A 144,179-nucleotide genomic window follows, 5' to 3' on the forward strand; every position below is an offset into this window, starting at 1 on the left:
AACATGATATTTAACTTTCCCACACAAGACTTCAACATCTCTAATAATCCCAACCGGTGAAATAGTATCTCTATTGGCAAGCTTAATTGTAACATCAATACCTTCTAGCTCAGAAGGTGCAATATCATGCATAATTTCTTCATATAAAGAATGGGGTATTGCACTAGCACTAGCATCCATATCACATAAGCCATGATAGCAATGATCTCCTATTTTAACAGAAATAACAGGCATGCCTACAATAGGTCTATGTTTATTTTTAGTATTGGGTCTAGCAATTCTAGCAGCTTCATCGTAGAGGTAAATAACATGCCCATCAATATTATCAGACAAGAGATCTTTAACCATAGCAATACTAGGTTGAACTTTAATTTGCTCAGAGGGTGTAGGTGTTCTAGTATTATTCTTACGAACCACAATTGAAGATTTAGCATGATCATTTATTCTAGTAGGGAAAGGTGGTTTTTCAATATAAGCGGTAAGAACATTAGGATCAACATTATAAGTGATAGTATTTCTTCAACTTTAATAGGTTAAACTACTTTTACTTCAATGGGAGGATGATATTTAATCCACTTCTCCTTAGGGAGATCAACATGAGTAGCAAAGGGTTCACAAAAAGAAGCTATTATCTCAGAGTCAAGTCCATATTTAGTGCTAAATTCACGGGAAGCATCGGTATCCATAAAAGATTTAACACAATCAAACTTAGGTGTTATACCTGAATCCTTACCTTCGTCGAGTTCCCAATCTATAGAGTTGCATTTAATCCTTTCCAATAAATCCCATTTGAATTCAATAGTCTTCATCATAAAAGAACCAGTACAGGAAGTATCGAGCATGGAGTGATTATTGAGAGAAAGCCGATCATAAATTTTTGAATAATAATTTCTCTTGAGAGCTTATGATTGGGGAATGAATATAACATTGACTTAAGCCTCCCCCAAGCTTGAGCGATGCTTTCTCATTCTCGAGGCCAAAAATTACATATATAATTACGATCAGGATGAACAAGATGCATAGGATAAAAATTCTGATGAAATTCCAGTTTCAATCGGTTGTAGTTCCATGATCCCATATCATCACATAGCCTAAACCATGTTAATGTGTTTTCTTTCAAAGATAAAGGGAATACCTTCTTCTTGATAACATCCCCGGGCATACCTGCAAGCTTAAATAATCCATAAACGTCATCCACATAGATTAGGTGCAAATCGGGATGCAATGTTCCATCTCCTGTAAAAGGATTAGCTAGCAGTTTCTCTATCATACCTGAAGGAATTTCAAAGTAAACATTTTCAGTAGGTTCAGTAGGTTGAAGAGAAACTCTTTGCTCTACTGGTCGGGGTGAAGATACCCCGAACAAGCCCCTCAAAGGATTACTTTCCATAGTAACAAGTGACAGTAAATTTCAGCACACTATATAAATTTTTCCTTACCAAAGGCGCTTCACTCCCCGGCAATGGCGCCAGAAAAGAGTCTTGATGACCCACAAGTATAGGGGATCTATGGTAGTCCTTTCGATAAGTAAGAGTGTCGAACCCAACGAGGAGCAGAAGGAAATGATAAGTAGTTTTCAGTAAGGTATTCTCTGCAAGCACTGAAATTATCGGTAACATATAGTTTTGTGATAAGGTAATTTGTAATGGGTAACAAGTAATAAAAGTAAATAAGTTGCAGCAAGATGGCCCAATCCTTTTTGTAGCAAAGGACAAGCCTGGAAAAACACTTATATAAAGGAAAACGCTCCCGAGGACACATGGGAGCTAGTTTTCCTCACGTTCATATGATTCGTGTTCGGTACTTTGATAATTTGATATGTGGGTGGACCGGTGCTTGGGTACTGCCCTTCCTTGGACAAGCATCCCACTTATGATTAATCCCTCTTGCAAGCATCCGCAACTACAAAAGAAGTATTAAGATAAACATAACCATAGCATGAAACATATGGATCCAAATCAGGCCCTTACGAAGCAACGCATAAACTAGGGTTTAAGCTTCTATCACTCTAGCAACCCATCATCTACTTATTACTTTCCAATGCCTTCCCCTAGGCCCAAACAATGGTGAAGTGCCATGTAGTCAACGTTCACATGACACCTGCCGTGGAATTGTCACGGCAGATGTCCTAGTGTGAGGACTTAGTCGTGAGGCCAATGCATCTTTGTAGTAGCTTGAGAGGGGTTGAGCGGAATCGAGAGACGCAACACAAGAAAAGGATTTCGACAGCTTCGGGCCCCGGGAAACATCATCCGGTAATAGCCCTACATGCTGTTTGTGGCTAGGTCTCATTATAATCATGAGGGAGTCGCCGGTAAACCGGCTCTTTCTGTGCTAGCCCTAGAGATTGTTCCTTCTTCCTTGTGATTTCCTCATAAACCGGCCCAACATAACATGAACTGGCCTTCCGGGCCTTGGGCTTTGTCGTCCGTCTGACCCACCCGCCGGGTCTCCAACGAATCGTAAACCGCCAGGTCCAAGAGGGTCGCTAGTGAGTCGCCAAGCTCCAGCCGGGTCATACATCCGGCGGTTTATACTGTAGGGTATATCCCCGACATTAGCCCCCTGTTTAATTTGGATTTATCCATGTTAAACTAATCCTGCAACATAAACACAAGAACAAATTTGACAGGTTGTGCTCCGGGTTAAATATTCCTGTAAGCCGGCACCTGATCATCCTTAAGTCCTTGACATTTTCTCCTAGAAAATCCGGGTCAATAGGCCAGCTTCATAATCCATTTTCTAACATTGGCTCTTGTAAAGAAATATTATAAGAAATAATCCATTTGAGTCAGCCTTCAATGCTCTGACTTGACAAAAATATTGGTCTTTGAAATATTCAACTGATATCCAACCGGCTTGAAGATGTAGAACTTGCCGGTTTATGATTACCACCATTGTCGGGTTATAAAAACTGATAATTCCAGGTCATGATTGTTGCCAACGCCGGTTCATGATTGTTGCCAATGCCAGTTCATGACTATTGATGACGCCGGGTTGCAGCCACAGGGTCATACTGTTTACCATTTTGAAGAAATCCATGTTGTTCATCCCAATCACTAGTAAAAATGGAATACCCATATTATGTAGCCCCCAAGTGTCGGGTTGTCATGCTTGCAGCAACCTGGGACTTGTAATTGCCTTATGCTCATAAAAACTTCAACCAGTGTAGCCCCCAAGGGCCGGGTCATTATGCAATAATGAGCAGGGACTTTGTAAATATAATCATGTAGATTTGAGAAATGATGTGTAGCCCCCAAGGGCCGGGTCATTATGCAATAATGAGCAGGGACTTGATATATACTTTAATGAAAATAACATCTTATAATATAGCCTCCATCGTAGGGCTTGAACCCATGTCCACAAGGTTAAGAGCTTTGTGCTTTATCAACTAAGCAACGGACCCTTCAATGTAATGGATTTAACTTGTGTACCTTGAATTGTTGATAGGAGCAATTGGTAGCCCCCAAAGTTCGGCTCATTATGATGTGATGAGTCGGGTCTTCAATAAGATGAGCAAGAAATGACTTTGCATTAACCCCCAAGCGTCATGGTGCATGCTTGCAGCGACATGAGACTTGCATATTTGATGTAATCTTAACTTGAACAATGTAACCCCCAAGTGTCGGCTCGTAAGCCTGCAGCGACTCGGGACTACCCCCTCCATTGTGGAATAAATCACATCCATTGATAATAGCCATTGCGCTAAAGCGACTTTGAAAACCCCAATCATAATATTGGTTATTGATAACCATAATAAAATCCAGCCATGTTGGCAATTTAAAGACTTGAATAATATACCCAATGATTTATAAGCGCATGATTCCAATGGCGCAATCCAAATATATCCTGGCGACTTATAGTCTAAAGCCAGGCCGGGTTAACAAACACCGGATAATTTCTCATCATATACTGGCGACTTATCATCTTAAAGCCAGGCCGGGTTAATAAACACCAAATATTATTTTATCTCATATTGGCGACTTATAGTCAAAAAGCCAGGCCGGGTTAATAAATGTTGTATTATAATTGATCATGTACTGACAACTTATAGTTGAAAGCCAAGCCGGATCAATAAACGCCGGTTTATCATAAGATATTATAAATCTCATCAAAGGAGGAAAAACTTGACAAATAAAAGCATAAAAAGAACATATGAGGCTTTTCATGGGCTGCCAGGCCCAAAATCGAGGCTTTTCATGGGCTGCCAGGCCACTGAATTAAACATTTTACAAAGCCTTTTAAGATGGACCTCACATTAACCAATCGTCGTTGTAACTTTGACAAGTTCAGGGTCTATCAGATTGACTTGTCAAACGTTCGACAGGTCATACCAGGATTACCTGGACGGAGTGGCTTACTTAAAGAGGCAGGATAACCCGGGGTTTTAGGTGAATACACCTGGCTTCCAAGCCTGGCTTGATAGCCTATTACACGGGTGTAGACTCTTTGTTCTTTGAGAAGCAAAGAGCCCCCGAGCAATATTTTGAGATGTGCTCAGTGGGTGCCTATGTTTGAGTTGTGCTTTTGCAGCACTCTCTTTGGCCCCCAAGTGATTTCCCTGGTGGCCTTACGCCGATCAAGAGGTGTAGCTATGGTTCGAATACGACCAAGCCCCCAAGTGATTTCACTGGTGGCCTTACACCGATCAAGAGGTGTAGCTATGGTTCGAATACGACCAAGCCCCCAAGTGATTTTTTTGACAACTCGAACTTTGCAAGAGATATTTCTTCTTGAACCGGATGGTAAACCGGATTTTGAGAGCTTCAAATCTTTGTGGGAGACATCTTTCCCTTGAATCGGATTTTAAATCAGAATCTTCATTTTTAGCCAGAAATTTTCTGACAACCTTTAAACTCAAACTTGCGAGAGATTAATTCTTTTTGAACTGGAAATTCTTAAACCGGATTTGAGAGCTTCAGAGCTTTTGTTGAAAGAATATAGATTTCCCTAGAACCGGATTTTAAACTGGAATTTTCATTTTGAACCGGAAATTTTCTGACATTCTTTAAATTTTCATCAATATGGTAGTAGCCTCCGGGACCGGGTTATCTTTCCCTCCATCGTCCTGGGGTTCTTAAATTTGCTAAAACCGGCAAGATTTGCTGAGTCATGTCATCGTAGCCCCCGAGTCTCAAGGTGACTCGAGGAGTTGGCTTGAGATTCTCCATATTTGACCGTGATATAAACCGGCATAAGTTGTATATCATTGGTGTTGATAGCACGATGTGAATCCACATAATGTTGAGGTGACTGCGGCGGGATATAAATGTTCCCATATGAGCCGTGTCAGCAACTCGACCAATGGTTCCTTCCAACTGGCTCCTTGAAGTTTAACCAAACTGTAGTGGCGACGACTTGTGTGCCTGTCCATTGAGCCATCTAGTGCAGACGGCGGTTGATAGTATATGATAATTTGCCTCCAATTTGTTGAAAGAAAACCGGGCTACCCAAGCTGTGACTTGTTTATACTCAATAAACAACTCATGCACACAAGTGCGGCCCGGTGTGTTGATGTAGACCAAACCGCAAGGGCGGCAGTGTAAGCACTTCCGTTGAGCACGGCAGTATGGATAAATGTTAGTGCAAAATGACGATGCTAGGCACTCCATATCCGCGATATAACTCCACTTCGGCGGTGAATAATTGTCTTGATATAAAAATACACAAACCAACGTAATTGTTCCTTGACAAAAATAATATGTGTCAAAAATAGACTTAGATAGATTTCACCTGATATGTTAGGCCGGAAATTATCCGTTGCAGAGTTGATGATCACCTCAGTGACACTAAAACCAATCACGACCGAGTCGGCCGTGAGAGCAGACAGATGAGCCGGCCGCGGCGTTGTAAGCCGGTGCAGACGGGCGAGTCAACCACAGGTGCGGTAATCCGTGCGGGCAGGCGAGTAATCGCAAGCGTGGTAATCCGCTCGGACGGGCGAGTTAATGTAGACCGGGCCACAAAGGCGGTAACTTGCTCACGTCCGTTCCTCGGGTAGTGTGGCCCGGATGAAAACGTTGTTGCAGAATGTTACCAGTGTGTGCTCCATACCCGCAGTATAATGCCTCCAATTTGAAATGAAAATTTGTCCTGTGAAACAATATTACATGGCCAAGTAATTGTTCTAAAAAGAATTAACCTGCTGATAAAAACAGAGGAAGATATCACCTGATGCATTGGGATGAAAAATGATCTTTGCATGCCCATAATTTAGCTGGGATATGGAATCCAACAGCAACATGGGCGATGACTTAATCCACGTCCACCCCTTTTTTCGATCGTCCAATCATCTCCCCACCTTTCTTTTCTTCAAGCGGCAACCAGCAGGAGAGCATGCCTGGGGGCAGCGGCTCACAGGCAAAACCAGGCAGGGGCGACTCGAGGCGCGGTAAGCCGTGCGGGTCAAATGGGGACGGAGGTAGCGCACTGGCGACTTAAGACCGGTCCCGTCAGAAGAGGAACAAGGGCGCGGGCGTGGGCGGTAAACCGGCATGAGCAGACGGCAGCGACTGACTGCAGTGGTGAACCGGCGCACGAGGAGCAGCAATACTGAATCAAGGCGGCGACTAAGGCCGGACTGGCTCGGGCGACTTAACCATGCAGCTATGGGGCGCTTGCGGGCAGGGCCTCGGCGGCTCAGAACGGCAACAATGACCCAGCACCATCTGGAACGGGGTGAGACGGCTGGCGGGTCAGCCAGTTCGGGCGTCTGAACGGTGATGGTGAACCGGTAGAGGCCAGAGCCCCCCGTCCGCGGAGACTAAACCCATGACTTAAACCGCTTCCAGGTCGTAGGGGTTTCTGGATCCACATGTTAGTAGTAACTTTTCCTTCCCTTGAATCTTGAATTGGCTTCCTTGTGTGTTTTTCAACCCCGTTTTTGTCAGTCGAGTTATATCCTTCCAAAACTGTTATGTCATCCCAAAAGTAATGTCTTAAATCATAAAAGAACTTTTTCTTTTGTTGGTATGTGAACTAGGTGGTATAAACTTGGCAACAATGTAATTAGCATAATCAGCATACCATGGAGCAGTACGAGAAGCATTTGTGACAGCTAATTGTTTGTCAGCAAAGCTATCATCAATAGGTAGTGGGTCATCAAGAACATTCTCTAACCTAGACAAGTTGTTTGCAACGGGGTTCTCAGCTCCCATTCTATCGATAATATGCAAATCAAATTCTTGTAGTAGGAGAACCCATCTAATAAGTCTAGGTTTAGCATCTTTCTTTTCCATAAGATATTTAATAGCAGCATGATCAGTGTGAACAGTTACTTTAGAAACAACAATATAACGTCTGAACTTATCACAAGCAAATACAACTGCTAAAAATTCCTTTTCAGTAGTAGCATAATTTCTCTGGGCACTATATAGAGTTTTACTAGCATATTGGATAACATTTAATTTCTTATCAACTCTTTGTCCTAAAACAGCACCTACATCATAATCACTGGCATCGCACATAATTTCAAAGGGTAAATTCCAATCAGGTGGCTGAACAATAGGTGCAGAAATCAAAGCTTTCTTAAGTATTTCAAATGCTTCTACACAATCATCGTCAAAGAAAAAAGGAACATCTTTTTGTAAGAGATTAGCCAGATGCCTGGAATTTTTTGAGAAGTCTTTAATGAACCACCTATAAAAACCGGCATGACCAAGGAAACTTCTTATAACTTTAATGTCCTTTGGACACGGCATCTTTTCAATAGCATCAACTTTAGCTTTATCAACTTCAATACCTCTTTCAGAAATTTTATGTCCCAAGACAATGCCTTCATTAACCATAAAGTGGCACTTCTCCCAATTCAAGACAAGATTAGTTTCTTCACATCTTTGCAAAACTCGATCAAGGTTGCTTAAGCAATCATCAAAAGAAGTTCCATATATGGAAAAATCATCCATGAAAACCTCAACAATCTTTTCACAAAAGTCAGAATATAGCGATCATACATCTTTGAAAGGTAGCAGGTGCATTACATAAACCAAAAGGCATACGTCTGTAAGCAAAGGTACCGAAAGGGCAAGTAAAGGTGGACTTTTCTTGATCCTCTTTTGACACAGGTATTTGAGAGAAACCAGAATAACCATCTAGAAAGAAAAAATGTGTATGTTTAGATAATCTTTCTAGCATTTGATCAATAAAAGGTAAAGGGTAATGATCTTTTTAGTAGCTTTATTTAATTTGCTGAAGTCAATTACCATTCTATAGCTTGTAACAATTCTTTGTGGGATCAATTCATCTTTATCATTAGGAACAACAGTAATGCCTCCCTTCTTTGGGACACAATGGACATGACTTACCCACTGACTATCAACAACAGGATAAATTATACCTGCCTCCAGAAGCTTTAGTATTTCTTTTCTTACCACTTCTTTCATATTAGGATTTAACCGTAGTTGGTGATCAACAACCGGTTTAGCGTCTTACTCCAATTTTATTTTGTGCTGGCATAGAGTGGTACTAATGCCCTTAAGATCATCAAGAGTATATCCAATAGCAGCATGGTGCTTCTTCAGAGTTTTCAATATTTTCTCTTCTTCCTTCTCTGAAAGGTTAGCACTAATAATAACAGGATATATCTTCTTTTCATCAAGATAAGAATATTTAAGAGTATCAGGCAATGGTTTAAGCTCAAACACGGGATCACCTTGGGTGGAGGAGGATCCCCTAGAATTTCGATAGGAAAGTTATGTTTCAAAATAGGTCCCTGTTTAAAGAATACTTCATCTATTTCCCTCCTTTCATTCATAAACATATCATTTTCATGGTCTAGCAAATATTGTTCTAAAGGATCATTAGGAGGCACGGCAATAGAAACAAGACCAATAATTTCATCTTTACCAGGCAATTCTTTATCATGCGGTTGTCTACGAGATTTAGCAAAATTAAATTCATGAGACATATCCCCTAAACCAACAGAAACAATATCCTTTTTGCAGTCTATCTTAGCATTAACAATATTCAAGAAGGGTCTACCAAATATAATGGGACAAAAGTCATCTTGTGGGGAACCAAGAACAATAAAATCAGCAGGATATTTAACTTTCCCACACAAGACTTCAACATCTCTAATAATCCCAACCGGTGAAATAGTATCTCTATTAGCAAGCTTAATTGTAACATCAATACCTTCTAGCTCATCAGGTGCAATATCATGCATAATTTCTTCATATAAAGAATAGGGTATTGCACTAGCAGTAGCACCCATATCACATAAGCCATGATAGCAATGATCTCCTATTTTAAAAGAAATAACATGCATGCCTACAACATGTCTATGTTTATTTTTAGTATCGGGTCTAGCAATTCTAGCAGTTTCATCGTAGAAGTAAATAACATGCCCATCAATATTATTAGACAAGAGATCTTTAACCATAGCAATACTAGGTTGAACTTTAATTTTCTCAGAGGGTGTAGGTGTTCTAGTATTACTCTTACGAACCACAGTTGAAGCTTTAGCATGATCCTTTATTCTAGTAGGGAAAGGTGGTTTTTCAATATAAGCGGTAGGAACAACAGGATCAACATTATAAGTGATAGCCTTTTCTTCAAGTTTAATAGGTTCAACTACTTTTACTTCAATGGGAGGATGATATTTAATCCACTTCTCCTTAGGGAGATCAACATGAGTAGCAAAGGATTCACAAAAGGAAGCTATTATCTTAGAGTCAAGTCCATATTTAGTGCTAAATTCACGGAAAACATCGCTATCCATAAAAGATTTAACACAATCAAACTTAGGTGTTATACCTGACTCCATACCTTCGTCGAGTTCCCAATCTATAGAGTTGCATTTAATCCTTTCCAATAAATCCCATTTGAAGTCAATAGTCTTCATCATAAAAGAACCAGTACAGGAAGTATCGAGCATGGAGCGATTATTGAGAGAAAGCCGAGCATAAAATTTTTGAATAATAATTTCTCTTGAGAGCTCATGATTGGGGCATGAATATAACATTGACTTAAGCCTCCCCCAAGCTTGAGCGATGCTTTCTCTGCAAGCACTGAAATTATTGGTAACATATAGTTTTGTGATAAGGTAATTTGTAACGGGTAACAAGTAATAAAAGTAAATAATGTGCAGCAAGATGTCCCAATCCTTTTTGTAGCAAAGGACAAGCCTGGACAAACTCTTTTATAAAGGAAAATGCTCTCGAGGACACATGGGAATTATCATCAAGCTAGTTTTCATCACGTTCATATGATTCGCGTTCGGTACTTTGATAATTTGATATGTGGATGGACCGATGCTTGGGTACTGCCCTTCCTTGGACAAGCATCCCACTTATTATTAACCCCTCTTGCAAGCATCTGCAACTACAAAAGAAGAATTAAGGTAAACATAACCATAGCATGAAACATATGGATCCAAATCAGCCCCTTACGAAGCAACGCATAAACTAGGGTTTAAGCTACTGTCACTCTAGCAACCCATCATCTACTTATTACTTCCCAATGCCTTCCCCTAGGCCCAAAAAATGGTGAAGTGTCATCTATTTGACGTTCACATGACACCACTAGAGGAGAGACAACATACATCTCATCAAAATATCGAACGAATACCAAATTCACATGACTACTGATAGCAAGACTTCACCCATGTCCTCAGGAACAAACATAACTACTCACAAAGCATATTCATGTTCATAATCAGAGGGGTATTAATATGCATAAAGGATCTCAACATATGATCTTCCACCAAATAAACCAACTAGCATCAACTACAAGGAGTAATCAACACTACTAGCAACCCACAGGTACCAATCTGAGGTTTTGAGGCAAAGATTGGATACAAGAGATGAACTAGGTTTTGAGATGAGATGGTGCTGGTGAAGATGTTGATGGAGATTGACCCCTCCTGATGAGAGGATCGATGGTGATGACGATGGTGATGTTTCCCCCCCGGAGGGATGTTCCCCCGGCAGAACAGCTCCGCCGGAGCCCTAGATTGGTTCCGCCAAGGTTCCGCCTCGTGGCGGCGGAGTTTCATCCCGTGAGCTTGCTTATGATTTTTTTTTCAGGGCGAAAGACTTCATATAGCCAAAGATGGGCACCGGAGGCCTGCCAGGGGGCCCACGAGGCAGGGGGCGCGCCCCCCACCCTCGTGGACGGTGGGTGGCCCCCGTCCGGTGCTTTCTTCGCCCAATATTTTTTATATATTCTGAAACTGACTTCCGTGGAGTTTCAGGACTATTGGAGTTGTGCAGAATAGGTCTCTAATATTTGCTCCTTTTCCAGCCCAGAATTCCAGCTGCCGGCATTCTCCCTCTTCGTGTAAACCTTGTAAAATAAGCGAGAATAGGCATAAGTATTGTGACATAATGTGTAATAACAGCCCATAATGCAATAAATATCTATATAAAAGCATGATGCAAAATGGACATATCAATGGACGCATATGCAAATGTACCGTTGATTACATACAACAAGTCATCAACCCACAACGACAATGAGGATGCACGTTGGATTATAGATCATTTCCAACTAAACAGTCTAGTAAAAGTAAAGTTTTTCTCACACAACAAATAACAAAGCGATGAAATGAACTTCAGCTCAACCACTCATCGGCGTTGGAAACGCTTGCTTTGAACCAGAAGTGATTCTCTGGGAAGGGCCAGCTACTGTCAATCTTGAGACCAACGCAGGACTCATAATCCAGGCTAAAGCGGGCTATGTCAGGAACCATAGTACGATGGTAGGGAAGCATAGCAATGACCGAGATATAGATACAGTTTCTTCTCATAAATGGTAGTAACGTTGCGTCAATAGCAGTTGGATCACCTTTCACCATCATTGGATAGTTTTGTCCAAGGAAGAGCGAGTTTCCTCCAAGACTTTCAATACTGAACCAGGGAGAAGGTGTTGGCGCTAGTACACTAGTATCCATCCCGAATACCCTGAAACGGATGTTGGAATAGGTCCAAAGAGTGCGACCATGCGAGACAACACCTGCTTCCTTAGTAACATCAGCAGTGCCCTGTATACAGACAAGAAGAGGTGATCCATCGGAATAAGTTGCCAGGTGCCACTAAGTATATGGGTCCTGCTCGTCCTCATGCTCGTGATCATCAGCATCGTCATCTCCCCCTTGGTTATAAAATTTTTCAAGTACAGGTGGTGGAATGTTCACAGGACCTTGGAAACACAAGAAGGTTAATTAATTAGTAAAGGGAAACTAGCTAACCCGCATGGATGTGGATGAAACGATTATAATTATGGTGGAAGACAAACGTACCGAAAGCATGATGATTCCATGCAAAAACAGTGCCACAAGTGGTGGCAGCAAACACAAGACCCTCATATTGAATTGCATCACAGTACTCATCCATGTACAAAAACTGATTTTTGAGCAATATCCATCGAGGCGTGGAGGTAAGGAAGGCAACAAGCTTGTCGAAGATAGCAAAAACTTCATAGTTCATGTAATCCCAAGAGCGGTTGGGAACTTGATAAATTCCTATCTTCCGTAGACGACAGTTACCATGATCGTATTTGAATTCACGTAGATCATTTGTGTGCTCAACCTCTGGGCAGTCTGAGATTTTTGGAAGTGGAACCCGGTGATGAGTGTACACATTCACAAGGTCCCACTCACAGTTGTACCTAATATAAACAACCCAATCTTCATTCGCGCCTGCCCAAGCCTTGCCCTCAAGCGATGGCATCTTAACATCACACGTATCATTATAGAGCGGCATCAACTTGCACAAGGCGAGGCTTCCGTCGTCCCTACGCCAGTCAGCAGGTCACGGCGAACAAGATAGGGGAGATTAAACCGCTCCTCGACCCTTGGGTTGCTTGTAATGATGTTATTAGTTGAGTCGAGAATGGTCTTGAACGAAACTGCCATGCTAGCCAAGGTGATGGCGTCGCACCGATCAATGAGTTCCTCCACCACGTCATCTTTCAGATCGGGGCAAGAATAACGAGGTCGTTTTCGGCCTGTTCCCTCCATGGAGAAGATGGTCGAATAATGGCAGAAGGAAGGGTGAAGGCAAATGGAGGGAGGAAGAGCGTGTGACAGCAGTTCCAAATCGAGAGGGAAAGGCGAAGAGGCGGTGTACTGTTGCCATGGTACAAGAAGAGGCTAGTGGGCAGCGAACGGTTGCCACAGAGGTCACACACTGATGACAAGGCCGAGTGAACCGCATGCCGTATATCACAAACACCTTGATCTGGCTGATCGTTTCTTTTGTGTTGCCTAATCACAAACAATTCATTCGAGTGAACCTGTAACATCCCAAATTTCCAATTTGGGATGTTATACATAGGTCATCATATGCATAGCATATTATATTTGTATTTTGGCTTGATCCTAGAAATCCTAAGCAACTCAAGGACCCACGGAGAGAGTTCGAGATTTCATTATTTTCATATTTGTTTTTTCTCAAATTTGAAAAGAGGATCATTTTGGTTTTAACATTTTTCCCTCCAAATATTTCAAATATCAAAAAAATGAGAGGAGATAAAATGACTTCTCCAAAATAAAATAAATATTGGAGGAAAATGTTAAAATCAAGTAAATAATTTTATTTGGATTAGAAAAATATGCATTTTTCAAAATTGCATTTTTAGGCCAGAAAAATATTCACTTTGTTCTAAATATTTTATTTAGACGGTGAAAATTGTTTTTGGCATTTTTAGAATTTTTTGTATTTATTTAGGATTTTCTTTTCGATGGAATTAATTTTAAAATAAATGTTCGCGGCCGAACTGGGCCGGCCCAGCCGCCACCGCCTTCCCCTCCCCGAGCCATGCCCGCGCCGGACTCCGGTGGGAGTCCGGGACCGCGCCGCCGCCGCTTGGCCCCTTGGCCAAGTCAGTTCGCCCCTGACCCCCTTTAAATAACCCCGCCCCGCTGCCCTCTCCTCCTCGTCCGCACCACCACCACCGCCGCCCGCACCGCACCCCCGCCGCCGCTGCACCGCGTCTCGCAACCCGCCGCCCCGCACCGCTGCTGCTGCTTCCGCTACCGCCGCCGCCGCGTAGCCGCCACCCCGTGCCGACGCCGCCGCCTCTTCAAGCCACCTCGCTCGCTGGAGCCATTGACACGTTGCCGCCACTGGTTTTGTTCCGGTCCGTTTCGGGGTTTTTTATAAACCCTAGATCCGGTTTTCTTCGAGTAGATCGGTTCGGTTATCTGTGTTTCGCTGGTTTAGATCTTTTTTTCTGAGTTTACTAATTATCGAACGTTCGTCAGATTAGTTTCTGAAACGAATGAATTCGTTCGTTAGTCTCTGTTAGCGGACGTCCGTCCGATAGATTTTTTCTTTTTCTTTTTTATTTTTCGGCCAGGGACCTATCCGCGATTATTTTTATCACATATTAGCCCCTGATCTTCAAACCCTCGCAACTTTTTAACCGTTTGTCCAAATCTAGTGAAACCAACGCCAAAATCTTCGTCTCGAAGCCCTCTTTCCAGTTAATCAACTTGAACATGGTGTTGACAATTTAAAATTTGGTCTCAAGCAGATTTGAATTTGAAGTTCTTTTGATCGTAGTTTCAGTTCCGTAGCTGTGATTTGATTGATTCTTCTTGCAAATCGAAGCACTTCAGTTGAACTTTCAATTTGGAATTTTTCATCTAAGTTTTACAGATCGTTAGCAAGGCAAGTAACACTTTGATCATATTCCCTTATTACCTAGTTGTTATGCATTAGTTTCAACCCTCAAACTTTGCATGAGTAGGATTGATAACATGTTGGTATTGGGAAGTAGATGATGAGGTAGAACCTATTGCCCTTTATTTCAAACCCTAGGAGTTACTTCTATGTTATGCTTATATTGCTATGCTATGCTCGTAGACATGGTTTGGTTTGAGTGAATCATGACAGTTGTGAGTGTTATTATAAACTAAGGGTTTTGTAAGTGCATCTAGTGCCACCCCTAGTTGGTTTTGGAGTATTGACGATAAACCTGGTTGAGGGACTAATGTGTTTGTGAGAATTGCATGATAACACAGGAAGAAGTCCCTCATTGATTCGGTTTTCCTACCGGAGATGACCCCTAAAAATGTATGAATACATTGAAGTCAAAGGTGGTATGTGAAGACATTCACATTGAAGACTATGACAAGAGAAGACATCGCGTGAAGACTATGGAGCGCGAAGACTTAGTTGTTTCGTCGTTCTTTTTCTTCTTTGTTGAGTCATAGGAACCACCATACTGTTAAGTGGGGTCCAAGTGAACCATTCAGAATGACTGAAGTGATGCTTAACCAAAATCCTGTGTCTTCAAGCGAAGACTATGAGAGCAAATCTTATCCAGAGCTGGATAAGTCAGCTTTGCTTGTAGCTCAAGTAAAGTTGTCGTGTGTGTTTGAAATCTGACCGTTGGAACATGTGTCAGTTCCTTAGTGACCCAGGGTCATTTGAGACAAATCAGGTCGGGTTGCCTAGTGGCTATAAATAGCCCACCCCTTACACCATAAATTGGTTGGTTGCTCAGAGTTAATGCACGGCTTTTGTCGTTTGAGAGCAACCCACCTCGAAGCCTTTGAGAGAGGAATCTTTGCGAGGACAAAGCCCTAAACACCCAGAGCCAAAGAGTTTTAGGAATCACTTAAGTCTTCTTGTCTGTGTGATCTGAAGACTTATTACACTTGAGGACTGTGAATCCTCCAGCCGGTTAGGCGTCTTGTTCTGAGCATCCAAGAGTCATTGTGGATCGCCGGTGAACGAAGTCTGTGAAGGTTTGGAAGTCTACCTTGAAGACTTACCAGAGTGATTTGGCGAGGACTGGGTGTCCTTAGCTCAAGGGGAATAAGGTGAAGACACGGTCTTCTGAGTTAAATCTCAGCCTCCCTAACCAGACGTACAGTTGTCACATCAACTGGAACTGGTCCAACAAATCATTGTCTTCAACGAGCTACTGGTTCTATCCTACCCATCTCTTTATTTACAGTTGGTCCTTGTGAAATCATTGCCTGTCTGCATTATCTTTTGTCTTCACTGAGCAACTGCTTGTTCTGATTGGCTTCATACTATCTTCCATCCTGATCCATACTGCCTAGTTGCTATTAGTCTTTGTGCTTTCACTTCATTGAATACTTGACTATGGCTTACCTAGTGTAGTCTACCTTCCGCTGTATGGTAATAGGTTTATTTCTATTGTTTGTCTTCGAAACTTCCATGTTTTGAAGACTTTCATAGAAATCACCTATTCACCCCCCCTCTAGTCGATCACTAGCATTTCAATTGGTATCAGAGCAAGGTACTCCCTTGTTCTATGTGATTCGGTTTAACCACCTGGAGTTTTAGCTATGTCGACTGCAGGGATAATCAAAGTCTCCGCTGCGTGCCCCGTCTTCGATGGAACTGAATATCCCTACTGGAAGAATAAGATGCGCATGCATCTTGAAGCCATTGATGTCAACCTCTGGTATGTCGTCAAGAATGGCGTCCCCAAGGCTGGTGAAGGTGTCACCGCTGTTGATGTCAAGAAGTTCGTTCAACTGGACTCCACTGCCAAGAACATCATCTGTGGTCATCTGACCAAAGGGCAGTATGGCCGTGTGAGTGCTCTGGAAACATCTAAGCTAGTCTGGGACTGGCTCTCCAAGGTCAACGAGGGTGTCTCAACCCAGAGAGATCAAAGGATCAGTGTCCTTCGCAACCTCTTCAACCGCTTCAAGAGAAATGACAATGAGAATGTTCAGCTCACGTTTGATCGACTCACTGACATCACAAATGAGCTTCAAGCTCTCGGTGCTACTGAGACCACCAAGCATGAAATCGTCAAGACACTCCTGAGATCACTTGACAGCTCGTTTGACACCCTAGCACTGATGATTCAAGAACACCTTGACTTCAAAAGCCTCGACCCGTCTGACATACTTGAAAGGCTCAACACACATGAGTTTCAGCTTTCTGAGAAAAGAGACATCTATGGTCCCAACTATGGGCGAATTCGTGCTCTGAAGGCAAAAGTTGTTTCCTCATCTGAAGAAGAATCTGACTGCAGTTCTGATGATCCTGAAGACATTGGAAAGGAGCTTGCTATGCTTGTGAAGAAGTTCCAGAAATTCACCAAGAAGAAAGGCTTCAAAAAGTCCTCACGATCCAGCTCAAGGAATGATGAAGCTTCTGCTCATGACTACAAGAAGAGAACATGCCACAAGTGCAAGAAACCTGGTCACTACATCTCTGAGTGTCCACAGTGGGACAATAAGAACAACAAGAAGAAGAAGAGCAAGGAATATGATTCTGACGATAAGAAGAAGAAGAAATACTCAAAGTATTCTTCCAAGTCTTCCTCAAAGTATTCATCACACAAGAAGAGCTCATCTGGCAAGGCTCGTGCGTTTGTTGGCAAGGAAATGGATTCAGAGGAGGAGTCTGCTTCTGAGGAGGCGGAGGTGGAGTCTGAGGAGGAGTCTGATTCTGGCGTTGCAAGTCTGGCTACAGCCTACGTTGCCAAGTCCATCTTCAACACTGAAGACAATGACTTTGTCACTAACGCCGATGCTGATGATAAGGACAACTCCGCTCAAACCTACTGCTTCATGGCACGCGGTGCCAAGGTAAACTCACGCACTACTCACTATCAAACATCCAGTGAAGATGACTCTGATTGTTGTTCCAAACCCAGCTACAAAACACTTGCTAAAATTGCAACTAAACAACAGAAAGCTATGGAACATATTCAAAAACTGTTAGACAAAAGCGATGACCTGTTAGACGCTGAAATGACTCGATCTCAGTCCTTAATTGAAGACATTAAAAATCTTCATGTTAAGTATGAGGAACTTGAAAGTCATCATGAAACGCTCTCAACAACTCATGAAAAGCTTTCCTATGATTATCTTCAAAGGAAGCAAGATCTTGAGAAATTGAGAGCGGCTCATGAAGATCTTCAAAAGGAAAATGAGTCACTTCGCGCCAAACAGATCAGTTCCGCTCAGGAAGGATTTGAACCACCATGTCTTAAATGCATTGAGCATGACAATGCTACTTCTGTTGCTAGATGTTCTACTGCTGCTACTGTTGCAATATCTTCAACTGTTGATGTGTTAACTAACCCCTCTGCTGAGGATACCACCGCTATTGCTGATGAAAATGCTAGGTTGAAGACATTGCTTGAAACAGGGATGTACAAAAGTCTCAAAGGGCATCAGACACTATGTGATGTCCTCAAAAGGCAGATCCTGAACCGAAACCCTAGGAAAGAGGGTGTTGGGTTCGAAAGGAAAATGAATGCTGATGGCTCTTACTGGAAACCTGAGCAGTACCCCAAAACCACATGGGTTGCTGCAAAGGAACCTTCAGTGGATCCATCCACCCTATCTGGCTTCACTTATACTAATCCCATTGTCATTGATGAATCCTTTGATGCAAACTATAAACTGTTTAAGAATCAGAATGGTGAAGTGTTTGCCAGGTATATTGGTACTAACTGCAGGAATGGGCCACCTATGAAGAAAGTCTGGGTGCCGAAGAAGTGTCTGGAGAATCTTCCTGTGAATGTCGTCATGACACCACAAGTGAAGAAGACAAACCCCAGACCACAGGCTTCATATGGTCCAAAGGCTTCATACAGACAGAGGACTCACCTGAGTCGCACTAACGCAAATGTTTTGTAGGGAAACCATACTCAGGCCTATGAACATGAGCATGTTTCATCAAACCGCCATGTTCATAAGACCAAGAACTACTCTGCTTATTCTTATGAGTACTATTGTCCACCTGCAAGACTATTTGCTAGGGCTCCAAAGCCAAAGTTCTCAGATGCTACACTTAGACTCATTGCTTCGAAGCCACCCTTGAAGATGTGGGTGGCTAATAAAGCTTAACTCTCTTTTGCAGGGAAGGGTCTCCAGCCGAAAATCAAATGCATCTAAAGCTATTGCTAGGGACCTTAAACATCTTGTAGGGCGCAAGATCAAATGCCCAAATGGTCTTATTATGTATTTTGTTCCTGAGTCGCTTGCTACTTGCCCAATCAGTCCTAACCTCGATCTAAGCTTTCATAATCCACTTGCTCGTCAAATGTTTATGCTTCACAATTCTCTTCGTGAAGCCTATCCCCTAACTGCACTATAGGGTATGACACCAGCTGCTTCAAAATGGATTATTGATAGTGGATGTACTAATCACATGACTGGCAAGCGAAGTCTTCTCATGGACTCAACCTTACGTCCATCTGACAAAAGTCACATCACATTTGCTGATACTGGCAAAAGCAAGGTATTGGGTCTAGGTAGAGTTGCAATCTCAAAGGATCAGCACATGGACAAAGTGATGCTTGTTGAATCCCTTGGCATCAACTTAATGTCAATCTCAATGCTTTGCGATTTGAACATGATTGTGATATTTGGAAGATATCGTTGCCTAGTTCTAATGGAATCTGACAAGTCTCTAGTCTTTGAAGGGTATCGGAAAGATGATTTGTACATGGTAGATTTCTCAGCAGCACCACAGCTCACCGTATGTCTTCTTGCAAAAGCTTTAGAATGCTGGCTCTGGCATCGGAGGCTAGGGCATGCTGGCATGAGGAATTTGCACACTCTTGCAAAGAAGAAGCATATCATAGGCATCGAGGGCGTCAAGTTCAAGAAGGACCACTTATGCGGTGCCTGCGAAGCTGGAATGATGACGAGGGCCAAGCATCCCTCGAAGACAATCATGACAACGACTCAACCCTTCGAACTGCTACACATGGACCTGTTTGGTCCTACTCACTACTCAACTCTTACTACTACTGCTTGTCTCTATGGCTTCGTCATTGTTGATAATTATTCAAGATATACATGGGTGCATATAATTCTCTACAAGACTGAAGTGCAGGATGTCTTCAGATGCTTCGCAAATCAAGCCATGAATAACTATGGTGTCACGATCAAGCACATCCGAAGTGACAACGGCACTGAATTCAAGAACACCGGCCTCGACACTTATCTTGATACATTGGGCATCACTCATGAGTTCTCAGCCCCGTACACGCCACAGCTGAATGGCATCGTGGAACGCAAGAACAGAACACTCATTGAGATGGCTCAGACGATGCTCGATGAATACAAGACTCCAAGGAAGTTCTGGCCTGAAGCCATTGATACTGCATGCCATGTCATCAACCGTGTTTATCTTCACAAGCTTCTGAACAAAACATCATATGAACTCCTCACTGGTAAGAAGTCAAATGTCAGTTACTTCAGAGTATTTGGTGCTAGGTGCTGGATCAAGGATCCTCATCACACTTCAAAATTTGCACCTAAAGCACATGAAGGTTTTATGCTTGGTTACGGAAAGGATTCGCACTCCTACATAGTCTTCAACCTCTTTCACTATAAAGTGGTTGAAACTGTGGATGTGCAGTTCGATGAGACTAAAGGCTCGCAAAGAGAGCACCTGCCAAATGTGCTAGATGAAGTTCCATCCAGTGAATCCATCAAGCTTATGGGAACTGGAGAAATCATACCGTCTGAAGCACAGCCTAAAGATGAACTCATCATCTCTGCACCTGATCAACCTGAAGACAATACTCAGCCTGAAGACAATCCTTCTAACAATGACAATGATCAGCAAGAGCAAAATCTTCGTCCTGTTCATCCTCGTGTTGCAAATGAAGGACATATTGTGAAAATAATTGATAGCATCAATGCACCTGGTCCACTCACTCGTTCAAGGGCAACACAACTAGCAAATTTCTGTGGGCACTTCGCATTCGTCTCAATATTTGAACCCAAGAAAGTTGATGAAGCCTTCATGGAACCTGAATGGATTCAAGCTATGCAAGAAGAGCTTCAACAGTTTGAGCTGAATAATGTATGGGAACTGGTCAAGCATCCTGATCCTCGTAAGCACAATATCATAGGCACTAAATGGATATATCGCAACAAGCAAGATGAGCATGGTCAAGTTGTCAGAAACAAGGCTCGTCTCGTTGCTCAAGGATACACTCAAGTTGAAGGAATTGACTTCGATGAAACATTTGCTCCTGTGGCTAGGCTTGAAGCCATACACATACTTCTAGACTATGCAAATCATCATAACATCCTTTTGTATCAAATGGATGTGAAGAGTGCTTTTCTCAATGGCAAGATTGAAGAAGAAGTGTATGTCGCACAACCGCCTAGCTTTGAAGATCCAAAACATCCTGACATGGTTTACAAGCTCAACAAGGCACTGTATGGCCTGAAACAAGCCCCTCATGCTTGGTATGACACACTCAAGGACTTCCTGAAGAGCAAAGGCTTCAAACCTGGTTCCCTGGATCCCACACTCTTCACGAAGACATATGATGGTGAACTGTTTGTGTGCCAAATATATGTGGATGACATTATCTTCGGCTGCACTAATCAGAAATACAGTGATGAGTTTGGATACATGATGCAAGAGCAATATCAAATGTCCATGATGGGTGAGCTGAAGTTCTTCCTTGGTCTTCAAATACGACAGCAACGCAACGACATCTTCATATCTCAAGAGAAATACCTCAAGGATTGCCTGAAGAAGTTTGGAATGCAAGACTGCAAAGGTTACACGACGCCAATGCCTACCAAGAGTCATCTAGATTCTGATGCCAATGGTAAAGAGTTCGATCAAAAGTTATACCACTCCATGATTGGTTCCTTGCTTTACTTATGTGCATCTAGGCCAGATATCATGCTTAGTGTTTGCATGTGTGCCCGATTCCAAGCGGCACCAAAGGAATCGCATCAATTAGCTGTGAAGCGAATTCTTCGATATTTGGCTCACACCCCAACACTAGTATTATGGTATCCAAAGGGCTTAGAGTTTGATCTAGTTGGATTCTCGGATGCTGATTATGCTGGTGACAAGGTGGATCGCAAGTCTACATCAGGCACATGTCACTTTCTGGGACGATCACTTGTATGTTGGTCTTCAAAGAAGCAGAACTGGTATCTCTCTCTACTTCTGAATCTGAATACATTGCTGCTGGATCTTGCTACGCTCAGCTTCTATGGATGAAGCAAACACTCAAAGACTATGGCATTCATCTGAAGCAAGTGCCACTCTACTGCGACAATGAAAGCACCATCAAGATCGCCAATAACCTAGTTCAGCACTCGAAGACAAATCACATTCAGATCTGTCATCACTTTCTCAGAGATCATGTCATGAAGGAAGATATTGATATCATTCACGTCAACACTAAAGACCAGCTGGCAGATATCTTCATGAAGCCCTTGGATGAGAAAAGGTTTTGCAAGTTGCGGTGTGAGCTAAATATCTTGGAATCCTCAAATGTCCCGTGATCATGCACACATCCTAACACTGATGCATGTTGATGACTTAGATGTGCAAACACACAAAGTAACGTATATCTTCAACAAATGAAGACTTACACTCTAAGTGTGAATACAATAACGCGGAATTTGACTTTGGAGCGCCACGATAATTGTGCGTCGTGTCTGGGTCTAATACTTCCTATACGGTGGATAACGGCACCACCAAACTTGTGTTTGGAATACTTTCTGTTGGCGTTACATTTGCAAAGTCTTCGCATTTTGTTTGTCTTCAATTTTAACATGTCTTCATGTTTATCTTCAATGTACTGATTTGGTTTCTGTCCTCTACAGCATTCAATTATAGCTATGTCTTCTAGTTGAATCTTTTGAACTAAGTGAATGTGATCAGACCTTGACCTTTCTATGCTCCCATCTTAAGTCTATCTATCCAAATCATATGCATTCTATTGAAACTGTCGAATGTCTTCGCTGCGTCCTTGTCAGCAGAAGATACAGAGACAAACATTAAATCTGTTTTAAATGCTAAATCCTTTATACCTGAAACCCGGAGAAGCGGGAACGACCACCCGACAATCTAGGCGTGCGTGTGAATGTGTAACAACCTCCTATGTGTTGCATGATCGCCACGTGTCCTTCATATGTGAACCGCCAGGGGCACCTACGTAATAACGCTGTGCCGCCCCTATCCCTATAAATACACGCATCACCCCAGTCATTATCTCTTCTTCCACTCTCGCACAAACCCTAGTGCCACCGCTAGCCCTCGACGACGCTGGTGACGAAGCGCTTAGCTGCCGCGACCTCACCGACGCCATCATCACGCCGGCCGCGGACATCGTCTTCTCCGCCGTCGCAGTAGGTGTCCTCCGTCGCCAAGTTAGGGCACAGAAGATCGAACTGCTCGGCCTCCTCTCCCACTCCGTCTAGCAGTTCCTCGTGTGGTAACTAAAACCTCTTTTTACAGTCTTATTGATCCGATAGATTCATCCTTTCCAACCACAAGTGGTTTCTGTTGCTACAAAGTTGGATCTATCCTGTTTTGCATCTTATAGCATGCCTAGTATGTTCACTTATGCTTCACAAAGTAGTTAGATTCCTCACTTGTACTTATTCGTGGATTCGTACAAATCTGGAACCAACTCTCTACATATGAGTGAATGTCTTCGCACTATGAGGTCAATGTCTTCTAAACTGATTTATCTTCAAATCTTCTAAGAATGCATATGACCTCTTCCCCTTCCCTCGCATCTCTAATGCTGTCACAGGTACATGTCCGTGGGAGAATCCCTTGGTTCTCATAGTCTGCATTCATTTGCAGAGTTCTTACAGCGTCACATAAATTCTCCTAAAGCCATTTCCTGTTTGACCAGTAGACGGAAGACTTCGACAGTGTTAAAGCCTTTCAGTCTAAACTTCATGACAACTCAAAAATCAGTCAGGAAGGGCGGCAGATAACGCCGTGGAAACACTGCTAAGGACCTGCCACCGGATCTTTATGATTTATACAAGTCAGATCTAGAAGAAACCTATGGAGAACGCAAGAACCGAATCCAATGGATTCGAAGACATTGGGCAGAGGAATGGTTCAAGTACAGATTCGTCACCAAGGAGTATGCTGAGAAGAATGCCTTAAAGGGCCCCTGGGGAGATATAATATACAAAGGTCTTCAGCCCAAGTTGAAGTCCGAAGCTATTGCCCAAGGCTTCTACCCCTGCATGATTCATGGACCTCAGCCTGCTAATGCCGACCCATCCTCTCTGTTATGGTGTCGTGAAGATAATCGGTTCAAGCGCAACTATGAGGCTGCAAAGAACTCGGCCAAGGAACACAAGAAGTCTTTGGGTTTAGACTTCATCCCAGGCCCCTCTGCACCACGTGCTGATGGCACACGCAAAGCTGAACCCAATCTTATTGGGCCTTTCTACAACTTAGAAGGTCTCATCACTCACATTCAGGTTCAAGGGGCAGCCTTGGACCACTCTGCAGATGACACTGATTCTGACGAAGCACCTGCACCACCGAAGCCTGTGAAGCAAAAGAAACCAAAGGCTTCAAAGCCCTCTTCTGCACCAAAGGTCTCACGGGCGAAGCCTCTGGCCACTACACCTCCTGAAGTCAGTGTGCAGTCTGAAGATCTCTCACGCATCTCCAAGTCTGACAAGTTGAAAAAGCCCATGCAACCCACTGGTCAAGCACTGACTCCTGCTGCTGTTTTGAGAAACGAGAATGACGCCATTGATCTGTCCAGCGACGACGATCTTGGCGATGACGCTCTAGAGCAATTGATAAAGAGCAAGCAAGAGGTGGAAATCTTCAATGATCTTCCTCTCTTTGATGTGGAGATCCTGTACAAGTTTATTGATGAGTGGTTTGACAGCCCAGATCTCAGTTTTGATGATCTCCAGCTTCCAATTGTCCTCGGCGTCTCCTTCCACGGAGCCATTGCTCCTGAGCTGGCTCTTGCACAGAAGATTGTTGAGCTGAAGCACAAAATTGACTATGAAAAGGCTCAGTTCAAGAAGCACATGGCCAACCTCAATGTTGAAGACATTCAAAACTTCAAGGTCATGATGCATGAGCTCAAGTAGGCGTTCCACAAGAAATGAGAAGAAGCAAAAGGTTCTCGTGAGCGCATGAAGAATCTTGCTGCCAAATGTGTTCAAGGCTACAATGAAGCTGAAAAGTGCAAGGCTTTGGGGCGACCAGGCATCGACCCCAGAATGGCTGCCAAGAAGAAGAAAAAGGCAGTTGTGGCCGAACCAGAAGCATCAAGGCAGGAAGAACCTCGCATTGTCTTCCCAGCCAGTATGACAGGCTCGAAGCCTAAGGTCCCCACAGTGGCTTTAGAATTCAAGAAAACTAGAGCAGCTGAAGCCGAAGCCAGAAAGCGCAAGACCAAAGCCACCACTGATGATGCTCCCCCAACCAAGAAAAGAAAAACAAAGAAGAGAGACCGGGCTACTTCCACAAAGCCCCTTGTTGTCGAGCCAATTTCTGTTGCTCGTCCTTCCTCTGCACATCGAGAACACCGTTTGGTAGTTCATGAGCCTTCTTCCACAGAATCTCCTGAAGCTGAAGAGAATCCAGCTGTTGACCCCACCACAGCTGAAGACATTGGTCCTCACGACAATGTTGAAGATGATGAAGTCCTTCCTCAGATTGAGCACAATTTGGTATCATCGCCTGTTCTCAGGAATAGCGAACTCATCAGCATTAGTCATCCATTGACGCCAATTGCTCAGGATGACTCATGGGCTGATCACCCTCAAGAATCCCCTCGTGCTGAAGAAACACCAGTCACTCCCCCACCACAGGTCACCACTCCGGTGATTGACAGTGAAGACTTTGAGGCCCAACCAACTCCATCTCCACAGGCGTCGCCAGCATTTCGCAGGCTTCGCAAAGGACCAAGGCCACAGGTCACATTGTCAAGTGTTCCAGAAGGAGAAGAGCGCCAATCCATTTCATGCGAAGTCTTTCCTGAAGCCTCTCCTACTCGAACATCCCTGAATCTGAAGCCAAAACGGCTGAAGATATTCTGGCTGCATCAGCCGATGACCATGAAGAAGAACCAAGAGAAGAAGAACGTTTTGGTACACCCCCGTCCAACACTGAAGTTGTTCTCGAGGAGAACGTGTCCGACCCTCCAGCTCCTGAAGTGGAGGTTACCAATACTGAGGCGGCCACCAACATCAACACTGAAGCCAATGATGTTGTCATGGCTAAAGCTAATGTGGCGATTGAAGCTAATGTGGTGCCAGAAGTGAATGCACCTGAAGCGAATGCAGCACCTGAAGCAAATCCGCTGCCTGAAGCCAATGCCTCTGCTCCTGTACCTCCTCCAAGGCCACACACCATCGAGCAAGCATATGATTGTGGACAGCTTGTTACCGTCCGCTGGCCAATCCGGGTTCCTCCGCCTTCTCCCGGACCTCAGTTTGCCTATCATGTGGAACACATGCCTCAGGTCCAGAAGCCAAAGCCAAGGCTACCATGGTTTCCAGGTACTGCAACTTCACCAGGATCATTTAATCTGAATGAATTCAAGGCACACAACACATTCTTCGATAGTGACAAGAACCCCTACACAAGGCCAAGAATCTCTTCGGACCGATTCTGGAGTTATCAGCAGCGAAGCTATTATTCATGCATCTTGTATAATCAGGGACGCATCTTCCCTCATATGCATCTTGATTGTGAAGCCATTGCTGGACTGCCATGCCTTGAAGAAGCCCTTGACTGCTTCCGTGATGCGGGTCTGCTCAACTTTGTGACTGCCAAGGAACACTGGAATGAAGAACTTCTGCTTCAATTCTATGCTACCCTCCACATTCGTGGATGCAACAGGGATCTGAATACTTGGATCCTTGAGTGGATGACAGGAGATGTTCATCATGAAGATAAAGCCCAAGACATCATTGATCTTACAGCCCTGCCCACTCCTGGCGAATATTATGAACCAGGTTGTCAACAACACCAGAATGCTTTGGAGAGCATTTTCCAGAATCCAGAACCCAACATGAGTCAAATGCTGAGCATGATGAAGCCTTTGCCACGCGACTTTGAATACCCAACCGAATTCTTTGTTGAAGACCTAGAGTATCTGCCCCGCACCATTTACCATATCATTAGAAAGACTCTATGGCCTGTCAAAGGACATTCATATGCAGCGAAGCTTGAAGGAGCAATGAAGACTTTGGTTTTCTATATCTTCAATGGCATAAGCTTCAATGCTCAAGACTTCTTCATCAGGCAGTTGGCTGCATCTGGCTCCGACATCTTTGGTCTAAAGTTCTATGCTCCATGGGTAATGCGTCTTATCAAGCTTCACTCTGCCTTCAACTATCAGCCGTCTGCGCGCAATCATCTTGTATTCTTGCCAGAGGTTGATCTGTCTGTTGAAGCTATTTACCCAGAGCCTGCAAAGGATCAAATTTATCTTCACAATGTTGATCGTCAAAGCTTCACCCAGCCCATTGAAGGAGTTCAGGCAGTCTCTCGTGTTTATCCCTTGGCTGGCAACACACGTACCCCTCACGCCCAAACTGAAGCCACTGAAAGCACCATTTCCCAACGGCCTCGGAAGCGATCTCGTGTTCTCAACGACCGAGAGCTTCTCGTCGCTCTACATCAGAAACAGGATAAGCATCATGACTGGCTTAAGCGTCAGATGCAAAGCCTCTTGGTGGACGTCAATCGCATTCGCAATCTTGCCACCAAGAATGCCTTTGTTACACATGAAACCTGTCGAAGGTCCTGGAAGAGTTTGACTTTGCTCAGTGCTGAAGAAGATCTTCAAGACGATGGCTTCACAAAAAGATTCAAGTTAGACTCCACTCCTCCAAGGAATGCTCACTTGCGTCGGACTCCCTCCCTTGAAGACTCTGACTATTCTTCCTCAGCTGCAACGGTGAATGCCAGAGTTATCAATGATCAAGATGATGCCACTTCACCACCTCCACCTTCAGCGCGTCTCGACACTGCACCAAGTTCTTTTGCACCACCGTACCTCAACAGCGACCCTGCTGCTTCGCCTACTCCTCATGGGAATGAGTAGAAGCTCTATGTCTTCAAACCTTTTTGGTCATTACTGACAAAAGGGGGAGGAACATATGAGTTGATAGTCTTCAAGCGGGTCCATATGGGTGGTTGCTTTACTTTTTGCTACTTTTGCCAAGTGCTTACAACTCTCGCTTTTGAAACGTTCATTTTGAGTTGTAACACTTAAACTTGATGGTCGTCTGCTACCTTTTTCGACACTATGTGATGCGATGATAAATCCCGCATGTGCGACGATAAATTCCGCATGAAGTCATTTTGCAGACGTCCATTTTTCATTATGCATGTCATTATCTTCATTATATCATTTCATGCATGATGAATTGTCTTTATAAGTAGAAGAGGAGCTCTGCGAGTACAAACTGCCATGTGCATTTGCATTCAAAAGCAAAATACTTATATGCACATCTTCAGGGGGAGCCTTTCTGCTACTTACGAAGACAATACTTAAATCCTTTACAATTTCACATACTTTTATCCCCGTTGAAAACTTCAACCAGTTTGTCATCAATCACCAAAAAGGGGGAGATTGTAAGTGCATCTAGTGCCACCCCTAGTTGGTTTTGGAGTATTGACGACAAACCTGGTTGAGGGACTAATGTGTTTGTGAGAATTGCAGGATAACACAGGTAGAAGTCCCTCATTGATTCGGTTTTCCTACCGGAGATGACCCCTAAAAATGTATGAAGACATTGAAGTCAAAGGTGGTATGTGAAGACATTCACATTGAAGACTATGACAAGAGAAGACATCGCGTGAAGACTATGGAGCGCGAAGACTTAGTTGTTTCATCGTTCTTTTTCTTCTTTGTTGAGTCATAGGAACCACCGTACTGTTAAGTTGGGTCCAAGTGAACCAGTCAGAATGACTGAAGTGATGCTTAACCAAAATCCTATGTCTTCGAGCGAAAACTATGAGAGAAAATTTTATCCAGAGCTGGATAAGTCAGCTTTGCTTGTAGCTCAAGTAAAGTTGTTGTGTGTGTTTGAAATCTGACTATTGGAACACGTGTCAGTTCCTTAGTGACCCAGGGTCATTTCGGACAAATCAGGTCGGGTTGCCTAGTGGCTATAAATAGCCCACCCCTTACACCATAAATTGGTTGGCTGCTCAGAGTTAGTGCACGGCTTTTGTCGTTTGAGAGCAACCCACCTCGAAGCCTTTGAGAGAGAAATCCTTGCGAGGACAAAGCCCTAAACACCCAGAGCCAAAGAGTGTTAGGCATCACTTAAGTCTTCTTGTCTGTGTGATCTGAAGACTTATTACACTTGAGGACTGTGAATCCTCCAGCCGGTTAGGCGTCTCGTTCTGAGCATCCAAGAGTCATTGTGGATCGCAGGTGAACGAAGTCTGTGAAGGTTTGGAAGTCTACCTTGAAGACTTACCAGAGTGATTGGGCGAGGACTGGGTGTCCTTAGCTCAAGGGGAATAAGGTGAAGACACGGTCTTCTGAGTTAAATCTCAGCGTCCCTAAGCAGACGTACAGTTGTCACAGCAACTGGAACTGGTCCAACAAATCATTGTCTTCAATGAGCTACTGGTTCTATCCTTCCCATCTCTTTATTTGCAGTTGGTCCTTGTGAAGTTATTGCCTGTCTGCATTATCTTCTGTCTTCACTGAGCGACTGCTTGTTCTGATTGGCTTCATACTATCTTCCATCCTGATCCATACTGCCTAGTTGCTATTAGTCTGTGTGCTTTCACTTCATTGAATACTTGACTATGGCTTGCCTAGTGTAGTCTACCTTCCGCTGTATGGTAATAGGTTTATTTCTATTGTTTGTCTTCGAAACTTCCATGTTTTTAAGACTTTCATAAAAATCGCCTATTCACCCCCCCCTCTAGTCGATCACTAGCACTTTCAGGTTTATTTAAGGTGGCTAATTTAACACACATCTAGGTGGATTGGTTGTGGGCACCTGGGGCAATCCAGTGCTGTCCAAGGAGATCCCGGGGAATCCGTGTGATCATCCTATGGTTCGCCACCCAGACTCAAAGGGATCATGTTGTTATTCATGCTGGAAACTTCAGTGTGCAGCCACAAGCCATTATGGGCTCTAGCATAGTTGAATATGTTGCATGAACTCTTTCAGTGGTAAACTAGCAGATGTAGGGGATGTAGTTGGTACGGTTTACCCGTCGAAAGGGCTAATGCTTCTGAAAGACTATGTCTCGGTCATCCGTTTCTCAAACATCATGTAGTGCGAGAAATTCAACGGAGGAGATCGAGTCTTGTGGGGAAAAGTGCGCAAACCTCTGCAGAGTGTACAAACTAATCATGATTAGTCGTGTCCCCGGTTATGGACATCTTGAGTATCTGGTGCTTGAATTATTATGTTGATCTCATCACTTTACTTAATTAATATGTTGGGTTAATGATTACTTTAATTGGGATTGAGATGGGGTTTACCATTCCCAATGTTTATCAACTACCATGATAGTTAAATAAAATATATTCCTTTGTTGTAGGGAAAATGGATTTTTGCAAAAACATATTAACCATAGAGCCTCCACTAGCCAAATATGCATATAGTTATAGTTATTACCTGTTTCTTGCTCTACAGTGTTATTTTGCCAGCATATTCCATGTGCTGACCTATTTTCGGGCTACAACGTATTATGTTGCAGACTTTTCATACGAAGAGTAAGGTGCGCTAGGTCGTTGTCGTGCACTCAGCTATGCCATTGGAGTTGATGGACTCGATTTATCTTCCAAGCCTTCCGCTGTTATCGTATTTAGATGGCCTTAAGCCATATTATTACAATAAGTACTCTTTTATGAGTTATTCGATGTAATAAGTGTGTGATTGCAACTCTATTATAAATCCTTCGAAGTACTGTGTGTGTCAGCATTACCGACCCAGGGATGACACTTATGCATAGAGATTTGACCGTTTGAGGTCAGATCGCTACAAGATGGTATCAGAGCACACGCTGATTGTAGGACGCGACCACTAAGATAAGCCATAGGTCACTCTTCTCTACTCATTTCTGACTCCTCTCTATTTTTCACTCCATAGGATGGCGGATTCAAGGAACAAGTTTGCACAACCGGATGAAGACACCTCGTTTGGACCACACTTGAAGGAAGTCACTAGATACGTGAACATCGAAATACCAAGCTTCACCGGGACCTACACCGCCACTTTACCAGAAGAGGAGCGTTGGACGGTTCGAGTTCATGTTCCAGGAAGGACATTCACGCCCGTTACTGAGCCCATAGAGTTTTCCTTTGATGCACCAACTTGGAGTCTCGGAAGGAGCATGGCAGCTCACTTCGCCACGGGACGCATCAGTGAAGTTTATCACAAGGGTCTTAAGGACACCATCTACCAGATATGTGGGCACCGAGATGAGCAATGGGAGATTATCAGCACTAGGAGGGACAAGTCCATTGCAGCTTTCATCCAGGAGTTAAACCAGCACATTCGTCGCCAAGAGAACCAAATGTGCGCAAGCATGATAGATCTGAAGAAGTTGATGACTAGGAACATGGAGCTTGAAGAAGAACTCAAGTCTACACGCGACGAATACGAGGAGGAAATCACAATTCTAGTGGAGAAGAATGACGACTTGACAAGGAAGCTAGGAGTATTTATGGGAGACCCCGCGCCAGGAGAAGATGACGACCATCCCAAGGACTACATCATCATCGAAGACACCGACTCTGACCCCGACAGTGGTGATGATGACTATGAAGACGAAGCTGGAGCAGATATCATGGAGTCTTCCACCGATCAAAATTTCTAGTTGACCACCATATTATTAGTAGTATTTCCCCCATGTACATAGTAGTAGTCCGAGTATTTTGTAACGGTAGCTAGATCGATTGTATGCCCTTGTTTGAATTGAGTGGTGTGATATGAATGTGTTTGTCTCATATGGGTAGTGTTTTCTCCTTAGACCTCACTCTATTCTAATTTATCCCCTCTAAACCCATCAGATGCCTTTGAGATGTGACCCTGGATTTGTGTTCCCACCGGAGCTCACTCAATTGATCCAACAGTAGAATGCCTTGATGCAACTACTAGTCCAGAACCAAGGAAACAACAACAACAACAATAACAACAATCCACCGCCACCGCCTCTAGTGGACAACCTAACCCGTTTTCTGAGGTTGAATCTGCTGGTGTTTTCCAGTGGCACCGAGTTGATTGTTGCTGATGACTGGCTACGTAGGATTGGAAGGCAGTTGACCACCGCAGGTTGCACAAATACGGAGAAGGTGCGCTTTGTCGCACACCAACTGGATGGACCTCCAACCTCATGGTGGGAAAATTACACAGGCACTTTTCCCATAGCTAATGTCACATGGGATCGGTTTCATCAAGCATTCTGCACAACCCATGTCTCTACTGGAGCAATGAATATGAAGAAGCATGAGTTTTGCAACTTACGCCAGGGAAACCGTACTATGGGGCAGTACGTGGATGAGTTTAGCAAGTTAGCCTGCTATGCCCCAGATGATGTGGCCACAGATGCCATGAAGCAGGAGAAGTTTATGGAAGGGCTGAATGATGAGATGAGTATGCAGTTGATGGTGGCAACATTCAATAACTACCAGGAGTTGGTAGCCGGGCCCTCATGATTGAGAACAAATAGCAACAGATAGAGAGCCGCAAACGGAAGTATGGACAGGGGAAGTACAATTCTGGAGCTCAGCAGAAGCCTCGCTTTACCCCTAACTCCGGAGGTTATACCCATAACCATGGAGGACATACTCACAATGGAGGAAGTTCACATAACCATAGTGGGCCTAAGAATGGAAACGGGAATGGAGCAAGCAGTAGCCAGAACCGTCCCAACCCAGCAACACCCGCTAAGAAGGACCTGAGCCATGTTACCTATTACAAGTGCCGGAAGACAGGGCACTACGCCAATAACTGTTCTGAGCTGAAGAATGGCAATGGAAATGGAAACTCTGGGAAGAAGCCCAATCCCTTCACGAGAGGTCAGGTGAACCACATCAACATGGAGGAGGTAGAAGACCAACCTGACGCAGTGATCGGTAAGTTTTTGGTTAAGTCATTTACCGCTCTCGTTCTTTTTGATACTGGTGCATCGCATTCATACATATCAAGGGGATTTGTGGACAAGTTTAAATTGCCAACCTTATCCCTTAGGTCATGCATGTTAGTAAGTTCACCAGGAGCAGAGTATATGGCCAGCCGATGGTGTGATCGGTTACCCTTGACCATTGGTAGCCATGTTTTCCCCTCCGACCTAGTAATTTTGGAGTCACAAGGATTGGATATAATCCTAGGCATGGATTGGCTATCGAAGTATGGAGGAAACATTGACTGTGCTAGCAATTCAATTCTGATCACCACCCCGGAGGAAAAAAGGATCATGTATGTATCTAGACATTCGTCGAGAAGGACCCAAGTGAATTCTCTTTCGGGGGTTGTTCAGGAGGAAGTGCCTGTTGTGAAGGATTACCCGGAGGTATTTCCAGAGGAACTACCAGGCATGCCACCGGATCGAGACATAGAATTTTTGATAGAGCTGTTGCCAGGCACCAGACCAGTATCAAAGAGACCATACCGGATGCCCGCAAATGATCTGGAGGAGATTAAGAAGCAGATTAAGGAGTTATTGGAGAAAGGTTGCATTCGACGAAGTTCGGCGCCATGGGGAGCCCGAGTGCTCTTAGTTGAGAAGAAGGATGGATCTTTGAGAATGGTTGTTGATTATCGTGCACTCAATGAAGTAACGATCAAGAACAAGTACCCACTACTGATGATCAATGATCTGTTTGACCAGTTGCAAGGAGCTAAAGTATTTTCCAAGATCGACCTACGATCAGGATACCACCAGCTAAAGATCCAGGAAAAGGATATACCTAAGACCGCTTTCACCACAAGGTACGGGCTATATGAGTACACGGTTATGTCATTTGGATTGACTAATGTCCCTGCCTACTTCATGAGTATGATGAATAAGGTGTTCGTGGAGTTTTTGGATAAGTTTGCTGTGGTGTTCATTGATGATATCTTGGTATACTCGAAGAATGAAGATGAACACAAGGAACATTTGCGTTTAGTTCTCGAGAAGCTCAAGGAACATCAGTTATATGCCAAGTTTAGCAAATGCAAGTTTTGTTTGAAGGAAGTTGGGTTCCTTGGACATGTTATATCCATTGTTGAGGAAATCGTTAACTGGTAGCTGCTCGGTTGGCTAGCGAGTAGGGGATTAATCGGCTAATCGGCAAGTTAATCGGCCATTTAATCAATTAATTGGACGATTTTTTGGTTTATCGGCTCCTCGGTGACCCTATGAGTAGGGATTAATCGTCAAGTTAACTGGTTAATCGGATGAATTCTTGAACAGGGGTTATATCAAGAGAAGGTATAGCAATAGACCCCACCAAGGTTCAGTATGTAACTGAGTGGTTGGCACCCACCTCAGTTGGGGAGATCCGCAGTTTTCTAGGACTCGCGGGATATTATCGGAGATTCATTGAGAATTTTTCCAAGATTGTGAAGCCTATGACGGAGTTGTTGAAGAAGGACACTAAGTTCAAATGGGCATATGAATGTGAGGCAAGTTTCCAGGAGTTGAAGAAACGATTGGTTACAGCCCCAGTGCTGATTTTGCCAGATATACGCAAGGATTTCCAAGTGTATTGTGATGCTTCTCGCTTAGGACTTGTAGGTGTACTTATGCAAGACGGAAGAGTTGTTTCTTATGCCTCACGTCAGCTTCGACCGCATGAATTGAATTATGTCACACATGATTTGGAGTTAGCAGTTGTAGTTCATGCACTCAAGACCTGGAGACATTTTCTTATTGGAAACCGTTGTGATGTGTACACGGATCACAAGAGTTTGAAATACATTTTCATGCAGAAGGAGCTGAATCTCAGGAAAACGAGATGGTTGGAGCTTATAAAGGATTATGATATGAAGCTACACTATCACCCAGGCAAGGCCAATGTCGTAGCAGACGCTTTGAGCCGGAAAAGTTATGCCAATACCCTGGTAAGCGGAGGATTACCGAAGGAGTTAGTCCAGAATCTCAAGGAGCTTCGTTTAGAGATAGTTCCAAAAGGTTTTATGACAACAATGGAGGTTCAGCCTACATTATTGGGAAAGATTCGAGAAGCTCAAAAGGATGACAAAGAGATTGCTGAGATAAAGGAGAAAATGAGCAAAGGAAAAGCCAAGGGTTTCCCTGAGGATGAGCAAGAGTAAACCCGGGCAAACATCGGGTCGGGTCAGGTTTAGGTCGGGCTTGACAAAGCCCGAAGATAAAATCCCAAGCCCGATCCCGGCCCAGCCCGGCCAGAAGTACATGAACAGTGACATATCTTAATTAAATTAATCATTTTGGGATATTATATTAATTTATTATACCTATATTTTGAATAAAATATGTTTTTATAAATATTTGGGGCTTTATTCGGGCTTTTGGGCCGGGCTTCGGGTCAGGAAATGGATCCCGAGCCCAGCCCAAATGTCGGGCTTCGGCTTCGGGCCGGCGGGCCGGGTTGTCCATGACCGGGTCTAAGCAAGAGACCTTGTGGTTTGAGGATCGTATATATGTGCCCAATAATGCGGAGATCAGGAAGCTAATACTTCAGGAGGCCCATGACTCGCCATACTCGATTCACCCCTGAAACACCAAGATGTATTTGGATCTGAAGGAGCGTTTCTGGTGGACTAGTATGAAGAAGGATATTGCTGAGTATGTAGCAGTATGTGATGTATGTCAGAGAGTGAAGGCAGAACATCAGAAGCCAGCAGGATTACTGTAGCCTATGCCGATACCCGAATGGAAGTGGGACAAGCTTGGGATGGATTTCATCACCGGATTACCCAGGAGTTGATCGGGATACGATTCTATCTGGGTAGTAGTGGATCGTCTGACCAAGGTGGCTCACTTTATCCCACTGAAGACCACCTATACAAGCGCGAAGTGGCCAAGATATATATGACCAGGATCGTATGTGTGCATGGAGTTCCGAGGACCATCGTATCAGATAGAGGGACATAGTTTACCTCGATGTTTTGGAATCAGTTGCATCAGACTTTGGGTACTAGGCTAGAGTTCAGTACAGCCTTTCATCCGCAGACAGATGGAAAGACCGAGAGAGTCAATCAGATTCTGGAGGACATGTTCAGAGCTTGTGCACTAGATTATGGATCTAGTTGGGATGACAATTTGCCCTACGCAAAGTTCTCATACAACAACAGTTATCAAGCTAGTTTAAAGATGGCACCTTTTGAAGCCTTGTATGCAAGGAGATGCAGGACCCCGTTAATGTGGGATGAAGTTGGAGACCGTCAGTTATTTGGACCAGATTTAATCAAAGAGTCTGAAGAGAAGGTTAAGTTGATTCGAGAAAGACTGAAGGTAGCTCATTCCAGATAGAAGAGTTATGCAGATACTAAACGCAAGGAGGTAGTTTATGAGATTGGAGGTCGAGCATATCTTCGTGTGTCGCCACTGTGAGGAGTTAAACGATTTGGAGTTAAGGGAAAGTTAGCCCCAAGATTTGTAGGACCGTATCGAGTTTTGGAATGTATGGGAGAGGTTGCCTACAAACTGGAGTTACCGGAAGGATTGTCAGGCGTTCATGATGTGTTTCACGTTTCCCAGTTGAAGAAGTGCCATGCAGAGATGGCCAATATTCCTCTGAGAGATACAGTGCCTCTGGAAGCAATTCAGTTGGATAGTGATTTAACCTACGAGGAGAAACCCGTTAAGATTCTCGACTTTGCAAGCCGAGTTACGCGCGGTAAGGTTATCAAGTTTTGCAAAGTTCAGTGGAGCCACCATACCGAGGATGAAGCCACCTGGGAACAAGAAGAAGATCTACGGAAAGACCACCCACTTCTGGCCAACCCGAATCTCGAGGGCGAGATTCATCTTAAGGGGGTAGGTTTCTAACATCCCAAATTCTCAATTTGGAATGTTATACATAGATCATCATATGCATAGCATATTTTATTTGCATTTTGGCTTGATCCTAGAAATCCTAAGCAACTCAAGGACCCACAGAGAGAGTTGGGGATTTCATTATTTTCATATTTGATTTTTCTCAAATTTGAAAAGAGGATCATTTTGGTTTTAATATTTTTCTCTCCAAATATTTCAAATATCGAAATAAATGAGAGGAGATAAAATGACTTCTCCAAAATAAAATAAATGTTGGAGGAAAAAATTTTAAAATCAAATAAATAATTTTATTTGGATTTTATTGCTATTTTATTTGAATTAGAAAAATATGCATTTTTCAAAATTGCATTTTTAGGCCAAAAAAATGTTCACTTTGTTCTAAATATTTTATTTAGACAGTGAAAATTATTTTTGGCATTTTTAGAATCTTTTTATATTTATTTAGGATTTTTCCTTTTCGGTGGAATTAATTTAAAAAAAGTTCGTGGCCGAACTAGGCTGACCCAGCCGCCACCGCCTTCCCCTCCCCGAGACGTGCCCACGCCAGACTCCGGCGGGAGTCCGGGATCGCGCCGCCGCCGCCGCTTGGCCCCCTGGCCAAGTCGTATTGCCCCCCGACCCCCTTTAAATAGCATGGCCCCGCCGTCCTCTCCTCCTAGTCCCGCACCACCACCACCACTGCCCGCACCGCACCGCCGCTACAACCGCACCGCGCCCCGCAGCCGCCCCGCACCGCTGCTGCCGCGTAGCCGCCACCCCGCGCCGACGCCGCCGCCTCGCCGAGCCACCCCGCTCGCCGGAGCCGCTGCCCGCCATCGCCGTTGACTCATCATCGCTGCCAGTTTTGTTCTGGTTTGTTTCGGTTTTTTATAAACCCTAGATCCGGTTTTCTTCGAGTAGATCGGTTCGGTTTTCTCGGTTTCGTCGGTTTAGATTGTATTTTCATGAGTTCACTAATTAGGAACGTTCGTCGGATTAGTTTCTGAAATGAATGAATTCGTTCGTTAGTCTCTGTTAGCGGATGTTTGTCCGATAGATTTTTTTCTTTTTCTATTTTATTTTCCGGCCAGGGACCTATCCACAATTATTTTTATCGCAGATTAGCCCCTGAACTTCAAACCCTTGCAACTTTTAACTGTTTGTCCAAAGCCAGTGAAACCAACGCCAAAATCTTTGTCTAGAAGCCCTCTTTCCAGTTAATCAACTTGAACATGGTTTTGACAATTTAAAATTTGATCTCAAGCAGATTTGAATTCGAAATTCTTTTCATCGTAGTTTCAGTTCCGTAGCTCTGATTTGACTGATTCTTTTTGCAAATCGAAGCACTTCAGTTGAACTTTCAATTTGGACTTTTTCATCTAAGTTTTACCCTTGCATCTATGCTTGATTGCTTATGTATGCTATTGTTTGTTTGCGATAGAGTTCCCGGAGTGCGAAGCGTGCTATTACGAGTCTCTAGGGTTTACAGATTGTCAGCAAGGCAAGTAACACTTTGATCATATTCCCTTATTACCCAGTTTTTATGCATTAGTTTCAACCCTCAAACTTTGCATGAGTAGGATTGATAACATGTGGGTATTGGGAAGTAGATGATGAGGTAGAACCTATTGCCCTTTATTTCAAACCTTGGGAGTTACTTCTATGTTATGCTTATATTGCTATGCTATGCTCGTAGACGTGGTTTGGTTTGAGTGAATCATGACAGTTGTGAGTGTTATTATAAACTAAGGGTTTATTTAAGGTGGCTACTTTAACACACATTTGGGTGGATTTGTTGTGGGCACCTGGGGCAATCTAGTGTTGTCCAAGGAGATCCCAGGGAATCCGTGTGATCATCCTATGGTTCGCCACCCAGGCTCAAAGGGATCACGTTGTTATTCATGCTAGAAACTTCCGTGTACAGCCACAAGCCATTATGGGCTCTGGCATAGTTGAGTATGTTTCGGGAACTCTTTTAGTGGTATACTAGCAGATGTAGGGGATGTAGGTGGTACGGTTTACCAATCGAAAGGGTTAATGCTTCTGAAAGACTGTATCTCAGTCATCCGTTTCTCAAACATCATGTAGTGCGATAAATTCAATGGAGGAGATCGAGTCTTGTGAGGAAAAGTGTGCAAACCTCTGCAGAGTGTACAAACTAATCATGATTAGCCGTGTCCCCGGTTATGGACATCTTGAGTATCTGGTGCTTGAATTATTATGTTGATCTCATCACTTTACTTAATTAATATGCTGGGTTAATGATTACTTTAATTGAGGTTGAGATGGGGTTTACCATTTGCAATGTTTATCAACTACCATGATAGTTATATAAAATATATTCCTTTGTTGTAGACAAAAATTGGCTTTTCGGAAAAACATATTAACCATAGAGCCTCCACCAGCCAAATATGCATATAGTTATAGCTATTACCCGTTTCTTGCTCTACAGTGTTATTTTGCCAGCATATTCCATGTGATGACCCGTTTTCGGGCTGCAACGTATTATGTTGCAGACTTTTCAGACGAAGAGTAAGGTGCACTAGGTCGTTGTCGTGCACTTAGCTATGCCGTTGGAGTTGATGGACTCGATTTATCTTCCAAGCCTTCCGTTGTTATCGTATTTAGATGGACTTAAGCCATATTATTGTAATAAGTACTCTTTTATGAGTTATTCGATGTAATAAGTGTGTGATTGCAACTCTGTTATAAATCCTTCGAAGTATTGTGTGTGTTAGCATTACCGATCCAGGGATGACACTTATGCATAGAGATTTGACCGTTTGAGGTTGGATCGCTACAGAACCATATGATGTACATCGCACACACCTTAATCTGGCTGACCGTTTCTGTTCTCTTGTCTCAACACAAACAGTTCATCCGAGTGAACCGCATGCCGTATATCGCACACACCTTGATCTGGCTGGCCGTTTCTTTTGTGTTGCCTAATCACAAACAGTTCATCCGAGTGAACCGTATGCTGTATATCGCACACACCTCCATCTGGCTGCCCGTTTCTTTTGTGTTGCCTCATCACAAACAGTTATTTGAACTGAACCATATGACCTGCATCGCACACGCAACTAAAATCTGAACCGTGTTTGATGCATCCATCATCGCAAATGTTTTGCACCTTTTTTTGACGGGTTTTTACACCACCGTTTGCGATTACTGCATCGCACACAGTTTCGTCGAAGGGTCTCTGATCGTAGTGTCGCGTTAGCAGCATCTTGCAGTAGTGCATGGTCATGCGAAGCAATATGACAATGATGATGTATGTCATAATAAACAGAATGGTGGAAAGTTGCATGGCAATATATCTCAGAATGGCTATGGAAATGCCATAATAGGTAGGTATGGTGGCTGTTTTGAGGAAGGATATGTGGTGGGTTGCTACCTCTTGAGCACTGCGTTGGATTTCCCCGAAGAGGAAAGGATGATGCAGCAAAGTAGCATAAGTATTTCCCTCGGTTTTTGAGAACCAAGGTATCAATCCAGTAGGAGGTTGCGCGCGCGTCCCCAGTACCTGCACAAAACAAATAACTCCTCGCAACCAACGCGATAAGGGGTTGTCAATCCCTTCATGGTCACTTACGAGAGTGAGATCTGATAGATATGATAAGATAATATTTTTGGTATTTTTTTGATAAAGATGCAAAGTAAAATAAAGGCAAAGTAAAAGCAAAGGAAATAACTAAGTATTGGAAGATTAATATGATGAAGATAGACCCGGGGGCCATAGGTTTCACTAGTGGCTTCTCTCAAGAGCATAAGTATTTTACGGTGGGTGAACGAATTACTGTTGAGCAATTGACAGAATTGAGCATAGTTATGAGAATATCTCGGTATGATCATGTATATAGCCGTCACGTCCGAGACAAGTAGACTGACTCCTGCCTGCATCTACTACTATTACTCCACTCATCGACCGCTATCCAGCATGCATCTAGAGTATTAAGTTCATGAAAACAGAGTAACGCGTTAAGCAAGATGACATGATGTAGAGGGATAAATTCATGCAATATGATAAAAACCCCATCTTTTTATCCTTGATGGCCACAATACAATACGTGCCTTGCTGCCCCTACTGTCACTGGGAAAGGACACCGCAAGATTGAACCCAAAGCTAAGCACTTCCCCCATTGCAAGAAAGATCAATCTAGTAGGCCAAACCAAACTGATAATTCAAAGAGACTTGCAAAGATAACCAATCATACATAAAAGAATTCAGAGAAGATTCAAATATTGTTCATAGATAAACTTGATCATAAACCCACAATTCATCGGTCTCAACAAACACACCGCAAAAAGAAGATTACATCGAATAGATCTCCACAAGAGAGGGGGAGATCATTGTATTGAGATCCAAAAAGAGAGAAGAAGCCATCTAGCTAATAACTATGGACCCGATGGTCTGAGGTAAACTACTCACACTTCATCGGAGAGGCTATGGTGTTGATGTAGAAGCCCTCCGTGACGGATACCCCCTCCGGCGGAGCTCCGGAACAGGCCCCAAGATGGGATCTCATGGATACAGGAAGTTACGGCGGTGGAATTAGGGTTTTGGCTCCGTATCTGATCGTTTGGGGGTGCGTAGGTATATATAGGAGGAAGGAGTACGTCGATGGAGCAACAGGGGGCCCACGAGGGTGGAGGGTGTGCCTCGGGGGTAGGCGCGCCTCCTACCTCGTGGCCTCCTCCTTTGTTTCTTGACGTAGGGTCCAAGTCTCCAGGATCATGTTCAGCGAGAAAATCATGTTCCCGAAGGTTTCATTCCGTTTGGACTCCGTTTGATATTCCTTTTCTTCGAAACCCTAAAATAGGCAAAAAAACAATTCTAGGCTGGGCCTTCGGTTAATAGGTTAGTCCCAAAAATAATATAAAAGTGGATAATAAAGCCCAATAATGTCCAAAATAGTAGATAATATAGCATGGAGCAATCAAAAATTATAGATACGTTGGAGACGTATCATGGGTTTATGGTACCGGTGAAAGTTGTGTGGTACTAGAGAGGCTAGCATAGGTGGAAAGGTGAGAGTGCGTATAATCCATGGACTCAACATTAGTCATAAAGAACTCACATACTTATTGCAAAAATCTATTAGCCATCGAAACAAAGTACTATGCACATGCTCCTAGGGGGATATATTGGTAGGAAAAGACCATCACTTGTCCCCGACCGCCACTCATAAGGGAGACAATCAAAAAACATCTCATGCTCCAACTTCGTTACATAACGGTTCACCATACGTGCATGCTATGGGACTCACAAACCTTAACACAAGTATTTCTCAAATTCACAACTACTTGCTAGCATGACTCTAATATCACCATCTTCATATCACAAAACAATCATAAAGAATCAAACTTCTCATAGTATTCAATGCACTTTATATGAAAGTTTTTTATTATATCCCTCTTGGATGCCTATCATATTAGGACTAATTTTATAACCAACGCAAATTACCATGCTGTTCTAAAGACTCTCAAAGTAATATAAGTGAAGGACGAGAGTTCATCAATTTCTATAAAATAAAACCACCGTCGTGCTCTAAAAAGATATAAGTGAAGCACTAGAGCAAAATTGCCTAGCTCAAAAGATATAAGTGAAGCACATAGAGTATTCTAATAAATCACGATTCATGTGTGTCTCTCCCAAAAGGTGTGTACAGAAAGGATGATTGTGGCAAACTAAAAAGAAAAGACTCAAATCATACACGACGCTCCAAGCAAAACACATATCTTGGTGAATAAAAATATAGCCTCAAGTAAAGTTACCGATAGATGAAGACGAAAGAGGGGATGCCTTCCCGGGGCATCCCCAAGCTTAGGCTTTTTGACATCCTTGAATATTACCTTGGGGTGCCTTGGGCATACCCAAGCTTAGGCTCTTGCCACTCCTTATTCCATAGTCCATCAAATCCTTAACCAAAACTTGAAAACTTCACAACACAAAACTCCAACAGAAAATCTCGTAAGCTCCGTTAGTATAATAAAATAAATCACCACTTTTGGTACCATTGTGAACACATTTTTTATTTATATTGGTGTAATATATACTGTATTCCAACTTTTCCCTGGTTCATACCCCCCGATACTAGCCATAGATGCATCAAAATAAGCAAACAACACGCGAAAAGCAGAATCTATCAAAAAACATAACAGTCTGTAGCAATCTAGATATTTCGAATACTTCTGTAACTCCAACAATCTTGGGAAATTAGGAAGTCCTAGAAAAATTGTTTATTAATCCTCTGCAAAAAGAATTAGTATTTTATCGTGCTTTTGTAAAAAATTAAAACTAATCTCCTAGCGGATAAGTTTGTGTTTTTCAGCAGGATCAAATCAACTATCACTGTAAGCTATCCCAAAAGTCTTACTTGGCACAAACAGTAAATAAAACATAAAACCACATCTAACCGAAGGCTAGATGAAAACTTTAGTTCAAAATAGGACCTAAAAATCAAGAACAAAAATAAAATTGGGTTGCCTCCCAACAAGCGCTATTGTTTAACGCCCCTAGCTAGGCATAAAAACACGAATAGATCTAAGTATAATCGTAATAGTGATAAGGAAAATCTCGAAAACTCATCTCATACTCCCTTCGTTCAGAAGCAAGTTTTCTCTGAGGCAAGCAAAAGTAATCAAGAGGGCTAAATTTAATGGGATAAGAATCCCCAAGATCGATCTCGGGAGGAATTGATTCCTCCTTCGGCCCCTCATATTGTATGATCAACTCATCATTATAAGCATTATTTTGGGGAAAAAGTCATGAGCTTGTGTCCAAGAGAGAAACCCAATCCATTGCTTTGAATAGCAAAATCATCAATAAGCTCAGAAATCTTATTGACTAAAACATCAGTAGGAACCCTCTTTCTTAAATTTTCGTTATAAGCAACACGATCTAAAGCGCATTATATCCTCTTGATTAAAGACGACTCCCTCTATGGGAGGACGACCACCATCTACTCTATAATGAGCGAAAATTTCACTAGCTTCTTTAATAATAAATCTAAACTCATGAGCTAGGAATATAGTGGCGGCGCACTTAACAGAAGAATGCTCAATATTAGAAAATTCTAGAAAAATCCTTTGTGTGGATGGATGCATGTTTACAAATTGTCTTTCAAGTTCAACAACAAGCAAAGATATAGCATCCGCAAGGCTACAAGTTTTATGGAGGATATATCCACCCATAGTGGGGAGTGCACTGGCACAAGTAAAGAAATCTTGAATAACCCCTTTTCCAATAATATTTTCGCTAACTATGCGGAATTTCTTAGCATGCAAGATAGTAGTTTCTTCATGAGGATCAGAATTAACAAAAGTATTAAAGTTTCCCCCATCCTTACTACTATCCTTTTCGGCGATAACCTCCCCAGTTTCAAACATGGTGGGGAAAACAAGCAAATGAAGAAGACGAACGGAAGAGCGGCGAAGAAAAGGCAAATCTTTTCGAAAATCATTTCATAAGTGGGGGGACGAGAGGCGAGTGGCGAATAATGTAATGTGAGGGATGAGATTTTATGATGAGTACTTGGCAAGCCTCGGCTTGGCGTAGATTTCCCCAGCAACGGTGCCAAAAATCCTTCTTGCTACCTGTTGATCTTGTGTTGGTTTTCCCTTGAGGAGGAAAGGGTGATGCAGCAAAGCAGCGTAAGTATTTCCCTTAGTTTTGAGAACCAAGGTATCAATCCAGTAGGAGACAACGCGACAAGACACCGAATACCTACACAAATAACACCAACTTGCAGCCAACGCGGCAAAGGGGTTGTCAATCCCTTCACGGTTATTCGCAAAGTGAGATTTGATAGAGATGGATAATCGGTAAAGTAATATTTCTGGTTTATGGAACGGAAAGTAAAAAATTGCAAAAGAAAGTAAATAGGAAACTAGAATTATAGATCGGAAACTTATATGATGGAAAATAGACCCTGGGGCCATAGCTTTCACTAGAGGCTTCTCTCAAGAAATAAAGTATTACTATGGGTGAACAAATTACTGCCGAGCAATTGATAGAAAAGCGCAAAGTTATGACGATATCTAAGGCAATGATCATGAATATAGGCATCACGTTCGTGTCAAGTAGACCGAAATGATTCTGCATCTACTACTATTACTCCACACATCGACCGACTCCTGCCTGCATCTAGAGTATTAAGTTCATAGAACACAGTAACGCATTAAGTAAGATGACATGATGTAGCGGAATTAAATCAAGCAATATGATGAAAACCCCATCTTGTTATCCTCGATGGCAACAATACAATACGTGCCTTGCCGCCCCTACTGCCACTAGGAAAGGACACCGCAAGATTGAACCCAAAGCTAAGCACTTCTCCCATTGCAAGAAAAACCAATCTAGTTGGCCAAACCAAATCGATAGTTCAAAGAGACTTGCAAAGATATCAAATCATGCATATAAGAATTCAGAGGAGATTCAGATAATATTCATAGATAAGGTGATCATAAATCCACAATTCATTCGATCTACGCAAACACACCGCAAAAGAGTATTACATCGAATAGATCTCCAAGAACATCATGGAGAACATGGTATTGAGAATCAAAGAGAGAGAAGAATCCATCTAGCTACTAGCTATGGACCCGTAGGTCTGTGTAAAATACTCACGCTTCATCGAAGAGGCAATGGTGTTGATGTAGAAGCCCTGCATGATCGAATCCCCCTCCGGCAGGATGCCGGAAAAGACCCCTAGATGGGATCTCACGGGTACAGAAGGTTGCAGCGGTGGAAAAGTGGTTTCGTGTCTCCCCTGGAAGTTTTGGGGGTATAAGAGTATATATAAGAGGAAGATCTAGGTCAGGAGGCCACCGAGGGGCCCACAAGGTTGGGGGGCGTGCCCCACCCCCCTTGGTGCGCCCTCCACCCTTGTGGCTGCCTCGTGGATCTTCTTACTTGCACTCCAAGTCTCCTGGGTGTCTTCTAGTCCAAGAAAAATCATCGTGAAATTTTATTCTGTTTGGTATTCCTTTTCTGCGAAACTCTAAAACAAGGAAAAGAATAGAAACTGGCACTAGATTCTAGGTTATTAGGTTAGTCCGGAAAATCATATAAGATAGCATATTATATGCATATAAAAAATCCAAAACAGATAATATAATAGCATGGAACAATCTAAAATTATAGATACGTTGGAGACGTATCAATGGGTTGCTAGAGTGACAAAATCTTAAACCGTAGTTTATGCATTGCTTCGTAAGGGGCTGATATGGATCCATATGTTTCATGCTATGGTTAGGTTTACCTTAATACTTCTTTCGTAGTTGCGGATGCTTGCGAGGGGGGTTAATCATAAGTGGGAGGCTTGTCCAAGGAAGGGTAACACCCAAGCACCGGTCCACCCACATATCGAAGTAACGAACGCGAATCATATGAGCATGATGAAAACTAGCTTGAAAACAATTCCCATGTGTCCTTGGGAGCGCTCTGCCTTATATAAGAGTTCGTCCAGGCTTGTACTTTGCTACAAAAAGGATTGGGCCACCTTGCTGCACCTTGTTTACTTTATTTACTTGCTACCCGTTACAATTTACCCTATCACAAAACTATCTGTTACCTATAATTTCAGTGCCTGCAGAGAATACCTTGCTGAAAACCGCTTGTCATTTCCTTCTGCTCCTCGTTCGGTTCGACACTCTTACTTATCGAAAAGACTACGATAGATCCCCTATACTTGTGGGTCATCAAGACTCTTTTCTGGCGCCGTTGTCGGGCAGTGAAGCACCTTTGGTAAGGAAACATTTATATAGTGTTCTGAAATTTACTGTCACTTGTTTTTTTGACACCTGAAACAGTAGGAGAGGCTCCTACTATATATATTAATTAAAGTATCAAAAAGGTCTTACAGAGTCATAACCTTACATCCATGGCCATGATAGAAAATAAAATAATTGGGGGAGGGGTGGAGTAAGGTAGAGGGCAAAGTCTAGGGTTGTACAACAAAGTGTTCTAGAAAAGAGGGAATAAACCCCCTATGTCTCTCCTTGGCTCTATGTATAAGGAGAGAGAAGTCCTCTTTAAATCTTCTTGCCAATGAACTGATAGTGGGATCAACACCTCTGAAATGTCTATTATTTCTCTCCTTTCATAAGCTCCAAGAAGCGTAAAGAAATATTTCCATAAACATGGGATTGTTCCAAGCAGTTTTGGCTTCCTGGATCCAAAACAATATGTTTCCATGCGAGGCCCAGTGGATGTTCAAAGTGTCCCAACATGCCACACTGAATTGGCAATGAAAAATCATGTGTTCAAGAGTTTCCTCATCATTACCGCCGCATAAGATGCAACCATAGTTATCTCCAATATTGTAGTGTCTTCTCTTGAGCATATTTCTTGTGTTAAGACGGTCAGAGAGAAGAAGCCACCCAAAAACTTTGATTTTCATTGTGGCCGAAGATTTCCATAGTCATTTGTAGGTTTTGTGAGATGTCACGTCTTGAAAGTAGAAAGTGTAATATCTTTTGGTTGTGTAAACATCGGATCCCCAAGCGTAGCCCCACAAGTCTCTCTCAACCGTATCTGCTTGGTTGCCAACATGGGCTGTGATTTCTTGGATGTTGCGAAGTTCCTCATGGGCTTGCATGGAGAGTGGTAGGTGAAAGGTTTCGTTGAGGTTGGTGCACCGAAGGAAGTCTCTGATTGAGATATCTTCAAGTCTAGCGTAAGAAAATGCACGCGGGTGTGATTCTGCAAGTACTTCATCCAGCCAGAGGTCTTTCCACATGAGTGCAGTGTCTCCCGAGTGGACCGACCTTGGAGATGCCCCGATAAATTTGAGTAAGTTTGAGGATATCTTTCCACCAGGAGCCGCAAGGGTCTGAGGCGTGAGGGATCTTGTCAGTATAGTAGGTGGACCAAATCAAATCTACCCATGGTAGGTCCCAATGATTGTAAAATTTATGGATATATTTCATGAGCAATGCATCACTTTGGGTTTGAATGTCAAGAACTCCGAGACCTCCACACTCTTTAGGATGGCAAACCATTTGCCAGGAGGCTAGAGAGTTGCACCTGTCTCCATCATCAGTCTTCTTTGTCCAGAGGCATTTCCTTCTGATTTTGTCGAGGAGCTCAATATTTTTTGACGGTAGTTTCAAAGTGCAAAGTGCAAAGATTATTAGGGACGTAATAACAGAATTCAACAACGATAGTTTGCCTCCATAAGAGATAATCGACAAGGTTGAGGAGAGTCTTCTTTCTACGCCACAAACCAGAGGCATTAGATCTTGCACTGACGGTTTCAAGGTGCCCATGGGTAGTCCAAGGTATGTGAAAGGTAACTTCCCTACCACACAGCCAAAGATTTGTGCAATATGTTGTGCAGTGGTGGTATCACAATTCAAGGGTATGAGTGTGGACTTATGAAAGTTGATCTTGAGCCCAATGGAAGTTGCATAATGGTGAGGATTTTCTTGACAAGTATAGCTTGGCCGGCGCAGGCCGGGAGTAGCATGATTGTATCGTCGACATATTGTATCACCCGATAGTCCATTTGGTTTGGTCGATGAAAATGCAATTTGAGATCATTTCTTCTATAAGAGTCATTGATGGCCGCTTGCAGTAGGTCAGCAGCAAGGACAAAAATGAGGGGAGACAGTGGATCACCTTGTCGAACACCACATTTGCAGTGGAACTGTCTACCTGGCACGCCGTTTAGGAGAACTGAGGATTTGCCAGAGGAGAAAATGTCCTTAATCCACCCCAACCACTTGTCATTGAATCCCATGTGCTTCATGATTTCCAACATTGCCTCATGCGCAATAGTATCAAAGGCCTTCACGAAGTCCAACTTGAGTAAAACAATTGGTTGCTTAGAAGTTTGGCTTTGATGTATATATTCAAACGCCCACGCAAGGCTGTCTTGAATGGACCTCTTTTTCAGAAAGCCATATTGGTTGCGATGTATGATCTTCAAAATTAGTTTTTGCAACCGATTAGCCAGAAGTTTTGTGATGACTTTGAGACAGCAATTAAGAAGAGTGATCGGTCAGAAGTCATTAACTCCTTGTGGTGCGGCAACCTTGGGGATGAGAGTAATATACCCATCATTAATGCTTTCTAAGTTGAGTCCTCCCTCAAAGAATTAGTCGCATAAAGCATAAAAAACTTCTTTTATTATGTGCCAACAAGACTTGAGGAATGCGCCATTAAATCCATCCGGTCCCGGTGCCCTGTCGGCCGGCATCCCCTGTGTCATTACTTGAGCACGCCCACCTGTTGGATTACCTGGATGGGTGTAGGAGGAGGCACCGCATCGTCTTCAATTTCCGTAATGACAACTGAAGAAGGAGCAGCCGGAATACTTCGTGGTTTCACTTTGGAATATTTCTTCTTAGTGTGAGTGACAACATGGACCCGAAAACCATCGTACTTATTAGAGTGAGCACTGCGGGGAGGCTAACTGCAGATTCAGGAACCGGAACCTTACCACGGTAACTAGCATTTGAACCACTGTCACTAATATCAGGTAGAGAGATACCAGCAAAAGGAACTGTCAACATATTGGGGCCGCTATGTGGAAATGCAGGCATGGAATCCAGATTAGCAGAAGCATCAATTGTCCAGCTTTGCACAGTGGTGATATATTCAGCATTGTCTCTAGTGACATGCTGCCCTGCAGTAAGAAGAAAGGACCCATTGTGGTTGGAAACCTCAACATGGACATGCAGATTATCTTTGAATCCAAACCCCAAGCTCCAAGGTCCATAGTTGGCCAGAATAGGCCTAACAGCCTGCATAAGAAAAGTGGTGATTTGCGTCGCTGGCCTTGAGTTGTGAAAAAGCAAAGATGCAACCACATTGCCCTGATCAGACATTGACAAATGTAGTCCTGAGTTATTCAGAGAGAGATCAATGCTGAGAGCTAGTTCAGGTAGTGGTAGAGGAGCCTAGTAAACACCAACAATGTTGCGAACATTGTATCTCCAAAGAGCATTCAGAAGATTAACAGGTACTAGAACAAACCCATTCGAGCTTGCACTGGAATCTGAATTGCTGTGCAACGAAATTGAATCATTCCAAGCCATACCAAGGCTATCTTGAAGACTGTTCTCTGGAAGTATGCCGTCAGCAACCTGAAGACCCTCACTTGCGAACCAGGCCTGAAAGTTATAGACGGCGGGAGGAGGGGGGCAGGGCAGACACCCCAGTGTGCCTGAAAATGCATATGGTTTCCTTGATCAACAACAACATCGTCATCTGCATTGTTAGCTGCCTGATTAGCTTGGTCTGCTGCCACATTTTGGGGCATCCAATTGTGGAGCAGCGTCTGGTAAATCTACTCCACAGTCAGGCCTTTTCCAAACAGAGGATGAGGTACACCATCCTCACGAGGGGGGTGATGACCCACAAGTGTAGGGGATCTATCATAGCTTTTCGATAAGTAAGAGTGTCGAACCCAATGAGGAGCAGAAGGAAATGATAAGCAGTTTTCAGTAAGGTATTCTCTGCAGGCACTGAAATTATCGGTAACAGATAGTTTTGTGATAAGGTAATTTGTAACGAGTAGCAAGTAATAAAAGCAAATAAGGTGCAGAAAGATGGCCCAATCCTTTTTGTAGCAAAGGACAAGCCTGGACAAACTCTTATATGAAGGAAAGCGCTCCCGAGAACACATGGGAATTATCGTCAAGCTAGTTTTCATCACGTTCATATGATTCACGTTTGGTACTTTGATAATTTGATATGTGGGTGGACCGGTGCTTGGGTACTGTCCTTACTTGTACAAGCATCCCACTTATGATTAACCCCCATTGCAAGCATCCGCAACTACAACAGAAGTATCAAGGTAAACCTAGCCATAGCATGAAACATATGGATCCAAATCAGCCCCTTACGAAGCAACGTATAAACTAGGGTTTAAGCTTCTGTCACTCTAGCAACCCATCATCTACTTATTACTTCCCAATGCCTCCCTCTAGGCCCAAACAATGGTGAAGTGTCATGTAGTCGACGTTCACATGACACCACTAGAGGGATGACAACATACATCTCATCAAAATATCGAATGATTACCAAATTCAAATGATTACTTATAACAAGACTTCTCCCATGTCCTCATGAACAAACGTAACTAGTCACAAAGCATATTCACGTTCATAATCAGAGGGGTATTAATATGCATAATGGATTTGAACATATGATCTTCCACCAAGTAAACCAACTAGCATCAACTACAAGGAGTAATCAACACTACTAGCAACCCACAGGTACCAATCTGAGGCTTCGAGACAAAGATTGGATACAAGATATGAACTAGGGTTTGAGATGAGATGGTGCTGGTGAAGATGTTGATGGAGATTGAACCCCTCCCGATGAGAGGATCGTTGGTGATGACTATGGTGATGATTTCCCCCTCCCGGAGGGAAGTTTCCCCGGCAAAACAGTTCCGCCGGAGCCCTAGATTGGTTCCGCCAAGGTTCCGCCTCGTGGCGGCAGAGTTTCGTCCCGAAAGCTTGCTTATCATTTTTTTCCTCGACGAAATACCTCATATAGTAGAAGATGGGCATCGGAGGGCCACCAGGGGGCCCACAAGGCAGGGGGCACGCCCAAGGGGGTAGGGCGCGCCCCCACCCTCGTGGCCAGGGTGTGGCCCCCCTCTGGAACTTTCTTAGCTCAGTATTTTTTATATATTCTGGAAATAACTTCCGTGAAGTTTCAGGACTTTTGGAGCTATGCAGAATAGGTCTCTAATATTTGCTCATTTTCTAGCCCAGAATCCCAGCTGCCAGCATTCCCCCTCTTCATGTAAACCTTGTAAAATAAGACAGAATAGGCATAAGTATTGTGACATAATGTGTAATAACAACCCATATTGCAATAAATATCGATATAAAAGCATGATGCAAAATGGACGCATCAGGGGGTCTTCTCTAGCATGCGGCACTTCAAGTAAATGAGCATTCCAGTCACTGCTGCGAAGCATGGTGACCGCAACAGTCCAGCTATGCCGAGCCCCACCAATCTGCCTCATCACAATACTTTTAGGGACCAAACGAAGATGAATGACCCTAGATTTGAGCAGAACAAACCGCCTGTCACCACGAGGGTTATGCCACTCGACCAGAGTACCAAACGTATCAGCAGATTTGTGGATATAGTGTTGAGTTTGATAATCATAAGGAAATCCAACATAGAGTAGCCAAATCTCTAGCCCAAATGTGGTGAGTCTCATATTTAAAGCAACATCATGGGGGACAAAAGAGATAACAGTGTGCTCCTCTGCTTGAAATTCATCAAGTTCGAACATGGTGCCCACAATAGAATCTCTAATCATCGAATCATCAAAACCAAAAATGCCAATCCCTAATGGATGATCTTCAACTTCAGTAGGGAAGAAGTGCGATTCATGGAACAAACCTTGGATGGTATCTCTGAGGGCAGCTTTCTGGTGTTGCGGGATGAATCTGTTTGCCTCGGCGATAGCCAAGAAATCGTGGCGAAGAGGAGACACCACACTGACCACCATGTCGCATCTCACTTTCCGATCAGTCGGTCCGAGCTCCACCATCATACCCTGCGGGAGGTAGGGGACGATGTTGACAGGGAAGTTGGCCATTGTTGGTGGTGGAGGTGTCTGCGGAGGAGCAGAGGGATGCATGCAGGGCGAGGTGGAATGCATAGCTGCAGCAGGCAGGGAGGGCTTGGGAACCCGAATTACTTTCTTGGAGCGCCGCCCCTTATGGTAGGATGAGGCCATGTGTCCCTGCCAACCACTACTAGCACAGTTGTGGGCTGATAGGTAGGTGCATTTAGTAAATGCTGATACGTAGAGCGAATCCCAGCAGACCTTGATTTGACCGGACGAAGATCAATCAGTGTATCGTTTCCCAACTTGGTTATATCAATAGGGTTTGTAGATGGCAAGTGGAAGGTATATTGCAGATCTGGATCGTTAGAAATAGGAGACTTGCCTTTCATAGAATGATCGTGGCTATTTGTTGCATTTTATTTGTCAATCACTGATTTCTTACCATCTTTGGGCTTCCAAAAATAATGTTTGGCTGCCGAGTTAAAGCAATGTTGCTTGGTGTGGCCCAGGAAGAAACACAAGTCGCATTTGAGCGAAGCCGGACACTCAAAAAAATATGGTTATTGGATCCGCATGTAGAGCAGGCCCGAGGATTCAAAGATGGCCCAAGGCCCAAGTCTCGCCTAGTCCCAGCATTGCTATCTTGTTGAATTGGGAGGGGGCAACGACAAGTGTCATTTAGACAGAGAGAGCAAATTTTTCTCGAACATAAAGCGACCACATGACCCAGAGATTTGCAGGACGAGCAGAAATTAAGCCTTTCATAAATGTAATCCATGGGAGGGACCGAATCCAAGGACCAAATAGTGGCAATATGAGAATCCAAATATCCAAAGAGGCACTGGTCTCGAATATGGAATAACATAAAACTAGGAATTTTGCTCCAGAATTCTCATAGTACCGACAACCTTGAAATATGTAATTAATGCCCTTAAACCTCTCAATATTGCAAGGTTGGAAACTTCCAAGGGTGATTCCCGTTGACGAGGAGAGTGGGTAATTACCTGTAATTAATGATTGACCAGAACTTGAAACTTGCACTACCAACTCCGGCGACTTTCTTGTCGGCGATGATCCATCCGGCGAGGTATCATGAGGAGTGACCATCTTCTCCGGTGAAAATAAACTAAATTTTGCTAGCTCCATAGAGGATGAAGCCTTTCATTAGCAAGATGCTCTTTGAATTTATATTTTGACTTGATAGCAACTGTAGAGCGAGCAGCCACGTCAGAGATATGATCATCCAGATGCCACGAGGAATCAGGTATCGTATGACCAATAGAATTCGGCCGAAAAAGATTAAAATGACACACAAAGTCCAGCCATACCCTGTCCTTGAGACCATATATGAAATGACCAACTTTATTAGAGGCCACAGAGAATCGATATATCCTACCAGAGAGATGCATCACGTTGAGACCCTTGGGGAGCCCCCCAATGCAACATTGTAGAGCAATGGCCACAGAACCTTCATTGAGAGGGAAACTTGCTGAAGAGAAGTGAACCACCAAGAAGAATTCATTGTTCAAGCCAGAGGGGGAGAAGTGCACGATAGATCCAAAATGTTGACGCACCTGAGCCGCGACCGCAAGGCCGGGAGAGAAATCCCAATGCAGTAGACCATCCATGGCAAAGAAGAGATGGTTGCCGGCGCCGGAGTGGCCACCGACAGGAGAGGTGGCCGCCGGGGCCGGAGTGGCCACCGGGGGTGGAAGCCTAGGAGGAGGAGCCTAGAGGGGGAGCCTCATGTAATATAAGCATATTTCGATGTCTTTGTCTCCTTTTCTTTGTTTCCTTTACTATGACTTGTTACTATAGAAAATAATCCTTTGAGGGGTTTGTTCGGGGTATCTTCACCTCAACCGGAACCACAATTATCTACTCCTCAACCTACTGCACCTACTGAAAATATTTATTATGAAATTCCTTCGGGTATGATAGAGAAACTCCTAGCTAATCCTTATGTAGGAGATGGAACATTACATCCCGATATGCACCTAATCTATGTGGATGAACTTTTTGGATTATTTAAGCTTCCAGGTATGCCTGAGGATGTTGTCAAGAAGAAAGTCTTACATTTATCTTTGAAGGGAAAGGCATTAACATGTTGTAGGCTATTGGATGATATTGGATCATGGAATTACAACCGATTGAAATAGGAATTTCATCAGAAGTTTTATCCTATGCATCTGGTTCATCATGATCGGAATTATATATATAATTTTTGGCCTCGTGAAGGAGAAAGTATCGCTCAAGCTTGGGGGGGCTTAAGTCAATGTTATATTCATGCCCCAATCATGAGCTGCCAAGAGAAATTATTATTCAAAAATTTTATGCTCGGCTTTCTCATAATGATCGATCCATGCTCGATACTTCTTGTACTGGTTCCTATATGAAGAAGGATATTGAATTCAAATGGGATTTATTGGAAAGAATTAAACGCAACTCTGAAGATTGAGATCTCGACGAAGGTAAGTAGTCAGGTATAAACCTTAAGTTTGATTGTGTTAAATCCTTTATGGATACTGATGCTTTTCGTGATTTTAGCACTAAATATGGACTTGACTCTGAGATAGTAGCTTCTTTCTGTGAATCTTTTGCTACTCATGTTGATCTCCCTAAGGAGAAGTGGTTTAAATATCATCCTCTGATTGAAGTGAAAGTAGTTGAACCTATTAAAGTTGAAGAATAAACTATTACTTATAATGTTGATCCTATTGTTCCTACTACTTATATCGAGAAACCACCTTTTCCTGTTAGAATAAAGGATCATGCTAAAGCTTCAACTGTGGTCAACAAAAGTAATATTAGACCACCCAAACCCTCTGAACAAATTAAAGTTGAACCTAGTATTGCTATGGTTAAATATCTCTTGGTCGATAATATTGATGAGCATGTTATTTATTTCTGTGATGAAGCCGCTAGAATTGCCAAACCCCATATGAAAGATAAACATAGACCTGTTGTTGCCATGCCTGTTGTTTCTGTTAAAATAGGAGATCATTGTTATCATGGCTTATGTGATATGGATGCTAGTGTGAGTGCAATTCCTTATACCTTATATAAAGAAATTATGAATGATATTGCACCTGCTGAGATAGAAGATATTGGTATTACTATTAAGCTTTCTAATAGAGATACTATATCACCAATTGGGATTGTTAAAGTTGTTGAAGTATTGTGTGGGAAAATTAAATATCCTACTGATTTTCTTGTTCTTGGTTCCCCACAAGATAATTTTTGTCCCATTATAGGTAGACCTTTCTTGAATACTATTAATGTTAAGATAGACTGTGAGAAAGATATTGTTACTTTTGGTTTGGGAGATATGTCTCATGATTTTAATTTCTCTAAATTTCGTAGACAACCCCATGATAAAGAATTGCCTAGTAAGGATGAAATTATTGGTCTTGATTCTATTGTCATGCCTCCTGCTGATCCTTTGGAACAATATTTGTTAGACCATGAAAATGATATGTTTATGAATGAAAGAAGGGAGATAGATGAAGTATTATTTAAACAAGGACCCATTTTGAAACACAATTTTCCTATTGAAATCCTTGGAGATCCTCCTCCACCTAAGGGTGATCCCATTTTTGAGCTTAAACAATTATCTGATACTCTGAAATATGCTTATCTTGATGAAATGAAGATATATCATGTTATTATTAGTGCTAACCTTTCGGAGCATGAAGAAAAGAAATTATTGAAAACTCTGAAGAAGCACCGTGCCGCTATTTGATATACTCTTGATGATCTTAAGGGCATTAGTCCCACTCTATGTCAGCACAAAATTAAACTGGAGAAAGACGCTAAACCGGTTCTTAATCATCAACGACAGTTAAATCCTAAGATGAAAGAAGTGGTAAGAAACGAAATACTAAAGCTTCTGGAGGCAGGTATAACTTATCCTATTGCTGATAGTCAATGGGTAAGTCTTGTTCATTGTGTCCCTAAGAAGGGAGGTATTATTGTCGTTCCTAATGATAAGAATGAATTGATTCCTCAAAGAATTGTTACATGTTATAGACTGGTAATTGATTTCCGCAAATTAAATAAAGCTAATAGAAAATATCATTACCCTCTACCTTTTATTGATCAAATGCTAGAAATATTATCCAAGCATACACATTTTTGCTTTCTAGATGGTTATTCTGGTTTCTCTCAAATACCTGTGTTAAAAGAAGATCAAGAGAAAACCACTTTTACTTGCCCTTTCGGTACCTTTGCTTATAGATGTATGCCTTTTGGTTTATGCGATGCACCTTCTACCATTCAAAGATATATGACTGCTATATTCTCTGACTTTTGTGAAAATATTGTTGAGGTTTTCATGGATGATTTCTCCATCTACGGAACTTCTTTTCATGATTGCTTAAGCAACCTTGATCAAGTTTTGCAGAGATGTGAAGAAACTAATCTTGTTTTGAATTGGGAGAAGTGCCACTTTATGGTTAATGAAGGCATTGTCTTGGGGCATAAAATTTCTGAAAGAGGTACTGAAGTTGATAAAGCTAAAGTAGATGCTATTAAAAAGATGCCGTGTCCTAAAGATATCAAAGGTATAAGAAATTTCCTTGGTCATGTTGGTTTCCATAGGAGGTTTATTAAAGGCTTCTCTAAAATTTCTAGGACTCTCACTAATCTCTTACAAAAAGATGTGCCTTTTTTTATGATGATTGTGTAGAAGCATTTGAAATACTTAAGAAAGCCCTGATTACTGCACCTATTGTTCAGCCACTTGATTGGAATTTACCCTTTGAAATTATGTGTGATGCTAGCGATTATGTTGTTGGTGCAGCTCTAGGACAAAGAGTTGATAAGAAATTAAATGTTATTCAGTATGCTAGTAAAACTCTAGACAGTGCCCAAAGAAATTATGCTACCACCAAAAAAGAATTTTTAGCAGTTGTATTTGCATGTGATAAGTTCAGACCTTATATTGTTGATTCCAAAGTAACTGTTCACACTGATCATGCTGCTATTAAATACCTTATCAAAAACAAAGATGTCAAACCTAGACTTATTAGATGGGTTCGCTTGCTACAAGAATTTGATTTGCATATTGTTGATAGAAAGGGAGCTGAGAACCCTGTTGCAGACAACTTCTCTAGGTTAGAGAATGTTCTTGATGACCCACTACCTATTGATGACAGCTTTCCTGATTAGCAATTAAATGTCATAAATTCCTCTCATAACACTCCATGGTATGCTGATTATGCTAATTATATTGTTGCTAAATTTATACCACCTAGTTTCACATACCAGCAAGCAAAAAAGTTTTTCTATGATTTAAGACATTACTTCTGGGATGATCCACACCTTTATAAAGAAGGAGTAGATGGTGTTATTAGACGTTGTGTACCTGAGCATGAACAGGAACAGATCCTATGCAAGTGCCACTCCGAGTCTTATGGAGGACACCACGCTGGAGACAGAATTGCACATAAGGTTGCAATCCGGTTTCTATTGGCCCACTCTCTTTAAAGATGCCCATAAGTTTGTCTTATCGTGTGATTAATGTCAAAGAATTGGTAATATTAGTAGACGTCAGGAAATGCCTACGAACTATTCACCTGTTATTGAACCATTTGATGTTTGGGGCTTTGATTATATGGGACATTTTTCTTCCTCTAATAGGTATACACATCTTTTAGTTGTTGTTGATTACGTTACTAAGTGAGTAGAAGCTATTCCAACTAGTAGTGCTGACCATAACACTTCTATTAAGATTCTTAAAGAAGTTATTTTTCTGAGGTTTGGAATCCCTAGATATTTAATGACTAATGGTGGTTCACATTTTATTCATGGTGCTTTACATAAAATGCCTTATAAATATCATGTTAACCATAGAATTGCATATCCATATCATCCTCAGTCTTGTGGTCAAGTAGAATTGAGTAATAGAGAGATTAAATTAATTCTGCAAAAGACTGTTAATAGATCTAGGACGAATTGGTCTAAGAAACTTGATGATGCATTGTGGGCTTATAGAACTTCTGATAAGAATCCTATGGGTATGTCTCCGTATAAAATGGTTTATGGAAAAGCATGTCACTTACCTCTTGACCTAGAACATAAGGCATATTGGGCTATTAAAGAGGTCAATTATGATTTCAAACTTGCCGGTGAGAAGAGGTTATTTGATATTAGCTCACTTGATGAATGGACAACCCAAGCCTATGAGAATGCCAAGTTGTTTAAAGAAGAGGTTAAAAGATGGCATGACAAAAGGATACAAAAGCGTGAGTTTAGTGTAGGTGATCATGTTTTGCTATACAACTCTCGTTTAAGATTTTTTGCAGGAAAGCTTCTCTCTAAATGGGAAGGTCCTTACATTATCGAGGAGGTCTATCGTTCCGATGCCATAAAGATCAATAGTGCCGAAGGCACAAATCCGAAGGTGGTAAATGGTCAAAGAATCAAGCATTATATCTCAAGTACTCCCATAAATGTTGAGACCAATATAATTGATACCGTAACACCGGAGGAGTACATAAGGGATACTTTCCAGAACGTTTCAGACTCAGAAAAGGAATGGGTATGTGGTACAGTAATTAAACCGACTCCAAAATGTTTCCAATGATAAATTCTCTCTGTTTTGGAACATTTCAAAAATTAGGAAAAATAGAAGTAGTCCGAAAGAGACACGAGGCCACCACAAGGGTGGAGGGCGCGCCCTACCCCCTGGGTGCGCCCCCGACCTTGTGGCCACCTCGTGTGCCCTCTGGACTTTGTTTTCTTGCATGATACTTCTTTTGGTCGGTAAAAAATTCATTATATAATCTCCCTAGGTTTTGACCACCGTACCACGACAATATCCCCTGTTTTTGTTTTGAGTTGTTTTCTGCCAGAGTTTCCAAGGCCAGGCATCATGTCATCCTCTTCCTCCAACAACACGGACGGTGATGCTTGGTTGATGCAGATGGAACTTAGAAGGGACAATGCCAAGGGAGTCATGATGGAAGGGGATTCGCTTGAGGAACAACCTACGACAACAAAAAGGGGTACATTAGCGGGCATGTAACATCCCAATTTTCAATTGGGATGTTATACCTAGGTCATCATATGCATATCATATTTTATTTGCTTATTTGGTTGAGATCCTAGAAATCTTAAGCAACTCAAAGACCCAAGGAGAGAGTTGGGGATTTCATAAATTTTCGTATTTGAATTTTCTCAAATTTGAAAAGAGGATCAATTTGGTTTTAATATTTTTCTCTCCAATTATTTCCAATATTTAAAATAAAAGAAAGAAGATAATATGACTTCTTCAAAAGAAAGGAATATTGGAGAAGAAAATTTAAAATCAAATTTAAAATATTATATGGATTTTATTTGCTATTTTATTTGAATTTAGAAAATTATGCATTTTTTCAAATTGCATTTTTAGGCCAGAAAAATGTTCACTTTGTTCTAAATAATAGGTTTAGATGGTGAAAATTGTTTCTGGAATTTTTAGATTTTTTTTAGATTTTATTCGGATTTTTATTAGGGCGGAATTTTATTTTAAAAAAATTGGACCGACTGGGCTGAAACCTAGCCGGCCCATCCGAGCCACCGCCGCCTTACTCGCGTGCGGGAGCCGGACTCTGCCGGAGTTCGGGTCGGCCTCCTCTCCGCGCCCCCTCGCGCAAGCAGAGGACCCCCTCGAGGCCTCTTTAAAAGTCGTCGCCCCGCCGCAGCCGCCTCGCCGCCGCCGAGCCGCTTGCGCCGTCGCCTGCCGCTGCTTCCCGCCGCCACCGCACGCCACTTGCGCCGCCGCCCGCCGAAGCCGCCCCGCCCGCGCCGTTCGCCGGAGCCGCCATGGACCGCCGCCGGCCGTCGGTTTTTTCGCCGGTTTTAGGTATAAAACCTAGTTCGGTTTTTTTAGGTTTTGTCAGTTTTCTTTCGGTTCAACGGTTTAGATCGGGTTTTTTTAGTTCTCTAATTAGCAAGCATTCACTCGAACGCCACTATTAGCGAATATATTTGTTCGTTTATCCCTGATAGCGAACGTTTGTTCGATAGGTTTTTCTTTTTATTTATTTTTCGGCTAGGGACCTATCCGTGATTATTTTTATCATATATCAGTCCCTGATCTTCAAACCCTCGCAACTTTTTGCTCGCTTGTCCAAATCCAGTGAAACCAATGCCAAAATCTTCGTCTTGTTCCCCTCTTTCCAGATAACCAACTTGAATATGGAAAATTTGGTTGCAAGCAGATTTAAATTAGAACTTCTTTTGATCGTAGTTTGAGTTTCGTAGCTCCGATTTGGTTGATTCTCTTTGCAAATCGAAGCTCTTCAATTGAACTTTCAGTTTGGATCTTTTCATTTGAGTTTTATCCTTGCATCTTATGCTTGATTGCTTATGTATGCTATTGTTTGTTCATGATAGAGTTTCTGCAGAGTGAAGCGTGCTACTACGAGTCACTAAGGTTTTCAGATCGTCAGCAAGGCAAGTAACACTTTGATCATATCCCTTAATACCCAGGTTTAATGCATTAGTCTCAATCCTCAAACATTGCATGAGTAGGATCTATTTAACATGTGGGTTTCGGGAAGTATTTGTTGAGGTAGTACCTATTGCCCTTTTATTCAAACCTTGGGAGTTACTACGTTACGCTTATTATACTTTGATATGCTATGCTCGTAGACGTGGTTTAGTTTGAGTGATTCATGACAGTTGTGAGTATTATTATGAACTAAGGGTTTTACTTAAGGTGGCTACTTTAACACACATCTGGGTGGATTGGTTTGTGGGCACCTGGAGAAATCCAGTGTTGTCCAAAGGTGAATCCCGGGGTATCCGTGTTATTTTTCCTATGGTTCGCCACCCAGGCTCAAAGGGATCATTATGTTATTCATGCTAGAAACTTCCATGTGCAGCCATAAGACATTATGGGCTCTGGCATAGTTGAGTAAGTTGTGGGAATCCTTTCCATGATGGGCTAGAAGATGTAGGGGATTGTAGGTGTACTGGCCTATCTATCGGTTAAGGGGACCTCTTCGGAAAGACTGTGTCTCGGTCATCCGTTTCTCAAACACCATGCAGTGTGAGAAATACAACGGAGGAGATCGAGTCTTGTGGGGAAAAGTGCACAAACCTCTGCAAAGTGTATAAACTAATCATGGTTAGTCGTGTCCCCGGTTATGGACATCTTGAGTATCTGGTGCTTGAATTACTATGTTGATCTCATCACTTTACTTAATTAACTTGTTGGGTTGATGATTATTAATTTTGGGATTGAGATGGGGCTTACCATTCTCAATGTTTTCAACAAACTTTGTAGTTAAATAAAATACATTCCTTTGTTGTAGGAAAAAACTAGCTTTATGCAAAATGATAACCATAGAGCCTCCACCAGCCATATATGCATATAGTTATAGCTGTTACTTGTTCATTGCTTTATAGTGTTATCTTGCCAGCATATTCCATGTGCTGACCTACACAGGCTACAACGTATTATGTTGCAGAGTTTTCAGACGAAGAGTAAGGTGAGCTAGGTCGTTGTCGTGCACTCAGCTATGCCGTTGGAGTTGATGGACTCATTTTACCTTCGAAGCTTCCGTTGTTATCTTCTTTAGATGGCCTTCAGCCATATTATTGTAATAAGTACTCTCTTTGAGACATTCGATGTAATAAGTGTGTGATTGAACTCTGTTATAAATCCTTCAAGTACTATGTGTGTTAGCATTACCGATCCAGGGATGACGCTTATACATAGAGATTTGACCGTTTGAGGTCGGATCGCTACAGGGCATCTCTGTTATTCCAAGTCCTCATCAAGCAATAGGAACCACAAACAACCATGAAGGCCAAGAGGTTCGAGAAGGGCTTCTCCCAAGGAGTCCCTTACATAGGTTACATTGGAACAACTTTCATAATTTGGTTCATAATTATGGAGTGGAGAACACCCCTCATACACATATACCCTCCAATTGGGACATATCCCGTCCAAGTGAAAGCAATGTAGGGAAGAGTTCTTGGGGGCCTGAAAATAAGCATCTTATGGAGGAAATTCAGAAGAATGCAAATATGCTCCAACATGTGCTCCAAGAACTTCAAGTTCTGAAAGGTGCATTTGAAGCTAACGGATTTATCAACAACTCCATCATCACCACATCCGAAGAAAGAGATCCAAATACATGGGTATGGGCACTCCCCTTGGCAACTACCAAGCTTGGGGGAGTTGCCCTGGTATCGTATCTATTGGGGAACGTAGCATGCAATTTCAAAAAATTCCCTACGATCACGCTAGATCTATCTAGGAGATGCATAGCAACAAGAGGGGGAGAGTGTGTCCACGTACCCTCGTAGACCGAAAGCGAAAGTGGAAGCTTAACGCGGTTGATGTAGTCAAACGTCTTCTTGATTCAACCGATCAAGCATCGAACGTACGAAAACTCCAAGTTCAACACATGTTCAGCTCGATGACGTCCCTCGAACTCTTGATCCAGCAAAGTGTCGAGGGAGAGTTTCGTCGGCACGATGGCGTGGTGATGGTGATGGTGAAGTGATCCGCGCAGGGCTTCGCCTAAGCACTACGGCAATATGATCGGAGGAGTAAATGGTGGAGGGGGGCACCGCACACGGCTAAGAACAATTGATGTGCCTTAGAGGTGCACCCTGCCCCCGTATATAAAGGAGGGAGAGGGGAGGAGGCCGGCCTAGGGGGCATGGCAAGTGGGGGAAACCCACTTGGACTCCTAGTCCTATTCACCCCCCGTTCCTTCTATCGGAGGGGGGAAAGGGGGGGAGAGGGAGAGGGAGAAGGAAATGGGGGTCGCGTCCCCTCCCCTTGTCCAATTTGGACTCCCCATGGGGGGGCGTGCGCCACCCCCTTGTGGGCTGCCTTGCCTCTCCCCTATGGCCCATTACTTCCCCCGGGGGTTCCGGTAAGCTCCCGGTACTCCGATAAATACCCAAAACACTCCAGAACCATTCTGGTGTCCGAATACTATCATCCAATATATCAATCTTTACATCTCAGCCATTTTGAGACTCCTTGTCATGTCCGTGATCTCATCCGGGACTCCAAACAATCTTCGGTCACCAAAACACATAACTCATAATACAAATCATCATCGAACGTTAAGTGTGCGGACCCTATGGGTTCGAGAACTATGTAGACATGACCGAGACACATCTCCGATCAATGACCAATAGCGGAACCTAGATGCTCATATTGGTTCCTACATATTCTACGAAGATCTTTATCGGTCAAACCGCAATGACAACACACGTCATTCCCTTTGTCATCGGAATGTTACTTGCCCGAGATTCGATCGTCTGTATCTTCATACCTAGTTCAATCTCATTACTCGTTCCGTAATTCATTAGTCACATTGCTTGCAAGGCTTATCATGATGTGCATTACCGAGAGGGCCCAGAGATACCTCTCCGATACTCGGAGTGACAAATCCTAATATTGATCTATGCCAACCCAACAAACACCTTCGGAGATACCTGTAGAGCATCTTTATAATCACCCAGTTACATTGTGACATTTGATAGCACACAAGGTATTCCTCTGGTATTTAGGAGTTGCATAATCACATAGTCAAAGGAATATGTATCAATCATGAAGAAAGCAATAGCAACAAAACTTAACAGTCATTATGCTAAGCTAACGGATGAGTCTTGTCCATCACATCATTATCCTAATGATGTGATCCCGTTCATCAAATGACAACACATGTCTATGGTCAGGAAACTTAACCATCTTTGATTAACGAGCTAGTCTAGTAGAGGCATACTAGGGACACTTTGTTTTGTCTATGTATTCACACATGTATCAAGTTTCCGGTTAATAAAATTATAGCATGAGTAATAAACATTTATCACGATATAAGGAAATATAAATAACAACTTTATTATTGCCTCTAGGGCATATTTCCTTCAGTCTCCCACTTGCACTAGAGTCAATAATCTAGATTACATTGTAATGATTCTAACACCCATGGAGTCTTGGTGTTGATCATGTTTTGCTCGTGGAAGAGGCTTAGTCAACGAGTCTGCAACATTCAGATCCGTATGTATTTTGCAAATCTCTATGTCTCCCTCCTTGACTTGATCACGGATGTAGTTGAAGCGTCTCTTGATGTGTTTGGTTCTTTTGTGAAATCTGGATTCCTTCACCAAGGCGATTGCTCCAGTATTGTCACAAAGGATTTTCATTGGACCCGAAGCACTAGGTATTACACCTAGATCGAATATGAACTCCTTCATCCAAACTCCTTCATTTGTTGCTTCTAAAGCAGCTATGTACTCTGCTTCACACGTAGATCCCGCCACGACGCTTTGCTTGGAACTGCACCAACTGACAACTCCACCAGATCTTGATTCCCAATATATAAGCAGCTTCACCGAGGTATTTCATTAAAAAATTCTTATTCAAGTATCCTTTTATGCTATCTAGAAATTCTATATCATTTCCAATCAACAATATGTCATCCACATATAATATTAGAAACGCTACAAAGCTCCCACTCACTTTGTTGTAAATACAGGCTTCTCCGAAAGTCTGTATAAAACCATATGCTTTGATCACACTATCAAAGCATATATTCCAACTCCGAGATGCTTGCACCAGTCCATAAATGGATCGCTGGAGCTTGCACACTTTGTTAACACCTTTAGGATCGACAAAACCTTCTGGTTGCATCATATACAACTCTTCTTTAAGAAATCCATTAAGGAATGCAGTTTTCACGTCCATTTGCCAGATTCCATAATCATAAAATGCGGCAATTGCTAACATGATTCGGACGGACTTAAGCATCACTACAAGTGAGAAGGTCTCATCGTAGTCAACTCCTTGAACTTGTCGAAAACCTTTCGCAGCAAGTCAAGCTTTGTAGATAGTAACATTACCATCAGTGCCAGTCTTCTTCTTGAAGATCCATTTATTCTCTATGGCTTGCCGATCATCGGGCAAGTCAACCAAAGTCCACACTTTGTTCTCATACATGGATCCCATCTCAGATTTCATGGCCTCAAGCCATTTTGCGGAATATGGGCTCATCATCGCTTCCTCATAGTTTGTAGGTTCATCATGGTCTAGTAACATGACTTCCAGAACAGGATTACCATACCACTCAGGTACGGAATGCACTCTGGTTGACCTACGAGGTTCGGTAGTAACTTGATCTGAAGTTTCATGATCATCATCATTAGCTTCCTCACTAATTGGTGTAGGTGAAGGAAATATGCCCTAGAGGCAATAATAAAGTTGTTGTTTATATTTCCTTATATCATGATAAATGTTTATTATTCATGCTAGAATTTTATTAACCGGAAACTTAGTACATGTGTGAATACATTAAAAACAGAGTGTCACTAGTATGCCTCTACTTGACTAGCTCGTTAATCAAAGATGGTTAAGTTTCCTAGACATGGACAAAGAGTTGTCATTTGATAAGTGGGATCACATCATTAGAGAATGATGTGATTGACTTGACCCATCCGTTAGCTTAGCACGATGATCGTTACAGTTTCATTGCTACTGCTTTCTTCATGACTTATACATGTTCCTCAGACTATGAGATTATGCAACTCCCGAATACTGGAGGAACACCTTGTGTGCTATCAAACATCACAACGTAACTGGGTGATTATAAAGATGCTCTACAGGTGTCTTCGATGGTGTTTGTTGAGTTGGCATAGATCAAGATTAGGATTTGTCACTCCGAGTATCGGAGAGGTATCTCTGGGCCCTCTCCGTAATGCACATCACTATAAGCCTTGCAAGAAATGTGACTAATGAGTTAGTTGTGGGATGATGCATTACGGAACAAGTAAAGAGACTTGTCGGCAACAAGATTGACTAGGTATTGAGATACCGACGATCGAATCTCGGGCAAGTAACATACCGATGACAAAGGGAACAACGTATATCGTTATGCGGTTTGACCGATAAAGATCTTCGTACAATATGTAGGAGCCAATATGAGCATCCAGGTTCCGCTATTGGTCATTGACCGGAGATGAGTCTCGTTCATGTCTACATAGTTCTCTAACCCGTAGGGTCCGCATGCTTAACGTTCCCTGATGATCCATATTATGAGTTTATGTGTTTTTATGTACCGAAGGTTGTTCGTAGTCCCGGATGAGATAAGGGACATGACGAGGAGTCTTGAAATGTTTGAGACGTAAAGATCGATATATTGGAAAGCTATATTCGGACATCGGAAAGGTTCTGAGTGGTTCGGGTATTTCTCGGAGTACCGGAGAGTTACAGGAATTCACCGGGGAGTATATGGGCCTTATTGGGCTTTAGGGGAAAGAGAGAGGGCAGGTTGCGCCCCCCCCAAGGCCTAGTCCGAATTGGACTAGGGGGAGGGGTGGCGCCCGCTCCTTCCTTCTCTTCTCTTTTCCCTTTCCTTCTCTCCTACTCTTACTACATGGAAGGGGGGATCCTACTCTCGGTGGGAGTAGGACTCCCCAAGGCGCGCCATAGTAGAGGGCTGGCCCTCCCCTACTCCACTCCTTTATATACGGGGGAGGGGGCACCCCATGGACACACAAATTGATCAGTTGGTCTTTTAGCCGTGTGCGGTGCCCCCTCCACCATAATCCACCTCGGTCATATCATAGCGGTGCTTAGGCGAAGCCCTGCGTCGGTAGCATCATCATCACCGTCATCGCGTCGTCGTGCTGACAGAACTCTCCCGCGAAGCTCTACTGGATCGTGAGTTCGTGGGACGTCACCGAGCTGAACGTGTGCTGAACTCGGAGGTGCCGTGCGTTCGGTACTTCGATCGGTCGGATCGTGAAGACATACGACTACATCACCCGCGTTCTCATAACGCTTCCGCTTATGGTCTACGAGGGTATGTAGACAATACTCTCCCCTCTCATTGCTATGCATCACCATGATCTTGCATGTGCGTAGGAAAATTTTGAAATTACTACATTCCCCAACAGTAGGCATCACTAGAATAGTTTTCTGGGATGAACTACTTCCCAATTCAAGAGAAGGTACAATTACCTCATGAAGTTCTACTTTCCTCCCACTCACTTCTTTCGAGAGAAACTCCTTCTCTAGAAAGGATCCATTCTTAGCAACAAATATCTTGCCTTCAGATCTGTGATAGAAGGTGTGCCCAACAATTTCTTTTGGGTATCCTATGAAGACGCACTTCTCTGATTTGGATTCGAGCTTATCAATCTGAAGCTTTTTCACATAAGCATTGCAACCCCAAACTTTAAGAAACCACAGCTTAGGTTTCTTGCCAAACCACAGTTCATATGGTGTCGTCTCAGCAGATTTAGATGGTGCCTTGTTTTACGTGAATGCAGTTGTCTCTAATGCATAACCCCAAAATGATAGTGGTAAATGTAGGGGAATGCAGTAATTTCAAAAAAATTCCTACGCACACGCAAGATCATGGTGATGCATAGCAACGAGAGGGGAGAGTATCGTCTCCGTACCCTCATAGACCATAAGCGGAAGCGTTATGACAACGCGGTTTATGTAGTCGTACGTCTTCACGATCGACCGATCTAGTACCGAAGATATGGCACCTCCGCGATCTGCACATGTTCGGCTCGGTGGCGTCCCACGAACTCACGATCCAGTAGAGCTTCGAGGGAGAGCTTCCTCAGCACGATGGCGTGATGAAGGTGATGATGTTTCTACCGGAACATGGCTTCTCCTAAGCACCGCTACGATATTATTGAGGTGGAGTATGGTGGTGAGGGCACCGCACACGGCTAAAGATCAATGATCAACTTCTGTGTCTATGCGGTGCCCCCCTCCCCCGTATATAAAGGAGTGGAGGAGGGGAGGGACCGACCCTCTCTATGGCGCGCCCTAGGGGAGTGCTACCTCTTGAGCACTGCGTTGGATTTCCCCAAAGAGGAGAGGATGATGCAGCAAAGTAGCGTAAGTAGTTCCCTCAGTTTTTGAGAACCAAGGTATCAATCCAGTAGGAGGCTACGCGTAAGTCCCTCGTACCTACACAAAAACAATAGCTCAACGCAACCAACGCGCTTAGGGGTTGTCAATCCCTTCACGGTCACTTACGAAAGTGAGATCTGATAGAGATGATAAATAATATTTTTGGTATTTTTGGTATAGAGATGCAAAGTAAAAAGTAAAAGAAAAGTAAAAGCAAAGTAAAAGCAAAGCAATAATAAAGTGATGGAGATTGATATGATGAGAAAGAGACCCGGGGGCCATAGGTTTCACTAGTTGCTTCTCTCAAGAGCATAAATATTCTACGGTGGGTGAAAAAATTACTGTTGAGCAATTGACAGAATTGAGCATAGTTATGAGAATATCTAGGTATGATCATGTATATAGGCATCACGTCCGAGACAAGTAGACCGAAACGATTCTGCATCTACTACTATTACTCCGCTCATCGACCGCTATCCAGCATGCATCTAGAGTATTAAGTTAAAATTATAGATACGTTGGAGACGTATCAGGGAGTCCTACTCCCACCGGGAGTAGGATTCCCCCCTTCCATGTAGTAGGAGTAGGAGAGAAGGAAGGGGAGGAGAGGAGAAAGGAAAGGGGGGGGCCGGCCCCCTCCCAATTCGTATTGGGCTAGGGGGCGCGCCTCCCACCTTTTCCTTCCCTCTCCTCTTTTCCACTAAGGCCAAATAAGGCCCATATACTCCCCGAGGGGTTCCGGTAACCTCCCGGTACTCCAGAAAATGCCCGAACTCATCTGGAACCATCCCGATGTCCAAAAATAGGCTTCCAATATATCAATCTTTATGTCTTGACCATTTCGAGACTCCTTGTCATGTCCGTGATCAAATTCGAAACTCCGAACTACCTTCGGTACATCAAAACACATAAACTCGTAATACCGATCGTCACCGAACGTTAAGCGTGCGGACCCTACGAGTTCGAGAACTAGGTAGCCATGACTGAGACACGTCTTCGGTCAATAACCAATAGCGGAACCTGGATGCTCATATTGGTTCCTACATATTCTACGAATATCTTTATCGGTCAAACCGCATAACGATATACGTTATTCCCTTTGTCATCGGTATGTTACTTGCCCGAGATTCGATCATCAATATCTCAATACCTAGTTCAATCTCGTTACCGGCAAGTCTCTATACTCGTTCCGTAATGTTACATCATGTAACTAACTCATTAGCTACATTGATTGCAAGGCTTATAGTGATGTACATTACCGAGAGGGCCCAGAGATACCTCTCCGACAATCGGAGTGACAAATCCTAATCTTGATCCATGCCGACTCAACAAACACCATCGGAGGCACCTGTAGAGCACCTTTATTATAATCACCCAGTTACGTTGTGACATTTGGTAGTACACAAAGTGTTCCTCCAGTATTCGGGAGTTGCATGATCTCATAGTCATAGGAACATGTATACTTATGGAGAAAGCAATAGCAACAAACTAAACGATCATCCTGCTAAGCTAACGGATGGGTCAAGTCAATCACATCATTCTCTAATGATGTGATCCCGTTAATCAAATGACAACTCATGTCTATGGTTAGGAAACATAACCATCATTGATTCAACGAGCTAGTCAAGTAGAGGCAAACTAGTGAGACTCTGTTTGTCTATGTATTCACACATGTACTAAATTTCCGGTTAATACAATTCTAGCATGAATAATAAACATTTATAATGATATAAGGAAATATAAATAACAACTTTATTATTTCCTCTAGGGCATATTTCCTTCAGTCTCCCACTTGCACTAGAGTCAATAATCTAGATTGCATTGTAATGATTCTAACATCCATGGAGTCTTGGTGTTGATCATGTTTTGCTCAGGAGAGAGGCTTAGTCAGAGGGTCTGCAACATTCAGATCTGTATGTATCTTGCAAATATCTATGTCTCCCTCCTTGACTTGATCATGGATGGAATTGAAGCGTCTCTTGATGTGCTTGGTTCTCTTGTGAAATCTAGATTCCTTTGTGACTTAGAGTCATCCGGATCAGTGTCAAAGCTTGCATCGACGTAACCGTTTACGACGAGCTCTTTGTCACCTCCATATACGAGAAACATATCCTTTGTCCTTTTCAGGTATTTCAGGATGTTCTTGACCGCTGTCCAGTGATCCACTCCTGGATTACTTTGGTACCTCCCTGCTAAACTTATAGCAAGGCGCACATCAGGTCTGGTACATAGCATTGCATACATGATAGAGCCTATGGCTGAAGCATAGGGAACACCTTTCATTTTCTCTCTATCTTCTGCAGTGGTCGGGCATTGAGTCTAACTCAACTTCACACCTTGTAATATAGGAAAGAACCCTTTCTTTGCCTGATCCATTTTGAACTTCTTCAAAATTTTATCAAGGTATGTGCTTTGTGAAAGTCCAATCAAGCATCTTGATCTATCTCTATAGATCTTGATGCCCAATATATAAGCAGCTTCAGCGAGGTCTTTCATTGAAAAAATCTTATTCAAGTACCCTTTTATGCTATTCAGAAATTCAGTATCATTTCCGATCAACAATATGTCACCTACATATAATATCAGAAATGCTACGGAGCTCCCACTCACTTTTTTGTAAATACAGGCTTCTCCAAAAGTCTGTATAAAACCATATGCTTTGATCACACTATCAAAGCGTATATTCCAACTCTGAGAGGCTTGCACTAGTCAATAAATGGATCGCTGGAGCTTGCACACTTTGTTAGCACCTTTTGGATAGACAGAACCTTCTGGTTGCATCATATACAACTCTTCTTTAAGGTATCCATTAAGGAATGCAGTTTTGACATCCATTTGCCAAATTTCATAATCATAAAATGCGGCAATTGCTAACATGATTCGGATGGACTTAAGCATCGCTACGGGTGAGAAAGTATCATCGTAGTCAACTCCTTGAACTTGTCGAAAACCTTTCGCAACAAGTCGAGCTTTGTAGACAGTAACATTACCGTCAGCGTCAGTCTTCTTCTTAAAGATCCATTTATTCTCTATGGCATGCTGATCATTGGGAAAGTCAACCAAAGTCCATACTTTGTTCTCATACATGGATCCCATCTCAGATTTCATGGCTTCAAGCCATTTTGCGGAATCTGGGCTCATCATCGCTTCCTCGTAGTTCGTAGGTTTGTCATGGTCAAGTAACATGACTTCCAAAACAGGATTACCGTACCACTCTAGTGCGGATCTTACTCTAGTTAACCCACGAGGTCCGGTAGTAACTTGATCAGAAGTTTCATGATCATCATCATTAGCTTCCTCACTTACTGGTGTAGGAATCACTGGAACTGATTTCAGTGGTGAACTACTTTCCAATAAGGGAGAATGTACAATTACCTCGTCAAGTTCTACTTTCCTCCCACTCACTTCTTTCGAGAGAAACTCCTTCTCTAGAAGGGACCCATTCTTAGCAATGAATACCTTGCCTTCGGATCTGTGATAGAAGGTGTACCCAACAGTCTCATTTGGGTATCCTATGAAGACACATTTCTCCGATTTGGGTTCGAGCTTATCAGGTTGAAGCTTTTTCACATAAGCATCGCAGCCCCAAACTTTAAGAAATGACAACTTGGGTTTCTTGCCAAACCAGAGTTCATAAGGTGTCATCTCGACGGATTTAGATGGTGCCCTATTTAACGTGAATGTAGCCTTCTCTAAAGCATAACCCCAAAATGATAGCGGTAAATCAGTGAGAGACATCATAGATCGCACCATATCTAGTAAAGTATGATTACAACGTTCGGACACACCATTACATTGTGGTGTTCCAGGTGGCGTGAGTTGCGTAACTATTCCGCATTGTTTCAAATGAAGTCCAGACTCATAACTCAAATATTCGCCTCCACAATCATATCGTAGAAACTTGATTTTCTTGTTACCTTCCTATAAGAGAACTAATAGGAGCTTTGTCTGGCCAGGAATGGATGCCTCTCTTGAGGACAGACTGTGACGGTAAAGCAACAACATCAACTCGCAATGGCCCACTTCACTCTGAAATTCTTTGAACTTTTCAAATGTTTCAGACTTATGTTTCATCAAGTAGATATACCCATATCTGCTCAAATCATCTGTGAAGGTGAGAAAATAAAGATATCCGCCGCGAGCTTCAATGTTCATTGGACCACATACATCAGTATGTATGATTTCCAATAACTCTGTTGCTCGCTCCATTGTTCCGGAGAATGGAGTTTTAGTCATCTTGCCCATGAGGCATGGTTCGCAAGTACAAAGTGATTCATAATCAAGTGATTCCAGAAGTCCATCGGAATGGAGTTTCTTCATGTGCTTTACACCAATATGACCTAAACGCAGTGCCATAAATAAGTTGCACTATCATTATCAACTCTACATCTTTTGGCTTCAATACTATGAACATGTGTATCACTACTATCAAGATTTAGTAAAAATAGATCACTCATCAGGGGTGCATGACCATAAAAGATATTACTCATATAAATAGAACAACCATTATTCTCTGATTTAAATGAATAACCGTCTCGCATCAAACAAGATCCAGATATAATGTTCATGCTCAACGCTGGCACAAAATAACAATTATTTAGGTCTAAAACTAATCCCGAAGTTAGATGTAGAGGTAGCGTGCCGACGGCGATCACATCGACTTTGGAACCATTCCGCACGCGCATCATCACCTCATCCATAGCCAATCTTCGCTTAATCCTAGCCCCTGTTTCGAGTTGCAAATGTTAGCAACTGAACCAGTATCAAATACCCAGGCACTACTGCGAGCATTAGTAAGGTACACATCAATAACATGTATATCAAATATACCTTTCACTTTTCCATCCTTCTTCTCCGCCAAATACTTGGGGCAGTTCCGCTTCCAGTGACCAGTTCCTTTGAAGTAGAAGCACTCAGTCTCAGGCTTAGGTCCAAACTTGGGTTTCTTCACTTGAGCAGCAACTGGCTTGCTGTTCTTCTTGAAGTTCCCCTTCTTCCCTTTACCCTTTTTCTTGAAACTGGTGGTCTTGTTGACCATCAACACATGATGCTCCTTCTTGATTTCTACCTCCGCAGCCTTTAGCATTGCGAAGAGCTCAGGAATCGTCTTATCCATCCCTTGCATATTACAGTTCATCACGAAGCTCTTGTAGCTTGGTGGCAGTGATTGAAGAACTCTGTCAATGACATTATCATCAGGAAGATTAACTCCCAGTTGAGTCAAGTAGTTGTGCTACCCAGACATTCTGAGTATATGTTCATTGACAGAACTATTCTCCTCCATCTTGCAGATGTAGAACTTATTGGAGACTTCATATCTCTCAATCCAGGAATTTTCTTGAAATATTAACTTCAACTCCTGGAACATCTCATATGCTCCATGACGTTCGAAACGTCGTTGAAGTCCCGGTTCTAAGCCGTAAAGCATGGCACACTGAACTATCGAGTAGTCATCAGCTTTGCTCTGCCAGGTGTTCATAACAGCTGGTGTTGCTCATGCAGCGGGTTTGTCACCTAGCGGTGCTTCCAGGACGTAATTCTTCGGTGCAGCAATGAGGATAATCCTCAAGTTACGGACCCAGTCCGTGTAGTGGCTACCATCATCTTTCAACTTAGCTTTCTCTAGGAACACATTAAAATTCAACGGAACAACAACACGGGCCATCTATCTACAACAACATAGACATGCAAAATACTATCAGGTACTAAGTTCATGATAAATTAAAGTTAAATTAATCAAATTACTTAAGAACTCCCACTTAGATAGAAATCTCTCTAATAATCTAAGTGATCACGTGATCCATATCAAGTAAACCATGTCCGATCATCACGTGAGATGGAGTAGTTTTCAATGGTGAACATCACTATGTTGATCATATCTACTATATGACTCACGCTCGACCTTTCGGTCTCCAGTGTTCTGAGGCCATATCTGCATATGCTAGACTTGTCAAGTTTAACCTGAGTATTCCGCGTGTGCAAAACTGGTTTGCGCCCGTTGTATATGAACGTAGAGCTTATCACACCCGATCATCACGTGGTGTCTCGGCGCGACGAACTATAGCAACGGTGCATACTCAGGGAGAACACTTATACCTTGAAATTTAGTGAGAGATCATATTATAATGCTACCGCCAAACTAAGCAAAATAAGATGCATAAAGGATAAACATCACATGCAATCAATATAAGTGATATGATATGGCCATCATCATTTTGTGCCTTTGATCTCCATCTCCAAAGCACCGTCATGATCACCATCGTCACCGGCTTGACACCTTGATCTCCATCGAAGCATCATTGTCATCTCGCTGACTATTGCTTCTACGACTATCGCTACCGATTAGTGATAAAGTAAAGCAATTACATGGCGATTGCATTTCATACAATAAAGCGACAACCATATGGCTCCTGCCAGTTGCCGATAACTGTGTTACAAAACATGATCATCTCATACAATAAAATTTAGCATCATGTCTTACCATATCACATCACAACATGCCCTGCAAAAACAAGTTAGACGTCTTGTAATTTGTTGTTGCAAGTTTTACGTGGCTGCTATGGGTTGAGCAAGAATCGTTCTCACCTACGCATCAAAAACCACAACGCGGTATAGTGATTGTTTTTTGATCTTCAGAAAGAACCCTGTTCATTGAATCCGATTCAACTAAAGCTGGAGAAATAGACACCTACTAGCCACCTGTGTGCGAAGCACATCGGTAGAACCGGTCTCGCGTAAGCGTACGCGTAATGTCGGTCTGGGCCGCTACATCCAACAATGCCGCTGAATCAAGAATCAATTAGTGACAGCAAGCAATATGTATATACCCACGATCACAACTCCTTTGTGTTCTAGTCATGCATATAACATCTACGCATAAACCTGGCTCTGATACCACTGTTGGGGAACGCAGTAATTTCAAAAAAATTCCTACGCACACGCAAGATCATGGTGATTCATAGCAACGAGAGGGGAGAGTATCATCTATGTACCCTCATAGACCATAAGCGGAAGCGTTAGGACAATGCGGTTGATGTAGTCGTACGTCTTCACGATCGACCGATCTAGTACCGAAGATACGGCACCTCCGCGATCTGCACACGTTCGGCTCGGTAACGTCCCGCGAACTCACGATCCAGTAGAGCTTCGAGGGAGATCTTCGTCAGCATGACGGCATGATCAAGGTGACAATGTGGCTACCGGAACAGGGCTTCGCCTAAGCACCGCTACGATATTACCGAGGTGGATTACGGTGGAGGGGGGCATCGCACACGGCTAAAGATAAATGATCAACTTCGGTGTCTATGGGGTGCCCCCCTCCCCCGTATATAAAGGAGTGGAGAAGGGGAGGGGCCGGCCCTCTCTATGGCGCGCCCTAGGGGAGTCCTACTCCCGCCGGGAGTAGGATTCCCCCCTTCCATGTAGTAGGAGTAGGAGAGAAGGAAGGGGAGGAGAGGAGAAAGGAAAGGGGGGACCGGCCCCCTCCCAATTCAGATTGGGCTAGGGGGGGGCTCCCACCTTTTCCTTCCCTCTCCTCTTTTCCACTAAGGCCCAATAAGGCCCATATACTCCCTAGGGGGTTCCGGTAACCTCCCGATACTCCATAAAATGCCCGAACTCATCCGGAACCATTCCGGTGTCCAAACATAGGCTTCCAATATATCGATCTTTATGTCTCGACCATTTCGAGACTCCACGTCATGTCCGTGAACAAATCTGGGACTCCTAACTACCTTTGGTACATCAAAACACATAAACTCATAATACCGATCGTCACCGAACGTTAAGCGTGCAGACCCTACGGGTTCGAGAACTATGTAGACATGACCGAGACATGTCTCCGGTCAATAACCAATAGCGGAACCTGGGTGCTCATATTGGTTCCTACATATTCTATGAAGATCTTTATCGGTCAAACCGCATAACGATATACGTTGTTCCCTTTGTCATTGATATGTTACTTGCCCGAGATTCGATCATCGGTATCTCAATACATACTTCAATCTCGTTAGCGGCAAGTCTCTTTACTCGTTTCGTAATGTTACATCCCGTAACTAACTCATTAGCTACATTGCTTGCAAGGCTTATAGTGATGTACATTACCGAGAGGGCCCAGAGATACCTCTCCGACAGTTGGAGTGACAAATCCTAATCTTGATCCATGCCAACTCAACAAACACCATCGGAGACACCTGTAGAGCACCTTTATAATCACCCAGTTACGTTGTGACGTTTGGTAGCACACAAAGTGTTCCTCGGTATTCGGGAGTTGCATGATCTCATAGTCATAGGAACATGTATAGTTATGGAGAAAGAAATAGCAACAAACTAAACGATCATCGTGTTAAGATAACGGATGGGTCAAGTCAATCACATCATTCTCTAATGATGTGATCCCGTTAATCAAATGACAACTCATGTCTATGGTTAGGAAACATAACCATCATTGATTCAGCGAGCTAGTCAACTAGAGGCAAACTAGTGACACTCTGTTTGTCTATGTATTCACACATGTACTAAGTTTCCAGTTAATACAATTCTAGCATGAATAATAAACATTTATGATGATATAAGGTAATCTAAATAACAACTTTATTATTGCCTCTAGGGCATATTTCCTTCAGTAAATCGGTAAGAGACATCATAGAGCGCACCATATCTAATAAAGTACCGTTACGCCGTTCGGACACACCATTACGCTGTGGTGTTCCAGGTGGCGTGAGTTGCGAAGCTATTCCACATTGTTTTAAATGAAGACCAAACTCGTAACTCAAATATTCGCCTCCGCGATCCGATTGTAGAAACTTCATTTTCTTGTTATGATGATTTTCCACTTCACTCTAAAATTCTTTGAACTTTTCAAATGTTTCACACTTGTGCTTCATTAAGTAGATATACCCATAGCTGCTCAAATCATCTGTGAAGGTCAAAAAATAATGATACCTGCCGCGAGCCTCAACACTCATTGGACCGCATACATCGGTATGTATTATTTCCAATAAGTCAGTTGCTTGCTCCATTGTTCCAGAGAATGGTGTCTTAGCCATCTTGCCCATGAGGCATGGTTTGCAAGCATCAAATGATTCATAATCAATTGATTCCAAAAGTCCATTCGCATGGAGTTTCTTCATGCGCTTTACACCAATATGACCTAAACGTCAGTGCCACAAATATGTTGCACTATTATTATCAACTTTGCATCTTTTGGCATCAATATTATGAATATGTGTATCACCACGATTGAGATTCAACAAAAATATACCACTCATCAAGGGTGAATGAACATAAAAGATATTACTCATATAAATAGAACAACCATTATTCTCCGATTGAAATGAATAACTGTCTCGCATCAAACAAGATCCAGATATAATGTTCATGCTCAGCGCTGGCACCAAATAACAATTATTCAGGTCTAAAACTAATCCCGAAGGTAGATGTAAAGGTAGCGTGCCAACGGCGATCACATCGACCTTGGAACCATTTCTGACGTGCATCGTCACCTCGTCCTTAGCCAATCTTCATTTAATCTATAGCCCCTGTTTCGAGTTGCAAACATTAGCAACAAAACCAGTATCAAATACCCAGGCGCTACTACAAGCATTAGTAAGGTACACATCAATAACATGTATATCAAATATACCATTGTTCACTTTGCCATCCTTCTTATCTGCCCAATACTTGGGGTAGTTCCGCTTCCAGTGACCAGTCCCTTTGTAGTAGAAGCACTCAGTTTTAGGCTTAGGTCCAGACTTGGGCTTCTTCCCGGGAGTAGCAACTTTCCTGTCATTCTTCTTGAAGTTCCCCTTCTTTCCTTCGCCCTTTTTCTTGAAACTAGTGGTCTTGTTAATCATCAACAATTGATGCTCCTTCTTGATTTGTACCTTCGCAGCTTTGAGCATTGCGAAGAGCTCGGGAATAGTCTTTTTCATCCCTTGCATATTATAGCTCATCAAAAAGCCTTTGTAGCTTGGTGGCAGTGATTGAAGAACTCTGTCAATAACACTATCATTCGGAAGATTAACTCCCAACTGAGTCAAGTGGTTATGGTACCCAGACATTCTGAGTATGTGTTCAATCACAGAACTGTTCTCCTCCATCTTGCAGCTATATAACTTGTGGAGACTTCATATCTCTCAACTCAGGCATTTGCTTGGAATATTAACTTCAATTCCTAGAACATCTCATATGGTCCATGACATTCAGAATGTCTTTGAAGTCCCGATTTTAAGTCGTAAAGCATGACACATTGAAATATCGAGTAGTCATCAGATCGAGCTTGCCAAACGTTCACAACGTCAGCAGTTGCTCCTGCAGCAGGCCTTGCACCTAGCGGTGCATCAAGGACATAATTCTTCTATGCAGCAATGAGGATAACCCTCAAGTTACGGACCCAGACCGTGTAGTTGCTACCATCATCTTTCAACTTATATTTCTCTAGGAACGCACTAAAATTCAAGGGAACAGTAGCACGGGCCATTGATCTACAACATAGATATGCAAAAACTATCAGGACTAAGTTCATGATAAATTTAAGTTCAATTAATCATATTACTTAAGAACTCCCACTTAGATAGACATCCCTCGAGTCATCTAAATGATCATGTGATCCATATCAACTAAACCATGTCCGATCATCACGTGAGATGGAGTAGTTTTCAATGGTGAACATCTCTATGTTGATCATATCTACTATATGATTCACGTTCAACCTTTCGGTCCCAGTGTTCCGAGGCCATGTCTGTACATGCTAGGCTCGTAACGTCTGGAGTAGTCATCAGCTTTGCTCTGCCAGACGTTCATAATGTCTGTAGTTCCTCCTGCAGCGGGTCTTGCACCTAGCGGTTCTTCCTGGACATAATTCTTCTTTGCAGCAATGAGGATACTCCTCAAGTTACGGACCCAGTCCATTTAGTTGCTACCATCATCTTTCAACTTAGCTTTCTCTAGGAACGCATTAAAATTCAAGGGAACGGTAGCACGGGCCATTGATCTACAACAACATAGATATGCAAAAAACTATCAGGTACTAAGTTCATGTTAAATTAAAGTTCAACTAATCATATTACTAAAGAACTCCCACTTAGATATACATCCCTCTAGTCATCTAAATGATCACGTGATCCATATCAACTAAACCATGCCCGATCATCACGTGAGATGAAGTAGTTTTTGCTACCTCTTTTAGCATTGCGTTGGTTTTCCCCGAAGAGGAAGGGATGATGCAGCAAAGTAGCGTAAGTATTTCCCTCCGTTTTTGAGAACCAGGGTATCAATCCGGTAGGAGGCTACGCGCAAGTCCCTCGTACCTGCACAAAACATATAAATCCTCGCAACCAACGCAAATAGGGGTTGTCAATCCCTATGAGGCCACTTACGAGAGTGAGATCTGATAGATATGATAAAGATAATATTTTTGGTATTTTTATGATAAAGATACAAAGTAAAATAAAGGCAAAGTAAATAGAAAAGTAGTAGGAGAACAATATGATGAAGATAGACCCGGGGGCCATAGGTTTCACTAGTGGCTTCTCTCGAGAGCATAAGTATTCTATGGTGGGTGAACAAATTACTGTTGAGCAATTGACAGAATTGAGCATAATTATGAGAATATCTAGGCATGATCATGTATATAGGCATCACGTCCGAAACAAGTAGACCCACTCCTGCCTGCATCTACTACTATTACTCCACTCATCGACCGCTATCCAGCATGCATCTAGAGTATTAAGTTAAAAACAGAGTAACGCCTTAAGCAAGATGACATGATGTAGAGGGATAGACTCATGCAATATGAAGAAAACCCCATCTTGTTATCCTCGATGACAACAATACAATACGTGCTTTGCTGCCCTTACTGTCACCAGGAAAGGACACCGCAAGATTGAACCCAAAGCTAAGCACTTCTCCCATTGCAAGAAAGATCAATCTAGTAGGCCAAACCAAACTGATAATTCGAACAGACTTGCAAAGATAACCAATCATACATAAAAGAATTCAGAGAAGATTCAAATATTATTCATAGATAGACTTGATCGTAAACCCACAATTCATCGGTCTCAACAAACACACCGCAAAAAGAAGATTACATTGAATAGATCTCCACAAGAGAGGGGAGAGCATTGTATTGAGATCCAAAAAGAGAGAAGAAGCCATCTAGCTACTAACTATGGACCCGTAGGTCTGAGATAAACTACTCACACTTCATCGGAGGGGCTATGGTGTTGATGTAGAAGCCCTCCATGATCGATGCCCCCTCCGGCGGAGCTCCGGAATAGGCCCCAAGATGGGATCTCGTGGATACAGAAAGTTACGGCGGTGGAATTAGGGTTTTGGCTCCTGTTCTGATCGTTTGGGGGTACATGGATGTAACACCCTCGATGCGGCTATATCTCCCACGTGTCGGAGCACGACTTAGAGGCATAACCGCATTGAAGGCAATGTCGCAAGAGAGGTAATCTTCACACAACCCATGTAATGAATAAGGAAAGGGATACATAGTTGGCTTACAATCGCCACTTCACACAATACATGAATAAAGCATTACATCATCCAGATACAATCAATGTCCGACTACAGAACCAAAATAAAAGAAGACTACCCCTAATGCTACAGATCCCCGATCGCCCCAACTGGGCTCCACTACTGATCAACTGGAAACGGAACAACATAACGAACACGATCTTCATCGAGCTCCTCCTTGAGCTCGGTTGCGTCACCTGCACGGCATCATCGGCACCTGCAAGCTGGTTTTGGAAGTAACTGTGAGTCACGGGGACTCAGCAATCTCACACCCTCGCGATCAAGACTATTTAAGCTTATGGGTAGGTAAAAGGTATGAGGTGGAGCTACAGCAAGCACTAGCATATATGGTGGATAACATACGCAAATGAGAGTGAGAAGAGAAGGCAAAGCACGTTCGAGAATCTATGATCAAGAAGTGATCCTATACTACTTACGTTCAAGCATAACTCCAACACCATGTTCACTTCCTGGACCCTGCCGAGAAGAGACCATCACGGCTACACACGCGGTTGATGCATTTTATTTAAGATAAGTTTCAGGTTTTCTACAACCGGACATTAACAAATTCCCATCTGCCCATAACCACGGGCATGGCTTTCGAAAGATCAAATCCCTGCAGGGGTGTCCCAACTTAGCCCATCACAAGCTCTCACGGTCAACGAAGGATATTCCTTCTCCCAAGACAACCCGATCAGACTCGGAATCCCGGTTACAAGACATTTCGACAATGGTAAAACAAGACCAGAAAAGCCACCCGAATGTGCCAACAAATCCTAATAGGAGCTACACATATCTCGTTCTCAGGGCACACCGGATTGTCCAAGGTTTCGGTAGGCCAGCCCATAGTTGCCCCTGGTGGCCACCGGCAGCTGATAGGTTGGACCAACACTCAGAGGAGCACTGGCCCGGGGGGGTTAAATAAAGATGACCCTTGAGTCTGCAGAACCCAAGGGAAAGAAAAGGCTAGGTGGCAAATGGTAAAACCAATGTTGGGCCTTGCTGGAGGAGTTTTATTCCAAGCGAACTATCAAGGGGTTCCCATTATAACCCAACCATGTAAGGAACGCAAAATCAAGGAACATAACACCGGTATGACAGAAACTAGGGCGGCAAGAGTGGAACAAAACAACAGGCATAAGGCCGAGCCTTCCACCCTTTACCAAGTATATAGATGCATTAAGTAAATAAGATATATTGTGATATCCCAACAATAATCATGTTCCAACATGGAATAAACTCCAATCTTCACCTGCAACTAACAACGCTATAAGAGGGGCTGAGCAAAGCGGTAACATCGCCAAACAACGGTTTGCTAGGACAAGGTGGGTTAGAGGCTTGACATGGCAATGTGGGAGGCATGATAAAGCATGTGGTAGGTATCGAGGCATAGGCATAGCAAAAGAGCGAGCAACTAGCAAGCAAAGATAGAAGTGATTTCGAGGGTATGATCATCTTGCCTGAGATCCCGCAAGGAAGAAGAACGAGTGCATGAAGAAGAACAAATGGACGTAGTCGAACGGATCCTCACAAACGTGACGCTATCGGAACTAACCCGAAGAAGCAACACCGGAAAGAAAGCAAGCAACAAGGTAAACAACCATCACATAAGCATGGCATGATGCACGACCAAGTATGATGCATGTCCGGTTTAAATATGCATGACATGGCAAAGTGCAACAACCAAAACTACAAATTAAGTGGAGCTCAATATGCAACGGGTTGCATATTGATGGAACACCACATCAATTATTTAGTTCTCTCCCGGGAGAGAGTGAGTGAGGTCCAGGGTGCGTGGCGTAGTCCTGGGCGTTGGGGCAGCGGCGGGAAGTAGGAGGTGGCGGGGCGCGTGCTCGCGCGCGGCGGCCCCGCGTGCGCGCTGTCCTCTTGGCGGGAGGTAGGTGGTGACTGGCAGAGGCCAGTGGGCTAGGCCTCTGCTGGGCCGTGGTGGGGCGCCAGGTAAGTCAGGTAAGTTTTCCTTTTTTGTTTTCTTTTCTATTTCTGATATTTGTTTTGACTTAAAATAAATACTAGCACAATTCCAAAAATGTTGGGATTCCTTGTGACCACTAGTTATAATATACCAGAGGCCCTCACCAATATCCAACATTTTTGGAGCCATTAAAATATTTATATTATTTAAACAGCTCCAATTCAAATACATATGGGTTCATTCAAAAATCCAAAATGTTTAGCAAAAATGTGCATCACCTCTAGTTGTTGCTTGCAACATTTTCCAAAGACCATGAACATTTTTGAAGAGCATTTTGGGTTTATTGAAATTCCATTTTTAAATTGAACCTATTTGAATTTGCTTTGGTGCTAGGGTTTGAAACATTCCCCATTTCAAATTCATTTGAAACATAAACATGATGCACAAAGCAAGCCTAGCTCATACCAGAACTAGGGATGTGACAACTCGCCCCCACTCGAAAGGATCTCGTCCTGAGATTCAGGAGTCGGCGGAAAGAAAGCGGGGTACTCAAGTCGAAGACGATCTTCTCGCTCCCAAGTAGCTTCTCTCTCGGAATGATGAGACCATTGAACCTTGAGAAACTTGATGTTATGACGTCGAGTGACACGCTCTGCTTGATCCAGAATGCGAACGGGGTACTCTCGATAAGTGAGGTTATCTTGGAGATCAAGCGTTTCGTGGTCCACTCCGCGGATGGGATCCGAGAAGCAACGCCTGAGTTGAGAGACGTGGAAGACATCATGAACTCGAGAAAGATGTGGGGGTAGTTCCAACTGGTAGGCAACCTCTCCTCGTTTAGCGAGAATGCGAAAAGGAACAATGTAACGAGGAGCCAACTTGCCCTTGATACGGAAACGATGGGTACCCTTCAAAGGAGTAACCCGAAGGTAAGCCTTGTCACCAACTTCATAAGCCACTTCCTTATGATGACGGTCATACTGGCTCTTTTGATGAGATTGGGCTGTTTTCAAATTCTCACGAATAATGCGAACTTGGTCTTCTGCTTCCTGAATCATATCCGGCCCAAAGAATTGTCTTTCACCGGTTTCTGACCAGTTCAAAGGTGTTCGACATCTTCGTCCATACAGAATCTCGAAGGGTGCTTTCCTAAGACTGGATTGATAGCTATTGTTATAAGCAAACTCGGCGAAAGGAAGACACTTCTCCCAATCCATACCGAATGAGATAACACAAGCTCTAAGCATGTCTTCGAGAATTTGGTTGACCCTTTCCACCTGACCACTTGACTGAGGGTGGAAAGCGGTACTGAAAGAAAGATGGGTTCCCATGGCATTCTAGAAACTTTCCCAGAAATGAGAGGTGAAAAGACTGCCACAGTCCGAATTGATCTCTAGTGGAACACCATGGAGTGACACTATTCGGGAGATATATAAGTCAGCGAGCTGACTAGCAGTGATACTCTCTCGAATAGGTAGGAAGTGAGCCACTTTGGAGAGACGGTCAATGACTACGAAGATAGCATTATTTCCTTTCTTGGTCCTGGGAAAGCCGATGATGAAGTCCATACCAACTTTGTCCCATTTCCACTCGGGAATAGCTAAAGGTTGAAGGGTGCCAGCAGGTCTTTGATGCTCTTCCTTAACGCGACGACAAACGTCATAGTTGGCAATATACTGAGCGATTTCTCTCTTCATCCTAGTCCACCAGAACCTCTGGCGTAGGTCCTGATACATCTTTGTACTACCGGGATGAATCGTGAGAGGAGATTCATGGGCCTCCTTAAGGATCAGTTGCTGCATCTGTTGGCATTTGGGAACCACCAAACGGTTTCCAAAGTAAACAACACCTCGTTCATCCATAGAGAAACAACCAGCAACTCCCTTGGGAATATTTTTCTTGATCCGGGAGATTTCTGTATCATGCTTCTGAGCCTCTATGATCTGATCCGTAAGGGTAGGTTCCGCCACCAAGGTAGAAAGGGAACCATGAGGAGCTATGTGAAGGTTAAGCTTACAGAATTCCTCATGGAGGGGTGGTTGACATTGTTGCAACATGAGGTTGTTGCAATAGGATTTAAGACTTAAAGCATCGGCCATGACATTGGCTTTGCCTGGGGTGTAGGTGATTCCTAAGTCGTAATCCGAGATCAACTCCAACCAACGTCTCTGTCTGAGATTCAGATCCGGTTGGGTGAAGATATACTTGAGACTCTGATGGTCAGTGTAGATTTCGCAACGGTTACCAAGAAGGTAATGTCGCCAAGTCTTAAGTGCATAGACTACGGCTGCAAGCTCTAGATCATGTGTAGGATAATTTTGCTCATGTGGATGCAACTATCGAGATGCATAGGCAATCACATGACGATCCTGCATAAGAATGCAACCCAGTCCTTGATGTGAAGCGTCGCAATAGATAACAAAGTCTTTAGTGAAATCCGGTGGCACGAGTATGGGCACAGAAGTCAGGCGTCTTTTCAGTTCCTGAAAACTGTGCTCACAGTGTGGGGTCCACTCAAACCTTTTATCTTTCTTGAGAAGTTCTGTGAGGGGTTTGGCCACTTTGGAGAAGTTTTCAACAAAGAGGCGACAATAACTGGCTAGACCAAGGAAACTCCTAACTTGTTTGACCGTTTCAGGAGGAGTCCAATCAAGAACGGCTTTAACTCTCTCGGGATTGACAGCAATGCCCTTACCAGAGATCACGTGGCCCAGATAGGTCACTTCTGGCAACCAAAATTCACACTTGGAGAACTTGGCATAAAGGCGGTGCTCTCTGAGTTTTTCTAACACAAGTCTAAGATGTTCGGCATGCTCTTCCTCGTTATTCGAGTAAATAAGAATATCATCGAGGTAAACCACGACGAACTTATCTAAGTACTCCATAAAGATCGAGTTCATCAAGCGGGAGAAAGTAGCTGGAGCATTGGTTAGGCCGAAAGACATCACGGTGTACTCGTATTGACCATAACAAGTGACAAAGGCCGTTTTGGGGATGTCCCCATTTCTGATTTTGATTTGGTGGTAGCATAACCTCAAATCCATCTTGGAAAAGACTGAGGATCCAGCGAGCTGATCATACAAGTCATTGATCCTGGGGAGCGGATACTTGCTCTTTATCGTGACCAAATTAACGGGACGATAATCTACAACCATCTGATCCGTACCATCCTTCTTCTTGACGAAGAGGATAGGACAAGCCCAAGGAGAAGAACTGGGACGGATGAAGCCCTTTTGCAAGGACTCATCAAGTTGTTTCTTAAGCTCGGCTAACTCCAAAGGTGCCATCTTGTATGGTATCCTAGAGATTGGAACAGTTCCTGGGATAAGTTCTATGACAAACTCTACATCTCTGTCAGGTGGGACACCTGGCAGTTCTTCTGGAAAGACATCCGAGAAGTCATGGACTACCGGAATATCTTCAAGGTCTGGAAGAGGGCTGGCATTAAGAGAATAGAGATGATGCCTTGCAACTCTAGTGGAGACAGTGACTATTTTGCCAGATGGATGTGTAAGTTGAACAGATCTAGTGTAATAATCGATCTTGGCATGATGAGCTGTCATCCAGTCCATGCCCAAGATGATGTTAATATCTGAAGACTTGAGAGATATCAAAGAAGCAAGGAATACCAGTCTGTCAACAAGGATTTCATTACCATGGCTTACCTTGGAGGTTTGCCATTTGGAACCAGGAGTCTGGATTATTAGTGGAGTTGGCATATCACAAAATGAAATGTCGTGCAACCGAGCATAACCTTCGGATATGAAGGAGTGAGATGCTCCAGTATCGAACAGAACTAAAGCTGGGTGACAATTGACAAGAAGCGTTCCCAATACGACGTTGGGATCATCTTGAGCTTCTGTAGCTGAGACGTGGTGCACACATGCTCGTTCAGTGGTGGCTGACTTGGTACTGATCATCTTGCCTGATGGCTTTTCACGGCCAACAGACCTCTCAGAATGGGGTGGAGTATAACTGGACTGAGGGCAGTCACGTGCATAGTGTCCTGGTTCTCCGCAGGTGAAGCAAGTTCCTGAGGTAGGACGTGGTCCTACATTGGCAAGTGGTCCACTAATAGGCCTGGGTGGAGCACGTTGCTGAGTTGGGTGAGGCGCCACATCGGATGGCCTCGGTGCATATCCAGGTGGAAGAGCTGAGTTCGGAATCCAAATCCGTCGCTTTTGAGAGCCAGAGCGGGAGGAAGAATCCAGATCACGGTTGTGCTTACGAGACTTCTCGTAAGTGAGCTGAGATGTCTCTGCATTAATGGCCTTGTTCACAAGAGCCTGGAAAGTATCACAATGATGCAGGTGGAGATCATGATGCAACTTAGGGTTGAGACCCTTCTGGAACCTAGCCTGCTTCTTGGCGTCCGTGGACACTTCTTCTGTAGCATAGCGGACGAGGTTTCCAAACTCTCTACTGTAAACATCAACAGGTAGCTTACCCTGGGTAAAACTACAGAACTCCTCCCTCTTGCGTTCAATGAGAGCCTGAGGAATGTGGTGCTCACGAAAAGCCTCGGTGAAATCCCTCCAGGTAGGAATCTGGCCAGCTGGAGGCATAGCCTCATAGCTCTACCACCAAATACTAGCAGGACCTTCCAGGTGATAGGTAGCATAGGTGACCTTGTCACCTTCAGCTACGTTCGCAGAACACAGCTTAAGAGTGATGCTTCGGAGCCAGTCATCTGCATCGAGTGGCTCAATGGAATGATGGAAGGTGGGTGGTTTCAAACCAATGAAGTCGGTGATGGAAACCAACTTCTTACGCTGATGTGTGGTGTTCTGCTCAATCTGTGCCAGCAAGCGGTTAGTCTCACGCTTGTTCCTCTCGGATGCTAACAAGAATTCTGCCATCAAAGGCTGGTCAGGAGGATCCTCGTCCCTACCATCTCCGTGGTTCTTGCTATGAGCAACTGAACCTCGGTTAGCAGACGACATCCTGGCACAGAAACCAAGGAAACAAGGATGGCATTAGCATCGACATAAGGATGCGGAATGTAATGCAAAAGCATTGGAAACTCTTGAAATCCTAGGACAATTCCAGCAGCATAACGGTTGTAAATGCTCAAAAGGATTTTGAGACATTCATCAAAGGAATAGCATAATCAATCAGCATCATAATATCAAGGTTCTGGGTCAAACTAATGACACACGGAAGTAGTAGAACTGTACGGAGACACAACCCAACAATCCTAAGACTTTACGGTTTAGTAACACGTCATCCTGAGAGATAGAGGAGAAGCCTAGGCCTTAACCCTCGTAGAAAATAAGAGGCTGACTCAGAAGGAATGACATGAGGTAAAGGAGTAAAAAGAGCCTTAGGTTCCCTTCCACAATAAATTCCCTTATATAACTAAAGCATTTCTAGACTCAACTTCGACCAGTTTGGCTTGGTAATCCTACAGTCAGTGAGGATCTGATAACAACGTTGTCGGGACCCCGATCCTAAGTCACACCGATCTAGCATGTAACACATCATATCACTTTGCGGCCTCACGCACGGTATTCCCACGGGTGCCACCTTACCTGGGCCGGGACCGTTTGCGCCTTTTGGCTCACGTATATGATAGTGTCGCTAGCATCCATATGACAGAGAAACCAGGCCGACATGACTAGTCGTGAACCCAAAGTGGCACTAACTTACAGGGACAGGCATACATGAATCAATCTCGAGCATGTCGGTCAACAATGTATGAATCCGGGCTGTAGCAACTGGGCTAACAGGACTCCGGATGTCTCCGCGTGACATTTCCCCGAAGGGACAGACACAGGAACGAAGTGACTCACATGCCGGCCAGTCTAAGTGTTCCGGAGCAGTAGTGCTAGGCTAGCAGGACTCCGGTAAACCAGGTTGTAGCGGACTACCAAGGCTCAGTGGAAGAACTAGACTACATTTCCCCATAAGAGAGGCTACCAAGGGTAAACAACTAGATTGTCGGATCCCACACATAGCAATACACGTTACACGTATGCATAACATGCAAGTATGTGTTGTACAACATGGCATCACAACATAACTCAAACTCATATATATAAAGGCCCAGAAGAGCCACATAGCATTCAATACAAACAGGGGTCTCATGACCCATCATTCAGAGCATACAAGCAACGGAAGCATTACATGTCTGGGTACAGACAACTACAAAAGGAAAAGACTAATAAGCCTGACTAAACACGACCCTCCCAAGGGTACAAGATCGTAGCTGGGATACAAGCTACTCGTCGAAGTCACTAGTGTAACCAACTGCAAAACATAAATAAGCAAACGTGAGTACGAAGGTACTCAACAAGACTTACATCAGAACTATCTACATATGCAACATTATCAACAAAGGGGGTGGTGGAGTCTTAACAGCAGCAAGCCAGCTTTGACTCAGTGGCTAACCTATACTATGAGTATCAGAAACTTCTTTGAGGTGAGGATACGCACACGAGTACACATATTCACCATATCAATACTCCACTATGGATCTGTTCCCGTCTCCCTACGAGAAGGCCATCCATAGCACTCACGCTTATCTTGCGGATTTTAGAGTATCCACTTCAAGTTGTCTATGTACTAGATAAGTCCTCCAAGTTTCCATATCCGAGGAAAACGGCTATTCGAATAGATATTGTTAACCCCGCAGGGGTGTACTTCTTCACACATGCTCTCGCCACTTATCGCCCTGTACACATCATGTACCTCGGCAACCTTCAAGCGGAAACCGGGCAAGGGTGTCGGCCACGACCTGACTAACCACACAAGCCTCTCGTCCAGGTTTATCGCCTATTCGAGTTCCATCTGCAAGGAGTTCCAGCCGAAGTCTCCAGTACGGCCCCAAATGATGTGTGCAGGGTTCCCAAGCCCACCATCCGGGTGCCACTTGGTACACCGTGCCACGGTGCCTAGTCTGTCCCAAGCCCGTCCCGTCGGACACCACCTGGTAGACAAGTAGCACTACCTACAAACGCCAGAAACTAGTTGCAACTCCTAGACAGAGATCAAGTGGATTAATAAGCCGAGAGGGGCCGGATAATCGGAACCCAATGTGGGGTAGTAACTGGACTTGGATAACATACACAGAACTCAGTGCTTAGGGACGGTTCCAATGAGACAACCCACCATGTACTCCTACATGGCCTCTCATCGCTACCTTTACCAAAATGTGTTCACACACTTAGCCTTTATCGGTAGGACATGTTCACCACTCCGATTCATTCCCGATGAATCAGACCTGACACAACTCTAAGCATAGCTGGCATAAAGAAATCAAGCATGGATGAGTAGGCACATCAAGGCTCAAGCAACTCCTACTCATGCTAGTGGGTTTCAACTATTTACTGTGGCAATGACAGGTCATGCAGAGGAATGGGTTCAACTACCGCAACAGAAAGTAGCAGTTGAATCATTGTTGTCCTAATGCAGTGTAAGGAGCAGGAGCGAGAGAGTGGGATTTATCGAAATGCTCAAGGGGGGGGGGGTTGCTTGCCTGATAGACGACGAAGGGGCACTTCTCCTCTGACAGGTACTCGGGAACACCTTCCGGAGTGGAACCTATCAAGAAGAAACGGTGTCGGATCAATACACAAACAAATGCAACAATATGATGCATGAACATGACATGTGAAAATGCTAGTGTTTGGGCTAATGCAAGATGCTACCAAGTTGGTTGAAGCCCATTTGAATCAAAGATTCAAATGCAATTCAAAATGAAGCATTTAAAATGCCCATATTATGTTTTCACTTATACAGCATGTATAAGTTGGTTTTTCATGCATGTAACTGGCATAAATGGATTCCTTGCATTTTTCTGATAATTTTACATATATAAATTATTTCATCTTAGCTATTCTATGAATTTTAGAAGTTTATAACATTTTCTGGATTTTCCTAACTATTGTAATTTAAACTAAATCCAGAAATGACTTATTGCGTCAGCATGACGTTGGTGTGATGTCAGCAAGTCAACAGGCGCTGTCCAGGTCAAACCTGACCAGTGGGACCCACTGGTTAGTGACTAACTAAACTAACCTAGTTTAATTAGCACTAACCTAGGTTAAACTAATTAGTTTTAAACATAAACTAGACTAATTAACCGGGTGGGGCCCGCATGTCATAGACCCAGGGGAGGTCAAATCCCCTGGTCAACCGGGCAAAACTGCCGGCGGCTCGACGCCGGCGAGGCCAGACGCGGCGGTGCGCTGCGGGTTTTGCCTACAGGGCGCCATTTGGCGCGCGGAGCGCAGCTACGGGGTGCGGACACTCGTCCGCATCCAACCGTGGTGGTGGCGCGGCCGGGGAGTGGCCGGAGTGGTGCCGGCGACGACGAGCGCGGCGGCCGGAGTTCGGCCAGGTGCGCGCGGGTATTGCGGGGCACGGTAGGAGCTGCGAGCAGGTCCGCTCGACTCGCCGGAGTGCAGTGAGTGCAACGGCGAGCTCGGTTGCGAGCTGCGGTGGCCCTGGCCACGGCGGCGCCATGGCTGGCGGCACGAAGCTCTCGGCTCCGGTGGCAGAGGCGGCTAGAGGAGAGGAACGAGCTCGGGGAGTTGGGGAAAAAGCGGCGGAGCTCACAGAGAGGCTAACGGAGGGCTCGGTAGGCGCGGGGACGGCCGGTGGGCAGCAAATCGACGGCGAGGATCTCCGGGCACCGAAGTTGAAGAAGACATCGGGGACGGCGTTGCAGGGCCTCCGGTGAAGCCTGGCTCGGCGTGGACGTTGAGGGAGACACGACAGAGCTTCTAGGCATGTCCAGGGGGCGAGGGGGAGGCAGTGGCCGTGGCAACGGCGAGCGGTGGCGTCGGCTGTGCTCGGTGGTGCTGCGGGGAAGAGAAAACAGAGGTAGGGAGGAGCACAGGAGAGAGTGAGTGAGGTCCAGGGTGCGTGGCGTCGTCCTGGGCATCGAGGCAGCAGCGGGAAGCAGGAGGTGGCGGGGCGCGTGCTCGTGCGCGGCGGCCACGCGCGCGCTGTCCTCTTGGCGGGAGGTAGGTGGTGACTGGCAGAGGCCAGTGGGCTGGGCCGCCATGAACATTTTTTAAGAGCATTTTGGGTTTATTGAAATTCCATTTTTAAATTGAACCTATTTGAATTTGCTTTGGTGCTAGGGTTTCAAACATTCCCCATTTCAAATTCATTTGAAACTTAAACATGATGCACAAAGCAAGCCTAGCTCATACCAGAACTAGGGATGTGACAGTAGCCGGCCTTGCCGGTTCATCGTGTAATCGTAAATGTTCCGCAGATGTTCATGTCGTCGTAGCCATTCAGATCTTGGAGCGATGGTAGTCGTTCACTTGACGGTCTTGATGGATTCGAAGGGGTACTTGGCGGTCTGTCGTGGTACTTGGCGTTGTTCCCTGTTCAGTGGCCGTTGGACTTGGCGTCAAAAGCAACGGCAATTGGAGGTGCATGATGACAGCGGTGCGTCAAGGTCCGGCACGAATGCAGGAGGCCGGGGCGGATGACGCAGATGGTGGATCGACCCTCTGCCTGCTTGAATCAGGAACACGGCGGCGACGTGCGTTGCTTGAGGGAGAGAGCGAAAGGAGGGAGTAGGGATCGAGCGAGAGATGGCGCTGAGGGGGAGCGAGATGAAGGGGAAAGATGGGGATCGAGGAGGTGGCGCTCTGGCGGCGTGAGGAGGAAACGCAGGAGAGGAGGGGATCGATCGGGATGGAGGTTCGTTCGGGCCTAGGGTTAGGAGGGTAGGTGGGTCGGCGCGGGAGTTGGCCTAGGGAGGCCCAGTGGAGAGGGAGGCGCCTAGGCGCAGATGGGCCTACCTGGCTGGGCTCTGAGGCCGACTGGGCTGCAGGTTTTCTCTCCCTCTCTCTCTTTCTCTAAATTATCTTTTTCCATTTAAAAACAAAACAGAAAAGAGAAAGAAAAGAAAGAGAAGTTAGGGATGGAATCTGGGCAAGGGGATAATTTTCACGGACTCGCAAAAATGCGCATGTTCCAAGAAAAATGGAGTGGGCATTTTTGAAAGTTTTAAATTCAAACTCATTTGATTTAAAATCAAATGGTTTGAATAGGAAGTGAGGGTTAGGAAGGTCCAAAAATGTTCGGATTTTTGGTGGAGCTCCGGAAAATGGAGAAAGGATAAAAGCAAAGTTTGGGGACCAAACTTGAAGCGAGAAAAGGCATGTGATTATTGCAAGTGTGTTATGGGTGATTCCGAAAATGGAGTATTTAATATAGCTCCCTAAATATCGGGAGGGTATGTTTTAAAGAGAAACCACCATGTGAGTTCCCTCAATTTAAACGGATCGAAGATCCATACGTTTTACTTAGTTGAGTTGCAAAAAATTAATGATATGATGGCATGATGACATGATGTAATGCACATGATGCAAAGATGAATGCAACAGACAAAACAAAACACACAATGAAACCCGGCAACCACGGGAGGCAACTGAACCTCCGATCTTGGGGCGTTATAACACTCCACCACTACGAGAGGATCTCGTCCCGAGATCTATAATGGCACCGGAGGGGAAAATGGAAGAGGAAGACAAGCGGTAAAACAAAGTTGCTTCTTTGACCAATGAGTGAAACCAAAGAACCTTGAAAAGGTTAAGCCATTTCGAGAAAAGAATACAACGAAGATGAACAAAGTTGAAAACACTCCGTTAGAAAATAGGAACAAGGAAGAACAAATTCGGGCAGCACTCCGGTTGAAAAGAGATGCAAGACTTGATAAGATGAGAAGAACTTGAGCAGAGGACACAATACTCCGGTTAAATGGATAAGCATGAAAAGAACATGATCCTCACCATTCAAGATGATGAGAGAAAAGAGCAACATCACAAAGCCTCCGGAAGAAATGAGAGGGTTGAATGGAATGAATGGAGGAGAAAACAATATCTTCTATCTCGAATGATCTTGAAAGCATCTTTAGGAGAAAGGTCGAACGGAGTTGTTGGAAAACCAACAACGAAAAGAACAAGGTTGTAGTGGGCTTATGGAGAACATTTCAAAACTATGAGGTGAAAACCTGCCACTAACAAAAAATAATAGATTGGATTGATATCAACAAGGAAACGAGAAACTTATTTCACCGGGAGGATAAAAGAAGAACTTGGGTCATTTATAAACACCATAAATAGCAACAATCCTTAGGGAAAGCTTTAGGTGTAACATGACACAAGATAACTCCAATGAAGAGATTGATGGGTTTAAATACCTCATTCTTAACAGCATGTGAATCATGAAACATGAACTCAAATTATCAAGAATGACATAATACCACCTCCAATGATACGGAAGAAAGAATTGCACTCCGGATTGCAAGATGAAGAATGCTTGGGCTCCTTTGAAAAGAATCTCAATGAACACTTCGAGAAGGAACTAAATCCTTGATGAACCATCATGTAGAGCCTCCATGAAGAACTCCGGTAACAAAAGGATGATCAAACGAAAGGAAGGAGAAATTGAAAACACAAGGTGAAGCCTTGCGATGATTTAGAAGGAGCTTCGCGATGAGACAATGCGGAAAGGCTTGGAACTCCGGAAAAGAAAGATGAACAAATGAAATCAAGAATTTTGATGAACCTCCAGAATAAGAAATTAATCACTTGGATGGAACAAGAATAAGAATTACATTATGCTTATTTGACATGCTACTTATTCTCGTAGAAAGGATTAAGAAAGATATAGCATAAACTCAATGGACCACCGGTAAGATTTAACCAACAAATAAATTGATATGATAATGAAGGAATAGAAATCTTGAACGAACCACCGTAAGAGTTGAAAATGAAAGTAGAAAAGGCACAATTCACCGGGAAGAATTGGAGAACGAATGAAGATACTTGAGGTAATATAAATATATGAGAACGAAGAGATCACGAGCTGATTAGAGAAATACTTGAATGATGCACCGGTATGATTTGGAGAATGCGAGCTAAAAGCTGGAATGAATAAATCTGAGATGATGGGCTGCGGAGAATCAAACTGAAAAGACTCCTGAATAGCTCCGGATGAGTGAAAAGAATTCTCACAACTAAAACCAATTATGAGAGGATGGCGTCAAGCTAGACCCATGAATCTTGAAGAGAATGGAGCAAGATTTAAGAGAAACTCTTCTTTGGTCTTCAAAATCCGAGAATGACGACGCGAAGCACCACCATGAATTGTTGAGACACTCCGGAAGAATCAAATCGAATAGGTTGAGCCAACGATGAAAAGAATTTGAAAGTGATATTGGAGAAGTACATATGACTTATGATAGCTCATTCTTACGTCAAACTTGGAAAAGAATTGAAAATAACTCCGGAAAAAGAGAAGAAGAGTCAGGTAAGATCCTAGGAAAAACCTATGGGTTAGGGCCCACTTAAAAGATACACCGTTGAACAATTTAAAAGAGAGATTGCACCGGTTGAAATAAATGGCTTGAATGAGGTAACATCCTCGCAAAAGCTTGAACGAATTGAGAATGAAAACTTGAATCTATGAGATATCTTCAGCACTCCGAAACAAATGAATAGCGAGGAGTGGATGATTAAGAGGTGCACCGGCATGAGAAAGCATTTGAAACGAGGAAAAGGGATATGATCAACAAATCTTGAACTTAATCCACCGGAGAAGAAAAAAACGAAGAATGATGAACTAGTAGAGCATCTTCATGAGAACCACCGGGTAAGAGCATTGACAAAAAAGAATGGAGAGACTTCCCATCAATAAAAGGATACTTGAATAAGAAATCTGAGTCCTTGAAAAAAAAGGGGGGGGGGGGGGGAAAAAAACAAAGGCAACTTGGGAAGGATGAAGCAAATAACGTTGAGAAAAACTAAGATTGGATCTTGCAAATGTTGAATGATCGGATCCACTTGAAGAGAAACACACCGGTTGAAAAAGAATTAACATGACAAACTCGATGATCAAGAAGGATTAGCCTTCACATAGATATATGAGAACACCGCTTAGGAAAGGTGTGGAATCAACACTTGACATTGAAGCAACACGAATACCACAACTCAAAACAAAACAAAGGATTGGCTTGCAAAATAAGTCGGAACAAACATATGATAGAGATTTCATCCGAAGTTTTCGTGGTGGGGCCCACACGGGCTCGATCGTACAGCACCATCATGTACAAGGCAGTGTACATGACATATGAAGCGTCCCCGAGTCAGCATAGCCAAGGACTCTTTAAGACACAATGAGACCACTGTAAAACCAACCGTGGATAGGCGGACCACTAGACGTCGAACCCCAATCTCATATCATGCATCTGTCGAAAAGATATCCTAAGAGCTACTTGAATTCCCACTTATAAACTCCCGAAACTTTCCGTTTATGCAATCAGGTGTTGGGGATACAAGGGAAGCATAATATCTCACCCAAAACTAGCAAATCCTACATCCAGCTGTATCCATCCTTCAACACATAACCAAGAAACCTTCGGAAATCATTTACATCAACCTTCGAAAAGCATCCGTTATACAAGTTATGGCAATACTCCCGAACTCCCGCCCCAGTACTGGGTGGCGTCGAGGTTATCTCACCAACAACTGCATAAAAGAGGTTTTCGATGTCGGCGAAACTCAGGTATTCCAGAATTGCAACGATAAAATTGTGACGACAACACCTCGGAGCTCAACTCCCCGGGACACTGCCACAACCCCTAAATGTCAAGAGGCACCAAGAAAAATGTTCTCGTCACAAAACCATCGGAACGATTCCAAGATACCCGCGTGATCCTAAAAAAATTAGTGAAATTTGAGGAGAGAATAGTCAAAACTCTACGTCAGGATGCCTCACCAGAGCGACGAAGGGACTGAGGAGTAAAAAGAATCCTACTCTCTGTCACATCCCTAGTTCTGGTATGACCTAGGCTTGCTTTGTGCATCATGTTTAAATTTCAAATGAAGTTGAAATGGGGATGTTTCAAACCCTAGCACCAAAACAAATTCAAATAGGTTCAAATTAAAAATGGAATTTCAATGAACCCAAAATGCTTTTCAAAAATGTTCATGGTCTTTGGATAATGTTGGAAACAACAACCAGGGGTGATGCACATTTTTGCTAGACATTTTGGATTTTTGAATGAACCCATATGTATTTGAATTGGAGCTGTTTAAAATAATATAAATATTTTAGAGGCTCCAAAAATGTTGGAATTTGGTGAGGGCCTCTGGTATATTATAACTAGTGGTCACAAGGAATCTCAACATTTTTATTTTTGTGCTGGTATTTATTTTTAAGTCAAAAACAAATGTCAGAAATAGAAAAGAAAACAAAAAAGGGAAAAGGCTTACCTGGGCCTTACCTGAGGCCTGGCACTGGCGGCCCAGCTGGCCGGCCCTGCCAGTCGTCTTCTCCACCGTGCCAGGAGGACGCCAAGCACGCGCTCGCCGCACGCGGCCACGCGCCCGGCCACCTCCTGCCTCCCTGCTTGCTCCGCGATCCCTGCAGCGTCGCCACGCACCCCCTGGTCCCTCTCGCTCACTCCCTCTCGCTCCTCCCCCTCCTCTGTCCTCTCTCTCGCATGCACCCGAGCGCTGCCGTCGCCGCCGACAAGCACCACCGCAGCCACTGCTTTCCCCTCGCCTCTCCGACGTGCCCACGAGCTTCGCCTCAATGCCCTCGCTCTCTCCACCGAGTCACGCGCCCGCGGAACGCCGGAAGCGACGTCACTGTCTTTGTTTCCATCGCCGGCCGCCGGAGATCCTCCTTGTTGCTCCGCTCGCTCCAGTGCCTCCCCGAGCTCACGAACGGCTCCTTTCGACGCGCTGTGAGCTCCTCTGCTTATCCTCTCTCTCCCCGTGCTCTATTTCCCTCTCTGGCCACCGTTCCGCCGGCGACCGATTCGCGCCGCCGCCTGAGCTCCTCGCCACCATGGCCAGAGGCTGTGTCCGTCGCTCCTACGCACATGGACGTGCTCCAGACCTCGCCAGGAACCCAACCCGCACCCCAACTCGCTCTCTCGAGCGCTACAGCTGCGTCCCCGCACCCGGCCGAACTCCGGCCACCGCAAACGTCGTCGCCGGCGCCACTCCGGCCGCTCCCGGCCGTGCCACCACCATGGCTGGATGTGGACGAGCGTCCGCATCTCGTAGCTGCGCTCCGCATGCCAAATGGCGCCCTGTAGCGCATTTCCGTGCCGCGTCGCCGCGTCTGGCCTCGCCGGCGTCGAGCCACCGGCAGTTTTGCTTGGTTGACCAGTCGATTTGACCTCCGCTGGGTCTATGACATGCGGGCCCGCCCGGTTAATTAGTCTAGCTTAGGTTTAAAAACTAATTAGTTTAACCTAGGTTAGTGCTAATTAAACTAGGTTAGTTTAGTTAATCACTGACCAGTGGGTCCCACTGGTCAGGTTTGACCTGGGTTAACCCAGTTGACCTGCTGACGTAGTGCTGACATCAAGCTGACGCAATAATTGATTTTTGGAATTATTTTTAACTCAGGAAATTCTAGAATATTGCCTAAACTTCAAAAAATCATAATAATTCAACCGTAGCTCAGAATGAAATAATTTATATATGTAAAATTATCAGAAAAATGCAAGGAATCCATTTATGCCAGTTACATGCATGAAAAACCAACTTATACATGCTGTATAAGTGAAAACATAATATGGGCATTTTAAATGCTTCATTTTGAATTGCATTTGAATCTTTGATTCAAATGGGCTTCAACCAACTTGGTAGCATCTTGCATTAGCCCAAACACTAGCATTTTCACATGTCATGTTCATGCATCATATTGTTGCATTTGTTTGTGTATTGATCCGACACCGTTTCTTCTTGATAGGTTCCACTCCGGAAGGTGTTCCCGAGTACCTGTCAGAGGAGAAGTGCCCCTTCGTCGTCTATCAGGCAAGCAACCCCCCCCCCCCTTGAGCATTTCGATAAATCCCACTCTCTCGCTCCTGCTCCTTACACTACATTAGGACAACAATGATTCAACTGCTACTTTTTGTTGCGGTAGTTGAACCCATTCCTCTGCATGACCTGTCATTGCCACAGTAAATAGTTGAAACCCACTAGCATGAGTAGGAGTTGCTTGAGCCTTGATGTGCCTACTCATCCATGCTTGTTTTCTTTATGCCAGCTATGCTTAGAGTTGTGTCAGGTCTGATTCATCGGGAATGAATCGGAGTGGTGAACATGTCCTACCGATAAAGGCTAGGTGTGTGAACACGTTTTGGTAAATGTAGCGATGAGAGGCCATGTAGGAGTAAATGGTGGGTTGTCTCATTGGAACCGTCCCTAAGCACTGAGTTCTGTGTATGTTATCCAAGTCCAGTTACTACCACACATTGGGTTCCGGTCATCTGGCCCCTCTCGGCTTATTAATCCACTTGATCTCTGTCCAGGAGTTGCAACTAGTTTCTGGCGTTTGTAGGTAGTGCTACTTGTCTACCAGGTGGTGTCCGACGGGACGGGCTTGGGACAGACTAGGCACCGTGGCACGGTGTACCAAGTGGCACCCGGATGGTGGGCTTGGGAACCCTGCACACATCGTTTGGGGCCGCACTTGAGACTTCGGCCGGAACTCCTTGCGGATGGAACCCGAATAGGCGATAAACCTGGAGGAGAGACTTGTGTGGTTAGTCAGGTCGTGGCCGACACCCTCGCCCGGCTTCCGCTTGAAGGTTGCCGAGGTACATGACGTGTACAGGGCGATAAGTGGCGAGAGCGTGTGTGAAGAAGTATACCCCTGCAGGGTCAACAGTATCTATTTGAATAGCCGTTTTCCTCAGATATGGAAACTTGGAGGACTTATGTATTACATAGACAACTTGAAGTGGATACTCTAAAATACGCAAGATAAGCGTGAGTGCTATGTATGGCCTTCTCGTAGGGAGACGGGAACGGATCCATACTGGAGTATTGATATGGTGAATATGTGGACTCGTGTGTGTCTTCTTACCTCAAGGAAGTTTTTGATACTCGTAGTATTGGTTAGCCACTGAGTCAAAGCTGGCTTGCTGCTGTTAACTCCCCCCCCCCCCCCTTGTTGATAATGTTGCATATGTAGATAGTTTTGATGTAAGACTTGCTAAGTACCTTTGTACTCACGTTTGCTTATTTATGTTTTGCAGTTGGTTACACTAGTGACTTTGACGAGTAGCTTGTATCCCAGCTACGATCTTGTACCCTTGGGAGGGTCATGTTTAGTCAGGCTTCTTAGTATTTTCCTTTTGTAGTTGTCTGTACCAGACATGTAATGCTTCCGTTGCTTGTATGCTCTGGATGATGGGTCATGAGACCCCTGTTTGTAATGAATGTTATGTGGCTCTTCTGGGCCTTTATCTATATGAGTTTGAGTTATGTTGTGATGCCATGTTGTACATCACATACTTGCATGTTATGCGTACGTGTAATGTGTATTGCTATGTGTGGGATCCGACAACCTAGTTGTTTACCTCTGGTAGCCTCTCTTATGTGGAAATGTAGTCTTGTGCTTCCTTGAGCCATAGTAGTCCGCTACAGCCCGGTTCACCGGAGTCCTGCTAGCCCAGCACTACTGCTCCGGAACACTTGACTGGCCGGCATGTGATTCACTTCGTTCCTGTGTCTGTCCCTTCGGGGAAATGTCACGCGGTGACATCCGGAGTCCTGCCTAGCCTGCTACAGCTCGGGTTCCCGGAGTCCTGTTAGCCCAGTGCTACAGCCCGGATTCATACGTTGTTGACCGACATGCTCGAGGTTGATTCATGTATGCCTGTCCTTGTAAGTTATTGTTACTTTGGGTTCACGACTAGTCATGTCGGCCCGGGTTCTCTGTTATATGGATGCTAGCGACACTATCATATACATGCGCCAAAAGGCGCAAACGGTCCCGGGCCAGGTAAGGTGGCACCCGTGGGAATACCGTGCGTGAGGCCGCAAAGTGATATGAAGTGTTACATGCTAGATCGGTGTGACTTAGGATCGGGGTCCTGACACTCTGATATATATAATCCTAAATGACTCAAAACATTTTTCTAGACTCAACAACGCCAGAAATTCGATCAAGCAGGGGGCTCCTAAGTCGGTGATTGCTCTGATTACCAACTTGTAACACCCTCAATGCGGCTATATCTCCCACGTGTCGGAGCACGACTTAGAGGCATAACCGCATTGAAGGCAATGTCACAAGAGAGGTAATCTTCACACAACCCATGTAATGAATAAGGAAAGGGATACATAGTTGGCTTACAATCGCCACTTCACACAATACATGAATAAAGAATTACATCATCCAGATACAATCAAGGTCCGACTACGGAACCAAAATAAAAGAAGACTACCCCTAATGCTACAGATCCCCGATCGCCCCAACTGTGCTCCACTACTGATCAACTGGAAACGGAACAACATAACGAACACGATCTTCATCGAGCTCCTCCTTGAGCTCGGTTGCGTCACCTGCACGGTATCATCGGCACCTGCAAGCTGGTTTTGGAAGTAACTGTGAGTCACAGGGACTCAGCAATCTCACACCCTCGTGATCAAGACTATTTAAGCTTATGGGTGGGTAAAAGGTATGAGGTGGAGCTGCAGCAAGCACTAGCATATATGGTGGCTAACATACGCAAATGAGAGCGAGAAGAGAAGGCAAAGCACGTTCGAGAATCTATGATCAAGAAGTGATCCTAGACTACTTACGTTCAAGCATAACTCCAACACCATGTTCACTTCCCGGACCCCGCCGAGAAGAGACCATCACGGCTACACACACGGTTGATGCATTTTAATTAAGATAAGTTTCAGGTTTTCTACAACCGGACATTAACAAATTCCCATCTGCCCATAACCGTGGGCACAGTTTTTGAAAGATCAAATCCCTGCAGGGGTGTCCCAACTTAGCCCATCACAAGCTCTCACGGTCAACGAAGGATATTCCTTCTCCCAAGACAACCCGATCAGACTCGGAATCCCGGTTACAAGACATTTCGACAATGGTAAAACAAGACCAGCAAAGCCACCTGAATGTGCCGACAAATCCCGATAGGAGCTGCACATATCATGTTCTCAGGGCACACCGGATTGTCCAAGGTTCCGGTAGGCCAGCCCAAAGTTGCCCCTGGTGGCCACCGACAGCTGACAGGTTGGACCAACACTCAGAGGAGCACTGGCCCGGGGGGGTTAAATAAAGATGACCCTTGAGTCTGCAGAACCCAAGGGAAGGAAAAGGCTAGGTGGCAAATGGTAAAACCAATGTTGGGCCTTGCTGGAGGAGTTTTATTCAAGGCGAACTGTCAAGGGGTTCCCATTATAACCCAACCGTGTAAGGAACGCAAAATCAAGGAACATAACACCGGTATGACGGAAACTAGGGCGGCAATAGTGGAACAAAATACCAGGCATAAGGCCGAGCCTTGCACCCTTTACCACGTATATAGATGCATTAAGTAAATAAGATATATTGTGATATCCCAACAATAATCATGTTCCAACATGGAATAAACTCCAATCTTCACCTGCAACTAACAACGCTATAAGAGGGGCTGAGCAAAGCGGTAACATAACCAAACAATGGTTTGCTAGGACAAGGTGGGTTAGAGGCTTGACATGGCAATATGGGAGGCATGATAAAGCATGTGGTAGGTATCGAGGCATAGGCATAGCAAAAGAGCGAGCAACTAGCAAGCAAAGATAGAAGTGATTTCGAGGGTATGATCATCTTGCCTGAGATCCTGCAAGGAAGAAGAACGAGTCCATGAAGAAGAACAAACGGACGTAGTCGAACGGATCCTCACAAATGTGACGCTATCGGAACTAACCCGAAGAAGCAACACCGGAAGAAAGCAAGCAACAAGGTAAACAACCATCACATAAGCATGGCATGATGCACAACCAAGTATGATGCATGTCCGGTTTAAATATGCATGACATGGCAAAGTGCAACAACCAAAACTACAAATTAAGTGCAGCTCAATATGCAACAGGTTGCATATTGACGGAACACCACATCAATTATTTAGTTCTCTCCCGGGTTAGGTACTCAACAATATTAAATGTTGGTTATCATGGCAAGAGGTGAGGCATAACAAAACTACACCATCTAAACAATTTAAATGGGGCTGGATATAACAAATAACGAATCCAGTAAATCCCCATATGCCTTAGTAATTTATTGCAACAACAATCTAAACATTTTAATTGTTGTTATCATGATGCGGATGACATGAACAAGTTTATGCAATTTTTATTAAAAGTTGACATGAGCATAAAGATGCATTTGTCATCGTGGCGGAAACAAAAGGGGTGCCACGGCGACGATAACGAAACAGTGCCACGGCAACGTTCCGGTTCCGACAACTCATCGAGATGTCGGTGCAAAAGAAAGTGTGACGGGAGCGTGTCATGCAAGGATGGTGGGGTGCTCCCGGATACCGGGTTCCCACGGGTAGACGACGGTGTCAAACGAGGGAATAACTAAGGTTCACGGGCGGATTACAACAACCAACATGCATCTCATACAACTCATGCATACGTTCCACGGGCGGTCGTCTCGGGGTTATACCTTCGAAGCATGCAAACGAGACGGTTCAGGTTCGATGGGATGTAGTGGAAGTAGGCGTTCTCGCGACGGTAGAGGAAGTAGTGGTACACGTCTCGGAGAAGGACTTGACGCATTCGATGTTTCCGAGGGGACGGTAGGGGAACTTGGCGTTAGTGCTACACAGGTCTTCGGTGACGGTCGATGTACATGGAAAACGTAGAGGTACTATGCTTCGGTCATCGTGGTACTTGGCAATAGTAGTGGTACAAGGGTTGTAGCCGGCCTTGGCGGTTCATCGTGTAATCTTAAACGTTCCGCAGATGTTCATGTCGTCGTAGCCATTCAGATCTTGGAGCGATGGTAGTAGTTCACTTGACGGTCTTGAAGGATTCGAAGGGGTACTTGGCGGTCTGTCATGGTACTTGGCGTTGTTCCCTATTCAGTGGCCGTTGGACTTGGCGTCAAAAGCAACGGCAATTGGAGGTGCATGATGATAGCGGTGCATCGAGGTCCGGCACGAGTGCAGGAGGCCGGGGCGGATGACGCAGATGGGCCTCGCTGGGGAGGTCCACGGCAGAAGCGAGCGCTGGTGGTGGATCGACCCTCTGCCTGCTTTAAGCAGGAACACGACGGCGACGTGCGTTGCTTGAGGGAGAGTGCGAAAGGAGGGAGTAGGGATCGAGCGAGAGATGGCGCTGAGGGGGAGCGAGACGAAGGGGAAAGATGGGGATCGAGGAGGTGGCGCTCTGGCGACGCGAGGAGGAAACGCAGGAGAGGAGGGGATCGATCGGGATGGAGGTTCGCTCGGGCCTAGGGTTAGGAGGGTAGGTGGGCCGGCGCGGGAGTTGGCCTAGGGAGGCCCAGTGGAGAGGGAGGTGCCTAGGCGCAGATGGGCCTGCCTGGCTGGGCTCTGAGGCCGACTGGGCTGCAGGTTTTCTCTCCCTCTCTCTCTTTCTCTAAATTCTCTTTTTTCCATTTAAAAACAAAACCGAAAAAGAGAAAGAAAAGAAAGAGAAGTTAGGGATGGAATCTGGGCAAGGGGATAATTTTCACGGACTCGCAAAAATGCGCATGTGCCAAGAAAAATGGAGTGGGCATTTTTGAAAGTTTTAAATTCAAACTCATTTGATTTAAAATCAAATGGTTTGAATAGGAAGTGAGGGTTAGGAAGGTCCAAAAATGTTCGGATTTTTGGTGGAGCTCCGAAAAATGGAGAAAGGATAAAAGCAAAGTTTGGGGACCAAACTTGAAGCGAGAAAAGGCATGTGATTATTGCAAGTGTGTTATGGGTGATTCCGAAAATGGAATATTTAATATAGCTCCCTAAATATCGGGAAAGTATGTTTTAAAGAGAAACCACCATGTGAGTTCCCTCAATTTGAACGGATCGAAGATCCATGCGGTTTACTTAGTTGAGTTGCAAAAAATTAATGATATGATGGCATGATGACATGATGCAATGCACATGATGCAAAGATGAATGCAACAGATGAAACAAAACACACAACAAAACCCAGAAACCACGGAAGGCAACTGAAGCTCCGATCTTGGGGCGTTACAGTGGATATATATAGGAGGAAGAAGTACGTTGATGGAGCAACAGGGGACTCATGAGGGTGGGGGCGTGCCTAGTAGGGTAGGGCGCGCCCCCATACCTCGTGGCCTCCTGTTACGTGCCTTGACGTAGGGACCAAGTCTCCTGAGTTGTATTCGATGAGAAAATCACGTTCCCGAAGGTTTCATTCCGTTTGATATTCCTTTTCTTCGAAACCCTAAAACGGGCAAAAAAAACAGCAATTCTGGGCTGGGCCTCCAGTTAATAGGTTAGTCCCAAAAATAATATAAAAGTGGATAAATAAAGCCCAATAATGTTTAAAACAGTAGATAATATAGCATGGAGCAATCAAAAATTATAGATACGTTGGAGACGTATCAAGCATCCCTAAGCTTAATTCGTGCTCGTCCTCGAGTAGGTAAATGATAAAAACAGAATTTTTGATGCGGAGTGCTACTTGGCATAATTTTCAATGTAATTATTCTTAATTGTGGTATGAATATTCAGATCCGAAAGATTCAAGACAAAAGTTCATATTGACATAAAAATAATAATACTTCAAGCATACTAACTAAGCAATTATGTCTTCTCAAAATAACATGGCCAAAGAAAGTTATCCCTATAAAATCATATAGTCTGGCTATGCTCCATCTTCACAACACGAAATATTTAAATCATGCATAACCCCGATGACAAGCCAAGCAATTGTTTCATACTTTTTACATTCTCAAAACTTTTTCAATTTTCACGCAATACATGAGCGTGAGCCATGGACATAACACTATAGGTGGAATAGAGTGGTGGTTGTGGAGAAGACAAAAAGGGAGAAGATAGTCTCACATCAACTAGGCGTATCAACGGGCTATGGAGATGCCCATCAATAGATATCAATGTGAGTGAGTAGGGATTGCCATGCAACGGATGCACTAGAGCTATGAGTATATGAAAGCTCAAAAAGAAACTAAGTGGGTGTGCATCCAACTTGCTTGCTCATGAAGACCTAGGGCATTTTGAGAAAGCCCATCATTGGAATATACAAGCCAAGTTCTATAATGAAAAATTCCCACTAGTATATGAAAGTGATAACATGAGAGACTCTCTACTATGAAGATCATGGTGCTACTTTGAAGCACAAGTGTGGTCAAAGGATAGTAGCATTGCCCCTTCTCTATTTTTCTCTCATTTTTTTATTTGGGCCTTTTCTCTTTTTTTATGGCCTCATTTCTTTTCTTTTTTTTATATTTTTCGTCCGGAGTCTCATCCCGACTTGTGGGGGAATCATAGTCTCCATCATCCTTTCCTCACTGGGACAATGCTCTAATAATGATGATCATCACACTTTTATTTTTCTTACAACTCAAGAATTACAACTCGATTCTTAGAACAAAATATGACTCTATATGAATGCCTCCGGCGGTGTACCGGGATATGCAATGATGCATGAGTGACATGTATGAAAGAATTATGAACGGTGGCTTTGCCACAAATACGATGTTGACTACATGATCATGCTAAGCAATATGACAATGATGGAGTGTGTCATAATAAACGGAACGGTGGAAAGTTGCATGGCAATATATCTCGGAATGGCTATGGAAATGCCATAATAGGTAGGTATGGTGGGTGTTTTGAGGAAGGTATATGGTGGGTGTATGATACCGGCGAAAGGTGCGCGGTATTAGAGAGGATAGCAAAGGTGGAAGGGTGAGAGTGCGTATAATCCATGGACTCAACATTAGTCATAAAGAACTCACATACTTATTGCAAAAATCTACAAGTTATCAAAGCAAAGTATTACGCGCATGCTCCTAGGGGGATAGATTGGTAGGAAAAGACCATCGCTCGTCCCCGACCGCCACTCATAAGGAAGACAATCAAAAAATAAATCATGCTCCGACTTCATCACATAACGGTTCACCATACGTTCATGCTACAAGAATCACAAACCTCAACACAAGTATTTCTCAAATTCACAACTACTCAAATCGCACAACTTTAATATCACTATCTTCATATCTCAAAACAATTATCAAGTATCAAACTTATCATAGTATTCAATACACTCATAAGAAAGTTCTATTATTAATCTTGTATACCAAGCATATTAGGATTTTAAGCAAATTACCATGCTATTTAAGACTCTCAAAATAATCTAAGTGAAGCATGAGAGAACAATAGTTTCTATAAAACAAATCCACCACCGTGCTCTAAAAGATATAAGTGAAGCACTAGAGCAAAATTATATGACTCAAAAGATATAAGCGAAGCACATAGAGTATTCTAACAAATTCCAAATTATGTATGGATCTATCAAAAGGTGTGTACAGAAAGTATGATTGTGGTAAACTAACAAATAAATACTCAAATAATACAAGACGCTCCAAGCAAAACACATATCATGTGGCGAATAAAAATATAGCTCTAAGTAAAGTTACCGATAGAAGTAGATGAAAGAGGGGATGCCTTCCGGGGCATCCCCAAGCTTTGGCTTTTAGGTGTCCTTAGATTATCTTGGGGGTGCCATGGTCATACCCAAGCTTAGGCTCTTGCCACTCCTTGTTCCATAATCCATCAAATCTTTACCCAAAACTTGAAAACTTCACAACACAAAACTTAAAGTAGAAAATCTCGTGAGCTCCGTTAGCGAAAGAAAACAAAAGACCACTTCAAGTTACTGTAATGAACTCATTCTTTATTTATATTGGTGTTATACCTACTGTATTCCAACTTCTCTATGGTTTATAAACTATTTCACTAGCCATAGATTCATTAAAATAAGCAAACAACACACGAAAAACAGAATCTGTCAAAAACAGAACAGTCTGTAGTAATCTGTAGCTAGCGCAAGATCTGGAACCCCAAAAATTCTAAAATAAATTTCTGTACGTGGGGAATTTATCTATTAATCATCTTAAAAAATAATTAACTAAATAGAACTTTCCAAATAAAAATGGCAGCAGTTCTCGTGAGCGCTAAAGTTTCTGTTTTTTACAGCAAGTTCAACAAGACTTTCCCCAAGTCTTCCCAACGGTTCTACTTGGCACAAACACTAATTAAACACATAAACACAACCAAAACATAGTCTAGATAATTTATTTATTAATAAACAGGATCAAAAAGCAAGGAATAAAAATAAAATTGGGTTGCCTCCCAACAAGCGCTATCGTTTAACGCCCCTAGCTAGGCATAACAAGCAAGAATAGATCTAGGTATTGCCATCTTTGGTAGGCAATCCATAAGTGGCTCTCATAATAGATTCATAAGGTAATTTAATATTTTTTCTAGGAAAGTGTTCCATGCCTTTCCTTAATGGAAATTGGAATCTAATATTTCCTTCCTTCATATCAATAATTGCACCAATCGTTCTAAGGAAAGGTCTACCAAGAATAATAGGACATGAATGATTGCAATCTATGTCAAGAACAATAAAATCTACGGGCACATAATTCCTATTTGCAACAATAAGAACATCATTAATTATTCACATAGGTTTCTTAATAGTGGAATCCGCAAGGTGCAAGTTTAGAGATCAATCATCAAAATCACGGAAACATAACAAATCACACAAAGCCTTTGGAATCGTGGAAACACTAGCACCCAAATCACATAAAGCATAGCATTCATGATCTTTAATTTTAATTTTAATAGTTGGTTCCCACTCATCATAAAGTTTTCTAGGGATAGAAACTTCCAATTCAAGTTTTTCTTCATAAGATTGCATCAAGGCATCAACGATATGTTTAGTAAACGCTTTATTTTGACTATAAGCATGAGGAGAATTTAGCAAGGATTGCAACAAAGAAATACAATCAATCAAAGAGCCATTTTCATAGTTAAATTCCTTGAAATCCATAATAGTGGGTTTAGCAACATCTAGGGTTTTAATTTCTTCAATCCCACTTTTATCAAATTTAGCATCAAGATCAACAAATTCTGAATTCTTAGAATGTCTTCTAGGTAAAGGTGGATAATATTCAGTCCCATCATTATCAAGATTCATATTGCAAAACAAAGATTTAATAGGGGACACATCAATAAGTTTTAGATCTTCATCATTATTTTCATAGGAACTAGAAGAACACGCTTTTATAAAGGCATCTTTCTTAGCACGCATCCTAGGGGTTCTTTCTTTGCACTCATCAATGGAAATTCTCATGGCTTTGAGAGACTCATTGATATCATGCTTAGGTGGAATAGATCTAAGTTTCAAAGAATCAACATCAAGAGAAATTCTATCAACGTTCCTAGCCAAGTCATCAATCTTAAGCAATTTTTCTTCAATCATAGCATTAAAATTCTTTTGCGAAGTAGTAAATTCTTTAATATTAGATTCAAAATCAGAGGGCATCTTATTATAATTTCCATAAGAATTGTTGTAGGAATTACCATAATTATTAGAGGGATTACTAGGATAAGGCCTAGGATTAAAATTTCCTCTATATGCGTTGTTACCAAAATTGTTCCTACCAACAAAATTCACATCCATAGATTCATTATTATTCTCAATCAAAGTAGACAAGGGCATATCATTAGGATCATAAGAAACACTCTTATTAGCAAATAATTTCATAAGTTCATCCATCTTTCCACTCAAAACATTAATTTCTTCTATCGCATGCACCTTTTTATTAGTAGATCTTTCAGTGTGCCATTGAGAATAATTAACCATAATATTATCTAGGAGTTTAGTAGCTTCTCCTAAAGTGATTTCCATAAAAGTGCCTCCCGTGGCCGAATCTAAAAGATTTCTAGAAGCAAACTTCAATCTGGCATAAAAATTTTGAACAATCATCCACAGATTTAAACCATGAGTAGGGCAATTACGTATCATTAATTTCATTCTCTCCCAAGCTTGTGCAACATGTTCATGATCAAGTTGCTTAAAATTCATAATATCGTTTCTAAGAGAGATGATCTTAGCGGGAGGAAAATACTTAGAGATAAAAGCATCTTTGCACTTGTTCCATGAATCAATACTATTTTTAGGCAAAGACGAAAACCAAGCCTTAGCACGATCTCTAAGCAAAAAAGGAAATAGCTTCAATTTAACAATATCATTATCCACATCTTTCTTCTTTTGCATGTCACACAAATCAATGAAGCTATTAAGATGTGTAGCGGCATCTTCACTAGGAAGGTCGGAAAACGGATCTTTCCTGACAAGATTCAGCAAAGCAGTATTAATTTCACAATATTCAGCGTCGGTAAGAGGAGCAATCAGAGTGCTAATAAAATCATTATTGTTGGTATTGGTGAAGTCACATAGTTTAGTATTATCTTGAGCCATCGTGACAAGCAAACAAACTAACACACAAGCAAACAAAAAAGCAAACGGGCAAAAAGAGGCAAATAGAGAAAGAGAGGGAGGATAGAGAGAGAGAGGGCGAATAAAACAACAAGGGTGAAGTGGGGGAGAGGAAAATGAGAGGAAAATGGCAAATAATGTAATGCGGGAGATAACGATATGTGATGGGTACTTGGTATGTTGACTTTTGCGAAGACCTCCTCGGCAATGGCGCCAGAAATGGCTCGTTGACGGGAGATAAAATTTTAACTTGACTTCGCGTGAGCCTCCCCGGCAACGGCGCCAGAAATCCTTCTTGCTACCTCTTTTAGCACTGCGTTGGTTTTCCCCGAAGAGGAAGGGATGATGCAGCAAAGTAGCGGAAGTATTTCCCTCGGTTTTTGAGAACCAACGTATCAATCCAGTAGGAGGCTACGCGCAAGTCTCTCGTACCTACACAAAACAAATAAATCCTCGCAACCAACGCAAATAGGGGTTGTCAATCCCTATGAGGCCACTTACGAGAGTGAGATATGATAGATATGATAAAGATAATATTTTTGGTATTTTTATGATAAAGATGCAAAGTAAAATAAAGGCAAAGTAAATAGCAAAGTAGTATGAGAACAATATGATGAAGATAGACCCGGGGCCATAGGTTTCACTAGTGGCTTCTCTCGAGAGCATAAGTATTCTACGGTGGGTGAACAAATTACTGTTGAGCAATTGACAGAATTGAGCATAATTATGAGAATATCTAGGCATGATCATGTATATAGGCATCACGTCCGAAACAAGTAGACCCACTCCTGCCTGCATCTACTACTATTACTCCACTCATCGACCGCTATCCAGCATGCATCTAGAGTATTAAGTTAAAAACAGAGTAACGCCTTAAGCAAGATGACATGATGTAGAGGGATAGACTCATGCAATATGAAGAAAACCCCATCTTGTTATCCTCGATGACAATAATACAATGCGTGCCTTGCTGCCCTTACTGTCATCGGGAAAGGACACCGCAAGATTGAACCCAAAGCTAAGCACTTCTCCCATTGCAAGAAAGATCAATCTAGTAGGCCAAACAAAACTGATAATTCGAAGAGACTTGCAAAGATAACCAATCATACATAAAAGAATTCAGAGAAGATTCAAATATTATTCATAGATAGACTTGATCATAAACCCACAATTCATCGGTCTCAACAAAAAAACCGCAAAAAGAAGATTACATCAAATAGATCTCCACAAGAGAGGGGGAGAGCATTGTATTGAGATCCAAAAAGAGAGAAGAAGCCATCTAGCTACTAACTATGGACCCGTAGGTCTGAGATAAACTACTCACGCTTCATCGGAGGGGCTATGGTGTTGATGTAGAAGCCCTCCATGATCGATGCCCCCTCCGGCGGAGCTCTAGAACAGGCCCCAAGATGGGATCTCGTGTATACAGAAAGTTACGACGGTGGAATTAGGGTTTTGGCTCATGTTCTGATCGTTTGGGAGTACGTGGATATATATAGGAGGAAGAAGTACGTCGGTGGAGCAACAGGGGGGCCACGAGGGTGGGGGCGCGCCCCCTACCTCGTGGCCTCCTGTTACGTGCCTTAACATAGGGTCCAAGTCTCCTGAGTTGTATTCGATGAGAAAATCACGTTCCCGAAGGTTTCATTCCGTTTGGACTCCGTTTGATATTCCTTTTCTTCGAAACCCTAAAATAGGCAAAAAAACAACAATTCTGGGCTGGGCCTCCGGTTAATAGGTTAGTCCCAAAAATAATATAAAAGTGGATAATAAAGCCCAATAATGTTTAAAACAGTAGATAATATAGCATGGAGCAATCAAAAATTATAGATATGTTGGAGACGTATCAATTTTCAATGGTGAACATCACTATGTTGATCATATCTACTATATGATTCACGTTCGACCTTTCGGTGTCAATGTTCCGACACCATATCTGCATATGCTAGGCTCGTCAAGTTTATCCCCGGTATCCCGCACGTGCAAAACTGTCTTGCACCCGTTGTATGTGAACATAGAGCTTATCACACCCAATCATCACGTGGTGTCTCGGCACGACGAACTGTCGCAATGGTGCATACTCAGGGAGAACACTTATACCTTGAAATTTAGTGAGGGAACATATTATAATGCTACCGTCATACTAAGCAAAATAAGGTACATAAAAGATAAACATCACATGCAATCAAAATATGTGACATGATATGGCCATCATCATCTTGTGCCTTTGATCTCCATCTCCAAAGCACCGTCATGATCTCCATCGTCACCGGCTTGACACCTTGATCTCCATTGTAGCGTCGTGGTCATCTCGCCAACTATTGCTTCTACAACTACCGCTAACACATAGTGATGAAGTAAAGCAATTACATGGAAATTGCATTTCATACAATAAAGCGACAACCAAAAATCTCCTCCAAGTTGCCGATAACTTTTACAAAACATGATCATCTCATACAACAATGTATATCACATCATGTCTTGACCATATCACATCACAACATGCCCTGCAAAAACAAGTTAGACATCCTCTACTTTGTTGTTGCAAGTTTTACGTGGCTGCTACGGGCTTCTAGTAAGAACCATTCTTACCTACGCATCAAAACCACAACGATGTTTCGTCAAGTTTGTTGTTTTAACCTTCAACAAGGACCGGCCATAGTCAAATTTGATTCAACTAAAGTTGGAGAAATAGACACCCGCCAGCCACCTTTATGCAAAACAAGTTGCATGTCTGTCGGTGGAACCGGTCTCATGAACGAGGTCATGTAAGGTTGGTCCGGGCTGCTTCATCCACCAATACCGCTGAATCAAAACTAAGACGTTGGTGGTAAGCAGTATGACTATGATCACCCACAACTCTTTGTGTTCTACTCGTGCATATCATCTACGCATAGACCTGGCTCTGATACCACAGTTGGGGAACGTAGCATGCAATTTCAAAAAAAATCCTACGATCACGCAAGATCTATCTAGGAGATGCATAACAATGAGAGGGGGAGAATGTGTCCATGTACCCTCGTAGACCGAAAGTGGAAGCGTTAGCTTAACGCGGTTGGTGTAGTCGAATGTCTTCTCGATTCAACCAATCAAGCACCGAACGTACGACACCTCCGAGTTCAGCACACGTTCAGCTCGATGATTTCCCTCAAACTCTTGATCCAGCACAGTGTCGAGGGAGAGTTTCGTCAGCACGACGGCATGGCGACGGTGATGGTGAAGTGATCCGTGCACGCCTTCGCGTAAGCACTACGGCAGTATGATTGGAGGAGTAAACGGTGGAAGGGGCACCGCACACGGCTAAGATCAATTGATGTACCTTAGAGGTGCCCCCTGCCCCCTTATATAAAGGAGGGACATGGGAGGAGGCCGGCCTAGGGGACGCGCCAAGTGGGGGAAACCCACTTGGACTCCTAGTCCTATTCGGCCCCCCTTCCTTCTATCGGAGGGGGAAAGGGGGAAGGAGAGGGAGAAGGAAAGGGGGGCCGCGCCCCCTCCCCTTGTCCAATTTAGATTCCTCATGGGGGGCATGTGCCACCTGATGAAGCTATGTACCTAGGGTAGGGTCATAGGCCTGACCTAGACACCCCCCTAGGACAACACCCTAAAACCAGAAGCATTCGAGGGATAGCATAATCCACTCGACCTCGAAGCATTCCACTCGGAAGACTCGAAGTCACTCGACCGCGACAACTACCACTCGACAGACAGAAGATCTAAAGTCACTCTGCACGATAACGGTCGGACATTTACTTCATAGATTTAATAGACATTTATGTCACTTTATTGATAGTGTTACCAGTAACGCCCCCCCTCTTGATGTACCTTAAAACCCTTGTAACATGGGCTGGCTGGGGTCTAGGCGCACTCTATATAAGCCACCCCCTCCACTGGTACAAGGGTTCGCACCCCCTGTAAACACACACATACATAATACAGTCGACCGCCTCCGGGCACCGAGACGTAGGGTTGTTACTTCCTCCGCGGAGGGCCTGGACTCGTAAAACTCGTCTGTACAACTTCGCCATAGCTAGGATCTTGCCTCCTCATACCTACCCCCATTCTACTGTCAGTCTTAGATCCACGACAGTTAGCGCCCACCGTGGGGCAGGTGTCTTAGCGACTTTTTGGTGGATTTGCGATTTTTTCCGATTCTCATCATCATGGTTTCCGCCGGCGGACTAGTTGAGGGCCACGAGATCCGTCTCGGTGCTCTCGTTTTCGTTGCCGACGCCTCCTCTTGGCTTCAGGAAGCTCCACTCGACGTCAATGCGCTCCCTGATGTCTACTACACAACCTTCTTCTTGTAGACGTTGTTGGGCCTCCAAGTGCAGAGGTTTGTAGGACAGTAGCAAATTTCCCTCAAGTGGATGACCTAAGGTTTATCGATCCGTAGGAGGCGTAGGATGAAGATGGTCTCTCTCAAGCAACCCTGCAACCAAATAACAAAGAGTCTCTTGTGTCCCCAACACACCCAATACAATGGTAAATTCTATAGGTGCACTAGTTCGGCGAAGAGATGGTGATACAAGTGGTATATGGATGGTAGATAATGGTTGTTGTAATCTGAAAATATAAAAACAGCAAGGTAACTAATGATAAAAGAGAGCGTAAACGGTATTGCAATGATAATAAACAAGGCCTAGGGTTCATACTTCCGCTAGTGTAAGTTCCCTCAACAAAAAAACATAATTGGATCACATAACTATCCCTCAACATGCAACAAAGAGTCACTCCAAAGTCACTAATAGCGGAGAGCAAACGAAGAGATTATGGTAGGGTATGAAACCACCTCAAAGTTATTCTTTCCAATCAATTCGTTGGGCTATTCCTATAAGTGTCACAAACAGCCCTAGAGTTCGTACTAGAATAACACCTTAAGACACAAATCAACCAAAACCCTAATGTCACCTAGATACTCCAATGTCACCTCAAGTATCCGTGGGTAAGATTATACGATATGCATCACACAATCTCAGATTCATCTATTCAACCAACACATAGAACCTCGAAGAGTGCCCCAAAGTTTCTACCGGAGAATCACGACGAAAACGTGTGCCAACCCCTATGCACAGGTTCATGGGCGGAACCCGCAAGTTGATCACCAAAACATACATCAAGTGAATCACGTGATATCCCATTGTCACCACAGATACACACGGCAAGACATACATCAAGTGTTCTCAAATATTTAAAGACTCAATCCGATAAGATAACTTCAAAGGGGAAACTCAATCCATTACAAGAGAGTAGAGGGGGGATAAAACATCATAAGATCCAACTATAATAGCAAAGTTCGCGATACATCAAGATCGTATCACCTCAAGAACACGAGAGAGAGAGAGAGATCAAACACATAGCTACTGGTACATACCCTCAGCCCCGAGGGAGAACTACTCCCTCCTCGTCATGGAGAGCACCGGGATGATGAAGATGGCCACCGGAGAGGGATTGCCCCCTCCGGCAGGGTGCGGGAACGGGTCTAGATTGGTTTTCGGTGGCTACGGAGGCTTTTGGCGTGGAACTCCGGATCTATTGTGCTCCCGGATGTTTTTAGGGTATATGGAGATATATAGGCGGAAGAAGTACGTCAGGGGGGCCACGAGGGGGCCACGAGGGTGGAGGGCGCGCCCCCCTACTGCTTGGCCTCCTCAAAGCTTCCTTGACGTAGACTCCAAGTCTCTCGGGTTGCTTTCCTTCCAAAAATGAGTTCCGTGAAGTTTCAGGTCAATTGGACTCCGTTTGATTTTCCTTTTCTTCGAAACCCTAAAACAGGCAAAAACAGCAATTCTAGGCTGGGCCTCCGGTTAATAGGTTAGTAGCAAAAATAATATAAAAGTGGATAATAAAGCCCAATAATGTCCAAAACAGTAGATAATATAGCATGGAGCAATCAAAAATTATAGATACGTTGGAGACGTGTCAAGCATCCCCAAGCTTAATTCCTGCTCGTCCTCGAGTAGGTAAATGATAAAAACAGAATTTTTTATGCGGAGTGCTACTTGGCATAATTTTAATGTAATTCTTCTTAATTGTGGTATGAATATTCAGATCCGAAAGATTCAAGACAAAAGTTCATATTCACATAAAAATAATAATACTTCAAGCATACTAACAAAGCAATTATGTCTTCTCAAAATAACATGGCTAAAGAAAGTTATCCCTACAAAATCATATAGTCTGGCTATGCTCCATCTTCACCACACAAAGTATTTAAATCATGCACAACCCCGATGACAAGCCAAACAATTGTTTCATACTTTTGATGTTCTCAAACTTTTTCAATCTTCACGCAATATATGAGCGTGAGCCATGGACATAGCACTATAGGTGGAATAGAATGGTGGTTGTGGAGAAGACAAAAAGGAGAAGATAGTCTCACATCAACTAGGCGTATCAACGGGCTATGGAGATGCCCATCAATAGATATCAATGTGAGTGAGTAGGGATTGCCATGCAACAGATGCACTAGAGCTATAAATGTATGAAAGCTCAACAAAAGAAACTAGTGGGTGTGCATCCAACTCACTTGCTCACGAAGACCTAGGGCATTTTGGGGAAGCCCATCATTGGAATATACAATCCGAGTTCTATAATGAAAGATTCCCACTAGTATATGAAAGTGACAACATAGGAGACTCTCTATCGTGAAGATCATGGTGCTACTTTGAAGCACAAGTGTGGTAAAAGGATAGTAGCATTGCCCCTTCTCTCTTTTTCTCTCATTTTTTATTTTTTTTTATTTGGGCCTTTTCCCCTTTTTTATGGCCTCTTTTTTTCCTTTTTTTATTTGGGCTTCTTTGGCCTCTTTTATTTATTTATTTATTTTCGTCCGGAGTCTCACCCCGACTTGTGGGGGAATCATAGTCTCCATCATCCTTTCCTCACTAGGACAATGCTCTAATAATGATGATCATCACACTTTTATTTACTTACAACTCAAGAATTACAACTCGATACTTAGAACAAGATATGACTCTATATGAATGCCTCCGACGGTGTACCAGGATGTGCAATGACTCATGAGTGACATGTATGAAAGAATTATGAACGGTGGCTTTGCCACAAATATGATGTCAACTACATGATCATGCAAAGCAATATGACAATGATGAAGCGTATCATAATAACGGAACAGTGGAGAGTTGCATGGCAATATATCTCGGAATGGCTATGGAAATGCCATAATAGGTAGGTATGGTGGCTGTTTTGAGGAAGGTATATGGTGGGTTTATGATACCGGCGAAAGGTGCGCGGTATCAGAGAGGCTAGCAATGGTGGAAGGGTGAGAGTGCGTATAATCCATGGACTCAACATTAGTCATAAAGAACTCACATACTTATTGCAAAAATCTATTAGTTATCGAAACAAAGTACTACGCGCATGCTCCTAGGGGGATAGATTGGTAGGAAAAGACCATCGCTTGTCCCCGACCGCCACTCATAAGGAAGACAATCAATAAATAAATCATGCTCCGACTTCGTCACATAACGGTTCACCATACGTGCATGCTACGGGAATCACCAACTTCAACACAAGCATTTCTCAAATTCACAACTACTCAACTAGCATGACTCTAATATCACCATCTTCATATCTCAAAACAATCATCAAGTATCAAACTTCTCATAGTATTCAATGCACTCTATATGAAAGTTTTTATTATATCCCTCTTTGCCCATCATATTAGGACTAGTTTCATAACCAAAGTAAACTACCATGTTGTTCTAAAGACTCTCAAAATGATATAAGTGAAGCATGAGAGTTCATTAATTCTTATAAAATAAAACCACCACCGTGCTCTAAAAAGATATAAGTGAAGCACTAGAGCAGATGACAAACTACTCCAAAAGATATAAGTGAAGATCAATGAGTAGTCGAATAATTATGAAACTATGTGAAGACTCTCTAACATTTAATAATTTCAGATCTTGATACTTTATTCAAACATCAATCAAAACTAAATAAAATAAAATGACGCTCCAAGCAAAACACATATCATGTGGCGAATAAAAATATAGCTCCAAGTAAATTTACCGATGAAGGAAGACGAAAGAGGGGATGCCTTCCGGGGCATCCCCAAGCTTAGGCTTTTGGGTATCCTTGTATATTACCTTGCGGTGCCTTGGGAATCCCCAAGCTTAGGCTCTTGCCACTCCTTATTCCATAGTCCATCGAATCTTTACCCAAAACTTGAAAACTTCACAACACAAAACTTAACAGAAAACTCGTAAGCTTCGTTAGCGAAAGAAAACAAAACACCACTTCAAGGTACTGTAATGAACTCATTATTTATTTATATTGGTGTTAAACCTACTGTATTCCAACTTCTCTATGGTTTATAAAATCTTTTACTAGCCATAGATTCATCAAAATAAGCAAACAACACACGAAAAACAGAATCTGTCAAAAACAGAACAGACTGTAGTAATATGTAACTAACGCAAACTTCTGGACCCACAAAAATTCTAAAATAAATTTCTGGACCTGAGGAATTTATATATTAATCATCTTAAAAAATAATTAACTAAATATCACTTTCCAAATAAAAATGGCTGCAATTATCGTGAGCGCTAAAGTTTCTGTTTTTTACAGCATGATCATAAAGACTTCACCCAAGTCTTCCCAAAGGTTCTACTTGGCACAAACACTAATTAAAACATAAAAACTCAATCATAAAAGAGGATAGATAAATTATTTATTACTAAACAGGAGCAAAAAGCAAGGAAAAAATTAAAATTGGGTTGCCTCCCAACAAGCGCTATCGTTTAACGCCCCTAGCTAGGCATGATGATTTCAATGATGCTCACATAAAAGATAAGAATTGAACATAAAGAGAGCATCATGAAGAATATGAATAGCACATTTAAGTCTAACCCACTTCCTATGCATAGGGATTTTGTGAGCAAAAAACTTATGGAAACAAGGATCAACTTCCATAGGAAGGTAAAACAAGCATAACTTCAAAACTTTAAGCACATAGAGAGGAAACTTGATATTATTGCAATTCCTACAAGCATATATTCCTCCCTAATAATAATTTTTAGTAGCATCATGAATGAATTCAACAATATAACCAGCACCTAAAGCATTCTTTTCATGATCTACAAGCATATAAATTTTATTACTCTCCACATATGCAAAATTCTTCTCATTCGGAATAGTGGGAGTATCATAAGAAACTCGAATACTATAAATTGTTTCCACATTAAAAGAGTAATGTTCATAAAAGGGGTAACCATAATCATGACAAGTTTTATAAATATAATCACTACTTTTTATAGCATAAGTATCATCACAATAATCATCATAAGTAGGAGGCATGCTATCATCATTATAAATTTGCATATCGAAACTTGGGAGACTAAAAATATCATATAGTAATAGGAGCAGCATTATTTGGGAGAGATATCTTTTTACTTCTCTTCCTTTTTTTCTTCTTCTTCACCACATCATGTGTGGGTTCAATCCTCTTTTTGGAGCTCCTTATTAATGAGATTGGTTGAATAGGAGGGTCCTCCTCGTTACCTAATTCATCATAAGAAATAATAGGAGGGTATTGGGAGGTCTCTTCCCTTTCATTAGTATTCTCTTCATCCTCTATTATTTTTCTTTTCTTTATGTAGTTGGGAATATAAGGATTTTCAATGCAATTCACCGCACAATACATATAAATTTCCTCTAGATCAAAATGAAGAACTCTATCAAGGGCAAATTTTGTAATATCCTTAGTTATACGTTTCATTTCTTCATAACCCAAGAGCAAAGTAAGTTCATTATGATGTGCAAGGGAAATCAAGTCATCACAATTTTTGGACACGATACGATCATGAGACAATTTGCATTGGGTACTGAAATGATCATGTTCATTGCAAAGTTCACGAGTATGGCTAAGAAAAATTAAATTTTCAGCACAAACATCTAGCCTTTCTTGCAACCATTTAGTTTCTAAACGCTTATGCCTCTTGCAATATCTATCTTCCCTATTTGGTGTGTACTTGAAAATACAATGTACTCCACAAAAATTGACATGCTTATAGGAGACATTTTCATCATAACTAGTGCAATCATCATTAGTACTATGGATATTCAAGGAGTTCATACTAACAACATTGCAATCATGTTCATCATTCAAAGATTTAGTGCCAAACATTTTAATGCATTCTTCTTCTAACACTTTGGCACAATTTTCTTTTCCATCATACTCATGAAAGATATTAAAAAGATGAAGCGTATGAGGCAAATTCAATTCCATTTTTTGTAGTTTTCTTTTATAAACTAAACTAGTGATAAAACAAGAAACTAAAACACTCGATTGCAAGATCTAAAGATATACCTTCAAGCACTCACCTCCCCGGCAACGGCGCCAGAAAAGAGCTTGATGTCTACTACACAACCTTCTTCTTGTAGACGTTGTTGGGCCTCCAAGTGCAGAGGTTTGTAGGACAGTAGCAAATTTCCCTCAAGTGGATGACCTAAGGTTTATCAAGCCGTAGGAGGCGTAGGATGAAGATGGTCTCTCTCAAGTAACCCTGCAACCAAATAACAAAGAGTCTCTTGTGTCCCCAACACACCCAATACAATGGTAAATTCTATAGGTGCACTAGTTCGGCGAAGAGATGGTGATACAAGTGGTATATGGATGGTAGATAATAGTTTTTGTAATCTGAAAATATAAAAACAGCAAGGTAACTAATGATAAAAGAGAGCGTAAACGGTATTGCTATGATAGTAAACAAGGCCTAGGGTTCATACTTTCGCTAGTGTAAGTTCCCTCAACAAAAATAACATAATTGGATCACATAACTATCGCTCAACATGCAACAAAGAGTCACTCCAAAGTCACTAATAGCGGAGAGCAAACGAAGAGATTATGGTAGGGTACGAAACCACCTCAAAGTTATTCTTTCCAATCAATCTGTTGGGCTATTCCTATAAGTGCCACAAACAGACCTAGAGTTCGTACTAGAATAACACCTTAAGACACAAATCAACCAAAACCCTAATGTCATCTAGATACTCCAGTGTCACCTCAAGTATCCGTGGGTATGATTATACGATATGCATCACACAATCTCATATTCATCTATTCAACCAACACATAGAACCTCAAAGAGTGCCCCAAAGTTTCTACCGGAGAATCACGACGAAAACGTGTGCCAACCCCTATGCATAGGTTCATGGGCGGAACCCGCAAGTTGATCACCAAAACATACATCAACTGAATCACGTGATATCCCATTGTCACCACAGATATGCACGGCAAGACATACATCAAGTGTTCTCAAATCTTTAAAGACTCAATCCGATAAGATAACTTCAAAGGGGAAACTCAATCCATTACAAGAGAGTAGAGGGGGGAGAAAACATCATAAGATCCAACTATAATAGCAAAGCTCGCGATACATCAAGATCGTATCACCTCAAGAACACGAGAGAGAGAGAGAGAGATCAAACACATAGCTACTGGTACATACCCTCGGCCCCAAGGGAGAACTAGTCCCTCCTCGTCATGGAGAGCACCGGGATGATGAAGGTGGCCACCGAAGAGGGATTGCCCCCTCCGGCAGGGTGCCGGAACGGGTCTAGATTGGTTTTCGGTGGCTACGGAGGCTTCTGGCGGCGGAACTCCTGATCTATTGTGCTCCCGGATGTTTTTAGGGTATATGGAGATATATTGGCGGAAGAAGTACGTCAGGGGGGCCACAAGGGTGGAGGGCGCGCCCTAGGGGGGTGGGTGCGCCCCCCTACCTCATGGCCTCATCGAAGCTTCCTTGACGTAGACTCCAAGTCTCCCGGGTTGCTTTCCTTCCAAAAATGAGTTCCGTGAAGTTTCAGGTCAATTGGACTCTGTTTGATTTTCCTTTTCTTCGAAACCCTAAAACAAGCAAAAACAACAATTCTGGGTTGGGCCTCCGGTTAATAGGTTAGTCCCAAAAATAATATGAAAGTGGATAATAAAGCCCAATAATGTCCAAAACAGTAGATAATATAGCATGGAGCAATCAAAAATTATAGATACGTTGGAGACGTATCACTCCCAGTCCGCGGGGCGACGCACTTTCGCGCATGCGTCCGTGGTGTCCTTCTCCGACAACCGTCGACCCAGTATCGGTCGGCTCCTATGGTGTCCTCATCCCCCACTGTTCGCCGGCGCAAGCGTTCCGGTCGGTCGCGGCCTCAGCGGTGGGTGAGACACACGGTGACCCGCCAGTCGGCCACCTCACAAGTCGCGGCAATCGAGCCCGAAGAAACTCTCTACGGCCTGTTCGACTTGTCGACTAGCTCCATCGAGACCGCATTCGAGTGCGACAGCAGCAATCCCGCGGTGGAAGTCTTGATGGTCAATGGACCACCCAGTCCTCCTGGCTTCCCCCGCGACGATGGTGGTGATGGCGGCGGTGATCCGTCACGCGTTCATGAGGAGTACCGCCCCGAGCCCCTTTCTTCACAACGGAGGGAAGAGCTTCGCCGCCGCAATATGGATGCACTTCACACTCCTATCATTGGAGAAACCCCCGAGGCCCGGGCCTTGGAGGAAGCATGCCTGGACAACTTGGCTGAGCGCACTCAACTGGAGAACCTACAGCATGCACTCGACGAGCGTGCTCGGGAGAGGATCCCTGAATCCAGTTGACGACAGCTTTTTCCACCTCAAACTCAGGTATATCGCACTCCGACTCAAAATCTCACAGCTGCAGCCCGAATAGCAGAGTCAATCCAGCCTTCCCAGTCAGAGGCTGGCAGAGGTTTGATGCAGATCCGGGCCTTGCTTCGAGCAGCTGGAGAGCAGAACACAACAATGTCTCAATCGCGGAATAGGATTCATAGCAGGTCTATGGTGGTGGATACAGTACAATCGGCCCACAGCCCAAGATCGCCCCCGCGGCGTGAAGGGCGTGGGCACAGGCAAGATAAGTACAGAAACCACAAGCAATATGATCACCGCCTCGGCCACAATGACCGTCGTCGAGTGCCCACGCCTCCTCCAAGGAGTGGATCATATGTGCCTTGGCGGCATGATGACAGACGCCCTCACAGCGGCGAGCGAAGAATACCAGTCGACCCAAGGGAGCCAGGCTTTGATGCGAGATCTATTCTCGTTCAAGGTCTGGTTGACAGGAACAGAGCACACAAAGAAGGCATGACAGAGATTATTCGACTGGCGGCAGAGTGCACGTTTCAGGTCCCGAGTGTTTCAGCAGAGCCATCAGAGCCGCAGTGATTCCTCCCAATTTCAGGTTGGCGACTGGAGTCAGCAAGTTTATGGGTGAGTCTAAGCCTGACACTTGGCTTGAAGACTACCGAGTGGCTGTACAAATTGGTGGTGGCAATGATGAAGTCGCCATGAAGCACCTTCCTCTGATGTTGGAAGGCTCGGCCAGGGCATGGTTGAACCAGTTAGCACCCGGCAGTATATTCAGTTGGGAGGAACTCGCCCGAGTGTTTGTTAGGACTTTTGAAGGTACTTGCAAGCGACTAGCGGGGTTGACTGAATTGCAGCATTTTTTGCAAAAACCGAATGAAACCCTAAGAGACTATATCCATAGATGGATCACGTTACACCATATAGTGGAGAATGTGTCAGATCACCAAGCAGTTTGTGCCTTCAAGGAAGGAGTTAAGTATCGGGAGTTGAATCTGAAATTCGGTCCGATAGGAGATATGTCCCTGACTCGGATGATGGAGATTGCCACCAAACACGCTAACGGCGAAGAAGAAGAAGACCGACTCCGGAGCGGCAAGCACAAAACAGTCGCCCAGGACACCGGTGGAGGTACTTCCAATTGGAAACAGAAGCGTAAGGCCGAGCCAGCTGCTCCTGGTGAGGCTTTAGTTGTGGCTCAAGGAAAGTTCAAGGGGAAGCCCATAGGGCCCTGGAACCCCAAGAAAGTGAAAGATCAAGGCGGAAATGATGTGTTGAATTTACCATGCCACATTCACACCAAGAAAGACGAAGAGGGTAATCTGATTTATCCTAAGCACACCACTCGGTTGTGTCGACTCTTAATCCAGCAGTTCCGAGAGAAACAGCCCAAGGAGAAGGAAAAAGAGTCGGACAAGGGTGAGGGTAAGGAAGAGGGTGATGATGGTTTTCCCAACGTCAACTCCACTTTGATGATTTTTGCTCATGTTGAGAGCAAAAGTCGATTGAAAGTTATCAATAGAGAAATGAACATGGTTGCTCCGGCAACACCAAGTTATTTGAAGTGGTCTCAGACCGCCATCACGTTCGACCAATCTGACCATCCAGCATGTGTAGCCACCCCTGGGAGGCAAGCGTTGGTGGCCGGCCCAGTTGTTGGAGGCACTCGACTGACTAAAATGCTGATGGATTGTGGTAGCGGCCTAAATATCCTTTATGCTGAAACCTTGAAGGGAATGGGGATTCTGATGTCCAAGCTCAGCGAAAGTAATATGAGTTTCCATGGCGTTATACCTGGCAAGAAGGCTGAATCACTCGGCCAGATCACCCTTGATGTGGTTTTCGGTGATTCCAATAATTACCGCATGGAAAAGTTGACATTTGAAGTAGTGGATTTCCAGAGTGCTTATCATGATATTCTGGGAAGGCCTGCCTATGCACGTTTCATGGCTCGACCATGTTACGTGTACCTCAAATTGAAAATGCCTGGTCCTAGAGGAGTGATCACTATCACTGGCAATCGGCAAAAGGCAGAAGAGTGCTTCCAGAAGGGCTCAAAAATCGCCAATGCACAAATGGCAGCAGTCAAAATGCAAGAATACCAGAAAAATGCAGATCCAAGTGATTTGTTGCGCTCCAAGAAGCCTGCCACAGATTCTGCATTTTAGCCGTCCGGTGAAACCAATCCAATTCATATTCACCCGACCGATCCTAATGTTGCACCTACTCATATCTCAACATCACTCGACAGCAAATAGGAAGAAGCGCCCATCCAGTTCCTCTGTGAGAACTGGGACATCTTTGCATGGAAACCTTCTGACATGCCGGGTGTACCCAGGGGACTGGCGGAGCATCGTTTGTGAGTTGACCCGAAAGTAAAACCAGTCAAGGAACATCTTCAACGGTCCGCCGTACAGAAGAGAAAAGCAATTGGTGAGGAAGTGGCTCGGCTCCTGGCAGCTGAGTTCATCCGAGAGATTTACCACTCCGAGTGGCTCGCCAATGTTGTCATGGTCCCAAAGAAGGACGACTCACTTCGCATGTGCATTGACTTCAATCATATCAATCATGCTTGCCCAAAAGATCATTTTCCTCTCCCCCACATCGACCAGATTGTCGACTCGACTGCGGGGTGTGAGCGTTTGTCTTTTCTAGACGCCTATTCCGGGTACCATCTTATCCGACCGTATGGACCCGATGAGATAAAAACAGCTTTCATCACACCATTCGGGTGTTTTTGTTATGTCACCATGCCATTCAGTCTCAAGAACACTGGAGCTACATTCATGAGGATGATTCAGAAGTGTATGCTCACTCAAATCAGTCGGAATGTAGAAGAATACATGGATGACATTGTAGTCAAGTCGCGTAAAGGTTCTGACCTGCTGGCTGACCTTGCTGAAACCTTTGCCAACCTGATAAGATATGATATCAAGCTTAACCCATCAAAGTGCACATTCGGAGTTCCTGGCGGAAAGTTACTCGGCTTCCTCGTTTTCGAACGAGGGATCGACGTGAACCCAGAGAAAGTTGGTGTCATACTCCGGATGAAGCGCCCTGTGCGTGTGCATGATGTCCAGAAGCTTACTGGTTGTTTGGCTGCCTTGAGTCGATTTATTTCTCGCCTCGGTGAAAAGGCATTGCCTCTTTACCAACTAATGAAGAAATCTGACAAGTTCAAGTGGACTCCTGAAGCTGATGCAGCGTTTGCAGAACTCAAAGCCCTGCTTTCCACCTAGCCGATGCTCGCTGCCCCAATCAACAAAGAGCCTTTACTGCTTTATATTGCAGCCACTGGACAAGTTGTCAGTACAGTACTCACGGTCGAGCGGGAAGAAGAAGGAAAAGCATATAAAGTTCAGTGCCCAGTATACTATGTTTCTGAAGTTCTGACTCCATCCAAGCAAAGATATCCACATTATCAGAAGCTTGTTTATGGGATTTACATGACCACAAAGAAGGTTGCACATTATTTCTCTGATCACTCCATTACAGTCGTCAGCGACGCACCATTGTCAGAAATTCTGAACAACAGAGATGCAACTGGTCGAGTGGCAAAGTGGGTGATTAAACTCCTTCCCTTGGATATCAAGTTTGAGGCAAAGAAGGCTATCAAATCCCAGGAAATAGCAGATTTCCTCGCCGAGTGGATCGAACAACAACTGCCGACTCAGATTCACTCGGACCATTGGACCGTGTTCTTTGATGGATCTAAGATGTTGAATGGTTCTGGTGCTGGGGTAGTATTGGTATCCCCCCGAGGTGACAAGCTCCGCTATGTTCTCCAGATTCATTTTGATTCCTCCAATAATGAAGTTGAATATGAGGCACTTTTGTACGGGTTGCGTATGGCCATTTCACTCGGCGTCCGTCGCCTCATGGTCTACGGCGACTCAGATTTGGTGGTGAATCAAGTAATGAAGGAGTGGGACGTCAGAAGCCCGGCTATGACTGGCTATTGTAATGCAGTGAGAAAGTTAGAGAAGAAGTTTGAGGGTTTAGAGCTCCATCACATACCCCGACTGAAAAATCAAGCAGCGGGTGATTTGGCGAAGATAGGTTCCAAGAGAGAAGCCATTCCCAGTAATGTGTTTTTGGAACATACTCATACACCTTCAGTCCAGGAAGATCCTTTGAATGAAGAGCCCCCACAACCAAAGAGCGCCACTGATCCGACTGAAGTCGAAGTCCCAGTCGTGGTCGACTTGATCATGGAGGTTTTGGTCATCACTCCAGACTGGACAGTGCCGTACATCGCGTACATCCCTAGGAAGGAAATCCCAGAGGACGAAGAAGAGGCCCGACAGATCGTCCCCCAATCCAAAGCTTCTACTGTGATAAGAGGGCAGCTGTTTAGAGAAAGTGTAACTGGAGTCAGCCAGAAATGCATAACACCAGAAGAAGGTCGAGTGATCCTTAACGATATCCACTCGAGGACCTGTGGTCACCATGCGTCCTCTCGAACCATTGTGGCCAAAGCATACCGAGCGGGATTTTATTGGCCACGGGCAAACGAGATGGCACAAGAAATAGTCGATAGATGTGAAGGTTGCCAGTTTTACTCCAACATGTATCACAAGCCTGCGTCAGCCCTGAAGACCATTCCACTCGTCTGGCCCTTCGCTGTTTGGGGTTTGGACATGGTTGGACCTCTGAGAACGGGTAGGAGCGGCTTCACGCATGTACTCGTGGCAGTCGACAAGTTCACCAAATGGATTGAAGCCAACCCTATCAAAAGTCTTGAAGCCAGTACTGCGGTCAGTTTCATTAGAGAGTTAACATTCAGATATGGTGTTCCGCACAGCATCATCATTGAAAATGGGTCGAACTTCGATTCTGATGAGTTCAGATCCTTCTACGCTTCCCAAGGCACTCGAGTCGACTATGCTTCAGTCACCCATCCCCAGTCGAATGGACAAACTGAAAGAGCAAACAGATTGATTCTCAAAGGACTGAAATCCCGACTGATGCATGATCTCAAGCACGCGGCAGGCGCTGGGTCGATGAACTTCCATTAGTGCTTTGGGGTTTGAGGACAACTCCTAATCGGTCGACTGGCCGAACTCCATTCTTCTTGGTCTATGGAGCTGAAGCTGTTCTTCTGAGTGACTTGCTTCACAATGAACCTAGAGTTGAGCTTTTCTCAGAAGATGAAGCAGAACAGGCTCGGCAAGACACAGTTGATCTCCTGGAAGAGGAAAGAGAGATGGCCCTGATCCGGTCGACCATTTATCAGCAAGATCTGCGTCCATTCCACGCCAAAAATGTGAGGGGTCAAGCATTTCAAGAAGGAGAGTTGGTTCTTCGAGTGGATCAGCAGAAACCACACAAGCTCGCCCCTACTTGGGAAGGTCCCTTCATTATCACCAGAGTGCTCCACAACGGAGCATACCACTTATACAATGTCGAGCACAAGAAAGATGAGCCATGCGCTTGGAATGCGGAGCTGCTCCACCCCTTTTACACTTAAGCATTCAGACTGTTGAGATGTAATAAGAAATACCCTTTAGTTTGATTATCAAAGACACAGTTTTACAGTCTCTTAAATGATTGTTGTTCTTTTTTATATGTTCTAAATCCCTGAGTGGGTGCCTTAGATGAGAATCCATTTCGCCTAAGTTTTTAAAACAAAATCATACCGAGTGATGAGCAAGCCTCTCACTCAGAGGCTTAGCTGCGAATCTGTTTCGCCTAAGTTTGAGAAATCCTACCGAGTGATGAGCAAGCCTCTCACTCGGGGGGCTTAGCTGCAGTCCAGTACTCGCCTAAGTTAAAAAAATCCTACCGAGTGGTGAGCAACCCTCACACTCAAGGGCTTAGCTGCAGTCCAGTACTCACCTAAGTTTTAAAAAAATCCTACCGAGTGGTGAGCAACCCTCACACTCCGGGGCTTAGCTGCAGTCCAGCTCTCGCCTAAGTTTGAAACACATCCCTATCCGCAAGGACGACGAGGTGTAGGTCGACTGCAACCTTCTATTCGGAGCTACGCCACAAATACAACGTACGCTCCACCCTCATCCGCGAGGACGATGAGGTGCAGGTCGATTGCAACCTTCTCTTCTGAGCTGCGCCACAAATACAACATGCGCTACATCCTCATCTGCGAGGACGATGAGGTGCAGGTCGACTGCAACCTTCTCTTCGGAGCTGCGCCACAAATACAACATGCACTCCATCCTAATCTGCAAGGACGACGAGGTGCAGGTCGACTGGGACATCCTCCTCGGAACTGCATCTCAAGTACAAAGACTATTCTGAGTAAAGAACAAGTTCCACTCGAAGGCAAACACAAGCACATTCAGAAAATAAACCAAGTTCAGATAAATCCTAAAGTTCTAGAACGAAGGTAAAAGTACTCGGGCATCAGGCCTGAAGGAGTTTAACGGTTACAAAATCACTCGGCATTCCGAGGCAAATTTAAGGCGAGATATAAAGTTTGTTCACTCCGCAGGAGGAGGGCTTGCAGGCTCGACGAACTCGTCCATATCGATTCCGTCAGCGATCCGAGTGGCAGCAGCAATGAAGGTTTCCATGAAGGATTGGAAGTCATGCCTTTTTGTGTTGGCTACTTTGATCGCCACCAGCTTCTCTTCTCGGGCTTCTTTGTAGTGGACCCGAACCAGCGACAGAGCCATGTCAGCACCGCATTGGGCAGAAGACATCTTCCATTCTTGCACTCAACCAGGGACCTCATTGAGTCGAGTCATCAGAGACTCGAGGTCATTTTGAAGCATTGCCCTTGGCCAAAGTGCCGTATCGATGCGCGACACCGCCACCTTCAGGCGAGCAAGATAGCTTGTAACGCTGGCAACACAGGATTCCAGTCGGAGCACGTCCATGGCGGCCTCATCACCGATAGGAGAAAGGATGGGGTCCAAGCCCGTCTCGGTCCGTCCAGTTTCTTCTTCAAAGTTTTGGCAGAATTCTGCAGATTCAAAGAGACCAGTTCATGTTAACTTGCAAACGGTAAATCAGTCGGATAAAGAAAAGTACCTTCGAGCATAAGGAAGAGCTTCTTGGCGAGTGCTTTCAGATAAGCTTCCAGGTCGTTTCTCCTACGAGACATGCTTTCCAGCTGCTTGTTCAGAGTCACCTTATCTTTCTTCAGACGAGTCGCCTCTCGGTTGGACTCGGTAAGAGACGCCTTCAGCTTGGTGATTTCCTCCTCTAGCGCACCGACCGAAGCCGGCTTTTTGTCAGCAAGTGCAGTCTTCTCCTGAGCCTCCTTTTGCGCAGCTGCAAGATCGAGGTCCTTCTTCACCAGAGCCTGCCTCATTTTCTCTGCAAGATATACACTCGGGTTAGACAGAAGAACGAAGAGATAACTTGAGGGATGATTAAGATAAACAGTCGACAGGTCGTTACCTTCCATACCAGCTACTTCGTCTTTAGCCTTTTTCAAGTTCTGATGGGCCAGCTCCAAGTCAAGGTTGAGTTGTCTCTGCTTTTCCTCGAATTCAGCAAACTTGGAGATAAGCGCACAGGATTTATAAAATTAGTAAAAGACATGTCAATGGACAAGATCAAAGGTCATTTGCTTCCAAGTGAATAAAGCTTTAAGACTACTGCAGAATCAAATATTCTACAGTAGTCTCGGGGACTACACCCAGTGGGTGCACTTATCATGCCCCCACTGGTTCAGATTCCACTCGACATGGTCCACCCAGACCGAGTGGAAGAAGAAAAAAAAAGAGAGACATACTTAGACCCCAACCGATTGCCAGCAGTCGACTGCGGTCTCGGGGACTACACCAAGTGGGTGCACTTAGCGTGCCCCCACTGGTTCGGATTCCACTCGAAATGGTCCGCCTAGACCGAGTGGAAGAGAAAAACAACAAAGATGTCAAACACCCACTGGGTGCGCAGATGCGAAGTGCAGAATAACAAGAAGTTGCATGGAGAAAAGTTTTCAGGTAGCATATCCTAACAGAACAAGCACCAAGATAAGAGTTCAGTCAGAAGCCAGCTTACCTGGACATTGGCTCGAAGGGTCGCACTGGCATCATAAGCAGCCTGACTATTTTCGTGCACTACCTTCACTCGCTCCATCATTATGCCAGCTTGGTGAATGGCTTCTGCAGCGGCGTTCGCCTGGCTTTCTGGAACATGATGAGTGGTGAAGAATGGGACTGACAGTGCATATGTAGCAACTTGAAGTTCCGAGGCATGAAGCTGTACGGTTGAAGCAAGCACTGGTACAGTCGACGATGTGGGGCGTTCACTCGATACTGGATCAGCGAAAGTAACAGAAGCCCGAGTCACATCTTTAGGCTGTTGAATCGCTGGCTCTGCCGCCAGCACCGATTGGGATGTCTTGCCAGCTGATGCCTTCTTGTTCCTCCTGGGCCTCAGCGGCACGTCCTCGTCGTCATCTGGAAGCTCAATGACATTGGGAGGAGTTGCAAAAAGATCAGTCAACCCCAGATCAATCGCCAGAATTAAATCGACCGATAAAACGGCCGAGTAACTGAAGACAGGATTACGAGAGTTGTACCCGGGTCGGAAGTGACTGCATCTTGCATTTCTTCATATTCATACTTGTGGGTGGAAGTCCCGGAGGTAGCAGCACTGCAAATTTCAAGATTCAGTCGGTCATGTCTATCACAGTGGGTCGACCAAAACTCGATTCGTACTAAACCAAGAAATCAGGTCCGACTATTACCCGGAAACAGTAGGAATGGCCACTTTGATCTTGGGCAAGGCCTTCTGTGGTTTTGACAATGCAACTTTTGGTTGTTTCGGTGCCTTCTCAGTCAGCACTGGAGACGGCGCGGCTTTCGATTGCTTCGGTGCCTTCTCAGTCGGCACTGGAGAAGACGTCCGAGGGCGCTTTGACGACTGCCCAGTCGGCGCGGTCACTTTGTCATGGATGCTTGCCGGGTCGTGAGTGTGCTTGGATCGCTTTTCCCTATGGGGAGGTGAGTCGGCCTCTTCTTCATCACTCGGGTCGTCACTCTCCTCGTCCTCCTCTTCATCAGAGTGCCACTCGCCGCTCTCGGCCCGCTCACCTCCCCCTCCGGATCTTGCTCCTGCTCCCCGTTGGGCATTGAGTACATCTCAATAAGGGCCTAAAAGAAAACAAGCGAAGCAAAAATCAGTCGGTTGACAACAAGCAGTTACATGATAAATCAAGAGAACACTCTGCAATTTAGAGTTGGACCTTGTTTGGTTGGCGCGAGTTGTCAAGTGGAGGGACTCTCCTAGACCCCTGGGTTTATCTTTGTTGCCAGTGATACCCCTCAGCCACTTCTCCACCGTATCCTCGTCGACCTCTTATGGTGGATCCGAGTGGAATCCTCAATGCCCGAATACATCCACATCGGATGGTCACGAGCTTGAAGCGGCTGAATGCGTCACTTAAGGAAGACCTCCAACAGATCCATGCCAGTCACGCCATCACGGACGAGTTGGACCACCCGCTCGACTAGCACCTTCACCTCTGCGTTCTCCTCCGGGTCACTTTCAAGGCGGAGGGCTTCTCGACTCGAGCCATGGAGAAGGGGGGAATTCCGGTCGACTGACCTGGAGTCGGATGGTCTTTGCAATAGAACCAGGTCGACTGCCACCCTCGGACTGACTCAGAAAGGGCCATGGTTGGGAAAGTGCTTTTACCTCTCATTTGAATCCCATGACCCCCACACATCTGGATCACGTGCGTCCTCTCATCACTCGGGTTGGCCTTCTTGACCGACTCAGAACGACACGTGAAAATGTGCTTGAAGAGGCCCTAGTGTGGTCTACAACCCAAGAAATTCTCGCACATGGACACGAAGGCAGCGAGGTACACGATGGTGTTGGGGGAAAAGTGGTGGCGTTGTGCTCCAAAGAAGTTCAAGAAGCCTCGAAAAAAAAAGGATGGGGAGGCAAAGAAAACCCGCGGTCAACATGGGTGGCGAGGAGGACGCACTCACCCTCCTGCGGCTGCGGTTCGGTCTCGCCCTCAACCAGATCGTCGATGTCGTCCTGACGAATCATCGACCGAATCCAATCACCCTGGATCCAGCCGCGCGGCAGGCCGGACCTCGACGAAGATCTGCCCCGGCTAGACTTCTTCCCCTTCGCCTTCGCCGTCGCCTTCTTCGCGCGCTCCAAGGCCACCATCTTCTCCTTCCCCATTGCAGCGGGCGAAGCTCGAACAGAGCGGCGGTGCCGGGAGCAGAGGTGGATGTGGCAGAGAAAACGGGGGAGAAAGAGGAAGAATGGGAACGCACTATGTAAAAAAACCTGATTCGGCACCTTATATGAGGTCGTTTCCGAGTGGCTGACCAGTGGGTCCAAGCGATCCTATCGAATCCCGCAACAGTCGCGCGCGCGATACGTGGCGAAAAAGGTGGCGTGGTGATCGAAGCGGCCTTGCCTAATCCAGCCCGATTATTGCGGCCTCCTCCGCCCCGCACGCTTCCCAAAATTCGAATCCCACAAGATCCGTGGGCAGCAGAGCAACCTGTCAGACGGAAGATTTTTCCCATATCAGCACTCGAAGCTTAGCAGTAAAAGTTCACTCGACAAAACCAAGAATGGATCAAGGCGACTGAAAAAGAAGTTGAAGTCACCATGATTGCTCATTTGGTCCCAATAAGGCACTTCCGAATCGCGAAATTGAGTCGGAGGTGTTCTCAACTCCTTCTCCACTCGAAACCTGAACAATTCAGGGGCTCATGATGAAGCTATGTACCTAGGGTAGGGTCATAGGCCTGACCTAGACACCCCCCTAGGACATCACCCTAAAACCAGAAGCATTCGAGGGATAGCATAATCCACTCGACCTCGAAGCATTCCACTCGGAAGACTCAAAGTCACTCAACCGCGACAACTACCACTCGATAGACAAAAGATCTAAAGTCACTCTGCACGGCAACGGTCAGACATTTACTTCATAGACTTAATAGACATTTATGTCACTTTATTGCTAGCGTTACCAGTAACGCCCCCCTCTTGATGTACCTTAAAACCCTTGTAACGTGGGTTGGCTGGGGTCTAGGCGCACTCTATATAAGCCACCCCCTCCACTGGCACAAGGGTTCGCACCCCCTGTAAACACACACATACATAATACAGTCGACCACCTCCGGGCACCGAGACGTAGGGCTGTTACTTCCTCCACGAAGGGCCTGAACTCATAAAACTCGTGTGTACAACTTCGCCATAGCTAGGATCTTGCCTCCTCATACCTACCCCCCATTCTACTGTCAGTCTTAGATCCACGACACCACCCCCTTGTGGGCTGCCTTGCCTCTCTACTATGGCCCGTGTGGCCCATTACTTCCCCCGGGGAGTTCCGGTAACCTCCCGGTACTCCGATAAAGACCCGGTCTCATGAACATGGTCATGTAAGGTTGGTCCGAGCCGCTTCATCCAACAATACCGCCGAATCAAAACTAAGACGTTGGTGGTAAGCAGTATGACTATGATCACCCACAACTCTTTGTGTTCTACTCGTGCATATCATCTACGCATGTACCTGGCTCTAATACCACTGTTGGGGAACGTAGCATGCAATTTCAAAAAAATTCCTACGATCATGCAAGATCTATCTAGGAGATGCATAGCAACGAGAGGGGGAGAGTGTGTCCACGTACACTCGTAGACCGAAAGCGGAAGTGTTAGCTTAATGCGGTTGATGTAGTCAAACGTATTCTCGATTCAACCGATCAAGCACCGAACGTACGACACCTCCGAGTTCAGCACACGTTCAGCTCGATGACATCCCTCGAACTCTTGATCCAGCACAGTGTTGAGGGAGAGTTTCGTCAGCACGACAGCGTGGTGACGGTGATGGTGAAGTGATCCGTGCTGGGCTTCGCCTAAGCACTACAGCAGTATGACCGAAGGAGTAAATGGTGGAGGGGGGCACCGCACACGGCTAAGATCAATTGGTGTGCCTTTGAGGTGCCCCCTGCCCCCATATATAAAGGAGGGAGATGGGAGGAGGCCGGCCTAGGGGGCGCGCCAAGTGGGGGAAACCCACTTGGACTCCTAGTCCTATTCGGCCCCCTTCCTTCTATCAGAGGGGGGAAGGGGGAAGGAGAGGGAGAAGGAAAGGGGGGTCGCGCCCCCTCCCCTTGTCCAATTTAGATTCCCCATGGGGGGCATGTGCCACCCCCTTGTGGGCTGCCTTGCCTCTCTACTATGGCCCATGTGGCCCATTACTTCCCCCAGGGGGTTCCAGTAACCTCCCGGTACTCCGATAAATACCCAAAACACTCAGGAACCATTCCGGTGTCCGAATACTATCGTCCAATATATCAATATTTACCTCTTGACCATTTCTATACTCCTCATCATGTTTGTGATCTCATCCGAGACTCTGAACAATCTTCGGTCACCAAAACACACAACTCATAATACAAATTGTCATCGAACGTTAAGCGTGCGGACCCTACGGGTTCAAGAACTATGTAGACATGACCGAGACACATCTCTGATCAATAACCAATAGCGGAACCAGGATGCTCATATTGGTTCCTGCATATTCTATGAAGATCTTTATCAATCAAACCGCAATGACAACACACGTCATTCCCTTTGTCATCGGTATGTTACTTGCCCGAGATTCGATCGTCGGTATCTTCATACCTAGTTCAATCTCGTTACCGGCAAGTCTCTTTACTCGTTACGTAATGCATCATCTCATAACTAACTCATTAGTCACATTGCTTGCAAGGCTTATCATGATGTGCATTACCAAGAGGGCCCAGAGATACCTCTCCGATACTCAGAGTGACAAATCCTAATCTCGATCTATGCCAACCCAACAAACACCTTCGGAGATACCTGTAGAGCATCTTTATAATCACCCAGCTACATTGTGACGTTTGATAGCACACAAGGTATTCCTCCGGTATTCGGGAGTTGCATAATCTCATAGTCAAAGGAATATGTATAAGTCATGAAGAAAGCAATAGCAATAAAACTTAACGGTCATTATTCTAAGCTAACGGATGGTCTTGTCCATCACATCATTCTCCTAATGATGCGATCATGTTCATCAAATGATAACACCTGTCTATGGTCACGAAACTTAACCATATTTGATTAACGAGCTAGTCTAGTAGAGGCATACTAGGGACACTTTGTTTTGTCTATGTATTCACACGTGTATCAAGTTTCCGGTTAATACAATTCTAGCATGAATAATAAACATTTATCATGATATAAGGAAATATAAATAACAACTTTATTATTGCCTCTAGGGCATATTTCCTTCAGTATCACCATCACATCTTTATCTTTATTGCTTTTCTTAGTTCGATCCTTTTGGTTATGTCTTGGTCTAGTAGAAGAAAGTTTTTAGTATGATCTAGCTTTGAGTTTTGCTTTATGTTCCCTTTATGTAATCGAGTCCTTGAGATATATAATAAATAGTAGTTTTGAGTAAAGGGCTTTGCTTTCTTGCTATGATCTTGAGGGAATTAAATAAAAGAATGAATGAAAAGAACAAAAAGATAATATATTGATCTTATGGAGAGTAATGACTTCACATATAAAGAGTATGATGAATAAAAGTTGTTGAGAGTTGACAAACATAGTTTTGGTCATTGTTGCAATTAATAGGAAGTAATAAATAAAGAGAGGCTTCACATATAAATATACTATCTTGGACATCTTTTGTAATTGTGCGCACTCATTAAAATATGACATGCTAAAAGGTTGATGTTCGACATGGAAGACAACATAATGAGTTATGTTTTCTTATATCCGAATGGAAGTTATATTGTTTTGAATCATCCAACATGTTGAGCTTGCCTTTCCCTCTCATGCTAGACAAATTGTTTGCACCAAGTAGAGATACTACTTGTGCTTCCAAACATCCCTAAACCCAGTTTTGCCATGAGAGTCCATCATACCTACCCATGGATTGAGTAAGATCCTTCAAGTAAGTTGTCATCGGTGCAAGCAATAAAAAGTGCTCTCTAAATATGTATGATCTATTAGTGTGAAGAAAATAAGCTTTATACAAACTTGTGATATGGAAGAAATAAAAGCGACGGACTGCATAATAAAGGTCCTTATCACAAGTGGCAATATAAAGTGACGTTCTTTTGTACTAAGATTTTGTACATCCAACCATAAAAGCGCATGACAACCTCTGCTTCCCTTTGCGAAGGGCCTATCTTTTACTTTTATCTTCTACCCTTATATAAGAGTCATGGTGATCATCACCTTTCCTTTGGCAAGCTCTTTGTGTTGGAAAGCTCGGATATATATATATATATATATATATATATATATATATATATATATATATATATATATCCACTCGGATATAGGTTTTCATAAAGTATTATTGTTGACATTACCCTTGAGGTAAGAGGTTGGGAGGCGAAACTATAAGCCCCTATCTTTCTCTGTGTCCGATTGAAACTTTGTACCCATAAATATCGCGTGAGTGTTAGCAATTGTGAAAGATTATATGATAGTTGAGTATGTGGACTTGCTAAAAAGCTCTTATATTGACTCTTTTCGATGTTATGATAAATTGCAATTGTTTCAATGACTGAGATCATAGTTTGTTAGTTTTCAATGAAGTTTCAGATTCATACTTTACCTTGTGAACGAATTGTTACTTGAGCATAAGAAATTATATGGCATAATATGTTGTTGTTCTAAAGATGATCATGATGCCCTCATGTCTGTATTTCATTTTTATCGACACCTCTATCTCTAAACATGTGGTCATATTTATCGATATCGGCTTTCGCTTGAGGACAGGCGAGGTCTAAGCTTGGGGGAGTTGATACATCCATTTTGCATCATGCTTTTATATTGATATTTAATGCATTATGGGCTGTTATTACACATTATATCACAATACTTATGCCTATTCTCTCTTATTTTACAAGGTTTACATGAAGAGGGAGAATGCCGGCAACTGGAATTCTGGGCTAGAAAAGGAGCAAATATTAGAGACCTATTCTACACAACTCCAAAAGTCCTGAAACTTCACGGAGCATGTTTTTGGAATAAATAAAAAATATTAGGCGAAGAAAGTACCAGAGGGGGGCCACCGGCCAGCCACAAGGGTGGAGGGCGCGCCCCCTAATCTTGTGGGCCCCCTAGCAGGTCTCCGGTGCCCATCTTTGGCTATATGGTGTCTTTCACCCTGGAAAAAATCAAGAAGAAGCTTTCAGGACGAAGCGCCGCCATCTCGAGGCGGAACCTGGGCAGAACCAAACTAGGGCTTCGGCGGAGCTGTTCTGTCGGGGAAACATCCCTTCGAGAGGGGGAAATCGTCGCCATCGTCATCACCATCGATCCTCTCATCGAGAGGGGGTCAATCTCCATCAACATCTTCACCAGCACCATCTCCTCTCAAACCCTAGTTCATCTCTTGTATTCGATCTTGGTCCCAAAACCTCAGATTGGTACTTGTGGGTTGCTAGTAGTGTTGATTACTCCTTGTAGTTGATGCTAGTTGGTTTATCCGGTGGAAGATCATATGTTCGGTTTCTTAATGATAATTAATACTCCTCTGATTATGATTATGAATATGCTTTGTGAGTAGTTACGTTTGTTCCTGAGGACATGGGAGAAGTCTTATTATAAGTAATCATGTGAATTTGGTATTCATTCGATATTTTGATGAGATGTATGTTGTCTCTCCTCTAGTGGTGTTATGTGAACGTTGACTACATAACACTTCACCATTATTTGGGCCTAGGGGAAGGAATTGGGAAGTAATAAGTAGATGATGCGTTGCTAGAGTGACAGAAGCTTGAACCCTAGTTTATGCGTTGCTTCGTAAGGGGCTGATTTGGATCCATATGTTTCATGATATGGTTAGGTTTACCTTAATACTTCTTTCGTAGTTGCGGATGCTTGCGAGGGGGGTTAATCATAAGTGGGAGGCTTGTCCAAGGAAGGGCAGCACCCAAGCACCGGTCCACCCACATATCAAACTATCAAAGTAACGAACACGAATCATATGAGCATGATGAAAACTAGCTTGACAACAATTCCCATGTGTCCTCGGGAGCGCTTTGCTTTATATAAGAGTTCGTCCAGGCTTGTCCTTTGCTACAAAAAGGATTGGGCCACCTTGCTGCACCTTGTTTACTTTATTTACTTGCTACCCGTTACAATTTACCCTATCACAAAACTATCTGTTACCGATAATTTCAGTGCCTGTAGAGAATACCTTGCTGAAAACCGCTTGTCGTTTCCTTCTGCTTCTCATTGGGTTCGACACTCTTACTTATCGAAAGGACTACAATAGATACCCTATACTTGTGTGTCAGCAACGAGCAGCTCGGCGTGAGCGGCAACAGGCGAGGGAGAGGGCAGCGGCGTCCGAGTCGATGTTCGCACGTCGTCCGCGCGTGAGCGCGCCGGTCGATCCTGAGGCAGCAGTCTCGCGTCTGTCCTCCGCCACTCGCTCACGACAGCGGAGACGGATGCACGGCGCCTCCGCTACAAGAATGCCAAGGCACTCCGACTCGCCATCAAGTTGTCGGAGCATGAGGCAACAAAGGAGGCAGCGGCGAAGGCGGCCCGCCATGCCAAGGAGCAGGACCACCTGCTCCCCAGGTTATTAGGCATGAGGTGCAGCTCCAACTCCGACCTGACGGATGGCTCCACCTCCAGCTCCGATGATGACACACCTCCTCACGCTGACGCCTACACGAAGGACGGCCACAGCCGCGCCGATGGCCGGAAGGAGAAGGGGCCGGCAAGGAAATGGTGATTTCCTCCGCCCTTTCTTGTTATGTTTATATTTTATCTATGTTTCATAAATTTGTAGTATGGATTTGCACTGACCGTGGTTGAACTCCGATGAATGATGTTCCTTTTGTCTGGCTAATCCGATGAACTGCGCTTTGATCATGTGTTTTGTGTAGCGTTGCATGAATTGCATGGTTTTGAGGTTTCAGATATGAGGGACGCGAGTGTTGAGGCGTGTCTGCAGGCGTTTGAGGGGTTGGATTAGCCAAATCCGGTTGTAGATGCTCTAACAACGCTCACACATGAGCTATCATTTTAGTGGCAGGCAACCACATAGGAGCCAAATGAAACTAGAGAACCACACAAAAGGACCTCACAGGAGTTTAACTCCAACTTGAGCAGCTCACAAACTTGAATCATCACTCGGTTCGTTACAGCAACATCATGTTGCAAACTCCCCAAGTTTCTTAGCCATGATATTTTTGGTTTTTTGACAACTTCAAAAAAAGAAACTAAAGAGAAAAAGGAAACTAAGACTACTGAACAAAAAATAAAACAATGCATCTAGTCACCTGGCTAGGGTAACAAAGATGCTTCCATGGCAATGGCACTAGAAAAATGGTTGATTACCTATGATCCGGTTTCAGATGCAAATAGTCCCTACATTTTTCCCAAGGCTGGCCCTGGGTATTGAACCCACAGAAAGTAATGCTAACATACATGGATTCAACCAAGTTATTGTTGTCTTTAGAAGTTCCAGTTTCCTAGACCGGATATCGCAAGTTGTATAGAAATATTTCGGTGGTGTGGAAATAGGCTAGGGCATGATGACTTTACTTACAACCTTATACTTGCACTTACGATCTTGTCTTGATTTCCAACATAGTCCTGGTAGACATCGTTATGGCGTGTTCTCAACATGTAAATGTGGGGAATGCATCCAAATAATGTCACAACTGACCGGCATCATGAGTCTATTGTCCAGCATAGACCCTTATCTTCCGCGGGGTTACCTTAGTTAGGGCATCTCCAACATTGACCCACAAACCTCCTGCAATCGTCCAGACCGCGGAACCCATCCAACGCGGCCCTATATCGGTCCGTGGCGCGGTCCGAACGCGTTTTCTCCCGCAAATCGGAGACAAACATGGGGGGTTTGCGGGAGTCCGGACCGCTGACACGCCTGCTTTTGACCGCCCTGGCCCACACAAACCCCTCCTCCCTCGCCTGCGCACGTTCCCACCCGGCGCCAACTGCCCACACTCATGCTGCTGTGGAGCGCGCCGCTCAACATTGAAGACGGCTTAGGGCGGACACGACCTCTAATTGCCTCTGCCATTGAAGCGGCGTGCCAGCCGAGGGCGCCACCCGTTGCATACCCGACTGAACACGCCTCCTCGTTGCATTCAAATGCCTCCATTAAACCCACATGGAAGCCGAGGAACCTACTCCGGACACACATCCGTTCATGAGCGGGCCGACATTAGATGCAACGTCGGGCAAGCTCCTTGATGACCCACAAGTATAGGGGATCTATCATAGTCCTTTCGATAAGTAAGAGTGTTGAACCCAACGAGGAGCAGAAGGAAATGACAAGTGGTTTTCACCAAGGTATTCTCTGCCAGCACTGAAATTATCAGTAACAGATAGTTTTGTGATAAGATAATTCGTAATAGGTAACAAGTAACAAAAGTAACTAAGGTGCAGCAAGGTGTACCAATCCTTTTTATAGCAAAGGACAAGCCTAGGCGAACTCTTATATAAAGCAAAGCGCTCCCGAGGACACATGGGAATTGTTGTCAAGCTAGTTTTCATCATGCTTATATGATTCACGTTCGTTACTTTGATAATTTGATATGTGGGTAGACCGGTGCTTGGGTGTTGTCCTTACTTGGACAAACCTCCCACTAATGATTAACCCCTCTCGCAAGCATCCGCAACTACGAAAGAAGAATTAAGATAAATCTAACCATAGCATGAAACATGTGGATCCAAATCAGCGCCTTACGAAGCAATGCATAAACTAGGGTTTAAGCTTCTGCCACTCTAGCAACCCATCATCTACTTATTACTTCCCAATGCCTTTCCCTAGGCCCAAATCATGGTGAAGTGTCATGTAGTCGACGTTCACATAACACCACTAGAGAAAAGACAACATACATCTCATCAAAATATCGAATGAATACCAAATTCAAATGATTACTTATAACAAGACTTCTCCCATGTCCTCAGGAACAAACGTAACTACCCACAAAGCATATTCATGTTCATAATCAAAGGAGTATTAATTATCATCAAGGATCTGAACATATGATATTACACCGAATAAACCAACTAGCATCAACTACAAGGAGTAATCAACACTACTAGCAACTCACAAGTACCAATCTGAGGTTTTGAGACAAAGATCGAATACAAGAGATGGACTAGGGTTTGAGAGGAGATGGTGCTGGTGAAGATGTTGATGGAGATTGACCCCCTCTCGATGAGAGGATCGTTGGTGATGACGATGACGATGGTTTCCCCCTCCGGGAGGGAAGTTTCCTCGACAGAACAGCTCTGCCGGAGGCCTAGATTGCTTATGCCCAGGTTCCGCCTCGAGACGGCGGCGCTTCATACGGAAAGCTTTCTCTTGATTTTTTCCAGGTCAAAACCCTTCATATAGCAAAAGATGGACACCGGAGGCCTACTAGGGGCCCACAAGCCAGGGGGCGCGCCCCCACCCTTGTGGCAAACTGGTGGGTCCCCACTGGTACTTTCTTTGCCCAATATTTTTTTGTATATTCCAAAATAATTATCCGTAAATTTTTAGGACTTTTGGAGTTGTGTAGAATAGGTCTCTTAGATTTACTCCTTTTCCAGTCCAGAATTCCAGCTGCCGTGATTCTCCCTCTTCATGTAAACCTTGTAAAATAAGAGAGAAAGGGCATAAGTATTGTACCAAGATAGGTAATAACAGCCCATAATGCAATAAATATCAATATAAAAGCATGATGCAAAATGGACGTACCACTCCTCCCATCTGCCCTCTATTTAAACAAGGCCAGACGCCGGGCAAGAATTACACCACTCCGCCGCTCCCCATCTCCTCCTTCCATCATTTTCTCCACCCTTTCGATGGCATCCGATGAGCAGCAAGAGCAGTTCTCCGGCATAAAAGTGAGGATTGGCCCGCCAAGCCCGACGAATATGAGCTAGGCAGCTCGTTGCTCCACCTCCCTCGCCTAGCCCGACGGAGCAAGTTGCTCCAGGCTGGCACGCGCGGGGAACATGGTTGCACGGGCACTGTCGCCTCAAGTGCCTACAACCGTGCCATCCACCATCGACGCGCGTGCAGCTATGCCATGCAGGCAGAGAAAGAAGCCGGTTGCATGGATTTCGACGAGGTAGCAGCCCGCACGTCTGCGCCCGCTGCCATCATCGATGAGAAGTAGAACATGGGAGGGCGCGGCCGCTTGGGTCCCAGTAAGGCCATTGCTGCTGACCTGTCTGGTTCTCCTTTATCTTAGACCATCTTGGGGCACCCATCCGAATTCCATGGAAGCACCCTTCCGCTATGGCTGAAGCACCCTCTTTGCCACTCCGATGAGCGGTGCAGCCGGACATAGGGAAGATACAGGGGAAGAATATGTCTCCGGGACTCCCGACAATCTAGTTAGCGGGTTGTCGGACATGGAAAGACAAAGGGATCTGCCACGGCTGGCCGTAGACTAGTGTATCCGTGTCATGGGAGTGGAGCTATGCGCAACCGTACGTGCATGTAGTTTTACCATTTTTACTTGAAAATGTATCCAAAATGTAACCATTTTTGTTCGGTTTGTATGAAATCTGTCATGTTTATATGAAGTCTGACCTTGTTTGCACGAATTTCATTCGGTTTGTTGAAAAAGAGTTTGAAATGTATGCAGCTACGGGTGGATAGCGGCCTCCTGCATCCATGTCCGTGGACGGATGCGGGAGGAAATTTGCGGGTTGCTGTTGGAGATGCCCTTATTAAGGATTTTCTACATACCAATGCATTAGGTGTTTAATGACTGCATCTCATGGTCGAGTTGCTTTGGGCTACCATACTAATCCTTATTGTCACAAACTTTCGGTATAGCCTTCCATGCGTTCTTGTACTTTACCTCGTCCTTGATAGATCTACGAGATTCCGGGTACCGGAGCCTTAGAATGAGAAAGAGATAAGAGACAAATGTGTTGCAAATAACACATACGGATGACGTTCAATTAAGTAAAGTCAATGCCAATGATCATGTGCACAAATACATGGGGCTACAAGGCTATGCCTCGACCCATTGCCGGAGGGAATTACTCAAACATCGCAATCAGATCACAGATGGAAAACATTGTAGACGACATTGATAGATGAATGATTGTATAGTCTTACAATGTCGTCTTATGCAATGGATCGATTACAAGAAGGCAAACTATGTGGATAATGGCTATGGAGATGGAGATGGCGATGGCTAGGGTTTCTCCAAGCAATGGTGGTTGGTGGTGATAGTGATCCTGGTGACTCTTCTGCTCTCTGCGAGATTGTTCAATTGCGAATGGGGCCATGAGCTTTTTATAAAGTGCATCATGGCTAACATCACGGAGCTAGTGGAGGGTGGTACGAGCGCCTGTGCTCATACCAGACATCGTCTTCTCCTCTGTTTCTTCTGTGGCACGCTCCCATTTTTTGGCTTGATCTTTACACTTCATATTTCCATGTATAGCTTAACTTCCTTTCGTTTAATGGTCCATTTACTGTAAAAACAAATTGAGAAAAGATATTTGTAATTTGCATTTATTAGTCATTAGTGATAAGATTAGATTGATTTTCTCGGAATATCCAGGATTATCCGGTTTAAACGGTGGAAGGATGAGTACACTCATCAACCTCCCCAAGCTTAAACCTTAATCGTCCTCGAGCAAGAACAGAACCGTAAGGAACTCAGTTGTTTAAATCGAAATAAGACGAAAGTTTTGGTTCGCTTATGATGGGTACACCTAGATATCCCAACACTTTCTTCATCTGAAAACTTAGCATAGTTGTAGCG

The sequence above is a fragment of the Triticum urartu genome, chromosome 3, assembly GCF_003073215.2.
Source record: "Triticum urartu cultivar G1812 chromosome 3, Tu2.1, whole genome shotgun sequence".
In the NCBI taxonomy this organism is placed as follows: domain Eukaryota; kingdom Viridiplantae; phylum Streptophyta; class Magnoliopsida; order Poales; family Poaceae; genus Triticum; species Triticum urartu.